The sequence below is a fragment of the Dromiciops gliroides genome, chromosome 6, assembly GCF_019393635.1.
Source record: "Dromiciops gliroides isolate mDroGli1 chromosome 6, mDroGli1.pri, whole genome shotgun sequence".
Taxonomy (NCBI): domain Eukaryota; kingdom Metazoa; phylum Chordata; class Mammalia; order Microbiotheria; family Microbiotheriidae; genus Dromiciops; species Dromiciops gliroides.
Genome location: NC_057866.1, coordinates 54,887,320 through 54,992,753, shown reverse-complemented (window position 1 = coordinate 54,992,753; position 105,434 = coordinate 54,887,320). Strand labels below are relative to the sequence as shown.

Here is a 105,434-nt window from a genome sequence, read left to right as displayed (position 1 = left end):
TACCTTAAATATTTGAAAATGTTGTACATCTATTATCTACATAGACCTTCCTTTGTAACAAAGAAGCACATCCGAAGAAAACCAACCTATAGCTTCACCAAGTCAAACCATGTATTTTTGTACCTAGAGTCTACCATCTCTACAATTAGAGGGTGGAGGTGTACTTTGCTAACATTTCAGTGTATTCAGAATTAGTCATCACATTGACCAGCATTTTTATGTTTTTCAGTGTTGTTTTCCTTTACATTACTGTGTTCCTTATATGCATTGCTTTTCTAAGACTGCTTACTTTGCTCTACATCAGTTCATACAAATTTCCTTGAGTTGTTTTTTTTTCTTTCATTAACATAGCATTTTATTCATCTGCACTGACTCAAGCTTGGCACTTTATGCAATTAAAATTGCTCCCAAATTAAATATTGGCAACAATTGGTGATTCAGGGATTTTCACTATAATTAAATAAGAACTTCAGTATGTCTGAGACTACCATAACTGAATGCTTTGAGCAGATACAATATTTATGCAAGTATATGGCATGTATCTTTCAATGAAACCTACCGAAAAACTTAGCAGAATTCTGTAATGTAAAAATATCAAGAGTAATATTTTCCAAAGGAAACAAGTATTGGCCATTCAATGCTATTCAAAATAGTATTATATTATTTGAATATACTATTCAAAATAGTATTAACTATTCAAATATGGATGCGATAAGCAAAGATATTGTATAAGGGAACATTGTATGTTTATTTGTAAATTCATTTGCCCTTTCTTACTGTGCAATAATGTTCCATTTTAATCATATATGGGGGCAGCTAGGTGGCACAGTGGATAAAGCACCGGCCCTGGATTCAGGAGTACCTGAGTTCAAATCTGGCCTCAGAAACTTGACAACTTACTAGCTGTGTGACCCTGGGCAAGTCACTTAACCCCAATTGCTTCACCCCCCTAATCCCCCCCCGCCCCGCCAAAAAAACCCCAAATTTAATCATATATGAAAATGAGTCTAGCTATTCCCCAACTGATGGGCAACCACCTATCAGTTTCATTTCTTTGCTCCTACAAGAAAAAATGCCTCTATAGATATGCAATAGGCATGGTAGCATGGTGGAATTTGCCCTAAAGAGCAGGTGAAACCCATCTGCTTTCAATCTACCATCAAGAATTTAGAGAGTCTACATATGTCCACACCTGACTCATGAGTCTTGTAATATATAATGATGAGAAGTCCTGTAATTGGGTGCTGAACCAGAAGAACTAATGAGTCAGACTGTTGAACTAGAACTTGGTAAATATATAAAAGGGGCCCAAATCTCCCTTTTCAGCTATGAGTGAATCAGGACTACTTTGAGCTGTCTATCTAGAGCACAATAGGGAAAATAGGAATGCCCCGTCTCCTACCTGGCCACAATAACTCTAAGCATGTGGTCACCTCCACCTTTTTGGGTTTGTTCTTTCCTGATCTTAGACAAAAAATATTCCAATATGAAAATGTTCAGATGTCAATCTTATGAGTTTTTTGGTTTTTTTGTTTTTGGTTTTTTTTGTGGGGCAATGAGGGTTAAGTGACTTGCCCAGGGTCACACAGCTAGTAAGTGTCAAGTGTCTGAGGCTAGATTTAAACTCAGGTCCTCCTGAATCCAGGGCCGGTACTTTATCCACTGAGCCACCTAGCAGCCCCAATCTTATGAGTTTTTAAAGGTCTAGAGGTCTACACCAACAGAGATGTTAACAGTATCTACTGACATTGCAGCAGCCAATGGCAGAGGAATCATCTACATTAGGAGCAAAGAAAACACCAAGGACAAATGGCTTCAGAGAGCACAATGCCTCCTGGTGGAGAAGTGTGCCACCAATAAACTCTATAAAGACACAGACCCTCAGAGACCAGCAGATAACTACACCTAAGGGGAGTTACTTAAGGACTCTAAAAAAGAATAAAGGGTTTTTAATTCCATGAATTGTGAGTTAATCCTTTGTCACATGTGCTCTAAGTTTGTGCCTACACAAAACTGCCCATGGATCCTTTGTATATTTGTGGGAGAGTGTACCCCAGCTTTGGGGGTGAAATGCTTTACATCCACTGTTCTTACTATCTAAATTAATGCTATTGCTTAACACTAATTGACACTACTGGCTGATTATTAATTATGAGCCTACCAGTGGGAGCTCAGGAGCTTCAGTATTAGAAACATAGCCTCTTTTTGTGTGTGTGTGTGAGGCAATTGGGGTTAAGTGACTTTCCAAGGGTCACACAGCTAGTAAGTGATAAGTGTCTGAGGCCGGATTTGAACTCAGGTCCTCCTGAATCCAGGGCTGGTGTTTTATCCACTGCGCCACCTAGCTGCCCCCAACATAGCCTCTTAATAGCTAGTATTTTATAAAGCAATTTAAAGTTGTAAAACACTTTACATGCATAATCTCATTTGATCCTCACAACAACCCTTTGAGGCAGGTGCTATTACTGACCTTTTGTTACTCCAGATGAATTTTGTCATGATTTTGTCTAGTCCTATGAAGTTAACACCTTGGTAATTTGACTGATATGGTACTAAACCTGTAAATTAATTTTGAAAGGAGTTTTTATTATATTGGATCTGCTCATCTAATTGTTCATATGGAAAAATTATTATGTCTTCATTTGTTTGTCTTCCTTTATTTCTGCATTGAATTTTAAAATTAAATTAACATTTTCAATGAATGAAAATCTTCCAAAAGAATCTGTGTCCACCCAAGATTCTTTGTGAACTTGAGTTGGGCCTGACCAATATGAAGAGATTTAATGGAATCTCTCAAGGAGAACTGGACTTTTTAAGGTGGTGGAGAGAAAGCGTCAAGAAAGAAGGGGAGATCAGGGGCAGCTAGGTGGCACAGTGGATAGAGCACCGGCCCTAGATGCAGGAGGACCTGAGTTCAAATCCAGCCTCAGACACTTGACACTTACTAGCTGTGTGACCCTAGGCAAGTCACTTAACCCCAATTGCCTCACCAAAAAAAAATTTAAAAAGAAAGAAGAGAGGGCAGCTAGGTGGCGCAGTGGATGGAGCACCGGCCCTGGAGTCAGGAGTACCTGAGTTCAAATCCGGCCTCGGACACTTACTAGCTGTGTGACCCTGGGCAAGTCACTTGACCCCAATTGCCTCACTAAAAAAAAAAAGAAAGAAAGAAGAGGAGATCTCTGGGTCCCTCAAGATATTATTAATAATTATTTCTCACAATTAATAGCAACAAGGACTGCCTTGCTTTACTCCTAATGTTATTGGGAAAACTACCCATGTTTCACCATCATAAAAAATGCTAGATTTTGGTTTTTATAGATAACTATTTACCACATTAAATACTCATTTATGCCTTACTTTCATGTGTGTGTGTGTGTATATGTGTGTGTGTTTTAACATAACTATATTTTGTCATAGGCTTCTTCATTTATTCTAGGACTTGGCATACCACGGCCAACAGGCCTGAAATTCAAAGCCTAATTTCTTATAAACGGTTTTCTTTGCAACAGTCCTATGATATAGGTAACATGAGGGACATTATCCCTATTTTATTTGTGTGGAACTAGAGGCTTAAAGAAATTCAGTGAGTTGCCCATGAACACATAACCAGCAAATGTCCGAACCAGATTCTGAACCTATGACTCCTGACTCTCATTCCAGTAGTCTTTCTATCACATATGACGCTGCTTCAATTTCATTCATATCAGTTCTATTCCTGTAAACTTGGATTGTTTTATAATAGGCAGAATGTCTGTTTCTGGGCAAGAGCAATCTTATGAATTTCATAGCCCTTCTGTTCTCAAGGAACAGATATACAATGTGTTTTGTGTACACACATAACCATCCATCCATCCATCCAACCACCCATCCATCCACCCATCCATCCATCCACCCATCCATCCACCCATCCATCCATCCATCCACCCATCCATCCATCCATCCATCCATCCATCCACCCACCCACCCATCCACCCATCCATCCATCCATCCATCCATCCATCCATCCATCCATCCACCCATCCATCCATCCATCCATCCATCCATCCATCCATCCATCCACCCATCCACCCATCCATCTATCCATCCACCCATCCATCCATCTATCCATCCACCCATCCACCCATCCATCCATCCATCCATCCACCCATCCATCCATCTATCCATCCACCCACCCATCCATCCACCCACCCATCCATCCATCCATCCATCCATCCATCCATCCATCCATCCACCCATCCATCCATCTATCCATCCATCCATCCATCCATCCATCCATCCATCCATCTATCCATCCATCTATCCACCCACCCATCCATCCATCCACCCATCCATCCATCCATCCACCCATCCACCCATCCACCCATCCACCCATCCATCCATCCATCCATCCACCCATCCATCCACCCATTCATCCACCCATCCATCCATCCACCCATCCATCCACCCATCCACCCATCCATCCATCCATCCACCCATCCACCCATCCATCCATCCATCCATCCATCCATCCATCTATCCATCCATCTATCCATCCACCCATCCATCCATCCACCCATCCATTCATCCATCCACCCATCCACCCATCCATCCATCCATCCATCCACCCACCCACCCATCCATCCACCTATCCACCCATCCATCCATCCATCCATCCATCCATCCATCCTGCTGAGACCCTCTGAAGTTGGTGATAAATCCACCTATTTTTGTCTCTGCTCCTGTTTATGCCCCGTAATGTGGATGAAGAATGTGATTCCTTGCTCCGGGAATGGAGCAGCAGATGCCAGCTCCTTTAAGAATGGCTATTTCCATGAAATTATCCACTTAGCACAATTCACCCATCTTTCTTTATGCTTGGATTCCAACTTCCCCCTCCACACTGCCACCTTCCCCAGGATAGTTTATCTTTGCTGGTACTGTAACTCTTTTCTCTATCCCTAACCAACAGACTTTTGTTTTTAGGTCTGGATATGCGGTCTAGTTTTAATGCCCCCATTTTTCTAGACACCCATATTACAGAAGGGGAAACTAAGGAGTATCCACCTATCCATTGTTCTGCCCCCCCCATGGGGGGAACAAAAAAGTGGGTGCAGATTTGGAGTCAGAGAATCTGGATTCTGAATCTAGTACCTGCTACATACTAGAGTATGACCTTAGGCAAGTCACTTCACTTCACTTTCCTCAACTGTTGAATTATTTAACCTCTAAGGTCCCATCCAGCTTTAAATCTGTGAGGAATATGGAGCTCCAGGGAAGTATATCTTGATGCATTATAAAGAGGCCTAACTAGAAGAAGAAAAAAATGACAACAACACTGGAGTAAGAGGTAGCTTGATTAGATGATTTCTAAAGTCCTTTCTACTATGTAATACAGACGGGAGCAGTTAGGTAGCAGAGTGGATAGAGCATTAGGCTGGAGTCAAGAAGACCAGAGTCAAATCCAGCCTCAGAAGCATAGTAGCTGTGTGACCTTGGACAAGTCACTAACCCCATTTGCCTCAGTTTCCTTATTTGTCAAATGAGCTGGAGAAGGAAATGGCAAACCACAAGTAAATGGTCCAGTATCTCTGCCAAGAAAACCCCAAGGAGGCAGCTAGGTGGCGTTGCAGTGGATAAAGCACTGGCCCTGGATTCAGGAGGACCTGAGTTCAAGGTCAGCCTCTGACACTTAACACTTACTAGCTGTGTGACCCTGGGCAAGTCACTTAACCCCCATTGCCCTGCAAAAAAAAACAACCCAAAACCCAAATGGGGTCACCAAGAATCAGACATGACTTAAAAAATAACAAAATGTAGGTTTGACTTCAGGTTCTGCCTCTTTCTCTTTGTGTGCTCTTGGACAAATCATTTTGCCACTCTAATTTTAGCTCCCAATTTCCCAACCTGTCAACGAGGGGGATTAGCTGTAGCCTCTTCCTCCCAAGGTCCTGCCAGACTTCAAGTCATAAAGGAAGTGAATTCAGCTGTAGGCTGGAGGAAGTGAGAGGCAGCTCCAGGATAATTCAGGGGTCAGCTCATTGCATGGGCTCCAGGCTCAGGGCTGGTGTTCAGTGATAAGTCAGGCCTCCTCCTCCTCCCCCCCAGAGCTGGGAACACTGCCAAATGGACCTTGCCCCACTCCGGTGTGTAACCTGCTCAGGGAATGTTTTATTGTTTTGTAAAACAGGTCTCTGCCTGGACAGGAGGACTCAGAATCACAGGCTCACCAGACGTCCGAACTTTCCAAAACCTGAGAGGTCAGCTGGTCCAACTCCTTCTTTCTACAAAGAAAGAAACTGAAACCCAGTGTCACATACGTAGTGAACTTCAGAGCCGGGTCTGATCGCTAGCCCAGGCCAAATGGGATGTCAGGTGCAATCTATTCCAATCTTCTTATTTTGCAGATGAGAAAACTGAGGTCCAGAGCAAGTAAATGGTAGTAGAGATAGTGAATGGTAGAGCTAGTATTCAAGCCTAAATGGCAGAAAGTTGAAGGGACCTTATAAACCTCATTGAGGAAACCGTTTTGACCAGGATCACACAGCTAGGTGGCGCCATGGTGCAAAGAGTGCCAGACCTAGAGTTAGGAAGACTCATCTTTGAGAGTTCAAATCTGGCCTTTGATACTTTATTAGCTGTATGACCTTGGGCAAGTCACTTAACCCTGTTTGCCTCAGTTTCTTCATTTGTAAAATGAGATGGAGAAGGAAATGGCAAACACTCCAGTATCTTTGCCAAGAAAACTCCAAATGGAGTGACAGAGACAACAATATAACAAATAAGCTCTTTTTTAATTTTGGGTGGAGCAATGAGGGTTAAGTGACTTGCCCAGGGTCACACAGCTAGTAACTGTCAAGTGTTTGAAGTCGGATTTGAACTCAGGTACTCCTGAATCCAGGGCCGGTGCTTTATCCACTGTGCCACCTAGCTGTCCCCCGCTAATAAACTCTTGAGGCTGTATATGAACCCATGTATTTCTAACTCCAAGTCCACTTTCCAGTGCCCTCTCTAGGCTCAACTCCAAATCTAATTTTTTCCCCACTGCTTCATATTGCCTCAAAACTTAAAAAAAAAAAAATCCCACTAAACGTTATTAACTTCTTTTGATTTGCATGATGTCATGGGAAATCACTTAGTCAGAAGACGTGGGTTGAGTCCGGGAAGCTCACTAGCTGGGCAAATTAGGGCAAGTTATTCTTTGCCTTAGTTTCCTTATCTATAAGACGGGGCTGCTAATATGCACTGCTCACCTCACAGGTAAACAGTTGAGGTTTTCTTGGCAAAGATACTAGAGTGGTTTGCCATTTCTTTGTAAAAGGGTTGTTGTGAGGAAAGTACATTGGAAATCTTTTTTTATGCTCTGGTAATTCACTTTCCAGATGGTCAAATATGAGGTGAAATATATCTACATAAGAATTTTACAGCAGGAACCCTTTCCATAGCAGGGGAATTGGGAACTTGCTCTCTATGGGGACATGGTCTCTGGCTCCTAGCTAAAGCATATTCATGAGCTGGCACCTTCTGATTGGGCCTCCTGATTGGGTTTCCCAGAAGCTGATTGGTCATAGAGTCAGGGGGTAAACTCCTAAGTAGGTTATAAGAAGAATTGTAGAGAGACTTAAAAAAAATTTTTTTTCATATTGATCTGGGATCCTGAATGTAGGACAGAAAGCTCTGTGGAAAAGGTGAATTGCTGGGTCACAGGTGACCCTATTAAGGGCCCTGAGAGGAAAAAATAAATCAAAGGTCACACCTAAGTAGAAATCAATTAACAACTAAATTCATGAATTGGATAGATGCACTAACCTAGTATGGAATATATTCAGAGCTCATCACATACACTCCACTGCTGTTGTGCTTGAAATATTCAAATATTCCAACTGGACCAATGCAATCCTCCATTCTAATCCCTATGCCTTTCAGACCTATTTGAACTCACATGGTAAAACAGCCCCAGAATGAAGATGAGAACCTAGAACTCACAGTCTTTCTACTCAGGAGCCTCAATAGGCCCCTGATCTCTGCTTCCTCCCAAATAGCCATGATGCCCCCCCCTTCTCAGTGCCAGCTCCTTCTCTGCAGACCCAACTCCCAGGGGTAGCCTGGCACCTAAGGTTTCCTTATCCTCAGAACCCGGGGTCAGCATTCAGTCTTCTCCCCCCTCCCTTCTCCTTACCCAGGGTGGCCCCTGCACTCCATCCTTGGTGCCACTGCTGCCAGCTTCCTTTCCCTTCACCGCACCCAACAAAACTGCTCCTCCCTTTCTCAGAAACCCATTTCTGATCGCTGGGCTAAGGACAGACACTCCTAAGATGAGGACAGACTCCCTCGTGTCCAATATGGAGATGGGAATCTGACCCAAGAGCTTTCCCTCAAAGGCCACACACACTCTGTGGATTTGTTGGTTTCAATGCCAGTGTGCAGGGAGCCTGTTTTACCTGGGTGTCTTGCTTCTCGAGCACAGACAGAGTTTAAAAATAGGATTGGTTTGCTGCCCAAAAGTGCATGAATGCCAATGGGGGTAGAAAAGGGGAAGCTAATTGTACCAGACTTGCACACACCCAAACAGACACATTTAGACACACTGAGCTGAACCCTTGGCTCAGGCTGTCCAAGTTGAGAAGGTCCCTAAACATTATTTAGCTCAGGGGTTCTTCACCTTTTTTTTTTATGTCTTGTTTCATGGACCCCGTTGGCAGAATGGGGAAGCCTATGGAACCCTTCCCAAAATAATGTTCTAAAATACTTGTAGGAAAAGTCAAATTTCAGAGGTTATTGAAAATAAAGAAGAAAATTTTCTCTCATCCAACTTCACAGACATCCTGAAATTTCTCCATGGAGGGTCTGTGAACCCCAGGTAAGGAATCCCTGATTTAATTCATCCCCCTTCATTTTAGGAAACTGAGTCCCAGATAGGGGAAGGGACCAGCCCATGGTAGCAGGAAATTAATGGCAAAGCAGGAGTCCAGGCCTCCTGATGCTCTGCTCCAGCAGGAATCCCCAAAGTCAGGTAAAGGAGCTGGTGATTAAATATTCAGAGGGATTGATTGGCTTGTGAGATCTTTTAGGTCTAAGTCTGGCCTCAGCTATGGGGCTGGGTAGGGTGGTACCTGGGGTGGTGGTGAGAGAGACTTAGAAGTCTTTTCAAGCCCTACTTGATTCCATAACCCAGGCTCCTTATTTGTATTTTTGGCTTCTGATCATTTCAATTCCAAACACTGATAATATCAAAAGATATTTACACACATTATCTCATAGGATCCCGGCACATAAAGTGGAGAGTACAAATGCTTTAGTCTTCATTTTATAGGTGAAGGAACTAAGGCATAGACAAGGGAAGTCACTTTCTCAAGGTCCCATATGTTGTCCCCTTAGCCTATACCTTGGAATATATTGTGAGTTTGTTGAGGGGAAGCATGAGGTACAAGTACCTTGTAACAAAACACGCCCTCTAATAGCAGGGGACCATAGGGCATTTGTTCAGGTACAACCTTGAAAGCATTGTTTGCCCTACATACAGATTCTGGAAACCTTCTGAATTTATGAGAATGATCCAAGCAATTTTGACCCACAGCCACCCATTATGGTGATGAGAGGCAACATCCCTGCAGACAAACACAAACATCTCTAGATGATGATAGCACAGGGAGTGGAGGAAAATAAGGAATAGGTTAAGTTCCATGAACAAAGGAATCATCAGTGTTGTTGATGGAGCAAAAGCTGGAGTAGGAGACTAAATAGGAGGCCTCAAGATTCCAGTCACTGCAGGCAAGTTCGGGTCACTTGAAGAGATCCCCTTCTCTGTTAAAAAGTTCTGACAAAATAGATCTTAATACAATTCTTGTTTGCTATTCCAATAACCTGTCAGGTAGAGAGAGCTAACTCAAATCTTTGGTTTTTTTCTTTCTTTTTTTTTTCTTTGTGTGTGAGGCAATTGGGGTTAAGTGACCTGCTCAAGGTCACAGAATTAATATCAAGTGTCTGTCACTGGATTTGAACTCAGATCCTCCTGACTTCAAAGCTGGTGCCCTATCCACTGCTCCATCTAGCTGCCTGTTGGCTGAAATATTTTTTTTTCTTTTTTCTTTTTTTTTTTTTTGTGGGGCACTGGGGGTTAAGTGACTTGCCCAGGGTCACACAGCTAGTAAGTGTCAAGTGTCTGAGGCCAGATTTAAACTCAGGTCCTCCTGAATCCAGGGCAGGTGCTTTATCCACTGTGCCACCTAGCTGCCTCCTAGCTCAAATCTTAATAGCACTAATATGAATATCACTAAACCAGAGAATTTCTATTTTTAGGTTGGCAAATTCAAATAATTGAAAATTAAAAAAAAAATTCTGAACACAAACTTTATATTTGACACATATAATTAATTACCTAATCTTGTTACAACTATTTATCAAAACCAACTGAAAATTTTTCATTCTAGTTATTTATTTTTAGCTGCTCATCCCTCCTCTAGGAGGATGAGATTTTGCTAGGGAACTGTTCCCAGAGCACTTTAAAAAATATATGATGATGGGGGCAGGTAGGTGGCACAGTGGATAGAGCACGGGCCCTGGAGTCAGGAGGACCTGAGTTCAAATCCAGCCTCAAACACTTAATAGTAGCTGTGTGACCCTGGGCAAGTCACTTAACCCCAATTACCTCACACACAAAAAACAAAAACAACAACAACAAAAATATATGATGATGACCCCTTATACACAACTGAATTCATTTAAAAGTTGCCAAAATAATGGCACTTGTCAGAAAACATTCTGGGATGGAATGTATCCATACACTGAATAGTTGGTTTTAAGACAGTGCAGATCAAATAAGTTATTTCTAATAAAACACAGTTGCCTTTCAAGACCTGCTCAATATTCAGGTTGTCATAATAAACCCAAATAAAATTGGCTTTTCCCATTTTGGTAACACTACCAAAATGTTTATACTTGCCCTTATCAATGGAATTTGCTATGTGAGGACAAAGGCAGGGACATAGCAGCAGTAGTTCTGTTTGATTTCTGCTATGAGACATAGGCAGCCAATTGTAAGAATGGATGTCACAGTCAGGCTCAGAATTAACCAGCTGGGAAAAGGTCTTATTTACCAAGATGGGGATAGGTCAAGAGAATCCTACCTTCATCTTTGCGAGGTCATTCCCTCAACTTTCCCAGGGACAGACAGCCACTTGTGACAGTCCCCAGGCTGCAGGGGCACATGACATTTCCCTTGAATGATGAACCAGCAGCCTTATTCAGGATCAGACACTTATACATAGATTTGCTGCTATTAGAATAGCAGCAAATTCCCAAGAGACTCTTCCTCAAACAGCAAACTTTCACTAATTACACCTTAGGGCTAGTTAATTGTTTCCCCTCCCCCCCCAATATATTAGCCTCAAAATTTCATCTCTTCATAAAATCCATCTATTTACAACTATCGGTCTGCAGATAAAGCCAAAGGGTGGAACAGGAGACCATTTCTGGAATACAACGAGACGACATGCCCATCAGAATCCATAGATATACCTGGGCACAATTTCCTTGGTGAAAACTATTGATATCAGAGGGAGCTGTGGCTTTAGAATGAGGGAACAGTTCAACCTTGTTCAAGGACTGACTTGGGCACCATAACAGTCTTCTTCTGTAAGTGCTCAAAGAGAGGTACAAGGTAGCAGAAGACCATCAGTGGATGTGATTTGAAATGCAAACTGATTAGAAGCTACACAAGTTGGATAAGTGGTTGTTATGCAAATTGCCACTGGGGAGGCAATTCACCCTTGCTTAATTGAATCTATTATCCCTTGTATGCCATAGTGACACCCCCCTGTATACCTGGTGATAGAAGTTCTGGGAAGGAGCTTCTTACCTTCCTCAGTCACCCAAACTCAGGAGACCTGTTTAGCACTGTACTGCAGTTTCTACTTCCTCAGCGCAAGTTCATACACAGTGAATAGCATTACATGAGATTTGTTAAGTCATAAAAGTATTTTATTATTTCCCAGTTACATGTAAAGATAGTTTTCAACATTTTTTTTTGTTTTTCTGGTGAGGCAATTGGGATTCAGTGACTTGCCCAGGGTCACACAGCTAGTATTAAGTGTCTGAGGGTGGACATTTGGGGTTTTTTTTTGGTTTTTTTTTTTTTTAGGCAATGGGGGTTAAGTGACTTGCCCATGGTCACACAGCTAGTAAGTGTCAAGTGTCTGAGGCCGGATTTGAACTCAGGTACTCCTGAATCCTGGGCCGGTGCCTTAACCACTGCGCCATCTAGCTGCCCCCTGGACATTTGTTTTTATAAGATTTTTAGTTCCAAATTTTTCTCCCTTCCTCCCTTCTCTCCCCCCTCCCCAAGACAGAAAGCAATCTGATATAGGATATATATGTACAATCACATTAAATATATTTTTGCATTAGTCGTGTTGTGAAAGAAGAATCAGAACAAAAGGGAAAACCTCAAAAAAGAAAAAACGAAAACAAAACAATCAACATTCAGATCCCACAGTTCTTTTTTCTGGATGTGGAGAGCCTTTTCCATCCTGATGAGTCTTTTGGAATTGTTTTGGAGCCAAGTCTATCACAGTCGATCATCACACAATGTTGCTGTTACTGTGTACAATGTTCTTCTGGTTCTGCTCCCTTCCCTCAGCATCGTTTATGAATCAAGGGAGGTAATCTTCTATCCCTCTTAGTTCTGCTTATATGGAAGTTCTCTTCCTACAGTGAACATTGTAATTAATGTTCAGGGATTTGTTTTGGCAAAGTCTCCAATACTTCCAATTCTTAATTTCTAGTTTAACCTCTATGGTTGTAAGACCAGTCAACTAGGGCCTAAAGGTCCTTTATAAGTGAATATTCAGCAAAATTTATGCCTGACTTGCTTTACAATTTCCAAAAAATCTAGCAAATATAAGTGAAAATAACATCTACTTTTCTCACCTCTGTAAATATAAAATGAAGATGAGCCCACTCAGATCAGAAGACGGTGGGATTGCTTCTAGGCTGGTCACATGCCTTGACAGCTTACTTTGAGGTGGGGAATCTCTCCCCTAAGGTTGTGCATCTAGCCCAGATTATGGCTCTCTCAAGGTGACGTCAGAGTACTCAGGTAGGGAATCATTTCCCCAAACCCTACCCATCCAGGGACTGGTCATGGGGTCCACTAGAGAGGTTCTTCACCCCACTGGGAACCACTTAAATGAGTGCCTCCTCAATTAGTTTGAGAGATTTTTCTTATGACAAAAATGATTGAATTACTCCTTGCTAAAAGAATTTAAAGGCAAAAAAATCTATTTGAACTCCGTCAACAGGAAATTCTAAAATGAACCAGGTGGCTAGCTGGCTGAAAATGAGGAACTAGCAATTCCATTGCTGAATCTCTAACAAAATCAAAAGTAAAGAAAATGGAGGGAAAAGGTAGGAAAAAACATTAGCCTATATATAAAAAGTTAAAATGATGGCCATATAATTTTTATAAAAATACACATTTAGGGGGCAGCTAGGTGGCACAGCAGATAGAGCACTGGCCCTGGAGTCAGAAGTACCTGAGTTCAAATCTGGCCTCAGACACTTAACACTTAACTAGCTGTGTGACCCTGGACAAGTCACTTAACCCCAATTGCCTCACTAAAAAAAAAAATACACATTTATTTAAGTGCTACAGAACTTATAAATTTAGACAGATTAGTCACAAATTTAAACAGTCCCTCTTAGCCCTTCTTCTTCTTTTTTTTTGGTGGGGCAATGAGGGTTAAGTGATTTGCCCAGGGTCACACAGCTAGTAAATGTCAGGTGTCTGAGGCTGGATTTGAACTCAGGTCCTCCTGAATCCAGAGCTGGTGCTTTATCCACTGTGCCACCTAGCTGCCCCCCCCCCTTAGCCCTTCTTAAAGAAAATTAATACTAGGGTAAATCAAGGCGGACTCACCAATCTTCAGCTTAGAGAGACAACTCAGGTTCAGAGAATTTGAGTACAGACATTGAGGGGAATCCAACCTTCCAGGACCAGTGTCCATGGGGAAGTCATCAGTGAAAATTCAACCTGGTGTGCTCTTTAATTTTTCAGTTGTTATTTGAATTTACCAATCTAAAAATGTAAATGCTTTAGTCCAGTGATACGAATATTAATGCTATTAAGATTTGAGCTAGTTCTCACTACCTGACCAGGTTATTGCAATAGCAAACTAGAACTGTATTAAGATCTATTTTGAAGGGAAAAGGACCCACATGCACAAAAATATTCATAGCTGCTCTTTTTGTGGTAGCAAAGAATTGGCAATTGAGGGTATGCCCATCAATTGGGAAATGGCTAAACAAGTTGTGATATGTGAATATAGTGGAATACTATTGTGCTGTAAGAAATGATAAGCAGATGGATTTCAGAAAAACCCGGAAAGACTTACATGAATTGATGATGAGTGAAATGAGCAGAACCAAGAGAAGACTGTACATAGTATCAACAACATTGTGTGATGATCAACTGTGATAACTCTTCTCAGCAATACAATGATCCAAGCCATTGCCAAAAGACTTAGGGTGGAAAATGCTCTCCACATTCAGAAAAAGAACTATGAGGGGGCAGCTAGGTGGCGCAGTGGATAGAGCACCGGCCCTGGAGTCAGGAGGACCTGAGTTCAAATCCAGCCTCAGACACTTAACACACTTACTAGCTGTGTGACCCTGGGCAAGTCACTTAACCCCAATTGCCTCACTAAAAAAAAAAAAAAAAAAGAACTATGGAGTCTAAAGGCAGACCAAAGCAGACTTTTCCCTTTTGTTGTTGCTTTTTTGTTATTGTTGTTGTTTATTTTTTCTTGCATTTTTTCCCTTTTGTTCTGACTAATGTGGAAATATGTTTAACATGATAGTAATGTATAACCTATATTAAATTGCTTTCTGGCCTTGGGAGGAAGGAGGGAAGGAAGGGTAGGAGAAAAACTTGGAACTCAAAAAATATCTTTACATGTAATTGAGAAAAATTAAAAATAAAAGTAAAAAAAAAAAGATCTATTTTGCAACTCTGGAAGAACTACCAAATTGAATTCTACACTGTAAAAACTGTGGATCCTTTAAGTTTTAAAGTAAAAGGAGAGGGGCAACTAGGTGGCACAGTGGATAGAGCACCAGCCCTGGATTCAGGAGCACCTGAGTTCAAATCCGATATCAGACACTTGACACTAGTTGTGTGACCCTAGGCAAGTCACTTAACCCCAGTGACCTCACCAAAAATTTTAAAAAATTGTAAAAAAATAAAGTAAAAGGAGAAAACCCAGAGCCAAATGAGGAAACAACCATTTACATACAGCTGAGTGGTGAGGGGAGATGGAAAAGGGTCTCAAGGAAGTGGGAATACAGTGAGACCCCAAGAAACTAAAAAGATCCCAACCCCCAAGGTCAAGAGACAAACAGCTCTCTCTCCACCTCAGGTATGAGATATGGCATGACAGGACCCCAGTATACTGATAAGCAATATCAAGGTCTGAAAAATGATATGCAGGATATGGATGAATGTTGAATATCCTACTGATCCCCTCACACTTATCTTGTCTTTCCCCTTTCTTTGTTTTGTAAAGATACAAAAGACCAGGTCTTCTCTTTACTCCTGGGGGACAGTCACCAGATGATCTGTTCCCCTGCCATATATTCCTCTCTCCTAATAAATCTTTCTATTTTACAAGATTTGCAGTGAGCCTCCAATTCTTTGGATGAGCTGCCCCCCCACTCCCACCAAACCAGGTTGCAAGTTCCCCCTAACAGAAGGATCATGTAATGGTAGGACTCAGATTTTGGAGATCATATAGCTTAGGATAAAATCAGAAGTTTCTCTTGTGAGAAGCAAAACCATAGATGACCAGATAATAGGACAGACATATCAAGGAATCAAGGGACTATTAAAGTTTAGATTGACCAACTAGATATCAGGACAGACATACCTAAGAAGTAAGGGGAAGGGGCAGCTAGGTGGCGCAGTGGATAGAGTACTAGCCCTGGATTCAGGAGTACCTGAGTTCAAATCCGGCCTCAGACACTTAACACTTACTAGCTGTGTGACCCTGGGCAAGTCACTTAACCCCAACCGCCTCACTTAAAAAAAAAAAGTAAGGGGAGAGGGGCAGCTAGGTGGTGCAGTGGATAGAACACCAGCCCTGGAGTCAGGAGGACTTGAGTTCAAATCTGGCCTCAGATACTTGACACTTACTAGCTGTGTGACCCAGGGCAAGTCACTTAACCCCAACTGCCTCACTTAAAAAAAAAAGAAGTAAGGGGAGATAAAATTCTATAGCAGCAAAATCAATTAGGCAGGGCAACTAGGAGACAGAGAAAACCCCAAAGGTCAGGACCATCATTTCAAAAAAATCCTCCTCAACTCTCAGGAATATGACAAACATCCAAGCTTTCTCCACCCCACCCCACCCCACCCCACCCCAAAAAGGAACTTTCCAGTTTCAAGTGGATATTCCATCTATCCTCTATAACAGCATTTGTCCTCCTGATGGAAGAGGCAAAAAGGGGTTAACAGATAAACTGAGGTTTGAGTCCTTATTCAGAAAAACCTGGAAAGACTTAGATGAATTGATGCTGAGTGAAATGAGCAGAACCAAGAGAACACTGTACACAGTATTACTTAAAAGGGTTAACAGAGAAACATAGGTTTATGCTCTTACAGTACTGTAACCAAGAAGGTTCAAGTCCCTATCAACCCTCACCATCAACAGAGACAGTAACTAGGGACCATTAACCATTAATAGTCATTAATATTCCTAGATAACAGGACACCTAGAAACCAGATCTTAAGTAAAGAGATACCAAAAACACAGAGCCCCCTCTGGCTTTGACAAGTTTAAGCATTTCTTTAGGAACATGCCCAGAAAAGGCCAAATTTGTCCTTAGGTTCACCTTATGACGTGTAAACCCCAAAAGCTCACCTCTAAGGAAAAAGGTATGCCTAGGAGGTTGTCTTAGGGTGCCAAGAAGTCCAAATTAGGATAAGACCTCCCATGAACCTCCCACAAGGAGGAGATTTAAATGCTCCCCCAAAGTTAATTGGTACCTGGTACCATGCCTGGAATTTTTTTTTTTTTCAGGGCAATGAGGGTTAAGAGACTTGCCCAGGGTCACACAGCTAGTAAGTATCAAGTGTCTGAGGCTGTATTTGAACTCAGGTCTTCCTGAATCTAGGGCTGGTGTTTCATCCACTGCCCCACATAGCTGGCATTTTGAGACACAAAGACCCTAGCAATAAGTGACTAAGCTAGAATTTGACCCAAAAGCTTCTTGGAGGGGGTAGCATTTGATTTAGACTTTGGAAGATGTGTAGGATGTCAAGAAACCTTAGTTATAACATAACTTAATGCTTCTTTGATGGATAAGGAACTTTAAGTGCCATTCTCTAATTGATAAATAGTGAAAGGGTATGAATTGGCAGTTTCCAGAGGAAGAAAGCCAAGCAATATGAAAAGTCCTTTTAAATCACTAATAATTACAAAAAATGCAAATTAAAATTACTCTGAGGTTCTACTTCATACCCATCAGATAGGCAAAGTTTTCAAAAAAGAAAAATGAGAAATGCTGGAGAGAGGCTGTGAGAAAACAGGTACATTAATGCGCTGTTGGTAAAGCTGTGAAATGGATGGCCAATTAACCTGTAAGCCACCTGATCGTCATTCTGAACATCAGTTTCCACTGTAAACTCCAAAAGGGCAAAGACTATGGCTTAGAACTGGGAGAGTTGGAATAAGGCCCCCTGCTGAGAGGAACACTGTGAGCTCTGGCCTGAGGACAAGCCATGTGGCTTTAGTGTCCAGGACGGCCCTGGGCCCTGTTTTCCGGTTTCAAAGGAGGTTTCTGGAAGAAGCCCCAGAGGAGAGCTCTCTTTCCTGCAGGAGCTCATTTGCAGTGGAGGAGAGATGCTGGCTCCCTTAGATAGATAGATGAAGGCATCTTGGCCTCTTTCTCTCTGATAACTAGATTCTAATGCACCTTAATAAAATGCTTAAAAGTCTACACTCTTGTTTTGCATCACTGCTCTGATTCTTTCTCTTGTAACAGGATTAATGCAGAAATAGGATTAATGTTATTATGTGTATATATATGTGTGTGTATATATATATCTATATGTATATGTATAGATATATATAGATATAACCTATATCAGATTACCTGCTGTCTAGGGGAGGGGGGAGGGAGGGGAGGGAGGGAGGGAGAAAAATTTGAAATTGTAAAGCATGTATAAACAAAAGTTGAGAACTATCTTTACATGTAACGGAAAAAATAAAATATCTCAAAAAAAAAAAAAAAGTCTACACTCTTGCTAAAGCTTCCAAATTATGGCGACCACTCATTAGATTTTTAGACAGTCTAGCTAGAATTTTAGCCCTTTACAGACAGCAACCTTACAGAATACAGTACCTAGTAGGTGCTGAATAAATATGCTTGAGAGACATACATCATATTCTTAGATGCTGAGAGAAATAATTATTAATAATGATAAAGGCAATTTACTGAGCACTGACTGATCCCCACCTACTCCCCATTCCCAGGCCAATGAATTGTCTGGGGCTAAGCAATCTTTGTCAATTCCAGACTCTTGATTGCTTATGGACCTTCCCCCAAACAAACATCCCCTCCCAAAGATTCCCAAGCTTACTTCCTGGACTTTAGGTTATTATGTTAAAAGGCTCATTTACATTAAGTTGTTTGTCTGTGAGAAATTTACTTTTCCCAAGGGCACTCTCATAGCTCCCTCTGTTCTGTTACCCCATATAAACCCTGTCCTCAGTCCCCATCTTTGGGTATTCCTAGCAATCTGCTTTGTGATACTCTGAGTTATAACTGCTCTGCCCCATGAAAGCCCTTATTTCTCCTTTATTGATTTTTGTTTCATTAATTTCCAAGTTGACAACAACCAATGATTTGGGGAGATTCCCCTTTTTCTATAGTCCTCATTTCAAAGTTTAGACTCTTGAAGGATATAACTGATAATGGGATTGAATTAACTCTCCTCAATCTTGGTCATGCCCCACCCAGCCTTATAAGGGATTTAATCTCATTGTATTCTACTCAGGTTTGGGTTGGGATAAATTCTTTGATTAGGTTGCCCAAGGCTGGGGATAATTTAGAAGTAAATGACATAATCAAAGTTCATGAGAATAGATCCAGTCCTTCATTATCTTTCCTTACTTGTTTTTTTGTTTGTTTGTTTTTTTGGTTGGGCAATGAGGGTTAAGTGACTTGCCCAAGGTCACACAGCTAGTAAGTGTCAAGTGTCTGAGGGGTTTAATCTCATTGTATTCTACTCAGGTTTGGGTTGGGATAAATTCTTTGATTAGGTTGTCCAAGGCTGGGTATAATTTAGAAGTAAATGACATAATCAAAGTTCATGAGAATAGATCCAGTCCTTTATTATCTTTCCTTACTTGTTTTTTTGTTTTTGTTTTTGATTTTTTTGGTGGGGCAATGAGGTTTAAGTGACTTGCCCAAGGTCACACAGCTAGTAAGTGTCAAGTGTCTGAGGCTGGATTTGAACTCAGGTCTTCCAGAATCCAGGGCTGGTGCTTTATCCACTGTGCCACCTAGCTGCCTCCCCCCCTTACTTGTTAACCAATCAGAGTTGATTGCCACCCTGGGCAATACCCATTTCCCAAGGCCATATAAACCTTGAGGCTACCACCCTGAGGGTCTTTATCATTTGGGAATGCCATTTACCTCTTTTATTAAAATGCTAGTATTACTTTGGGCAGCTAGCCCCTCTTCTCCCTTGCCCCTCCTTACACAGGTGAAGTAGTTTCACCCTTTCCCCCTCCTGTGGTTTCACCCTTTTCCCCTTCCCCTTCCCCCTTGCTCTTAGAACATGTACCCATACCATGATCATGTGCTGAACACACATCCTTGGTGAGACAGGATTGGATGTTAGATTGTGAGCTCACCCTGTGCACGAGGGGACCCCCCCCCCTCAAAACTTCCATAAAAACCCAACTCATGAGCTCATTAGTACACTCCTCATCCCTTGCATGGGGTTGCCCATTCTCATGAAAATGAAATAAATCTTCCTCTGCTTGACTTGGTGGTCTCCTCAAATTATTTGGGTAAAAAAAATATATTTGGGTAAACTGAGGCAATTTGTCCCAAAGAACAGATAAATACAAAATATACAGAATATCTCTTGACATAAATCCTTCCCATAATGCAGATCACAAACCATTTCTGCTTGCCCATTTTGTGGGCCTGTTCATATTCTCCCTCAATTTTGCCTCAGAGGGTCCACTCAATCTGCAGGAAAGTCTTCCTCATTTTCTCCTTGGAGTGGAGCAGAATATGTGTTCACTTGTCATTCTGGATCTTTGACACACAACCAGCCCATCTTTCTTCCTTATTATACAATTTCCTTGATGATAGCTTTTATTCCTCTTCTTTGAAGTACCCATGGGGTGTCCCAAATGTCTTAGGGCAGTTCTAAGCCTAACTAGCTCTAAGACTTTTGGAACACAAGGCATATTGAAACCTGTTCACATTGTGAGCCTTCTGTGTGACAGTCATTTTTAATTCTTCAAAGACTGTTGTATTCCAAAGCTTCACTGCCATACAGCAGTAGAATGCTGATATTTCAAAGATAGCTCTTCCATGGAAATGTTATGGGGTTGGGACATAAACTGCCCAGCTAAACTAAAGGACATGGGTCTGGGGTAACTCTCCTTGAGAAGCTAAACTCAAAGACAGACACACCTTGAGAAGTAAAGAAGATAAGCCCATTATGTATGGTTGCTACCTGGTTGGCACCAGGGGACAGATAACTCCAGAAATCGGAACAACCAACCCTCACCCAAATTCTCCCAACCCACCCCCAATAAGGGCTCATGTGATCTACCATCTATAAGAGCTTTTGCCTTTCTCCTGTCTGAGGAGACAGATATCCTTAGAGAATCAACTCCAAACCATCTCCCCTTGAGAGAAGTCCTTGGCTTTTCTCTTGGTCTCCTTTCTCTAGCACCTAAATAAAAGATTATTTTATTCTAATTGGATTGGTGTGCAAGAGGGTTTAATTCTTTAAAGAGGAATACCTAAGGACCTCCACACAACCAATTTCCCCCGTGACACTTGGGATCATTCAAAGAATTCTGCAGTTTCCAGAAGGCAATCTGACTTGCTCTCCTCCTTTAGTTTAATTCTGTTCCCAATTCATTGTCTATGTACTGTCTTTCTCTTGCTATACACACTTTTTGCTGAAGCATATCAATATGTGGGTTTGTTTGATTTTGTTGTTGGTTTTTTTGTGGAGCAATGAGGATTAAGTGACTTGTCCAGGGTCACACAGTTAGTAAGTGTCAAGTGTCTGAAGCCGGATTTGAACTCAGGTCCTCCCGAATCCAGGGCTGGTGCTTTATCCACTGCACCACCTAGCTGCCCCATAAGGGGAATGAAAGTTCTTTCTCTTTTTTGGGGGGTGGAGCAATGAGGGTAAAGTGACTTGCCCAGGGTCACACAGCTAGTAAGTGTTACATGTATGAGGCCGAATTTGAACTCAGGTTCTCTTGAATCCAGGGCTGATGCTTTATCCACTGCTCTACCTAGCTGCCCTTTGTGCGTTTTTAATCTGGACAACAGATATTTTTTTCTTACTCTTGGTTACTATATAAATGGTTAGGTTTGAATGATTCCAGATCTTCTCCAGAAGGTCCTGAAATGTCCCAGAACTCAACACGATCAGAACAATATCATTCACAAACAGGGGCACCTGGAGAATCTCACTGTGAGAGAAAAACAATCCTCTTCTCAATAATTATTGGAAACTCAGCAGAGATGAATTGACAAAGGCTCTTTTATTTCCTTCTCTGGAGGAGGCACCCTAGTGTGCAGCTAGTGGGTACAAAGAAAGGGGGCTCAAAGGCCCTGTTTTATACCCTAGTCCCTAACGTAAATGGACCCTCCCCTTTTTCATCATTGGTCCGTTTACTCAAGGGTTACAATCTACACGCAAAAACTAGCTAATCGGAAGGCAGTATTCCCACTCCTCTTCCTTATATGGGTATAACTCAGGAGTTGACCTTATTCTTCCTTATATGGACACAACTCCAGGACCTTATTGAGACCAGGGCTCCTTGAACCATGTGATTTTGTTAGCCAGAGAGGGAGGAGGGGATTTGAGACCTTTGTCCTACAAACAGGTCAGGAGGAGTATGATTGACTGTTATATCCTCATTGAGAGGAGACAACTACCCATTTTCTCACACTCACCATCCATGGGAAATTCCTACTCAACATGATTTCTGCTTTGGATCTCATCTCCATCCTAATGGCATCTCCCATTTGTTCTCTTTCATGCTATTTCTACTTCCTATGTGAGCACCTCAGTGACTGTGATATTAGATCCACGTGTGGTAATGGTTCCATTATCCTTGATGGAGACCCAGGTCCTTTTTTTTTTTTTTAATGTATGTAGCCTTTTCATCCATGAATATCCTTGAGATGGCTTTGCTTCATTGGATGTCTTGCCAAGGTTACTTTGGACTACTTTTCCCCTCCCCCACTTCTGTCTGCTTTCTGAGAGGTTACTGCTCATAATCATGCATCATTTGTCTTCATGAAATTTCATAAATGAGTCTGTACTTCACTCAGCGTTGCCTTTGGCAGTTATTTCTCTGCAGGAGATATACAAAAATGGACAGTGATTTCTGGAGGGATTATTAACAACTAAGGGGATCAGGCATCTCAATAGTGTAATTGATTGTCCTGGGCTCATGAGGAAACTTTGGAAGGTTGTGTTGATTTTTTTGTTTTTGTTTTTTTTGGCTGGGCAATGAGGGTTAAGTGACTTGCCCAGGGTCACACAGCTTGTAAGTGTCAAGGGTCTGAGGCTGGATTTGAACTCAGGTCCTCCTGAATCCAGGGCCGGTGCTTTATCCACTGTGCCACCTAGCTGCCCTGTGTTGATTTTTGATTTTTTTTTTTTTTTAGTGAGGCAATTGGAGTTAAGTGACTTGCCCAGGGTCACACAGCTAGTAAGTGTTAAGTGTCTGAGGCTGGATTTGAACTTAGGTCCTCCTGACTCCAGGGCCAGTGCTCTATCCACTGCGCCACCTAGCTGCCCCCCTGTGTTGATTTTTAAATAAATCCATGACATGAGTTTGCTTTGTTGTCATTTGCTTCTTTTTCCTCAAAGAGTGGTGGGTTTTTAAAAAAAAAACTTAAAATAACAGAAAATCCCTACTAATCAAAGTTTTTCTGGCTCCAACTTCACATTTCCTTTCCTTCAAACACTCTATGTTTCAGCCAAACTGGGCTACAATAACCTACTTCCAGCCTCTATAAGTTTGTACAAGCCATTCTCCACAAGTGAACCTACTCCCTCCTCATCTCTGCCTCTTAGAATCTTATCTCTCTCTTCAAGGCTCAGCTCAGGTGTCCCCCCCCTCTGTGAAGGCTTTTTCAGATCCCTCTTCTTCCGGCCCCAGTTGTGAGTGCTTTTTTTTTCAAATCACTTTTTATCTATTTATTTGTATATGGATTCTACCCCTGCTCTGAAGTATAAACTCCCCGAGGGCAGGCACTGTTTTTTTACTTTAGTGTCCCAAGTACCTAGTACCATGCCTTATACATGGCTGACACATAATAAACGTGTGTAAATTTTTTTTTGTTTCTTTCTTTGTTTTGTTTTTTTGTGGGGCAATGAGGGTTAAGTGACTTGCCCAAGGTCACACAGCCAGTAAGTGTCAAGTGTCTGAGGTCAAATTTGAACTCAGGTCCTCCTGAATCCAGGGCCAGTGCTTTATCCATTGCGCCACCTAGCTGCCCCTGTATGTGAATTTTATAGACCAGATCAAACATGTCTATATGTGGAGACACACAAGCACAAAGGAAGTGAAACAATGAAATATTTAAATAGTGGAAAAAGCCTTGGACTGAAAGACAGAAGACCTGGGTTCTAATCCCACTTCTGCCACTAAACAACAAATAATCACTGGAGTTCTCTAGGCCTCAGTTTCAACATCTGTAAACATGAAGAGTTTGGATTAGATTGTTTCTAAGTTCCCTTCAGGTTCTGTGATTTTACGGCAGGAACCATTTTACGGCTTGGATGGTAGTTGTCTGTGCTTCCTACTACACCCACTTCCTACTACCTATACTGTAAATTCCTTGAAGGCAGGAACTCCCAGTGGAAGCACAGGGCCTAGCATATAACATCAGGCAGTCAATAAATGCTTGTTGACTGAATGAGGGCAGTGTGACCTGTGGATAGGTAGTGGGACGGAGAGTCAGAAGAGCCAAGTTTGAATCTATTTCCTGACATGTACTGATTGTGTGACTGGGGACAAGTCATTTAGTGTCCCATGTACTCTCCAAGACTTTAAAGTGTCAATAGATTTATATTCAGCATCCAATCTCACATTTTACAAACTTTTAAAGTGCTATCTATAAGGGGCAGCTAGGTGGTGCAGTGCATAGAGCACCGGCCCTGGATTCAGGAGGACCTGAGTTCAAATCCAGCCTCAGACACTTAACACTTACTAGCTGTGTGACCCTGGGCAAGTCACTTAACCCCAATTGCCTCACCAAAAAAAAAAAAAAGAAAGAAAGAAAGAAAGAAAAAGTGCTACCTATAGAAATGTTAAATAATTGTATTATCCCCAAAGACAGTTTCCATTTCCCTGGAAATCAGGTTGGGGGAGGGAGCAGAGTATTGTTCATGAAGTGAATTGTAAACTTTATAAGGTCAAAGACAGTTTTCAGTAATCTGGAGCTGAAGTACCACATTAGCAGGACTCCCTTCACTGATGGAGGGAACCACCACTCTATGTTCTGTGCCTGGGGGAGAAGCAGAGTTGGAAAGGAAAGATCTTGGTTTTCTGGCTTTGAGAGAGGACATGCTAGCTTCCAGTTCTCTTCAGGAATAGGTCTCTGGAGGGAGAGAAGGAATCAAAGAAAAAGATGACATGTTAAAGAACCTTCACTTTGCACAAGTCTCTGGCAAAGACTACCAGTCTAGAGACTTTGGCGAATTTCCCCTAGTGTTAGTTGGAGGGACACTGTCTTATGGCTGAGCTGATGAGCTAATCCATCTTTGTCTTCTATTACTTCATCAAGTAACAGGCTTCTATTGTTTATAGTACATCTTTACTAACTGCCCATTGAATAAATGTGGCCCAAGATATTGTGGAAGGATTTTCAGCCCAAAAGGACTGAAACGAAATTCAGTTTTCTCATTAGCAAGATGATTCAGCTTTCTTTCTCTTCAGTTTTTATCCCCAGGAGAATTTATTTCCTCTTAGAGTGCAAGCCCTAGATTATAGGATAATGGATTTATAGTTGAAAGGGACCTTTTTACAGATCACTTCTCAACCCCTCTCATTTTATAGGTGAGGAAACTGATGTCCATAAAGATTAAATAATTTGTTTGAGGTCACACAGTGGAGGAATTTGGATTCAAATCCACACATCCCAATTCCAAATCCAGTTTTCTTTTCTATACACCATTCTATCATCAGAACCATGTTTATTGGTGAATCCCCAAAGTCAGAGTACTGTAGGTTGAAATGAATGGAAGAAAGTGAGGAGTGAATCAACAGGTTAGATTTGGCAAATGATTACAGGTGAGTGGGGACTAAGATGATGAATACTGGGGTTAAACTCTTGGAGATTTCAAACCTGGATGGTGATGCCACTATCAGTAATAGGGATCTTGGGAGGAAGGATAGGTTGGGGGGGTATAAAGGGGAGTTGTGAGGTAAGTTTGAAATGAGTTCAGGTGAAGGAGGGACAGATGGTGCATGTAGAATTTTTATGTTCAACAGGCAGTTGGACATGTGGGCCTGGAGATGGGGGATGGGATAGATGGAGTGGGTGGAGAGAGATTTGGGAGTGAAAAGATAGATGAAGCCATGGGGTGGATGAATTTTCTCGGGGAGAATGTAGAGGGATTAAAGAACAGAACCAAGAGCAGTTTTGTGGGAAGCCTGTTCTTAAGAATGTAAAGGGAAAATAAAACCGCTATGCTATCTACCTGAAGGCTCTTCCTTCCCAGAGTGGGTTTGGGGTCCCTGGGTCTGTAGAATCGATAACCTTTCTTTTGGGTTTCATGCCATCCAACTGTACCGAAGGCCCCTCTCCTCAAACAGGCTCATCTTGTTTTTATAAGATAATTGCAGGGGCAGCTAGGTGGCGCAGTGGATAGAGCACCGGCCCTGGAGTCAGGAGTACCTGAGTTCAAATCCAGCCTCAGACACTTAACACACTAGCTGTGTGACCCTGGGCAAGTCACTTAACCCCAATTGCTTCACTAAAAAAAAAAATAAGATAATTGCAGCTTTGTGGCACTGACCTAGATGACAGTAGCCCATGCTCTGCCCAGAGTGCGCTCAACATGCCCTGTGTGGGATCTTCCCAGGAGTGACCCCTTGGAAAAAAAATCTCCAGGGGAATGATCGAAGGGTGGGTGGAGGTGAAAAGTGGAACTTGACCTCACTTCTATAGCCCTGAGTTGTCCGGAGCGGTGGAGCTCTTTGGGGCTCAAAGTAGGAAGCCAGGGGCTCCGAGATTGAGGAGCCAGGGGGCCCGGGGCGGCCGATCGGGGACGCAGTGAGAGCTTCTTTCCAGCAGAGGGACAGGAGGAGCCCTGGGCACCCTCGGGCACACTCATATTTCCTGTTGGCAAGGCCCCGGTTCCCAGCCCAGGTAGCGGCTGCAGGGAAGGGAAGGGCCACGCAGCCAAGCCAGCCTTGCGCAGCGCGCAGAGTCCGCACCCTCCGAGCCGCAGGTAGGGTGGCTGGGCCTGCCGGGCCGCATAAGGGACGGAGGAGGAAGTGGGGGGAAGGCAGGGGTGCGCTTCTGCGGCCCAGGCTCTAGGCGAGGTTCGAGGGGTAGGTGCTGTGGGGAGGCGCGCTGATCCAGGGGGCAGAGGCACGCCAGGGCTCCCCAGACAGTGGCAGGGGCACTGCGCGGCGAGGCGCGGCGCGGCCGGCTCAGGCCCCCCTCCTCCTCCGCGTCCTCGTTGTTGAGCTGGCGCGCTGCCAGGCTGGGCGCCCCGGAGCCCGGCGAGGCTCTGCGGCCCCGGGGAGCGCCCCTCCTTGTTGCCCACTCTCGGCTATTTCATGGGGGGGGGTTCGTGGCGCGGGGTGGCCCGGGATCCGTGGGGCAAGGTGCGGCCCCGAGGCCAGGCGGGGGACAGCGGCACCCGCTGCTTGGGAGAGGGGGCTTCGGATGTAGCAGCCCCGGGCCGGGTGGGGGGCGCCGGACTGGGGCGGGGCGAGGCGGGGCGGGCTCCGGGGCTAGGGCCGCGGCTGGAGTCATCGCCGGGGCGGCTCCGCTCCGCTTCCCCTCCTCCTCCTCCTCCTTTTTCTTCTCCTCCTCCTTCCTCTCCTCCCCTTTCTGGTTTTCCTCCTCCTGCCTGCACTGCCTCCCGCCTTCCTCTGATCAGACGGCATGGCCCAGTCGCTGGAGCTGGGTAAGTGATGATGGCGGGGGCGGGAGCGGGGGCGGGGGTAGGAGTGAGCTAGGAAGGAGGCGCGGGATGCGGGGCAGGAGGAACGAGGAGGGGGCCGACTTCGGGGCGGGGCAGCCCTGCCCCATGGAGAGAGGGCTGAAGCACCCCCAGGTGTCGTAGCTCCCTGGCCTGGGAGTGAGTGGGGTGGCAGTAGGAATTCCCGAGTGGGAGTTGCCTGGGACCAGGGTTTGGGTGCGGGGGCGGCCCCGCAAAGTGGAGCTTTCTTCCCCTCCGGCTCCAGCTTCTCAGGCCCTCCCCGCAGCCTTGGCGGTTTTAGCGGGGATCCTGCGGCCAGACACGCCCCGCCCCTTTCCCTTCGCAGGTGAGGTGGCCTGCGGGGGGGGGGGGGGTGTCAGGGGCTAAGTAACATTTAGGCAGGGAGGTCTGCCAGGTTAGGGAAACTACGGTTGCCTGGCATTCATCCATACCATGTGTAAACCCTGCGAAATCTGGGACCCGGTTTGAGTAAGCTCAAGTTTGGAGTTGTTTCTGAAGAGGCCAGATTGAGATGGTGTAGATGTAGCTTTACTCAGAGGCCGGGGCATGGACCAAATGGCCACGTAGTTATGTGGGTGTGGGTCTGGAAGGGCCTTCACCTCCCTCTTAGACATCCTAGACGATCAGAGGTTCACAGGTTTGAATATTTCTTTGGCCTTTCTTGCCCACACCCCTCTCTAGCTCCTTGACTCGTGGTTGAGTTCAGTAGGAATTCTGAGAGCTGGAGGAAGGTGGGCCCAGAGTTGTTGCTGACTAAGTCTTGCTTTTTACAAGCTGCAGAACCCCTGGTGGGATTGGAAGCCTGGCCTCTGTTCACCATTAAGCAAGTTGGAAAATGAAGAAGAGAAATGGAGGCCTTGGGAGGGGTTTTCAGAACTGTGGAGAGTGTTTGTGAGTCCTGTCTCACACTGTATCCCTGAAGATGAGATGACTAGCTTTGGGTTACCTCCATGTGATGGATCCTAGATCTGTTAAGGGCCAGTTGGTCCAGCCCCAACCCCCTTGTTTGATAGAGACAGAGACCCAGAGAGAGGCTTAATGATTTGCCCAGGATTACTCAGGAAGTGAGTGACAAAAGTGGGATTTGAATCCAAGTCTTCAGTCTCCAAATGCAGTACTCTTTTCTCCTGTGAGCTTGCAGGCTGTCTGACACATAGTACACACTTAATAAATATGTGGCATTGAAATAGAGATGAGACAGTTTGAGTTCACTGGAGGATAAATTCCTCCCTTGCCCTTCAAGTGTTAATGCTGGGAGGTAATTAAGTTATTAAAATGTGCTTCTGAGTGCCTTTGTCTGGAGTCACCCTGTGGTGTGCATTGGGCTAAGCATAGCTGGCATACTTGGGCTAGAAAGGACAGTGAAGATGGGACTTGACCCTGGACCTGCATGGGGTTGGTGAGGCAGAGCAGAGGGCCAATCTAAAAATGGTGGGGTGTCTGGGTCACTCTGCCACTCCAATTTGTTGGATCCGCATGATGTTAGGCCTTTCTGCCTCATTCCCAAGCAGCAGTTTCCCCAGAGAAGGAAGGGGGACAGTAGTGCAGTCACTTCCTGTGACAAAACTAAGTTCTGTTTCCTCAACCTATCCAAGTTTGCTAGATCCCTGTTAAAGGTTATTCAATAGTTCTTTGTGATGGAAGGGAAAAATCTAACCTTTACAGCTCCAGTGCTTTGGAATTGGCTTCCCACCCTCCTCCTTCCCCTTTAGACTAATTTTTTTCTCTGTTACCTCTCTGGTCCCTGCCAGCTGTGCTTCTGCCAACATCTGTCTTCTCTGTCCCTCTTGGTCAAATCTCTTTCCCTCTGTCTCCTCTTCTGCAAAACGAATAGCTGCCTGCTCTACAAGAGCTCACTCTCTAGGTTCAAAACAAACTAGAGCTGTCCAACAGCAGGATGCACACTTTCTTCTCATATATTGAGTTCTCCATCCCTGGAGATGTTTGCTCATGTATTTCATCTAGTAGTTCATAAACTCCTTGACAGCAGGGGGGGATCCTCACTTTTCTCTTTGCATCTCCATTGCCTAATACATGGCAGATCCTTAAACATGCTTGTTGCTTTAGGTGAGATTATTCCCTTTGGTGCTATCAACAACTGACACTTTTATAACCCTACTGTCTGTAAAATTCTTTACATTCATCATCACTTTTGAGCCTTCCAACAGCAACAGGAGGAGGTAAGTAGGTACTATAATTATTATCATCCCCAATTTTTTGTTCAACTGTTTTTCAGTAGTTTCCAACTCATTGTGACCCCATTTGGGGTGTTCTTGGCAGAGATCCTGGAGTAGTTTACCATTTCCTTCTCCAGTTCATTTTATAGATGAAGAAACTGAGGCAAATAGGGTGAAGTGACTTGCCTGGGGTTACACAACTAGTAAGTGTCTGAGGCTAGATTTGAACCCAGGAAGATGAGTCTTGTTCACTTCAGGCCCAGCTTTCTATCCTTGTTACTACCTAGTTGCCCCCAGCATCCCCAAATTACAGATCAATAAATTGAGACTCAAATAAGTTAATGTGCTGTGCATAGCTAGAGATAAAGCTCAGCTAGTCCAGGCTCTATCATTGCCATTTAGCTAGGAAAGGTCAGATTTTGAAGCTCAGATTTCCTGATTCTAAGACCAGCACTCATTTCACTTTGCCTCAATGCCTACCTCCCCATGTGGTAAGCTCCCCACATCCTTTGGCCCCACTGTTCCTTCCTCCTTGAGGCAAGGAAAGTTAACTGTGTTGGCTAATATAGTTCAAGATTCTATTGAGCAAAAGTTAATGACTGAGACTCCATCATTTAGTCATTCAACAAACATTTCATTCAGCACTTCTGATACACTGGGCAAACAAACAAACAAAAAGACCCTCAAGGAGTTTTATTGTTCTACTGGGAGGGAAACACCTGTATACAGAAAAGAGGAGAGGGGAAAAACTAGGAGCAAGGGCATCAAGAAGAAGGGTATTTCAGTAGTCCTGTCAACAAATGTTGAGGGCCTGAGCTAGGATTTTGGCCCTGGGCATCGATATAGAATGGGATGGATTCAGGGGAACTTGTTGAGGGCCTGAGCTAGGATTTTGGCCCTGGGAGTGGCTATAGAAGGGGATGGATCCAGGAGAAGTTGTAGAGGATCCACAAGCCTTGTGGAGTGATTGGCTACTGGGGTGTGATATGGAGGAAAGAATAACTCCTGTGTTCCCCCACTCTTCCTCTTACCTGATGGGTGATAGAAATGTGGCTCTTTGCTTTGATCACTGAGTGAAATTCCTGGATCCAGAAGAGGCATTTTCAGGCGAGGAGCAGCTTCTTCTATTTATTTATTTATTTGCTTCATGCTTAAAAATTGTTCCCTTGTCCTCTAGCCTGGGCATTCTGGGACATCAGAGCCCAGGGTGACATCTGTGTACCTGAACCTGTGGTCCATATGATGTAGACATATAGGAAGGGTAAGGAGCTTCCCCCTCTTTTGTGGGAGAGGTTTTATATATATATAACTCTATCCACTCCTAGAGGGAGGGGACGTTATAGTACAAGGATGTCAATAGATCTCTAGCTACCTGACTGGGGAGGGTGCAATCGAGGTATCATTTGGCACATGGTCAGGCTATATTTCCCCCTTTAGCTGTGGCACAGTAGGTAGAGTGCCAGGCCTGGAGTCAGGAAGACCTGAGTTCAAATCCAGCCTTGGATACCTACTAGTTACGTGACCCAGGACAAGTCACTTCCCCCTGTTTGCTTCAGTTTTTTCACCTGTAAAATGATCTAGAGGAGGAAAATGGCAAACGACTCCAGTATCTCTGCCAAGAAAACCCCAAATGGGGTCATGAAGAGTTAGACACAACTGAAGCAACTGAACAACAAACATGGAAGCAGTAAGGTCACTATTGCTCACTGTAACTTCCTTTTCTATCCTCTTGTCCTTCACCCTATCAGAATGGCCTTGCTAGTGTGGCAAAGTGTGAGGTGCAGATTAACCCACATCTAAGGCCTGAAAGGTGGCACAGTGGAAAGGGGCATCCGGGGTCAGAAGCCCTGGGGCTTGAATTCCAACCTTGCCAATTATTTCCCATGAGATTGTTAAGGACCTACTATGTGCCAGGTGCTTCACAAATATTATCTCATAACAACAACCTCATAAGGTAGGTGCTATTATGATATCCATTTTACAATGGAAGAGGCAGACAGGTTAAGTGACTTGCCCAGGATCATGCAACTAGTGAGTATCTGAGGCTGGATTTGAACTCAGGTTTTTCTGACTGAAGGAAGGCTCCTTTACTCCATCCACTGCACCACCTAGCTCTCCTCTAAGGCATCTAACCTCTCTGGGCCTGTTTCTTCTTCTGTGAAATAAAGTGACCTCTGAGGTCTCTTTAAAACTTTAAATCTACGATCCTTTCATAGGTTAGGTAAATGATCAAAATGGGAAATCATGGACTCTGCTCAAGTGACACCTCCTATAGAAGATGGATCCTGATCCTCCCTGTTAGCAGTGCCCCTCTCCCCCAAATTGCTAGGTATTTACCTCATATGTATTTGTTTTTACTTCTCTGTCTACACAGAAGCTCCTTCTAGGCACAGTCTTTGTGTCCCCATCACCTGGCAAAGTAGTAGCAATTTAGTAAATCAGTGTTTAATGAATGAGCGAAGGAAGAATGAATGAATGAATGAAGAATGAAGAATGAATGAATGAACGAATGAATGAGTATAAATAACTTTGGTGCTATTCCTTAGTCAATCTGTCTGTCAGTCAATAAAGCACCTACTTTGTGACAGGTACTATGCTAACTACTGAGGATACAAAGAAAGGCAAAACCCAGTCTCTGTCCTTAAGGAACTTATAGTCTAACAGGGGACACAACATGAAGTAACTATGTTGCCAACAAGCTCTTTATGGAATAAACCAGAGGTAATCACCAGAGGAAAATCCCTCGAATTAAGGGGAAATGGGAAAAGCATTCCTGTAGACTCTACAGAGGTATCAAACTCAGGCAGCAAAACTCCCAAGTGTGGCAGAACCAAATTAAAATGTAATTGGGAAATGTTTAAGAAAATAAATAAAAATGCAGTACAATATAGATAATGTCCATTTGTGGTTTTCTAAGTCATTGTGTTACCTGCAGAGATCTGTTTCTCTTTGAGTTTGACACTACTGCTGTAGAAGATGGGATTTTAGTTGGTACTTGAAAGGAGCCAGGGGAGCCAAGAGGTGGTGATGAAGAAGGAGGGCATACTGGGTAGAGGGAAGAGCAAGACAGTTCTCAGGAATGGTGGATAGAGTATTGGACTTGGAATCAGAAAGATCTAAGTTCATATCCTTCCTCAGACACTTATTGGGCAAGATATTTATCTTCTCCTAGCCTCAATGTTCTTATCTATAAAGTGGGAATAATAGCAGTACCTGACTTATCCGGTTGTTGTGAGTGAGATAACAGATGGAAAGTGCTTGGCTAACCCTTAAGTGCTGTAATTCTTTTGGCAGCCCTGTCATAAATAACAGCTTCTGAAAATGAGGAGGGCTGGTGAGGACTTTAAAAAGGAGAGATGTGAAAAGCAGATCTCTGGGATAACTTTTGCAACATTTTGTAACTTCTGGCTTTCTGTGTTGTGTTTAGGAGCAGGAAAAGAATCGAGTCCTGGAGTTAAGGGGCATTTGCCTTTTAAGTTCAGATACATGGGCCTTGTTCTAATAGTGTATTTTTTTTTTCAATGGGGCTGCTGCCTCACAGCTGGGCTGGAAAGCTCTTCTTACCTTTCTGTGGGTGTCACCTTAACTGTGAATTGTTCCTGTTCTTCACAAACATGTTAATTTGAATGAAGGCTTATATGCTGATTGGTAACTCCATGGGCAGCGTTTTAGGAAAATCCTAGAAATGGAAACCCAGAAATGGGAAGGGTCTAGAGGCTAGACTAAGGCTATACAGTGTGTATTGAGGATAAGAGGATCAGTTTTATAGTTCATGTTATAGCAGAGGAAATTGAGGCCTGGAAATAGTCAAGTGAATTGACCAAGGTCACACAATAAGTTGTAGAGCCAGAATTTTACAAGCCATGTCTTCTGACTCCAAATCCAGGGCTTTTCCCCCCCTACAGTGATGACCTGAAAAGCTGACTAGATTTTTTAAGGTTTCTAGGTATCAGGAGGGGCTACTACTAGGTGGCTGAGTGGATAGAGTACCTAGCCTGGAGTCAGGAAGACCTGAGTTCAAATCTGACCTCAGATAGGTACTAGATATGTGACCCTGGGCAAGTCAAGGTAAATGATCAAAATGGGAAATCATGGATCCGCTCAAGTGACACTTCCTATAGAAGATGGATCCTGATCCTCCCTGTTGGCAGTGCCCCTCTCCCCCAAATTGCTTGGTATTTACCTCGTATGTATTTGTTTTTACTTCTCTGTCTACACAGAAGCTCCTTCTAGGCACAGTCTTTGTGTCCCCATCACCTGGCATAGTAGTAGGAATTTAGTAAATCAGTGCTTAATGAATGATCGAAGGAAGAATGAATGTTATCTATCCTGTTTTCCTCAGTTTCTTCCTCAGTAAAATGGGCTGGAGAAGGAAACGGCAAAACACTTCAGTATCTCTGCCAAGAAACTCTCAAATGAGGTCATAAAGAGTTGACCATGACTAAAACTTACTGAAGAACAAAAGGTATCAGGACTATTGTCTGATTCTGGGTTCTCTCCAGCAATCCTAACATCAGGAAAAGGGAGAATCAATTCATTCCTCTCTGGTACCTCCTCCTGTCCTTACCCAATGCTAACCTAGCCCCCTTCTACCTTTCTACTCTTCCGACACCTTACACATATTCTTTTTTGTTGGGGCAATGAGGGTTAAATGAGTTGCCCAGGGTCACACAGCTAGTAAGTAGCAAGTGTCTGAAGTGCCTGAATCCAGGGCCAGGGCTCTATCCACTGCACCATCTAGCTGCCCCTACCCAACACATATAGTTTAATCTAATGGTATGGGCCCCCTGGCAGTTCCACAAACAAGACTCTTCATCTCTTGGCTTAGGGCAATTTTCTCTGGCTGTCCCTCATGCCTTGCAATGTTCTCCCTCCTCCACTCTGACTACTGACCTTCCTCTAAGTCCCAACTATAATCTTACCTCCTACAGAGAGCCTTCCCCCCACTCCTCTTTTTTTTTTTTTTTTTTGGTGTGAGGCAATTGGAGGTCCTTCTGAATCCAGGGCCGGTGCTCTATCTGCTGTGCCACCTAGCTGCCCCCACCTAACTCCTCTTAATTCCAGTGCCTTACCTCTTAATTATTTCCTATTTATACTGTTTGGAGCTTGCTTTGTATAGATTTGTTTGCTTATTGTCTCTCTTGTTACATTGTAAAATCCTTGAGGGCAGGGACTGTCTCTTGCCTCTTTTTGTATCTCCAGTGTTTCCCACAGTGCCTGGCACATAATAGGCCCTTAATAAATAGTTACTGAATTAAATCTAGTTACCAAAAAGTACCTTTGTAGGGGAAGGCTTATCACAGTGCCTGACACATAGTAGGCACTTAATAAGTATTTATTGAGTTGAATTACTAAAAAGTACCTTTGTAAGGCAGTGCTTAGCACGGTGCCTGGCATATAGTAGGTACTTAATAAATGTTTACTGACAGTCAGTAGAAAGAGTTCTTGGAGCCACAGGCCCTAAATTCAAATCCTGACTCTGCCACTTACTCTGTGATCTTAGACAAGTCATTTAACTTTCCTGAGCCTCAGTTTCCTTATCTGTAAAATCAGGGGCTGGATGGCCTCTGAGGTCCCTTCAGCTTTAGATCTATGATCCTATGAGTTCAGTTTTCTTTCTGTGACCGTGCATCATTTAAATTATTGAGTGAATAAATAGAACACCTCCCCCTCCCCCACTTCCCAGTGGCTTGTGGTCCACAAATCAAACTGTTTCTGAAACAGCTGGGAGAGCTGGTGACAGTAATCTCTTCATGGATGAAGCAGGGCAGAGGCATGAGGATCACATATACGCCCTCTAATCCTGCTGCATGTTTTCAGAAATTATTATGTGAGCCCTGAAAAGAGGCCTCTTGATTGGACAGGAGGTGACTCAGGCTGCAGGCAGTGCTGAGGCTGGGGCTTCCTTGGTAAACACCTGACACCTCCCTTTCCTGCATTTCCTCCCCTTCCCCTATGGCTTCTCCCTTCAGAACAAAGACCCTGCAGCCATTTACACGGGCAGGGTTCTTTACAACACCTCCCCATTGTTCCTTCTTGTCCGTTCATTGTCCTCTTCAAGGGCAGGTGAATGAAGACTGGCGTTATAAGCACCAGGAGGGCTGTTTGAATCAGAGAGCTGAGTTCTATTAAGGCAACATGGGAGGGCAGCTAGGTGACACAGTAGATAAAGCACTGGCCTTGGATTCAGGAGGACCTGAGTTCAAATCCAGCCTCAGACACTTGACACTTACTAGCTGTGTGACCCTGGGCAAGTCACTTAACCCTCATTGCCCTACCCCCCCAAAAAAGGAAAAATGGGAGGCAATGTGGTGCAGTGGATAGAGAGCTTGCTACTAAGTCAGGAGGACCTTGAGTTTCACCTGTAACACATGCTGGCTGTTTGACCCTGAGCAAGTAATTTAACCAGTCAACAGGTGTTTATTACTATGTGCCAGGCACTGTGCTAAGTACTGGGGATGCAAATAAAGTCCCTTCCGTCAAAGAACTCACATTCTAAAGAGGGCACTTCATGCATATAACCACAGACATACAAGAACCTCAGAGGGAAGGTGTCAGCTGTGGGGAGGGATGGGAAAGCCTTTTGAACTGAGTCTTGAAGGAAGCCAGGGAGAAGTCAGGAGGGGAGACAGGGAGGGAAAGCATTCCAGGCATGGAGGGCACCACTGAACATGCCCAGAATTCAGAGATGGAATATCTTGTTTGAGGAACCTGAAGGGTATTTATTGCGTCCCTGGATCATAGACAATATAGAGGAGAGTAAAATACAAGGAAATTGGAGGGGGGGGCAAGTTATAAAGAGCCTTAAATGTCAAACAAAAGACTTGTATTTGAACCTGGAGATATTAGAGAACCACCAGAGTCTATTGAGGGGGCAGGGAGGTATGTTCAGACATGGTTTTGCTTTAGGAAAATCACCTGAGTGGAGGATAGATTGAAGCGGGGAGGGATCTGAAGCAGGGAGCCCAGCCAGCAAGTGATGAGGACCCATACTAAGATTGTATGGCTATTTGAGTGGAGAGAAGGCATGTATGAGAGCAATAGGAAGACAGAGGTAAAACTGGGCATTTGGAGTGAGCGTGAGTGAGAAGGTGGGGTTGACATCGAGGTTCTAAATCTGAGGACCTATAAGTATGGTGGTGTCCTCCACAATAAATGAGACATTCTGAAGGGGGAAGGTTTTTGGGGAAAGAATAAGGTGGGTTTTTTTCCACGTCTGAGTCTGAGATGCCTACAGGGTATTTGTTTTGAGATGACCAAAACAGTAGCTCAGGAGAGATAATTGACTTGGATGTATGGATTTGGAAATCATCCCCACAGAGATGATAATTGATGAGATATCATAAAGTACTTAATGTCTGGCACATAGTAGGTGCTATATAAATCTCTTTTTCAAAGGAAAGTGAACCCAGGACAGAACCTCTGGGTTAGTAGGGGCAAACATCTATGACTAAATTGGAGGGCAGTAGCTAATCTGCATTGGAAGAAGGAATTTCCTCACTGGGAATTCTTCCTACTAATAAAATCATGGCCCATGGGAGCATGGATTTAAGGCTGGAGGGCATCTTAGAGACTTTTGATTTCAATCCCCTCATTTTACAGATGAGGGAACTAGGCACAGAAGGGTTATATGACTTGTTTCAGGGCCATATAGCTAGGAAGTATCTGAGGTGTGATTTGAACCCAGGCCTTGCTGAGTCCAGGTCCAGTGCCCTATCTACTATACCATCCTGACTCTCCAGTCCAAGAAAATAAAGGTGGCTCGGCTGGATTTTGGTACTGACAGCCTGTGCCACTGCATAGACCAGAGGGAATAATGCAGCTTCTGCCCTGGGGAAGGCAATCGGTGCGTCTGCCTTGAACTGATCAAAGAGCAGAGTCCCAAGAGGTTTGGGAACATTGGCTCATTACTGTGTATAAGACAAGGGTTTAAAGAAGGGTTCAGGGAAAGACTCTCAGAGACCAGGGAGAGCTGACATGGGAACATCAGGGGTAGGGAGGGGGCTCACCGTGGAAGTCCTCAAACCGCTGACCTTCTCAGACCCCACTGGAGCAGAGAAGTTGGGGAAGACCTGAGCTGTACTGAAGTCAGGAATGGAGACAGACTGGTAGAGGGTGAGGGCAGTAGTAGCACCAGGGCTCACCGTGGCCCACTTTCTGCCTGGCTCTTTCTGGCTTTCTCCTGATTGGGCAATGAAGAGCCCACACCTCCCCTATAGTGTGGAGTAAGAGGAGAGATGGGTTCAGTGCCTCAGAGTTCTCCCTTTGAAAGGGAAGCCACATTACCCACAGTGCCTCTGAGGGAGGTCCCACAGTCATTAACTAACCATCGCTGGGGTCCAGGATTTACTGGAGTGGGGGGAAGCAGAAGAGTCAGTTTTATAAGGCTCAAACTCTTGACTGTGTTGGCCAAATTATTCCAGAGATCCTCCTCCCTCCACCATCTGTATTTAAGCCTGAAGTGTTAAATCAGCATAGAAAACTGAGCTGATGGTCTGTTCTGTGCTTTCATAAGCTTCCAGGAGGTGTTTAGGCCTTAGAGGCACTTGGGCACTTTTCTCCCTTAGGGCTTGGTAGGCACATTTTATTATAGGGTTGGCTGCCTGGGACATTACTAACATGCTTTGTTGGGAGGCCGGTGAGAGGGGGAGGCTGGGGTGGGGTGGGGTGGGGAAGGACTGAGAATAAAAAAAGAAGTCTGGAGAGTGAGTGGTTGGGGAAGTTTTCTTCCTGGTCACAGCCTCTGGCCACAGCACCCAGGGGAGCTCAGGAGCCCCGAAAATATTTCATTTGAATTTAACTGGAGAATTTCCAGGCTGGAGTCTTCCTGCTCTTGCTCATTCTTACACAAATATACAAAGCAGGGGCCTCCCACTGAACCAATAGGCTGCCTTTGCCTACCCACGGTGCTTTGTACTCTGGAGTCCTCTCCCCCTGGGTCTGCTCTGCTCCAGGCTTGTTCAGGCTCAGTTTGACTCTGATCTTCTGACCAGCAGCAGAGGGACACAGGAACGGGTCTCCCTGGGCTGCTTTGCTGTGATTGATTGGTCATGGATTCCTGGCCACCTGGCAGTGCTCACCCCTCAGGTTGGTTCGATTTAGTTATAATGTTGCATGGATAGGGAGGATTTAAAAAATAATATATTCAAGGAACAAGAGAGTGTATGGAGAATGCTGTGTAATTGTCTGCTTTTAGGGTCAGAGACTTACAGAGCTGCCTTTGGCATTGAAAGTTCACTCCTTTCTAGGATAGATTTGTGGCAGCTTGGCTAGGGACCCTTTATTCTAGCCCCCTCATCTTAGAAGGAAATGGACATACAGAGAAATAAAGTGATTTGCCTTAGATTCGAACCCAGATCCTTGACTCAAGCTCTAATTTTCTTCAATGAGGGTCATTCTAGGTATTTTCTTGGGGGCTTAGGTCCCCCCAAAATGGCCTGTGTCATATGTAAAGCTGAAATAAAGTTGTATCAACACTTGTATCAATGAAGGCAATTCATTAATCACTGGCCAAGGGAGAGGAGTGAGCAAAAAGGGAAGGACTTCACTTCTCTGGACTTTACAGTATCTATTTTGTTTTTGTTTTTTTTGTGAGGCAATTGGGGTTAAGTGACTTGCCCAGGGTCACACAGCTAGTAAGTGTTAAGTGCCTGAGGCTGGATTTGAACTCAGGTCCTCCTGAATCCAGGGCCTGTGCTCTATCCACTGTGCATCTAGCTGCCCCTCTCCGGACATTACAGAATGAGGTTTCCTTGTTAGAGCTCAAGTCTCTGAGGTCAGCACCTGGGGACAGACTCCTCAGGACTCTTCACTGGACGCTGGCTTTTTTTTTTGGGGGGGGGTGGTGGATCTCAGGCATGTTGGAAAGTGTTGCTGTGCTTAAGTTCTATTTCTAAAGCTGCTGCTATGGATGCTACAGATGCTGGTGCCTGAGGGGTACTAAACTGACCCCAAGAGCCACAAGGTTTGGGTTTGAATTCTAGTTCTGCCACTTACTATCCCTGTGACCATAGACTAGTCCTTCAACCTCTCTGAGCCTCAGTTTTCTCATCTGTAAAATGGTGACTGTGGGACTTGTCTTATCTTCTTCCTGATAAGAGATATCGTGTTTTTATTGAGGCATTGTGGTTTTATGGTAAGAGCACTTAGTCCTTGAATCAGGACCCATTTGGGGGCTGCTAGGTGTCAAAGTAAATAGAGCCCTGACTAGACCAGGGGTCAGGAAGACCCAAATTCGAATTCAGCCTCAGACATTGAGTAGCCAGGTGACCCTGAGCAAGTCGATTAACCTTTGTTTGCCTCAGTTTCTTTGTCTATAAAAAGGGACTCATGATAGCACCTACTACCCAGGGCTGTTGGAATGATCAGATGATATTTGTAAAGTGCCTAGCTAGTGCTTGGAACATAGTAGGCATTATATCAATAGTAGCTGCTATTATTATTATTAAATTCATTAATCTATGATGATGATGGTGGAGACTAAGACTCTTGTGGCTCTCACTCTTACTTTGGAAAAAACACTTCAAGTCTCTAGGTCTCAGTCTGAGAGGCAGCTAGATGTGGATTCAGGACAACCTCAGACATTTATTAGCTGTGTGAATAATAGAGCCTTTCTGTGCCTCAATTTCAGTTGCTTCATCTGTAAAATGGGAGGGTTGGACTGGACGGCTTCTAAAGTCCTTCCTAGGTCTCTCTGATCAAACGAGATACTGTACATAAGGTGTTATATAATTGCATAACACTTTTTTTTTTTTTTTGAGACTGGGTCTCTGTCTCACCCAGACTGGAAATGGAATCACTTGTTGGTCTGATCCCCAAACTGATAGGCAGGGAAGCTTGAACCCAATGTTTTTCTGATTTGGTCTGGTTCACCCTTTTTTACACAGCCTGGTTTGTGCCAGATTTAGCAGGGACCCCCAATCCCAAATTCAAGGGATCCATTAGCTTCAGCCTCTTCTAGTAGCAGGGATAACAGGTATGTACTACTATACCTGTCCACCATTCTTCTTAGGAGAGACCTACAGACAGAAGGTATGAACTAGACAGTACAGTTGGCTTTGTTTCATATCTCCATACTCGCCCAAGTTGTAGAATTAATTCTTCTTTGTTTATAATATAAACCTGGAAATTAAGGAAACAATCAAGATAGGAGAAATAAGGTCTTTAATCAGGGCAGAGGAACTATAGCTCATGATATTGCAAAGCTCAGAAACTAGGAATACGCAAAGATGGGAACCAAGGACAGGGTTTTTATGGGGTAACAACCGAAGGGAACCTACACTGCTCCAGAGTCACTACAACTACTTAATGTAAATGAACCTTTAACGAAAGAAACAGAACTGTTCCTGAGTTAAGTATAGACTCTACTAACTCTAAATAGAAACTACTTAATGTAGGTGGACCCTTTTACATAATAACAAAGTCCAGGGAGTAAGGGGGTGTGGGGTGGGATCATTTTGCTTGGGGGAAGGTCCATAAATCCATTTTGAGCCTGGAATTGGGGCAGCTAGATGGCTCAGTGGATAAAGCACTGGCCCTGGATTCAGGAGGACCTAAATTCAAATCCAGCCTCAGACACTTATCACTTACTAGCTGTGTGACCCTGGGCAAGTCACTTAACCCTCATTGCCCTGCCAAAAAATCCCCAAAAGCAAACAAACAAAAAGTCTGGAATTGACAAAGACTGGTCAGCCCCAGGCAATTCTCCTGCTTGGGTAGGGGGAACTGGGTGGGGAATCAGTTCTCAGTAAATTTGTAGTTCTCAATAATATTCATATGCTAGATATGGTTCATAAATCTAGAGCTGGAAGGGACTTCAGAGACTGTCCAGTCCAGCCTCCTCATTTTCAGATGAGGAAACTGAGGCCAAGAATGATTTGCCTAAACTCATCCACATAGTACAGACCAGAGACAAGGAGAAAAAAATGCTCTGAATTGTCTAGTTGATGTGAGGAAACTAAAACATAAGATCTTTTTTTAGCTGGATTTGGCACAGTACCCTCTCACCCATAATGTAGCTAAAAATGCCACACAGTGATGGGAAGAATGGGTTATTTATTCCTGGGATCTGTAGGATGGGCCTGGGGGGACAGGGTGAAGGGGGATGCGGGAGCAGTGCACCACATTAGCTCTAGCACCTGGTGATGGAAAGTAGTTTCCATGGTTGTGCCCAGGACAGGGTTCCATAAATCCCAGACACCAGAGGGATGGTCAGGGCACCTGACTCCTCTATTGTGATGCCTGGGATTTCTAGGGAACTGGACCAGAAACTACAAGAAGTGCCCTTAATTAATTCTTCCTGCTTCTGCTTGATGGTGGGAGAAGGGAATCGACCGAGACGGTGGAAAGAACGCTGGCACCGGATCCAGAGAATTTGGGTTTAAATCTTGTTTCTGTTACCTGCTACCTATGTGACTTGGGGTGAGTCACTTAACCCTTTCCTCCTCTGTAAAATAAGGGGATTGGACAAGAGGGCCTCTGGGGTTCCTTCTGCCTCTAAGCCTGTGATCCCATAATCCAGCACTTAGTACAGCACCCAAGGGCTTAATGAATGCTTGTTGATTGATTGAGCCCAGGATGAGAAGTTGAATAGAACATAGCTCTTTCACAGGCAGCACCAGTTGGAGTGGGGACTTCCCTCTTGCATCCATTGACATCTTGTCCCTTGATTTAGCCCAGGCCGAGCTTCTGTTCCAGGAGGGGAGGAGAAGAGGGGGGATGAGTACCAACAGGGAGGATTGGGGGAAGGTCAGCTGCTGACCCAAGGGGGTTTTGCCAGCCATCATTTGGTTCAGGAAATGTCTTAGGCAGATTTGCCCCCTTCCAGTGACCTGCATGGACTTGAAGTTGCTTCTCTGGTGAAGGGAGGAGAACAAGCATTTCTGTAATGCCTATTCTGTGCCAGGCACTGTGTGCTGCTAAGCCCTTTACCAGTATTATTTCACTTGATCTTCCTTACAATAACAACTCTGTGAGATGGGTGCTATTATTATCCCCATTTTTCTCAGTTGAGAAAACTGAGGCAGTCAGCAGTTAAGTGACTTGCCCTGGATCATACACCTAGTGTAGTAAGTATCTAAGGCTGGATTTGAACAAAGATCTTCCCAACTATAACCTGATTCTCTAACCACTGAGCCACCTGACTTTCTCAAGCTCTACCAGTACCACAGTGGTGATCTGCCTTTTGAGTTTCTTTTTGTTTGCTTTCTTTGAAAACTGAGAAAAATTTTCCTGGCATCTAAAATTTGGGGTTGGCTTCTGAGTGCTCAGCAAATGTGTCGAGACTGGCATAATATCAAAACTCAACAGAAGGACTGTCAGTGAATGAACAGGATAGAACAAGGGCCAGCTCTCCCTGAAGGTGGAGCTTTGAGGTGCTCTCCACTCCGCCCCCCCCTCCCGCCCTGCCGGGTCCCTGGGGATCCCTCTGAGTCACCTGCTTCTCTTACAAATATGGCAGCTCACCATCCCCTAACCCTCCTAGCTGTAGAGAGGTCAGGATCGTCACAGCTCTTCCATACCTTGTCTTCTCTTCTCAAGTTGCTCACATCAGTTCTCCCCTCACTCGTAGCTGAAGATGTTGCCTCATCCCTTATTGAGAAAATCGAAGCTATTCATTCAATATGAGCTCTCTCTCCTTGGTATGATCCCCCTTTCTCTTTCTTCACTCTAATCTCAAAGAGAGGGGGCCCTTCTCTTCGCCTAGACCATCTCCTCTACCTGTACCACTGAGCCCAGCCCCTCCCTTCTTCCCCAGTAGTTTTCTCCACAATTACTCCTCCTCTCTAATATTCAGTCTTTCTATTGGCACCTTCCCTGAAAGAATGAATGAAAAGGCATTAAGAAAGTATTTACTGGGGCGGCTAGGTGGCACAGTGGATAAAGCACCGGCCCTGGATTCAGAAGGACCTGAGTTCAAATCCAGCCTCAGACACTTAACACTTACTAGCTGTGTGACCCTGGGCAAGTCACTTAACCCCAATTGCCTCACCAAAAAAAAAAGAAAGAAAGAAAGAAAGAAAAATAAACAAAAAAATCAGGTGTCTTAATAAAAAGAAAGAAAGAAAGAAAGAAAAAAATAAATAAAAAATCAGGTGTCTTAATTAAAAAAAAAAAAGAAAGTATTTACTGGGTGCCCCTTCCCTACCATCAAAGGATATTTTGATTTGTAAAGTTACAAGGATGGTCCAACGGAGCCCTAGGAGTTTGGCATCAGCAATACTGATTTGTTCATGGCTCCAGAATTGTAACTGGTGGGGGTGGGGGGGCCAAACCCTCCTCTCCTGGGGGACTGACCCAGTGTCAGAGTTCAGTTAAATACTTTGGGGCTTACACACAAGCCCAATTCTCACCCATCCTTAAAAGCTGGTCCCACATCCTACCACCCCCTCAGCTATCTTTCTAGGTCTCTCTTTTTTCAGCCAAACTCCTTGGGGAAAACAAAACAAAACAAAACTATGGACATTCATTGCTAGCACTTCCTCTTCTCAGTCACTATTCAGCTCTTTGCAGATCTGGCTTCTGACCTATCACTTTGATGAAACTGCTCTCTCCAGAGTTGCCAAAGAGCTGTAATTGCCACATCTGGTGGCCCTTTCTCAATCCTCCTCCTCCTCCACCTCTCTGCGATACTTGACACTCTCCATCATGTCCTGAATGCCTTCTCTTCTCTGCCACTTGGTTTTGGGTTATTTGGCCAGAGCTCTCCCTTGGTTCTCCTCCTCCCTGTCTGACCATTTTTCAATCTCTTTTGCTGATCATCATCCATATGAAGCTTGCTAACCATGGCTACTGTGAGTAGATGTCAAGCCTAGCCTGGGCCCTTTTTTTCTCTCTACACTTTCTCTCTTCGGGAACTCATCAGATCACAAGGTTTTAATGAGCAACTCTGTGCTAATGACTCTATATTTCATGCCCTACTGTCTGTCCCCTGAGGTTCATTCTCCACCAACTGCCTACCAGCCATTTCAAACAGGATGTCCCCTACATATCTCAAACCCAACTTGTCAAAACTGAACTCATTATCTTTTCCCCCAAGCCATCTCTCTGGAGCTTCCCCATTTCTGTTGAGGGAACCGCCATCACTTTGGCGTTTATCCCCAACTCCCCATGGTCCTTCACACCATGTAATCACCCACTTGCCAAGTCTTGTTGTTTCTATGCCCATCTCTTGCATCTGTCTTCTTTTCTCTTCTCAAAATAGCTACCACCCTAATTCAGGCCTTCATCACCTCTTGTCTGGACTTTTGCAGAAGCCTCCTGATCAAGTGCTTTCCTTGTTTCGTGTCTCTCCCCTTTTCTATCTAAATATGTACATAGCTGTTGAAATGGGTTTCCTAAAGGGCAAATCTGACCATGTCCCTTCCTCCTCAGTAAATTCCAATAGCTCCCTATTTATTACCTCTAGAATCCCTACCACTTAAAATCTGTCCTTTGGGGCAGCTAGGTGGCACAGTGGATAAAGCACCGGCCCTGGATTTAGGAGTACCTGAGTTCAAATCCGGCCTCAGACACTTGACACTTACTAGCTGTGTGACCCTGGGCAAGTCACTTAACCCCCATTGTCCTGCAAAAAAAAAAAAATCTGTCCTTTCCTTTGAAGGTTCTAACTCAAGAATCATTTTCTCCATGAAGTCTTTCCTGATCCCTTCATAGGCCTTCCCTTAACTGGTAGCTGTGGCTACAGGTAGTCAGACCCCAGCAACATTGTAAACCCTAGTTTCATTTTGGTCTTTGTTTGCCTAGCACCTAGTATAGTGCCTCTTACTAAGAAGGTACTTAATAAATGCTTTTGATTGATTTTTTTTTTTTTTTTGCGGGGCAATGAGGGTTAAGTGACTTGCCCAGAGTCACACAGCTAGTAAGTGTTAAGTGTCTGAGGCTGGATTTGAACTCAGGTACTCCTGACTCCAGGGCCGGTGTTCTATCCACTGCGCCACCTAACTGCCCCTATATATATATTTTTTTAAACCAAAAACTCTCCTAAAACCTATTTGTTCTTTTTAAAATACTTTATTGAGTTTTATTATTAAGGATTGGAAATCGTCTGAGTAATATCCATTGAAGGATTTTGGAGATCATTCAGTCCATTTTCATTTTAAAGATGAGAAAACTAGGCCCAGAGAGAGACTTGTACAGAGTCACGTGATGAATTAGTAGCTGGGGCTAGAATTCAGACAGGATTGTGCTGGGAAATGTTTAACACTTAATGCACATAAGACACACTTTTTTTTTTTAAGTGAGGCAATTGGGGTTAAGTGACTCACCCAGGGTCACACAGCTAGTAAGTGTTAACAGTCTGAGGCCAGATTTGAACTCAGATACTCCTGAATCCAGGACTGGTGCTCTATCCACTGCGCCACCTAGCTCCCCAAGACACACTTTTAAACTTAAATCTGGATTATTAAAATCTCCACACTTTTCTTAATTGAAGACAACAAAACAAATCCAGCCCTGCTTTTAAGCCTTTGCTAATCTCAGCTATAAATAGGGTGTGTGTGTGTGTGTGTGTGTGTGTGTGTGTGTGTGTGTGTGTGTGTGTGTGTGTTTCAAGGTATGAATACCTTGGAATTTTAATAATCAGTGCTAGTTAGAATTGAACTGGGTTTGAGCTGGCTCCAACACTCCCCAGAATGATTCAGCTCAGAACTGGAAGAGTGGATCAAAAATCATCTGGACCTGAGCAAGGACCTCTCTGCAATGTCCCTGACAATTAGTCACCTAGTCTTCCCTAATATATTTTGTGATTGAGCAATTACTATCTTATGAAACACTGAATAAAGTCCAACCACTGACACATACTGGCTGTGTGACCCTGGACGAGTCACTTAACCACTCAGTGCTCTAGACAAGGGCTGCTTAAACTTTTTCCATGTGTGACCCCTTTTTGCCCAAGAAATTTTTATGCCATCCCAGGCATATAGGTATATAAAATAGGTATACATAACCTTTTATTGTTGTGATATTTTTTGCAACTCCCACATTCCGTTACCAGTTTTTTTGTTTGTTTTTGCAGGGCAATGAGGGTTAAATGACTTGCCCAGGGTCACACAGCTAGTAAGTGTCAAGTGTCTGAAGCCAGATTTGAACTCAGGTCCTCCTGAATCCAGCCACCTAGCTGCCCCCACCTAACCACGGTTTTAAGAAGCTTTGTTCTAGGGGCAGCTAGATGGCGCAGTGGATAGAGCACCGGCCCTGGAGTCAGGAGTACCTGAGTTCAAATCCGGCCTCAGACACTTAACACTTACTAGCTGTGTGACCCTGGGCAAGTCACTTAACCCCAATTGCCTCACTTAAAATAAAAAAAAAAAGAAGCTTTGTTCTAGACACCTGTAAGACTAGAAGTTGCAGTGGAGGTGCCTACTTGCATTGGTAGAGAGACTTTCCTCATCTGGGAGTTCCTTTTAGTCTATCCCAATCCCTATCTAATTGTTAAGTGTTTCCTTATATTGAGATGAAACATGCCTACTTGTAACTTTTGCCCATTGCTCCTAGTTTTAATCTCTTTTCCTTAGGGAGATAATAATAACAATTAATATTTATACAGTACCCACCATATATCAGGCAGTATGCTAAGTAGTTTACAAATATCTCATTTGATCCTCACCACAGTCCCAGGAAGCACATGCTATTATTATCCCCAATAGATAGATGAGGAAACTGAGGCAGACAGAGGTTAAGAGACTTGCCCAGGCTCACACTGCTAGAAAGTGTCTGGCATTAGATTTAAACTCATTGTTTCCAGCAGCTCTATTCTGCAGGCTAAAGCTCTCCCATTCCTTCATTTACTCCCTCTCATCCTCAAGAGTCCTGCTCTTTTTCTTCTGGACCATAGCCCATCTAGGGCCCTTTCTCCTATAGGGTACTATCATCTGGACTTGTCCTTTCTGCCTTTGTCTCTGCTTTTTGGATGTTATCTCCCTTTCTTAGATTCTCAGCTTCCTTGGCTTCTCTTCAGAACTAACCAACTTTGGGGCTTCCAGATGCCCCTTCCACATGCTAGGTGGTGCAGTGGATAGAGCATGGCCCTGGAGTCAGGAGGGTCTGAGTTCAAATCTGACCTCAAACACTTCACTCTTACTAGCTGTGTGACCCTGGGCAAGTCACTTAACCCCAGTTGCCTCACCAAAAAAGAAAGAAAGAAAGAAAGACATATGGCTAAGTCTTCCTTTTTCACTTCCCAGAGAATTTTCTCACTCCCCCTCCTCCCCCATCCCATTCTCACTCCTGTGGCTCACCTGGGGACAAGATTCCCTTTGCCCATCAGCTTCTTCCCCACTGGCCTTTGCTTAATCAGCCCCTGAGGTACCTGGGAAAGGAGGGGAAGGAGTTTCTCATTCCCCAAAATAGGTTTGTTTTGCAAATGAAGGAAAGGCCACAGGGTCTGGAACATAAATTTAGGCAATTTGTCCTTTTTTCTTTCTTATTTCTGTACTGATCACAAGAGCCTCATGACCTACTGGGCAGATAGCTCATTTTCCACTTAAGGTCCACTTTCCTCACTACCAGTGTGGTGCCCTTCCCCCTCCCCTATTTGACCCTCCCTTTTCTGTCTCTGTGCCTTTAATAGCTCTTTCCCCATCTCCTTTATAAATAGGTTAATCTGTAAACCCCAAATATTCTCCCTGGGCAGCATCTATGGGGCCTGCTTTGTTCATTCAGAAATAGAATTTGTTCAATTGACTATCATTTTTTGCTCACCTGATCTTTCTTTTTTTCCTTTGCCTCCCTCCCCTCCTCTAAATCTCTTGTTTCTGTCAGATTAGGAAAGGTACCTTTGAGATCTGGTCCAGAGACATCAAACTCAAACTCTGGAGTGCTGCCCAAAGGAGATTAAAATGTAATTGGGAAATGTTTAGCAAAATAAATAAAAATACAACACATCATAGATAATGTTCATTTGTGGTTTTTTAAGTCAATATGTGGCCAATCCACTTTTATTTGAAATTGACACCACTGAACCCTAGTCCAACCCTTGTCTATTTACATGAAAGGAAACAAGCCCACTACTGGCTTTCCCTGGAGGGGAAGTGACTTTTCCTAAGATCATACATTTAGTTCAAAGAAGAAGCCAGATTCCTTCCTCTATCCGAGGCTGCCGTTTGCTCCCTCCTTGGGGCTTGGTGGTCTTCCTCTGATCACACATCCTGTGTTTTCTGAGGACCATGCTTGTAATCACTATAGGTTTGGTTGTTCCTTAGAAGCAAATAACTTAAACTCTTTGGGCCACCTTGCTCCAAAGTTAAGGTGGAAAACACTGGCTCTCTGTAGGACCTAGTGGTTGTGGAAATCACAAGAGTCATTTTTTTAGAGTCTATATTTTGAGATATGACTGGTGCATCCTTCTCCTCCCCCCCCCCCCCACAATGAGGGTTAAGTGACTTGCCCAGGGTCACACAGCTAGTAAGTGACTGGTGCATCCTTAACGTACTTCTGATACTCCAGCTTTTAGTGCATCATGGGATGTCAGACCTAGGAGGGACCTTAGAGATCATCTCATTCAAATCCCTCATTTAACAGTGTGGGAAAATGAGGCACAGGAAAGCAGGGCCACTTGTCAAAGGTCACACAGCAAGTTAGTGATAGGGCAGAGACTAGAACTCAGGTTTCCTGGTGACTGGCCCCATGTTATAGCTCTTTCCTCTTCCTTCCCATTCTATTAATTTAATCCTGTCTCAGAAATAGTGCTATCATGACAGTGGAAAATTACTTGAGTTTGCAACAGGGGAATAGGAGTAATCAGGAAGGTTTTGCATCTGGCAAATATCACCGGATCTTCAAATCTTTGAGTCTGGAAAACCAAACTCCATTTAGCAGGATGGTTCCTCTCTGAGCCACCAAACACATTGATCAAAGCTAATTGGTTAGCATCATTCAACTCTGTTGGTTGATGTGACCTGAGGGTGGTCCATATTAAAATGAGCTGTACAGTGATGACATCAGGGTCTAATGGGAGGGACCCTCTGAGGGGCAAAGGCCATTCAAATACGTGTGATAGCATTTTAATGCTATCAGTTCACTGAACTAGACACAAAGAGTCTATTTCCATTCCTTGAATCCTCCCTGAACAGGATTAAGCCCTGAAAGAGAATAGAACTTTCTCAAGAAGTGGGCTTTCTGAAGGGGCAGAGAGAAAGAGCTCCCCCCCAAAAAAAATTATTAATAATTATTTTCTCACACAGGTCTTTCTGTCTCCAGGCCTGGTGTTCTATCCACTGCACCACCTGGCTTCCTAGTCCAGTACTTAGCCTAGCCTATATATACACATATAAACTTAATACATACACATACACATACACATATACAATTTGTGTTTCTGGGTAAAGGATCAGATAAAATGCAGGGGAATCTGGTCCAAATAGCTCCATGAGAGAAGTGTAAACAAGCCACATGCGCCATAGCAATCCATTCCCAGGGTTGGTATCTTGGCATCCTGCTGCAAGTTGTATTTGGGAGGGAAGCTTCCAGCCTGCGACCCTCCTGCTGGGCTTATGTGAGATCGGAGGGGGCCAAGACCTTGCCAGTAACCTGTGCTGCTCTCCACCTAATGAAGCTCAATTTCTTGTTCTTTTTGTTAGCTGAGATGCCTCGACAGTTTCCCAAGCTGAACATTTCGGAGGTGGATGAACAGGTCCGACTGCTGGCTGAGAAGGTGTTTGCCAAAGTGCTTCGAGAGGAAGACAGCAAAGATGCCTTGTCGCTCTTTACGGTACCAGAGGACTGCCCCATTGGGCAGAAGGAGGCCAAAGAGCGGGAGCTGGAGAAAGAGCTGGCTGAGCAGAAGTCGGTGGAGACGGCCAAAAGGTGGGTATCATGTCCTCTTCTCATTAGCAGAGAAATGTCTGCCAATCTGCTCAGTCCTGTTGTCTGTCTCCCTTGCTGTGCCCTTCAGGTATCAGAGCCTTTAAAAATAGACCGACCCGGGCAGCTAGGTGGCGCAGTGGATAGAGCACTGGCCCTGGAGTCAGGAGGACCTGAGTTCAAATCTGGCCTCAGACACTTAACACTTACTGACTGTGTGATCCTGGGCAAGTCACTTAACCCCAATTGCCTCACCAAAAAAGAAAAAAAAAGACTGACCTCATACTCGAGGCTTTGGACTTCTTTCTGAATGAGCAACACTAACCAATTTCAAATTTGTTTGAAAAGACCTAAAATTTTAATTCTCCCTGTTCCTTTAATAGCTGATTGGGAGGTAGTGGAGTGAAATGAGAAGGGTGTTGGTACTAGGAATTGGAGAAGTGAATTCTAGTCTTGGCTGTCCCCTAGCTATGTGACTGTGGACAGGTCACTTTCCCTCTGAATCTGTTTCCTCATCATGATTCACTGTGGATTTAAAGCCAGAGGATGATGTAGGGCTCATCTAGTCCAACCCTGGCATTCTATCCCTCAGTGAATCTTCCAGGAAGAAAGCATTTTAAAAGGGCTTACTATGGGGCAGTTAGGTGGTGCAGTGAATAAAGCACTGGCCCTGGATTCAGGAAGACCTGAGTTTAAATATGGCCTCAGACACTTGGCACACTTACTAGCTGTGTGACCCTGGGCAAGTCACTTAACCCTCATTGCCCTGAAAAAAAAAGTGCTTACTATGTATCAGGCACTGGGGCTTCAAAAATATAAAGAAAACAATCCCTGCCCTCCAGGAACTTACATTCATTGGAGAGAAACTATATGTAAACGTATAAGGCAGCTCCCTGTGGTGGAGAGGCACAAGAACTGGGTTTAAATCTTGACTCTTCCATTTACCACCCTTTGTCATCATGAATAAGTTGATTCATTTCTCTGGGCTTCAATTTCTTTCACTGTAAGTGAAGGGGTTGTATTACATATGTGTTATTATATATGCATATACAATATATGTATTATATATAATGTGATGATGTGATATATATATATATATATATATATGTGGCTCTAAATCTGTGATTCTATTTTCCTAAGTGAGAACAAGGTCATTTTACAAATAAGGAAACTGAGACCCAGAAAGGATTAAGTGACTAGTGCAGGGACACATTAAATAGTTGTGTCAGGTCCTCTCATTCCAGATGTGCTACATCATATTGCCTTCCTAACATCTTCCCAACCACCCCCAAAAGTAGTTCTCTCCCTTCTTTTCTTGATGTACTCAAGTAGCCTTTTCTTGTTGTTCTTGGCATTCCTCTGAACCATCACTCTACTCTTGTAGTCTCTCAGATTAGAGGGTTTCTCAAGGATAGTTGAAGCAGTCAACTGGTCATGAGCATTATGGGGCAGCTGGTTGACACAGGAGTTAGACTGCTAGGCCTAGAATCAGGAAGACCTGAGTTCAAATCCAGCCTCAGACACTTACTAGCCGTGTGACTTCAGGCAAGTCACTTAGCCCCAATCACCTTAAACATCTGGGGCTTGTCTCCAGTTCTCCAGTTGTCATGATATATATATCTTGCCACTGGACCCAGAAGGCTCTAAAGGAGGGAGTGAGGTCGGTGACCTTACATAGCCCTCCCTCATTTTGAATCCAATTTACTGTAAGTGATGACATTACTGCAAGTCATGACATGTTCTGGTCCCCTTTGAGAGCAAAGGACAAACAAGCCATGCTGCCTCTGAGGTTGCTCTAATGGTTTTTATTTTTATTTATTTTTAAATTATTGATCTTATTATTATTTTCATAAAGTTGTGACAATTTACTTTTTGTCCTGTGCATTTTTCACTTAAGCTTTCTTGAAAAATATGGAAAAGAGGCTTTTAAAAAGCTTACTGTGTTTCAAGTGCAGCTACTTGACCATGCTTTTAAACCCAAATCACTCCTGCTTTCTGTTGAGTGGCCAATCATAGACATCAGCTCAAGACTCTGAGCCTCATTGGTTAGGTTTGGATGGCTTTAGAAAGAATGTCAACAGCAATTGGTTTTTGTTCTGCTCTGAAAACTCAGGAGGGGTCTGCTCCACCCAGATTGATACTTTTATCATGGCAAACTAGGCTATGTTTTGTCTCAGTTCCTGCTTGGCCCTTAAGTCATTGAATGGTTGTTGCCTCAGACAAATTGAGGCCTGGGAAACACCTAAATTTAGGAAGGCCCAGCTATCTACTGCATCCTAGGCTATCAATTGATAGCCCCTTTACACAATGATCATCTTGACTTTCGTCAGTGCCCCTGGACTCAGATTACTCTGGAGGAGAGAAAGAGGCTGACAGATTTGCACAGCTTTGCCTCACTTGAATCCAAGTCACATGCAAGTCATCTCTCTTTCGATATCCTTGGACCTCTTCCTGAAGGAAGGTAGGAAAAACAACAACTATCATATAACATGATGTGTACAGATTCGTTTGTAAAGCTATGTTCTTGATCAGTCTTTTCAGACTCTTGATGATTCCATTTGGGGTTTTCTTGGCAGAGATACTGGAGTGGTTTGACATTTCCTTTTCCAGCTCATTTTACAGATGAGGAAATTGAGGCAAACAGGGTGAAATGACCTGCCCAGGGGTCACACAGCTAGTAAATGTTTGAGGCCACATATGAACTGGGGATTCTTATGTTGTGGGCCCAAGGGCACCCAAGAAGTTCTCTGGGGCACATCAAGGAATCTTCTCCTTGAGAAACTGAACCAGAGGATGCCTAGAGAGATAAGCAGAACCAGTTCAGACTGAGCTAGCTTCCGGACCTCCACCCTTCATTCTGGTCTCCCTTACCCCTGGGGAGATAAATTTGGGTGTGGCTGCTGCCTTTGTGTCCTGAAGAGAGATCCATAGCCACCCCTCCCCCAATTCCTCCAGTCACTACCAGTGGGGGATGGTCCTCCCTCACTAAAGGAACTTTCCACTGTCAGATGGTCACCCTCCCCCCATCAGTCCTCTATAAAAGTACCTGCCAGTCTCCTGCTTGAGGAGATTGGTATCTCAGAGCCATGCCCTATGCCTTTCTCCCCAGGAGAAGTCCAAGGATTTCTCTTGGTTTCCTTTCCCTTCCTTCCCTTCCCTCCCTTGCCCCTAAATAAATTACCATCTTATTCTAACTGCTTTTGTGTGCAAGAGGGTGTAATTCTTTAAAGAGGAATTCCTAAGAACCCCTACCCCTAACTCAAACCCCCTACCCCATTCTCCCCATGACACTTAGGCATTCCTCTTTAAAGAATTATACCTCTCAGGGCAGCTAGGTGGCACAGTGGATAGAGCACCGGCCCTGGAGTCAGGAGTACCTGAGTTCAAATCCGGCCTCAGACACTTAACACTTACTAGCTGTGTGACCCTAGGCAAGTCACTTAATCCCAATTGCCTCACTAAAAAAAAAAAAAAAGAATTATACCTCTCATACATAATCTAATTGGAATAAAATAGTCTTTTATTTGGGCTCTTAGAGAAAGTGGCCAAGAGGGAAGTCAGACTTTACCTCAAGGGGAGGAGGTGGCTTAGAGACATGTTTCTTTGAAACACCTTTCTCCTCTACTGGAAGTGATGTGGGATGGAATTAAGTCAAATTGATCATGAGTCATCCCAAAAGTATTATAAGACTCAGTGACTCAGTTTCCCAAATTTTATTACAATACCGTGAGTGACCACGGTGAGAGAACCAGAAAAGTGGAAAGGTAGAAAGTTATATTTATAGTATGGATAAATTGATTATCAGTCTCATTATAATAATCGCCGCCTTAGGGAGGTATAGGGGAGGGCCTGTCCTTCTCATTTTAATAATCTCCACCTTTGGGAGGTACGGGGGAGAGCCCATCCTAATTTGGAGTTCCTGGGGTCCTAAGCCAACCCCCAAGGTGGGTACCTTTTTCTATGGAGGTTTGTTTTGGGGGTTTACACCTCATAAGGTGAATCTGGGGACAAATTTGGACTTTTCTGTGCATGTCTCTGTTTCCTATGACTAGTTTCAAGATATCATCATTTTTCATTAGAATTTCTATACCCTGTCTTATGTCTCATTGTTATATGACCTGCCCCCCTTTATGTTCCTGTTATGGGTACTGATTACTGAGGGTAAAAGAACTTAGCATCCTGACTTGTAAGTTATCCATTAACTGGGATCTGAATCCCTATCAGAGCTCATATCTGAATTAGAGTTTGGGTCTTAGGTTTTTCTGTTAACCCCTTTTTCACCTCCTACATCAGAAGGGAGGCTAAAGCTTTTATAGAGAAAAATGGGAAGACCACCTGACAATGAAAAGTTCCTTTTGGAGGGGCAGCTAGGTGGTGCAGTGGATGAAGCACCCACCCTGGATTTATGAGGACCATCCAGCCTCAGATACTTGACACTTACTAGCTGTGTGACCTTGGGCAAGTCACTTAACCCTCATTGCCCTGCAAAAAAAAAAAAAAAGAGAAAAGAGAAAAAAAAGTTCCTTTTGTGGGTAGAGAAAGCTTCAATGAGGGGTGGGATGGAAAAGGCTTAAATCCGGGGTGGTGGTATAGCAGCTCAGGTAGCAGCCACACCCAATCCTCTTATCTCCAGGGTAGGGTGGGAGAAGCTTGAATGAGGGGTGGTAAGTCCTCACTTCTAGAGCTACTTCTAGAGCTATCTTTGTCTAGCTTATCTCCCCCTACTTCTTACATGTGTCTGTCCTTCAGTTTAGTTTCTCAAGGAGAAAACCTGAGTTAGGCCAGACTCATACCAGAACTCAGTAAGAGATGAGCCTTCTTGAGTCTAGGCCCAGCATTCTATCCATTGCACCACTTAGCTGCCCTTGTAATGCTATAGCTCTGGGTAAACATGAATGCCAGCCAGCCCCAAGGAGCAGCTGTAGTTTCCTTTCTTAAGGAATAAATGAAGCTTAAAATTAAGCAATGTTTCTGTTTTTCTTCCTTCTCTTCTCTGTTCTTATATTGCTGCTCAGGACCAAGCTTGTAGATTATATAGATAGAAAGCGCAAGGGCATAAGATCTTAGATTTAGAACCTTAAGAGACTCTAGAAGCCATTGAGTTCAACTTCTGCCTTTTACAGATAAGGAAACCGAGGCCCAGAGAGACTTGCTCAGTGTCACACAGACAGGATTTGAACCCTCAGCTCCACCGAGGTATAATAAAACTGACCAATGAGGCAATTGTGTCTCAGGGAGCATGAAGCGTTCTGTCTCCATGGCGCCCCCTCCCCAAAGTGGGAAATGTATAGTTGCTCTGTAGCACATGTTTTTATGAGTGGATACGCTTCCTGGATTACAGTTACTCCTAATAGTTACTCTTATTCTGCTCTCATCTTTGCTACAGACTGAGGCAAAGGGGAAGCTCCTCTGTCCAGATGTTTTAAAGGCAACATTTTACACGAGGACATTCTCTCCCTAGCTTCTCCTCTGTTCCTGGCATCATGCTCACATTCCAGATCAGAAATAATAAAACGTGGGCCTCCTAGTCTCCAAACATCCTGACTTTATAATATGCCTTTGTTATTCAAGCCCCACCAGGGGTATTTCATGTAGAGAAGTGAGAGGTGAGGGGGGAAATGTGTCTCAGTTAATTCTTAGAATCCTTAGTGTTTGGAATCAGAGGATGTTGGTGTTGGATGGAACTTCAGAGATTTTTTTTTTTAATTTTTTTTTTTTAGTGAGCCAATTGGGGTTAAGTGACTTGCCCAGGGTCATACAGCTAGTAAGTGTCAAGTGTATGAGGCCGGATTTGAACTCAGGTACTCCTGACTCCAGGGCTGGTGCTCTATCCACTGAGCCACCTAGCTGCCCCTCTTCAGAGATTATTTAGTCCAGTATTCTTATTTTGTAGAGGAGGAAACTGAGGCCCAATGAGAGAAATTCATCAGCTTGAAGGATTATAGATTTATAGCTTGAAGGGACCTCAGGGTTCTTCTAGTCCAACTCATTTTACAGATGAGGCAATTGAGGCTAGAGAGATTAAGAGACTTGCCTAGGGTGGCATAGGTGATTAGAACCAGACTCAGGATTTGAACCTAGGTCTTCTGACTCCAAATTTAACCTGAGATCACACAGCAGATTAGAGGTAGATTGGGACTAGAACCCAGACATTCTAGCTCTTAGTACTGGGCTCCTCCATTATGCCACACCTGCCTCTCCAACTATGATCTATTGTCATCCACCTTGATGGAGATACATTATATTATGGATTTACAGTTTGGAGGGAATGACCACATTGGAAAGGCTTGTCCATACCTAGTTATGGCTTGTTGTGTGTCTGTGTTCTGTGTATTATCAGATCAGAGGTTAGGAAACCTCTTAAAAGGTGTCTTCCAGTCCTCTATGCTGCTGTGGAGTCAATCATTAAGTGGACACTATGTGTCAGGTGTGAGGGAATAATGGGATTTGGCAGACATCCAGGGGCCCCACCTGAAGATGGATTTGGAATTGATTGAATTGGGTGAGACTGTTCTCTCTTGACTCTTTTTTTTTTTGGCCAGGCAATGAAGGTTAAGTGACTTGCCCAGTGTCACACAGCTAGTAAGTGGTGTCTGAGGCCAGATTTGAACTCAGGTCTTCCTGAATCCAGGGCCGGTGCTTTATCCACTGCACCATCTAGCTCCCCCCTTGACCTCTAATAAATGCTTAATGCCAAAAACTGCTGCTGATGTTTCTAGCTTCTAAGTAAACCATAGCTAGTTCTCCCCCATACTGGGGGTAGAAACAAGGCAGCCACACATTAGATTTTAAACGTCACACAGGCCTTGTGCTGGTGGAACAAGGGGAGAAACAGTCCCTGCTAACCAGGAAGTCACATTCAAATAGATAAGTCAACATGCAAAAAACTTTAATATTAAAGATATCTACTGAATAGATGGAAGGTATTCTCAGGGAAGGCACTGGCAGGGAGTCAGGTGGGGTCGTGTGTGTGTGTGTGTGTGTGTGTGTGTGTGTGTGTGTGCGCTTGCGCGCGCCTGTGTGCCTGTGTGCCTGTGACTGTGTCTGTGAGAGAGAGATCTGGGAAATGGATGTGTTCAATTTGGAATCAGAGCACCTGGGTTCAAATCACACCATTAATGCTTACTATGGGCAGCTAGGTGATTCAGTGCCAGGCCCAGAGAGTGAGGAAGACCTGAGTTCAAATGTGACCTCAGACTAGTAATTAGCTGTGTGACCCCGGCCAAATCACTTTACCCTGTTTGCCTCGATTTCCTCATCTGTAAAATGAGCCGGAGAAGGAAATGGCAAACCACTCCCATATCTCTGCCAAGAAAATCTCAAATGAGGTCATGCAAAGTTGGACATGACAGAAATGACTCAACAACAACAAAAATGCTTATAATCTCTGTGACCTGCAGCAAACTCTTTGCCCTTTCTGAGCCTGTTTCGTCATTTGTAAGCTAAGAGGGTTGGGCTAGATGACCCCTAAGGCTTCTCAGCTCTAAATCTAGTGTCCCATGACCATCCCCCTTCCCCACCGTGGACGTGGTTAGAAGAGAGAAACTCTTCCCCAGAGGGTTCGTCACGAGGGAATAATTATTTTTTCCCAGTCACAGCAAATTCATGAAACCCAACTACTAAGCTGCTTTTGGGAACCTAAACTAAGCACATTGAAGACCCCTGGAAAATAATCTTAGCCCCATCGATTCCTGTAGTCCTGCTCATTTCTCTCTTTCCCATTATGTAGCCTTATGTATGTCATGGCATTAGGCATGGTGTAAAGAGCTGGCCTGTGTTCAGATCCTACCCTAACATCTACAAGGCTCTTGACCTCTCAGTATCCCAAGCAGTTCTCTAAGATCATAAGATGAATGGAAGGGGCCCATCTGTATTTCCACTTTGTTAGGACTTTCCTCTGATACTCCAAGGTCCAATAGATACACATATCAGTCTTCACACATACACACACACACACACATGTATACAGTGGCTGCAAAGCTGTAAGATATTAAGGTTTTTTGTTTTTTTTAGTGAGGCAATTGGGGTTAAGTGACTTGCCCAGGGTCACACAGCTAGTGTTAAGTGTCTGAGGCCGGATTTGAACTCAGGTCCTCCTGAATCCAGGGCCAGTGCTCTATCCACTGCGCCACCTAGCTGCCCCAAGATATTAAGTTTTAAAGCTGCACTAAGATTTTGAGTATATGTGTGTGTATACTCACTGTCATATGTGTAATATTATACACATATGTACACACATATGCATGCATGTCATTTAAATAGGATTCCATTGGTCATAGGCTTTATTTTGCAAACTCAGAATATTATAGAAATTGCTCAAGACTACTGTGCTGAACCTAAAAAGTCAGTTTAGACATGGGTTCTAATTCTGCCTCTGATACTTATTAGCCATGTGACCCTGGGTGAGCCACTTACCCTCTGTCCTCCTCAGTTTCCTCATCTGGAAAAGGGGGCTAATAATATTACCTACCTCCCGAAGTTGTTGTTAGGATAAAATAAGATAATATTTGTAAGCTTCTTTGTAATCTCAAGGTGATTTATGTGGTTTTCAATCTAGTCTCTCATTTGGTGTCCATAATAATTCTGTGAAGTAGGCCACATGAGTTTCTTGCATTATATCATTTCCATTTTGCAGCCAGGGATACTGGGACTTAGAAGGGTTAAAGTGTTTAAGGTGCTTCAGAGATATGGATTGCATAAGATAGGATTGGCCCAGCTTTCCTGACTATTATGGAATGTTTAAAAAATCAAACTCTAATATTGTTTTTGAAAATTAAGAAACATTTATTTTCTCTTCCTTCCACATGCCCCCTTTCCAGATGAGAAAAAAATTTTTTGAGGGGCAATGAGGGTTAAGTGACTTGCCCAGGGTCACACAGCTAGTAAGTGTCAAGTGTCTGAAGTCAGATTTGAACTCAGGCCCTCCTGAATCCAAGGCCAGTGCTTTATTCACTGTGCCACCTAGCTGCCCCCTCCATGAGAAAATTAAAAAGGAAAATCCATATTGATGACAAATGTATTTAGTAAAGGCAAACACATTTCCAAATTGGCCATGTCCTGTAGTGAGGGTCTCATTCTGCATCTTGAGTCTATCATCCCTCAGGAATTGTGGTTGGCTGTTGTCTTCATCAGTTCTCTCAAGGTTGTTAGAAGTCTTTTTCTCCACCCATCTTCTTTCATAATTCCATGGAACCCAGGATTTGCAATAGGACTTTCTTTCTACATGCTCTGGACTAGGTGTCAAGAAAACCTGGGTTCAATTCCCCTCTCAGACACTTACCAGCTGTGTGGTCCTGGGCAAGTCCCTTTTTGCCTCAGTCTCTCATCTATAAAATGAGCTGGAGAAGTAAATAGCAAGCCACTCCCATAAATGACTAAACAAATACATTTTTTTTCCTAAGTCCAGTGGGAAGCCCCAAGTCATAAGTACTGTTGAGATATAACTGGTTCCTTAAATTCGAGCCAAAGAGGAGGTAGAAGAGCTAGGCTGTGAATGAGAGGACTGAGTACTCTCAACAGTGGTTTTTCTTGGGGGGGGGTGTTGGGGAGTGTGGTGAAAGGGTGTGACCTCGAATTTTCCTATTTCCTCCTGGGGTTATGGAGTGAGTCTTGGCCCCATGAGGGTGAGGTTCAGCATCATTGCCCCTGGATCATGCTTGAATCATCAGAGTAGGACTTAGACTGTGGCATTGGTGAAGTTTTTATCAGGAGCTTGAGACTCAGGATAGCAGATCTGGTGCAAACTTCATAGATCCTTAGGAGGAGAGTCCTGACCAGTGGGTGGGTCAGTCTCCAGGCTTGAGGGAGGGCCTGTCTAGGCATCCATATGTGGTTCAGAGATTAAGGGCAATGAGCCAGGACAAACCTGACAGTGACCCACTAAACTAACTCTTCAATGACTCAGATGCATAGTAAGACCTGTGTAGGCAAGGCGTTTCCACTTGGCAGTCTAACTGACCTGGGAAATAGCCAACAAAAGCAACAAAGCCAAAAAGTCTCTGACTAGGCTAAAATGGATGCCTCCAAGTGCAACATGAAAGCTCCTGTACTTATACGAATGACCCTCAGGCTTCCTTCAAGCCTTTTTACTCTTATTTTACACACAGTTCTAACTCGTTAGAACAGATCATCTGGCTTCCAAGTCTGCAATGGATTAGAAAGGGAAAAAAACAAAAAAACAAATTGAAAGGTATCAGAGAAGAGGAGCTGCTCTAAGCAGAAGCAGAGAGAAGTAACATCAGAGAAGATGTTACCTATGGAGGAAACTGACCATTGATCAAAAATGTGGAAAAGAACTCTCCAGGCTTGGGGTCATTTAGCTCCTGGGTAGATAAGCAGAGTCACCTGTGAAGGCTTCACTGTGATAAAGCCCAGTACAAAAATTAGGGCTCATAATGAAGGCCTTGGAATCATCAAGAAAGGGTTAAATGACATTCAATCTCCTCGTCGTGGAAGGCAGGATTTTAGAAATATTCCCATTCCAAATGCTTAAAGGAGAAAAAAAAAAAGATGTTTGTTCTATCATCAGGCATATGCTAATCACTTCTGATATGCAGGGGATGGGGATGCAAAAACCAAAGTGAAATTGCTCTCCGCCCTGTAGGAACTTACATTCTTTAAAAAATAATAATATAATTTAATTATATTTTTACAATTACATGTATTTGTTTGTTTGTTTGTTTTTTACAATTACATGTAAAGATTTTTTTTGAGTTCCAAATTTTTCTCCTTCCTCCCCAGGACCACAAGCAATCTGATATAGGTCATACAGTACAATCATGTTCAATGTATTTCCATGTTAGTCATGTTGTAAGAGAAGAATCAGTGAAAAAGGAAAAAAATGTAAGAAAAAATAAATTACAACAAGAAAAGTGAAAATAGCCTGCTTCAATCTGCATTCATAATCCGTGGTTCTTTTCTGAATGTGAAGAGAATTTTCCTCCATGAGCCTTTTGGCATTATCTTGGATCATTACGTTGCTGAGAAGAGCTAATTCTATCACAGCTGATCATCACACAATGTTATTGATACTGAGTACAATGTTCTCTTGGTTCACCTCCCTTCACTCAGCATCAGTTCATGTAAAGGAACTTACATTCTAATAGTAGAAAGCATTTTAAATACATACAGAATATTTTTTTAGATGAGTACAAGGTAGACTTGGGTGGAAGAACATTAGAAGCTGAGGGCCTGGAAGGTGGTGATTAAGCTGAGTCCCAAGTGAAGTCAGGGATTCCAAGGGATTGAGGGTTGGGTTTTTTTTTCCTTGGTGGGGAGGAGCAGGGTTGTTGCTTAAAGGACTAGACTCTCAGCTGTCTTCAGCATCAACCATGGTAAAGTTCCTGACATCTGAAGTCTTACTGTATCAAAAGATTGTTTTACAAAGTGAAGACACTTCTCAAATTTCTGGTGGCCAACTTTTTTCTCCTACTGAGCATTGATCAGCAAGGGTCATATGGGTGGTACTGTGGATAAAGTGCCAGGCCAGGAGGCAGGAAGACCTGAGTTCAAATCCAGCCTCAGACACTTATTAGCTGTGTGACCCTGGGCAAGTCACTTCATTCCACTTGCCTCAGTTTCCTCATCTGTAAAACGAGCTGGACAAGGAAATGGCAAAGCCCTCTGGTATCTTTGCCAAGAAAATGACCCCAAGAGGGGCCAGGAAGAGTCAGACATGACTGAACAAGAAAGAAGATATCATTTGAAGGTTTCATATAGCTTTATTTCATGTAGCTTTATTTTTTTCTGAACACTCAGCTCTCCTCTTTTCTGTTTTGTTTTGTTTTGTTTTGTTTTTGCAGGGCAATGAGGGTTAAGTGACTTGCCCAGGGTCACACAGCTAGTAAGTGTCAAGTGTCTGAGGTCAAATTTGAATTCAGGTCCTCCTGAATCCAGGGCCGGTGCTTTATCACTGCGCCATCTAGCGACCCTCTCTCCTCTTTTCTAAATTAAGACCAGGGAACATGTTACTTTGTGGACTATATGATCTATCACGTAATGATAGCTCACAGTTATAGCACTTTAAGGTTTTCCAAAGCCCTTGGCAGATAATTGTGTTTGATTTTCATTCTGACCTTGTGAAGTAGATACTGTTATTATCCCTATAATAAGGATGCTGAAGCTCATATAAGACAATAATAATAATAATAATAATAGCGTCTCTTTATCACTTTATGGTTTGCAAAGCACTGTAATAATAATGAACATTTATATAGTATTTATTATGTACTGAGCACTGGACTAAATGTTTTCTAATTAATATCTCATTTGAGCCTTTCAAAAACCCTAGGAGGTAGGTACTATTATTAATCTCTGTTTCAAAGATGAGGAAACTAAGGCAAACAGGTTAAAATGACTTGCCTAGGTTTACAAAGCTAGCATGTGTCAGAGGCAGGATTTTAACTCAGGTCTTCTGCACTGCATGTCCAGCACTGTGCAAAGTTGCCTTTCTTATTCTTTTTGTTTGTTTGTTTGTTTTGCAGGGCAATGAAGGTTAAGTGACTTGCCCAGGGTCACACAGCTAGTAAGTGTCAAGTGTCTGAGACAGGATTTGAACTCAGGTCCTCCTGAATCCAGGGCCGGTGCTTTATCCACTTTGCCACCTAGCTGTTGCCTTCTTACCCTTTTTAAATGCTATCTGAAATATGGGACTGCCAGCTTATGGCCAAAAAGACTTGAAAGGTCATATCATTCAACCCTCCCATTTAACAAATGAGTATATTTAAAGCCCAGGGAGGTAAATGACTTACCCAAGGTCATGTGGGTTATACTACTAGTGACAGAGCTGGGATTAAATCCCAAGTCCTTTGACTCTAAAACTTGTGATCCTTCCACAGTATCTAATCCGTAGGTGGTGACCAATTAAGAGATATGAGGAGGGGTAGGTGGGCAAGAGGAAGAAACAGGAGGAAAAAGGACAGTAGTAATAATAATTGTAATAATTAAAATCATCATAATTTATATAGGGTTTTTTTTTTGTGGGGCAATGAGGGACAATCATTTACATAGTATTGTAGGATTTCCAAGTGCATTATACTCACCTGTATCCTTAAGGAAGGAATGGGGATGAGCATGAAGGGAGGGCAGAGGGAGAGTCACACTAGAAGGGGAGTGGGGGCAGCTAGGTGGCACAGTGGATAAAGCACCAGCCCTGAATTCAGGAGGACCTGAGTTGAAATCTGGTCTCAGACACTTGCTGTATGACCCTGGGCAAGTCACGTAACCTTCATTGCCCCACAAAACAAACAAACAAAACACTATAAGGGGAATGAAGGAGATTAAAGAAGAGAGACAGGGAAGAGGGAGGAACACTAAGGGAGAGAAAGGCATAGAGAAAGGAGAGGGGGAAAGGAAGAAGCAGAAATCTGGTAGCTGGAGGAAGAACTGTGGTAGACTCGGGCATTGAATCTGAGGTATATTTTTTTAAAAATTCAGTTTATTGATATCTTCTCTGTATTTGAAGTTATTTCCTTTCCCCTTCCCAAAAACCTTGTCTGACAGTCTATACAATATTCTGCCCCAGTATCCCCCAACCTCTCAGCCCTTATGAAGACTACATGCTTTGTCATCTCTTCTCCAGGGCTTTCATTAGTATTTCCATTACTCTGAAGTCTATTGATGGTAACTAAGACTTTTCTGGGCCCCATACAGCTGTTTACTTGGACTGTGGAATGTAAACTCTGTGAGGGAAGGGACTATCAGATTTTTGCTTAGCACCTAATATGGTACTTGGCATACACATAGTAGGTGCTTAATAAATGCTTTTTAAAAAAATTGTAGAGGGGCAGCTAGGTGACACTTACTAGCTGTGTGACCCTGGGCAAGTCACTTAACCCTCATTGCCTTGTAAAAAAAAAATTGTAGATTCAGAGCAGATTATGACTATACATTATTGCCAGCTGAGATGATGAGTTAACTAACCTGTTGTTTGTAGCTCTCTCTTTAATTTTTTTTTTGGGTGGGGCACTGAGGGTTAAGTGACTTGCCTAGGGTCACACAGTTAGTAAGTGTCAAGTGTTTGAGGCTGGATTTGAACTCAGGTCCTCCTGAATCCAGGGCCAGTGCTTTATCCACTGCGCCACCTAGCTGCCCTCATAGCTCTTTCAACTCTTCTGAACTTTTATTCATCCCCTTGGTCAGAGGAAGCTACAGTGGCTCTGTGGGGCATATTAGTCTGTGGGCTGTAGCAGTAGTGACCTGAGCACAAACCAGGTGAAATCAGGCCCAGGGTTGGATCTGGCCCCAGCCGCAGATCCCTTACCTGGAAGAGGGGGAGGGCCCGGAGGAAGATTGTTAACTCTCCTGTCCATCAGTGCTCACAACTGGGATCTGAACACACTTAACACTTTTTTAAAAAAACATTAAATTTACCTTTTTCAATTAGTATTCATTTTCTCCCACTTCACCCTCTGGAGAAAACAAAAAGGAAAGGAAAAACAAGACTCTTGTTACAAATATGCATATTCAAGCAAAACATATTGGCCATGCCCCCCAAATGACACATTTTTGTTTTTATTTTGTTTTGTTGGGGCAATGAGGGTTAAGTGACTTGCCCAGGGTCACACAGCTAGTAAGTGTCAAGTGCCTGAGGCTGGATTTGAACTCAGGTCCTCTTGAATCCAGGGCCACTGCTGTATCCACTGCACTACCTAGCTGCCCCCAATGACACACTTTTTTTTTTTTTGGCAGGGCAATTGGGGTTAAGTGACTTGCCCAGGGTCACACAGCTAGTAAGTGTCAAGTGCCTGAGGCCGAATTTGAACTCAGGTCCTCCTGAATCCAGGGCCGGTGCTGTATCCACTGTGCCACCTAGCTGCCCCCAATGACACACTTTTAAGAAAATACATTTTTATTGAGATCTCTTGCTGTTACATCACCCACATTTCCCACTGCTTCTGTTCCACCAATTCACTCACTCAGTTATCAGTAAACATTTGTTAAGCACCTATCATATGCCAGGCACTGTGCCAAGTTGGGGAAACAAAATGAGGCAAAAGACAATCCCTGCCCGCAAGATGCTCCCAGACTAATCGCTCCTCCCAAAGAGCTGTCCCTTGTAATGAGGAAGAATGAAAGAGGAAGGAAAAAACACATCTGCTGTTAGGCAACCTGAACATACTGGGAACCCTAACATCTCAACACCCTCCATTTCCGGGCTTCTGAACCTTCCTTGTGACTCCTCTGGTCATCCGGGGAAGAGTTTTCCTCTGAACCCTGTTTTTAAATGCACAAAATCGAATTCATCGAATTCCAAAGAAAATCAGTTATACTGAAATATAATGATCATAACGTAACCAGAAGCAAGTTCGTGGGGCCCAGGTTGAGTCCAGGTCTGCTAAGGCTAACAGTCATGAATCACACATTTGCAAAGTGTTCTGTTGACATTATCTTGTTTGGTGCTTCCAACCACCCTTTGAGGTCAGTGCTGTTGTCCCCCCATTTTATGGATAGGGAAGCTGAGGTTAGTGAGTCAGTAGCAAGCCTAGCACCTGGGGCTCCTGACTTTGACCCTCATGTTTTGTTTTGGTTTTTTGGTGAGGCAGTTGGGGTTAAGTGAGTTGCCCATGGTCATACTGCTAGTAAGTGTCAAGTGTCTGAGGCTGGATTTGAACTCAGGTCCTCCTGAATCCAGGGCCGGTGCTTTATCCACTGCGCCACCTAGCTGCCCCGACCCTCATGTTTTACTTCTGCATGACCCTGGCTCCCATTTACTTTCTATTGGTAGAGAATCTCTAGGCTATCTGATCAGGAAAAAATCTTGACCTTGAGCATTGACAGTCTAGACCTTCAGTTGTTTCTGCACATACACATAGTGTGTATGTAGAGTCCAGGACCCTGGTGGCAGGGCCTAGTCTTTTTTCTAGCCACTTAGCACTGTTACCATTCATACTGATGGAGGCTAAAGCCATCTTGGGCCTCCCTTGGGGGAGGAGAAAACCATGCAGAGCCCTGCTGGGACAGACACTGCCTGTAAAGAGAATTGAACCACAGCCTGGCACCTGCATAACCGAGTGGCCAGAGCAGCCTCCCGTGGCTGGCACTTGGATGCCACCTCCCTTGGTGCCAGCAGTGTGCTCATGGGACCAAGGGACAGCTCTCCAGATAACTCTGCTCTGGCTCTGAATACCCAGCTGGTCTGGTCAGTGTCAGCAGAGATGTTCTCGGGTAATGAATGGATTTCTCCAGTTAGGGCAGTGGTGAAAAGGCGTTCTAAAAATAGAGGCCAGGCCCAGAGGTAGATGGCATAGATGACACAGCAGCAGTGAGCAGCTTTTCTCTCCCTTCCTAGCCTCAGGTCTAACTGGATGCTTCAGGCTGAACATCGCTATAGTTTGAAATGTGGGGGAAATGGTCTCTCAAGGAGACAGTTTTCCTCTAGGTAAGAATGTCCTAGAACCCAGATCACTCTGAAGGAGATACCACAACCCCGTTGTGCCCTCAGTGGAGTTTTAAGACTGTATGATTTGATTCTTCATTGTATTAAGAATGATTTGCATTTATATCATTCTTTAAGGTTTGCGAATAGCTTTCCCTGCTTTTTTCTTATTTGAGCCTCACAATGACCCCATAACATAAGCACTATTAGCATCTCAGTTTTACAGAAGAGGGAACTAAGGCTAAGTGACTTGTCCAGTGTCACAAAGCTGGTCAGTGTCCGACTACAGGTCTATCTGCTATGCAGCTTGAAGCAGCTAGGTAGTACAATACATGGAGGACTGGATTGGAAGTCAGGAAGACCTGAGATCAAATCCTGCCTTGTTTACTATGTGACCATGGGCAAATCACTTCACCTCTTTCAGTTTCCTTATCTGTAAAATGGGGATTGCCTTCCTGGGTTGGTATGAGGATCAAATGAGATGAAAATGCAGGTAAAGCACTGTATGAATGCTAGCTCTTCTTATTACTAGGCTGCCTTTTTTTTTTCTTTTTTTCAGGGTAATGAGGGTTAAGTGACTTGCCCAGGGTCACACAGCTAGTAAGTGTCAAGTGTCTGAGGCTGGATTTGAAGTTAGGTCCTCCTGAATCCAAGATCAGTGCTTTATCCACTGTGCCACCTAGCTGCCTCCCAAGTCAGAACTTGAATCCCCAAGCTCTTGATTCTTGGTGCCAGTGTTCCTATATTCCTATGGGTCAAGGGAGATAGAGACGAGCCTGCCTCAGTGACTGGGCTGGCAGCAGTTATTCCCCAGGATGCTCAAGTGGAAAGCCAATTGCCTCCAGGTTTGAGCTTTTCTTGAATGCAGAGTCCTTCATACATAGGGAAAAGGATGCGTGGAAAAGAATGACTAAACCCCCTCTCTCCATTGGAGGCTGAATTCTAGAGGAGGCTGTCAGTCTTCAGAGAGGGAAATGGGAACTGTCAGACCTGGCCAGACCCCAAGGAGGGCAGAGGGCCCTTTATTACTGGATGTGACCATGACTTCAGAAGCTAGGGATTAAGAACTTGGGCCAACTGGTGCAGCCCTCTCCCCAAAAGAACCCTATAGCTCGTGGGCATGGTTTGTTGAGTCACACAGAGAGACAGAGAAACAAAAGGAGTCACAGAGAGAGAGCGCGAGCGAGCGAGCGAGCTTTAGCCAGACTCCCCGGAGCACAGGTCCCCTTTAGGGGACAGCCTAAGTGGTTGCTTATTGTGGGAAATCTTGAATGCCAAGTCAAGGATTTTAATATTTGATCTTAGATGCAATATGGAACCATTGAAGATATTGAGTAATAATAATAATAATAATAGCATTTATATAACTTTTAAAGTTTTGTAAAACACTTTATATGTGTTTGATCATTTGATCCCTAAAACAACTATGATGGGTAAGTGGTGTTATTATCCCCATTTTACAGATGAGAAAACTGAGGCTGAAAGAGGTTAAGTGACTTATCCAGAGTCACAATGATAGTAAGTATCCAAGGCACAATTTGAACTCCAGTCTTCCTGACTCCAAGTCCAGCACTGTGTCATGATGATATTTTGGGGGAATTATTTTGGTTGCTGGGTGAAGGTAGGATTAGAGCAAGGAGAGATTTGAGGTGGGAAGACCAGTTAGGAAGCTATTACAATAGTCTAGGTGAGGAATGATAAGGGCCTCACCTGGGTAGAGGTTGGTACCCATTACTGAACCAGGTTCCATTGAGTACCTGGAATAGAAGAGGGCATGGAGCCAGGAAGGCACCAACAGGATGGAAAATGCTAGCCTAGGTACCATAATTCTCAGCTTGTTAATGGTCTGGTCAGTGCCAGTGATTAATCTGTTCAAAATGACCCAGTCTTCAGCATTAATGAAGACTCTATGTCCCTGCAGAGAAAACCTGCCCCTCTGGCCAGCTTTTCCCTGGACTTAATTAACTGCTTTCTCTTATCATTGGCTCCTAGAAAGAAGAGTTTCAAGATGATTCGATCCCAGTCTCTGTCCCTGCAAATGCCATCCCAGCAAGATTGGAAAGGCCCCCCATCGTCCAGCCCCGCCATGTCACCTCCGACGCCTGTCCCCGCAGGAGCAACTTGCCAGGCAGCTCCCGTGTCATTTGTTATGCCCGAGTTTCAGCGCGTCACCATCAGTGGGGATTACTGTGCTGGGGTAAGAGCTCTCCCTTCTCTCTTTCTCTTCCTCCCTCTGGGATCATACACAGCGGCGCAGAACACTGTGCTCTGCTGCAGCCCCAGCCCCGCTAGGTGTGTATGTGGGGGAGACTCTTACACCCAGGAAGAGGCAGACAGGGTACTACAATGGAGAGATGGCTGGCTTTAGGGTCAGACAAGCTGGGTCCAAATCTGGCTCTGACATTTACTACCTGAGTGCCCTTGGGTAAAAGAAATCACTTAATTTCCCTAGGTTATACAATGAGGAGGGTGAACTAGGTAGGCAGCCTTGAGGTTTCTTCTAACCCTAGATATAGTCAGTCACTCAATACACATTCACTGGGGCAGCTAGGTGGCACAGTGGATAGAACACTGGTACTGAAGTTGGGAAGACCTGTGTTCAAATCTCACCTCAGACACTTACTAGCTCTGTGACCTGGCCATGTCACTTAGTCCCAATTGCCTTAAACATCCAGGGCCATCTCCAGTGGTTCTGATAGTTTCTGGGACCATCACCAGCCATCCTGATGTACATCTTGCCACTGGACCCAGATGGCTCTGGAGGAGAGAGTGAGGCTGGTGACCTTGCACAAACCTGCCTCACGTATATCCAATTCACTGCAAGTCATGACATCACCCTGATGTCATGGTCCTCTTTGAGAATGAAGGACAAACAACAACACAGTTACTACTTTATAGAATCTAATCCCAGCTTTACCACTTCCTACCTGTGTGACCGTGGGAGGTTCAGGTATCCTCTCTGAGCCTTAATTTGCTAATTTACAAAATGATGGACTTGGGCTAGGTAACCTCTGAGGTCCCTTCTGTATCTAATGAGATAATATAGTGCTTTGCAAACCTTAAAGTGTTCATCTATAAATGTTAGGTCTTTTTTTTTTTTTTTTTTGCGGGGCAATGGGGGTTAAGTGACTTGCCTAGGGTCACACAGCTAGTGTTAAGTGTCTGAGACTAGATTTGAACTCAGGTCCTCCTGAATCCAAGGCTGGTGCTCCATCTACTGCACCACCTAGCTGCCCCAAATGTTAGTTCTTACTATGATTATTTACATGGGTCTGGAGATGACTCAGTTCTGGGACCGTGTCCTACTGAGGCGGTTTGATTCTGGCCACACAGACCCAGTAGCTTCCCAGAGGACAGGGAGACGAGTCTTAGATTGCTCCTTCTCTCCCTCTGGATTAGAGGAGGGGATAAGGAAGGGAGAGACCTGGATCAGAAGGCCTAGTCTAATGCTTTCCTTGAGGCACCAAAACTAGACCAGAGGCTGGAGGGAGGGAAAGAATAAGCCAACAGGATGTTAGAGCAACATGGCGCCTGCAGAAAGGATGATGGAGCGGCTTCACCAGGAAGCCTCGATCCCTCCCTGAGGGGGATGGGCTAGTTTGGACCCCCGGCCGAACAATGCTTGGTTATGGTATCTGGGACAAGAGATGGTGGCTTTGTTCTTTCAAACACTTGCACTGCTGGGAACAGGTTTACATCTGAAAATGCTACTGTATCTCAGACCAAGACATGACATGTATCCTCCTAACAATCGTGGGTGTAGGGAGTGGCCCTATTTTACAGATGTGAAAACTGACACACACAGAAACCATGTCACATGGTTAGTGACAGTCATCACGCGAAGTCCGGCCAAGCAAACAAGCATTTATGAAGAGATTGCTGCTCTTGACACCATCGTCTTCTCTGAGAATAGGGAAGTTAGGAAGAGGGGAGGGTTTGGGAGGGAGAGATGATGAGTTCAGTTTTGTACATGTTGGGTTGGAGGTATCTATAGGCTATCTAGTTTGTGATGAGTAACAGGCAGTTGGAAATGGAAGAGGTTTTCTACTTCAATGCTGTTGTCTCTATGTTGCTCCAAGATTCATTAGCATCAGATGGGGAAAGAGGTCCAGACTAGGAGTCAGAAGACTGGTATTCCAATTCCAGCTCTGCTACTTGCTAGCTTTGTAACCTTGAAAAAATAAGATTCCCCACTTTTGGCCTCAGTTTACACATTTGTAAAATGAAGGGGTTGGACTAGATCTTAACTATTTTCCCCTGGTAGCCTGATAAAGCCTTCAGACCCTTTCTTAGGATAATGTTTTTCAATAAAATATGTAGGATCATAAAGGAAACAAGTGATATTAAATATTATTATCAAAATCTTTTTAAAAAACAAGTCCCTGGATCCTAGGTTAAGAACCCCTTGACCAGATGACCTCCAAGGTTCTTCTCTGCTGGTCTGTGATTTTGTGATAGAACAGTATAGTCAGATAAAATAGAAGAGATGAAGTTAGGGATTATAAGTTCTGTCTCTAGGTTGATATCACTCTGTGGGGGTGAATTTGGAGGACTCTGCCGGCTTTTGGAGTGCCCTCCTTTTCTTCACCAGTAGAAGACAGTGCTTTCTGCCTTTCTCCACAAAAGGCTTTCCAGATTTGACACCACCTTTGACCTTGGGTGGCGGTGGAGCTGTATATACACAAAGAAGATGGTACTTGGGCATTCTCCATCTTTTAGGGATGTAGTCCCAACTTTACACTTGAATATAAAAATTCCTGTCCCAAGATGAAATCAGCTCCTCTTTTGTAGACAGCTCAATCATCACGACCATCTCTGAGGTACACTGTGGTGTCATAGATAGAGAGGTGACCATAGAGCTAGAAGTCTTGCCTCTGATGTACTGGCTATATGACCCTGGGCAAGTCACTTAACCTCTCAGTTCTCTAGGTGACTCTCTGAAGTGTTGACCTGTATTGGTAAAGAGACTTTCCTCATATAAGAAGAGTTCCCTATCCCAGGAAAACCACAGGTCCATGCCCTATCCCTTAGTTGCAGGTATAATTTTTTTTTCTTTTTTTGAGAGGGAAATATCTAAGAGATATATTTGGGACCCCCCTTTTTAATTTTTAAAATTTATTATTATTATTATTATTTGCCAGGCAATGAGTGTTAAGTGACTTGCCCAGGTTCACACAGCTAGTAAATGTCAAGTGGCTGAGGCCGGATTTGAACTCAGGTCCTCTTGAATCCAGGGCTGGTGCTTTATCGACTGAACCACTTAGCTGCCCCCCTCCCCTTTTTTCTTTTCTTTATTATTCTAGACTTTCCAGACCACTCAGTCCTTGCTCTTTAAGGCCATCTGTTCTTTGCAAGAAGGGTAGCTTTCAAAAATTTTATTAACATTAACTTTAAATATATTTTTGTTTAAAAAACAAGCTCATTCTCAAATATAGCTATGCCTTCTCCCCTTTCCAGAGAACCATCCTGAGTAACAAAAAGAGGAAAAAAGTAGCTCAGCAATAATAATAATAATAATAACAACAACAACAATATCAACTGAACCTGATAGTAAATGTCATACTACACACCCATAGTTCAACAACAACAACAACAACAATAATATATCAACTGAACCTGATGGTAAATGTCATACTACACACCCATAGTTCTCCACCTCCGCACCAAAGGGAAGGAAGTTCATTTTCTTCTTTGGGGACAAGCTTGGTTACAGCAATTATAGTGTTGAGTTTTTGTTTTCAGGGGGTTTTGTTGTTGTTGTTTCTGTTTACATTGTTGCAGTATATTGCTTTCCTGGTTCTGCTTAACTAGACCATGCATCCTTTCATATATCTTCCTATGCTTCTCTAAATTCAGGAAGGGAAACTTTTAAGGCTTCTTTTTTCCTGACCTTTGAAGGACAATGTGATCCAGGGGAAAATGTGCTGGTTTTGGAATCAGAAGATCTGGGTTCAAATCCTGACTGTTGTTTGTTGCCTGTTTGACCTTGGGCAAGTCACTTCACGTCACTGAGCATCGGTTTCCTCACCTGTAAAAGGAGGGGATTTGACCTCTTTGAGATATAAACCTTTTCATTTACAAGGTTTATTCCTGAACGAGAAATACAGGAATGGTAGCCCTGGGGAATAGACTCGGGTGCATTTTGGTATTCATGTCAGACTCAGTAGATACAACCCTGGGCACTGAAGCTAGGAAGAAAGCTGCAGGTTGGAAGTCTTCCACTCTTGCTAAGGTCTAGTGGAATCCTTAAGCATTGATTTTTAGGAGATCAGAGCTGTCACCGAGGCACACTCTCTACTTTCTTTGCAGTTGCTTCCTTTAAACAATATTAACAGCTCATGTAGTTTTACCCTTTAAGTGCTTTTCTCACAGCATCTCTCTGAATGAGCATATAGAAGTACTATTATTTCCATTTTATGGATAGAGAAACTGAGGCTTGGAGAGGTAAACTCATTTCCTCAGTCACATGGCTAGAGACTTGAGCTCCTGTCTTCTGACTCCAAGTCTACTGCTCTTACCATTACACCACACTGCCCCTCTTATGTAGGAGCTGGATTGAACTATATAGGAAAATCCAACAAGCCTTGATGAATCAACTAGTATGTATTGGGCAATGTCCTGGTGAGACTAAGGCACAAGTCAAACAATCCCTGCCCTCAGGTAGCTTACACTCTATTGGGGGAGAAACAACGTGTACAAATGAGCCAGTACAAAATATGAAAAAAGAGTTTAGCAAAGTAGGTGCCTAAGAACTTGGGAGATGAGGAAAGGCTGTTGAATGCCAGGATGGTGGAGCTTGAGCTGAGTCTTGAAGGATGGAAGGTGAGGCACAGAGGAATGGAGGACAGACAGGCTTTGCAAAGTTGTGGGGATCATCTTGTCTGAGCAGCACCGCATGGGCTAGAACATAGAGTCCATGAAGACAAGACATGAACAATAAGCCCAGAATGACAGCCTTGGAAGTAATCAGGGTTGGGAGAGCAACACAAGCAATGTCCACATGACAGTGTAAAATAAAACCTCACTGATGGCCTTCAGATCTGGGATGGCCTCCTGCTTCTCAGCAGAGAGGTGGTGCACTCTGGGTGCAGAATGAGCCATACCTTTCCCAACGTGGCTTATGTGCTTATTTCTTTTCCTCACCTGTGCTTGTTTTTGATATAAGAGAGGAATGTCTTAGAGGGGATGGGGTGTGAAAGCCATTAGGAAGTTCAGTGATGTAAAAAAAAAAAATTCCCCTCATTCCCAGGGGTCCACCCCGAGGATACTGGGTTCACGTGGACTGGGCATAATCCGGACTCCAGAGAGATCATTATCTCTTCTTTTCTCACATTCCCCTTTCTGAGTTTTTCTCTGGGAAATAATTGCCCGAATCCTAGGTTTACCTGATATGTGCATAATGGGTCTCTGACTTCTCACATAGTACTTAGTATATAATATGAGTATTGAGCCTTTCTTTCACCTACCACCAATAATGCATAAGACACAAAAGGGAAAGGAGTAAGCATTATGTAGTGCCAAGCACTATGTCAAGCAAATATTATCTCATTTGATGCTCCCAATTCTGAGAGGTAGGTGCTGTTATTATCCCCCATTTTATAGTTGAGAAATTGAGGCAAACAGAGGTTGATTGATTTGCCCAGGGTCACACATTTAATAAATATCTGAGGCTGAATTTGAACTTATGTCTTCCTGACTCCAAGTGCAGCACTCTACCCACTGTGCTACCAAGCTGCCCCCCAAAAAAGATTCACAGGAATCTGTGAACTAAATAAATTGTTAGTCTTATCTGGAAGGGGGGGCATTTTGGGGGCTCCTCAACAAATACTCCTTATTCATCTCAGATGAGCAGCTCACGTCAGTAGCGGGGTGGTGAGCTCCATATCTCTTGCCTATCTTCCCCCCATTCACTCCCTTCATGATGTCAGTCTTCCAGCTATTAGACTCTCCTTTACTGTTAGTTCTTTTCCTTCTCCATGAAACATGCTGATGGGGCAAACTTCTCCCTCCAGCTAGCTAGGCTCCTGGATGCTTGAATCGGGAACTCTTGATCTTTTGGGAACTCTTGATCTCTTGGGAACTCTAGATATTGGCCATCAAGAGTTCAGGATTGGCAGCCTCTCCAAGCTCCAAGTGATCCTCTGTTGATAATCTTCTTTTGACTCAAAGGAGCAAAATGCTGAGGACAGCTTCTCCCTCTTTGAAGTCCAGTGCCTGGATACTTACCCTTAGGAAGTTTGGAGTGCTAGGTGAATGAGAGATGGTATCTTGGGGGAGAGTTAATGGGCTGACAGACCCATGTCCTGCCACTTTAGTTTAGTCATCCTCAATGTGCTCGTTTCATCTGATTGGGCAATGCCTTAATTGTGTTAAGACCTGTCTCTTAAAAAGACACATCATCAGGTCAGTCATATCTTGTTGCTCCAGACTTACTATGTGGCCTCTTAGTGCCACAGGTCACTACACGAGGCTTCCTCCCGAGGTCCTGATTGCTTCCTAGACTTAGTTCCCTTCTCCATTCTGCCCCAGCATGGATAGCAGGGAAAGGAGAGCGTAGATCGGTAGGTAGCCAGGCAGGTCTTGAAGGACAGTGGCATGACAGAGAACCTGTTGACCTTTTCCCACCAGAATCGAGATGTCCCAGAGGCAATGTGGGAACGTCTGAGCCAGAATGCAGTAGAGTACAGGAACCCAAGCTTGGCCTGGACCCTGGTGGCTTTCTCTCCAGAGAACATAATGTTTCCTCTAGCTCAGCTGTGCTTGGGACTCTGAGAGCTCAGACTATTATCTGGGATGCTGAGTGTGGTGGGCTCACTTGGCACCCTCCAGAACTATTTGTTGTTCCTGGCACTGCTGAGCAGCTTGGAGACAACACTGTTCATTAAGGCTGTTAATGGCTGCTGGCTCTGGCTCCAAACTCCAGCCTTCATTCCAGTCAGCGATGCATTTTTGTCTCATTTGACCCTACAAAGAGCAGGCCTGAGCCTAGGGCTGCTCACTGGTGCCAGGGGAGGGCCTTCTTCCCTTTGGAGTTTTTGTCCTCCTTTTATCCTGTTGGTTCAAATGGAGCTTGTAGCCCACTCATACCACCAGGTCCTTTTCATGTAACCCACTGGCTGGCCTGCCCATGCTTTGTACGGTGGATTAGGGGATCCAAATGTAGGACTTCATGTTTTAGTCACTGCCCCCTTGATGGATATGTGATTTCATCAATGTGTACAAACTGCAACTACATTCTTGTCCTGAGGAGCTGTTGTCTGGAGTCATTTACATATCCTCTAGAGCAAGTCCACCCATGGTGCTGAGCCCTTCCCTCTTTGTGTGGAAAACTAGTGAGAGCCCAGGGGCCAGCTGCTAATTATCTCTCCTCCATAACAAGCCCACTCCCATTTCCACTTATTGGCTCTTCTGGGGATATCTTCTAGGCCACTTTTGCACAATTCTTTAGCGCTTAAATCATCCCCACCGTGCATCTCTCCATTGCCTCTTGGGCAACCCACAATTTGAATTCCTCAGAGACTGCGGTATTCTGTGATTTGCAGGCAGGAAGCATCCTCAGAAGAATACTGGTGGGTTTTTTGTTGTTTTCGTTAATGGGTCTTCATTTCAGGGAAAAGCTGGGGATCATTGAAAACACTATCCAATTTCCCAAATGCCATCTAACTTGCTATGTTGCTCCCCGTTATTTGCCTAACTAATATGTCTATATGTTGGGCATATTTTATATGCCCAAATAATTAGCCATCAGAAGGGATGTGTTCAAGATATAAATATATAATATACACATATGCATGCATACACACATACGTATGCATATATGTATGTACACATGTGTGTTTATATACACTATTCCCCATGCTTAGAATGCTCTCCTCATCTCCACTTCCTGGCTACTTTCTTTTTTTTTTCTTTTTTTTTTTTTTTAGTGAGGCAATTGGGGTTAAGTGACTTGCCCAGGGTCACACAGCTAGTGAGTGTTAAGTGTCTAAGGCCGGATTTGAACTCAGATCCTCCTGACTGACTCCAGGGCCCGTGCTCTATCCACTGTGCCACCTAGCTGCCCCGTCCTGGCTACTCTCAAGCCCCAACTAAAAATCCCATCTTCTATTGGAAGCCTTTCCCAACCTATTTTTTAATTCTAATGCTTTCCCTCTTTTAATTATCTCCTATTTATTTTGTATAAAGCTTATTTGTACATATTTGTTTTCTTGTTGTCTTCCCCGTTAGACAAGCTTCTTAAGGACAGGGATTAAGGACCAGTGTTTAGTACAATTCCTGGTATATAGTGGGTATTTAATAAATGCTCCTTGACTGACATATTAATATAAATATATACAAAAACATATGTACATATTGATACATAGCTTTATAGCTTGTTATGTATACATATATAACACACACGTGCATACATGCATGCAATCGTGAATAACAGCTCTACTGTTCTGTCCATCTAGCTGCGTATTGCAGGCTGGATAATAAGCATTCTTCATCCACTTGGTTTTTTATATGTGAATACTTAGCTCAAATTCTTAGTGATTATGGATTTGAGGAGGCTACACAGTATTCTGGAGCTTGATGCATTCAGACCAATGTCACCCACAAACAGGAGCACTTAGAGGATTTCACCATCTGTAGGGAATCTCTTGTCCATTTGGACTCTCCATTGGATAGTCTTTTTTTTTTTTTTTTTGTGGGGCAATTGGGGTTAAGTGACTTGCCCAGGGTCACACAGCTAGTAAGTATTAAGTGTCTGAGGCTGTATTTGAACTCAGGTACTCCTGAATCCAGGGCCGGTGCTCTATCCGCTGCGCCATCTAGCTGCCCCCATTGGATAGTCTTTATAGATGTGACAATAACCTTTGGGTAAGGGGTTGTGTCAATATCTGTTCTTTTAGCCTTTTCTTATTATTTATTTGTACCAACAGTCCACTTAGAAGGACAGGTTAGAATGTCCTTAATTGTATCATTTTTTGTGGTTCCTTTTTTTGTTTCATGAAGTTTTGATTCTGACCTTTATTCTAAATAAGTGCATGGTCTAACAATTACCAAACTATTGATCCATTAATGATTTTCTAGGCATTTTATTCATGTTAGATTATAAGCAATTGTGTATATATTTTAAATGTTATCTGGTGCTTGGGTATCTAGTACTTCCTGGTTCTCTTCCTGAAGAAAGAATACATGCTTTAGAGGCCTGAGACCTCTCTGTTGTCAACTGATTTGAGAAGTCACCCAGAGGCCCCCTGGGAATTTGGTCCTGTGCTCCTTAGTACAGAGGTAGCATCCTGCAGGAAGACGATAAAGGCAACATGGGCTAGAGGAAAAAAAAAAAATTGTTTCAAGGTTCATAAAAAGTATGTCCGGTGGAGGACAGATGGAGAGTGTTGTCTTGCTGAATGTCTTGTCAGTCATTTGCAAAACAGCAAGGTGGTACTTTCATGCCTAAGAAGGGAATCTCTATTGCTTCCTCTTACTCTCTGGTGCCACCTGGCCAGTAGGAAAAAAGCAGAAATTATAATAGCTCAGATTTGTTTTACAACATCATCGCAAGGTTTTTAGTGTATTTATTATGAGCCTCATCCTACAGTTGAGGAAATGGGATCTCAGAGAAGTTGAGTGACTTGTCCAAGGTCACACAGTTAGTCAGGGTCTGAGGCAGCAATTCCAGCCCAGGTCTCCAGGTACTAAATTCTGGACTGTAACCATTACACTGTTATCACTTCTCACCTTGGTAAAAGTCACCCAAGTGGCTGAAATCCAGAAGCTCACTCCCTCCCTCAGCCCACAAACCACAAGAAAACGGTCTTTCTGATTGAAGTGGGATTATGGGTAGGGGAAAATGATAGGGATCCCTCTGGGGCTGATGTACTTCTTCTGTGTTTTATGAAACATTGTGTCTATGTCTGCATGTGTGCCCTGTCTCTTTGCCACAGTTTCCCTTAGCACACCCCCCCACCCCCTACCCACCCCGGGTTGCTGGTCTTTACTCAGGTGCTAGGATGACCATTTTCCAATTTGATTCCCAGTCCTATCCTAAAAGCATCTCTCCAGCTCCTACCCCCGAGGTGCCATCTCTCTTCCCGAGGGGCCTCCCTGAAAGGTCCTGCCCTTCCTTTTCCCATTATGCCTTCGCTCTCTGCTCCCTCCCTGTAGATCACTGTCGAGGATTACGAGCAGGCTGCCAAGAGTCTGGCCAAGGCCTTGATGATTCGGGAGAAGTATTCGAGGCTTGCCTACCACCGCTTCCCAAGGACCACTGCCCAGTACCTGTGCCCTCAGAGGGCCGAGAAGTGGGGCCCCGGGGAAGAGGTATATCCAGGTATGACTGGCGGTGTTGGGGGAAGGGGGGGCGGGGTGCGGATCCTGCTACTCCCAGGGCTGCTTTCAGAAGATCAAGTCAGCATTTATTCAACACTTTTTCTGCATGCTGGAGATTGCAGGAGATACAGAGGAATAAGACATGGTATCTGCCCCTACATAGTTAGGGGGTGCAGTGATCAACTAACATCCAATCAATCAATTAATTGATAGAGCTGGTCCTGGAGTGAGGAGGACCTGAGTTCAAATTTGGCCTCAGACACTAGCTGTGTGACCCTGGGCAAGCCACTTAACCCTGTTTGCCTCAGTTTCCTCATCTGTAAAATGGCAGGAAGTGGCAGAAAGAAATGGTAGCAGGAAATGGCAAAACCACTCCAGCCCCAAATGGGGTTATGAGGAGTTGGACATGACTAAAAAGGCCTGAATAACAACATCTGCCCTCAGGGAGCTTTGGATCTGGTAGGGAATATGACATGACAATATATACAGATAGTTATAACACATACCAGTAAATAGCAAGGTGCTATAGTCAGTAGAGTCCTGGAATTAGAGTCAGGCTGGAGTTCAAATCCTGCCTCAGAAACTTACTAGCTATGTGACCCTGAACAAGTTAACTTAAACGCTGACTGCCTCAGTTTCCTTATTTGTAAAATGAGACTAATAATAACGCTTGCCTCAGGATTGTCGTCAGGATCAAATGAGATAACATAGAAAGGGCTACATAAATCTAGCTATGATCATAATGATATAGTAATAATACCATGTGATATTTTTTACCATACCAGAATACAAGTGCAGAGTAGAAATACAGACCAGATGCTGGAGAGTTCAGAGGAAGCAGAGACCTTTTCAGTTGAAGGGAACAGGGCAGGCTTTGTGGAAAAGATGACATTTGAGCCTGAGCCTTGAAAGATGGGTGAGGTTTCAATGGGAAACTTCTGAAGGGAAGGGGAAAGGAAGAAGCATTTACAAGTGCTTTACAAATAGTATCTTATTTTGTCTTCACAATATCTATGGAAGATCGGTGCTGTTATCCCCATTTCACAGCTGAGGAGACAGGCAAACAGAGGTTATGTCACACAGTGTCTGAGGTCAGATTTGAACTCAGGTCTTCCTGATTTCAGGCCCATCACTCTCATATGCTGTGCCACCCTGCCAAAGGGAGAGGGAAGGCATTCCAGGCATTCAGGCAGCTTTGGGAAATGAACAGGGGCAGGACAAGTAAGAGGAATGATGGGTAGTCCAGCTAGGTCAGACCATAGGCTATTTGAAGAGAAGCTGGAAGGTCTTATCACTCATCAGCTGACATTGTGAGGTCCTTTCATTAACTAGAGCTGATTTTCTCCAATAATATTTCCCTATGGGACTCCTAGATCTGGAATGGACCTTGGGGGCGTCGGGGTGGGGGTGCATCAATTCCAACCTTTTTCATTTTATTGATGCAGAAACTGAGAGCACAAGAAGTTAAGAGATTTGCATGGGAGGAGCAGCTAGGTGGCCCAGTGGGCAAAGCACCAGCCCTGGATTCAGGAGTACCTGAGTTCAGATCCAGCCTCAGACACTTGACACTTACTGGCTGTGTGATCCTGGGCAAGTCACTTGACCCCCATTGCCCCACAAAAAAAAAAAAAAGAGAGAGATTTGCACGGAACAGAGTTGGTTAGAAAGTAGGTCCTGTGGTTTCAGAGATAGTTCTCTTTCCACCATACCAAGTTACCTGTTATAGCTTCTGAATGTCTATTTACTCAACAAGTATTTATTGAGTGCCCGGGATGTGTCTAGCCCTGTTCTGGGTTCAGTGTTGGGACAGAGAATCTTATAAAAACTAGTCCCTGCCCTTGGGGAATTCACTGCCTGGGAACCACAATTTCCACTTAGGAAGCATTTAAATACAAATAAAAGATAGTAGATGATTAAGCGTCCAGATGATCCCATCAGTGCCTCTCTTTGGCTCTCAGGGGTTAGAAAAGACAGATGGGTGTGAGTGGGGCTCTCTGGGGGAGGTATCGAGTTAACTCATTGATGAGTTAAATCTCTAAATGCCAATTAGAGACTTGAGACTAAATAACTTCAATGGAAAAATCAGGGGCAGGGGCAAGCCTTTCCTAAAACATCTCTAAAAGATCTTTTATGGGCTGGTTGAACTCATGCCCAGTGGAGTGGTGTAGTGCCCCGGTGGCAGGCAGCTCTGTGCCAGCTTTCCCACGGGAGCATTGCAGGAAGCAGTTTGGTTCTGTCCAGCTGCCTGCGGTTGGCATGGGCCTGCGCAGGACAGCATGACGTCTTGGGGCTCAGGCTCCTTACCTTCCACAGACCATTTGTCTCCTGCTGTAGCTCGGGAGAAGTAGTCAATGGAGGAGTGGGAGCCCTGAAGGCCAGTGACTGCCTGAGGCTCATAGAGTTAGAGCTTGAAGGGACCGTCTTGTTCAACCTCCTCATTTGACAGATGAGGAAACTGAGTCCCAGAGAGGCTTGGGGGGACAGGCCATGATCAGCTTAGGGATCATAGGTCCAGCTTGTTATTCTAGGTAGGGAGTAAGAGGGTAGTGTTTGAATATAAGTCTTCAGACTTCAGGCTCCGAGTTCAAGCCTGCTCAGGCTTTTGTTTCCCTGTAAGGAATGACCTGCTTGGTTCTGCTCGGGAATGTTCAGTAATACCCAGGTGTGCTTACAGAACGTGCACCCAACTACCCAGGAAATGCCGCAATGTGCTGAGAAGAGATGGTGGCGATGGGGAGCTCACCCTTGGTCAGGGCAGCCTGTTCCATTCCTGGAGCAGCATTTCCACAGACCAGTGGAAAGAATTCTGGACTCCACCTTTAGATCTTCACTCCTCCACAGTCACCTATGTGACTGTGTTAAAGTCACCTCATCGGATCTTAGTCTCCTTATCTGTAAAAAGAGGGGGCTGGAGGCAGCTGGGTGGCTCAGTGGATAAAGCACTGGCCCTGGATTCAGGAGGACCTGAGTTCAAATCCGACCTCAGATACTTGACATTTACTAGCTGTGTGACCCTGGGCAAGTCACTTAACCCCCATTGCCCCACAAAAAAACAAAGAAAGAAAGAAAGAAAAGAAGGAGGGGGCTTGGCTAGGTGACCCCAGGACTTCTCAACTCCAGATTTATAATCCTATGATCTAATTTGGGGGGAATTTCTTTATATGGAGGTGAGATTTACTGTCCAGTAATTCTTCCCCCCTCCCTCCATTTGTCTTGGTTCTTTTCTTTGGGAAAAACAATTCTGGGATAGTCAGCACTACTTTAGGTCTGTTTTCTGATGTCATTTGGTCAGTGACAGTGCATAACAGGCCAGCAGTGATGTGGCCCCTACCCTCCCATTTGAAGGGGACATTACTGACCCAAAGCCAGCAGGAATCAGCTCTTTTTTTTTTTTTTTTTTGTTGAGGCAATGGGGGTTAAGTGACTTGCCTAGGGTCACACAGCTAGTAAGTGTCAAGTGTCTGAGGCTGGATTTGAACTCAGGTCCTCTTGCCTCCAGGGCCAGTGCTCTATCCACTGTGCCACCTAGCTGCCCCAGGAATCAGTTCTAAGTTTCTTTCCTAATCTAAAGTTATAGGATCTCTTATACACCATTTGTGCTTAATAAGTGTATGTTTAAATACATAAAATTGGGAAAGGTAGGACAATTGTTTACTTACAAATAAGGAAACTAAGGCTGTGAGAAGTGCAGGAATTTACCCAAAAGCACTATTTTTGTGCCCATGCTTGGAAAGTCCTCCTTTCCTCCTTCCCTTGACCTCAGAGAATTCTTCTTTTTCTTTTCTTTTTTTTCTTTTGGTGAGGCAATTGGGGTTAAGTAACTTGCCCAGGGTCACACAGCTAGTAAGTGTTAAGTGTCTGAGGCTGGATTCGAACTCAGGTCCTCCTGAATCCAGGGCTGGTGCTCTATCCACTGTGCTACCTAGCTGCCCCTACCTCAGGGAATTCTGTCTAACCTCAGCTAAAGTGCCATTACACAAGCCCTCTCCTGGTGACTCCAGCTGCTGGTCTCTCTCCATTCTCACCCAGTTCCTTTCTATTTGTTTTGCACTTATCTTATATTTAATTATCTGTGTTCCATATTCTTTCCTCAATGGAATATAAAACCCTTGAGAACAAAGCATATTATATTTTTGAGGGCAAGGACTATTATATTCTTGGTTTTATATCTCTAGCACTAGCTTGAAATATAGTAGATATTTAATAAATGCTTGTTGAATGAGTAAATGAATGGATAAAATCAGTAAGTGAGAGGGGTAAGACTCAAACCCATGTCTAGAGTTCTTTTCAATATGCTTTCCTGCCCTGTCCATGGACACTTCAAATGAGACTTTTACATCCTTGGTTCTCAGTATGGTAGCCTGAGAGGACACTCAGCTGGCCTCTAGGCTTGGAAGATCAAATCTAGAGGGTCATAGGACAGAGAGGAATCTAATACCTAATCCTGGGGAGCATTGTGCCTGTGGCTCAATACCTATGTACTTTTGGGGGTGGGGTGGGGCAATGGGGGTTAAGTGACTTGCCCAGGGTCACACAGCTAGTAAGTGTCAAGTGTCTGAGGCTGCATTTGAACTCAGGTCCCCCTGAATACAGGGCTAGTGCCTTATCCACTGTGCCACCTAGCTACCTCCCTACCTATTTTTTTTATGCCTTTCTGTGACCTTAGTTATGTTTTACAGATTTCCACCCACCTCCAGAGCCACATGAAAATCCCTATTGTCTGGACAACACGCCCCCAAACCTGGGCTATGTGCTCAAGATGCAGGGTGGTATCCTCTTTGTGTACGACAACGAAGAGATGCTGAAACGCAAGGAGCCCAGAAGCTTGCCATACCCTGACCTGGAGACCTACACAGTGGACCTCAGTCACATCCTGGCCCTCATCACAGATGGTCCAACGTATGTTAGCTGTTGGGTTTTTTCTTATTCTTGTGAGGCAGCCTAGCATAGTGGGTAGAGAGCCAGCCTGGTAAGCCAGGAGGACCTGGGTTTAAGCCTTGCCTCTGATAAGTATTGGCTGTGGGACCCTGAGCAAGTCATTTAACTTCTAGTTAATTTAGTGCTTTAGACCTTAGCTTCTCAAACTGTGGGTCTGAATGTGGGGTTCGTCAAAAATTTGGCAATACTAAAAGGTTATGTATATCTATTTTATATACCTATATACCCAGGGTTGTGTAAAGATTTCTTGGGTGAAAAGGAGTTCATCCAACATTATAAATTACTATCCATGTTGTTGGGAGATTATGATTATTCAGTATGGTGATCTCCATTAAAAAAGCTGTTCTTGAATTCATATGAATGATTATTACATCCAGACAACCCTGGGCAATTGTTGTGGCTTATGATGATTCTCAGATTCCAGCAGTGCTTATATATTATATTGTGTTCTCAGGGATATTTCAGAGATTACATCCTTTTTTTTTTTTTTTTTTTGGTGGGGCAATGAGGTTTAAGTGACTTGCCCAAGGTCACACAGCTAGTAAGTGTCAAGTGTCTGAGGCCGGGTTTGAACTCGGGTCCTTCTGAATCCAGGGCAGGTGCTTTATCCACTATGCCACCCAGCTGCCCCCTCTGCTAAACATTTAACAGATATCTCTGATCCTCAAAATAACCCTGTTAGGTAGGCACTATTATTTTCCTCATTTTAAGGAGGTTTTTTTCTTTTTTCCAAACTATTGACTCTCTCTTGCATAACTCTCTTTTTCCCAATTTTTCTTCTACCTCTCTTATTTGATTTATACAGTCCATTTTGAGCTCTTCCAAGAGGACTTTTTGGTTTTGAGACCAATTCCTCTTCCCCTTTGAGGCTTCACATGTAGGCGTTTTTACATTGTACTCTTTTGAGTTTATATTTTGGTTTTCCCTATTGCCAAAGTAGTTTTCTATGGTGAGGTTTCTTTTCTGTTTCTCATTCCTATTTTAGCCTATTTCATGCCTTTTAAAGTTGAGCTCTACTGCTGGGGTACAGGATACACTGTCCTAAGCTTCTTTTGTTGGGGGCCAGGGCCTGATCATTGGCTTTCTGCTCTGAGGACTCACCATCTTGCAGCCTTGCTCACCACACTGGGGTGGTCCAGCCTAGTTGCATTTGTTGTGTAGTGGTTACCCCAGCTGGTAGATTGCATTCTGCATTGAAGTTGGGGGCCTCACAATTATCCTGGTGTGCCACTAGCTTACTGAGCTAGGACTGAGGGTCCTCAGCTGTTGATCTGTGCTGTGGCTAACAGCTTTACACTGGCTTGCCCAGACACCCTGTGCATTGGGCTGCGCTCCCCTTTATCCAGATGAGACAGACCTTTGCTGAAGCTCTTCTAACTTATCTTAAGCTGGAAGATTGTTTCACTCTATCTTTTTGTAGGTTCTGTAGCTCCAGAATCCATTTAGAGGCTTAATTTAACATTGTTCCTGAGAGAAATTTGGGAAAGCTCAGTCAACTTCCTGGTTTCTCTCCTCTATCTTGGTTCCCAGTACTTTCCAATTCTGAATCCGTGATCCTAGCACCACCACCACCATCATCATCTTATTGTTTTTGTTGCTGTTATTATTACTAACTAATTTATTGTTATTATTGTTATCATCACCATCATTATTATCGCTGTTTGTTTGTTTATTATTATGCAGGAAAACGTATTGTCACCGGCGACTAAACTTTTTGGAATCTAAATTCAGCCTACATGAGATGTTGAATGAAATGTCCGAGTTCAAAGAACTAAAGAGTAACCCTCACCGAGACTTCTATAATGTGAGAAAGGTGAGTCCTGGGTTGAGGGTTGGTGGAGGGGTGATAGGTGATGGAGTCACTCCTGGTTTTCCCAAGGTTTGCATTTTATTGGGGCTTGTAATCCACAGCTTGCCTCATCCTTCCTCATTGGCAGCATCAGGTCTATAATGAGTCTTTGACTCTCAGATGATGTTGGGTAGAGGAAACTCTTGTATCAGAAGGGAAAAGAGGAGGAAATCAAGTACCCACTAATTGGTATGATACTCTGAGCCTATTCATGATATGACATGTCTTTGCTACTTGTCTTCCTCATGTTCTCCTCAGTGACTTATTAATTGCTCATCAGAAATGAGGTCAGACTATTTTAAAGGTAAGGGTGGTATTTTTTAATTTTAACCCCTCCTCCCAAAACCTCATCGAAGTTTGCAATATTTATTCATGCTTAGCATCATTGGATTTGGGCATCATCCAGCTCAATGCCCTCTTTTCAGGATCATCCATCTGAGACTAGAGAGGTTGAGTCACTTGCCCAAAGTCACCTAGGCAGTAGGTACTCAATCTGATATTTAGATCTGATCAGTACACATCCAGTGCCCTTTCCCCTATCGCGCTGTTATGGAAACATCAGACTTACCATACTTCCAGGTAGAGCTGTCCAAAGGATAGCTGAAGATGTAAGTCTGAAACTGGGGAGAGAGCAGGCAGGACAGAGGATTTCTTTTTTTTTTTTTTTGGTTATTTTTAGTGAGGCAGTGGGGGTTAAGTGACTTGCCCAAGGTCACACAGCTAGTAAGTGTCAAGTGTCTGAGGCTGGATTTGAACTCGGGTCCTCCTGACTCCAGGGCCGGTGCTCTATCCACTGGGCCGGTGCTCTATCCACTGCGCTACCCAGCTGCCCCAGGACAGAGGATTTCAATTTAGATGTCAGCAGCATGGAGGTGGTAGCTGAAGACAGGGGAGGGTTGAAGGAGTACCAAATAAGAGGAAGGAAGCACATGGTGTAATGAAGAGGATGCTCTCCCTGGAATTAGGAAGACCTGAATCCAAGTCACTGCCATTGCATGACCTTGGGAAAGTTACTCCTTAGTGCACCAGGCTGGACATTAACGGATGGCGATCTCTCAGACTACAAGTTACAGATAAATTGCCAATCTGCACCAGTGGAGGGAATTTCCATACTTGGAATTCCCTACACTGATGAAATCATAGATCTGGACCAAGGTGGGGAAAAGACTACAACTAATCTGGCAGAATTATATAGGATGAATTTTGAAAGGAAAGACTGGAGGCAGGGCGACCATCTGGGAGATATCATACTAGGTCTGGCAAGAAATCATGAGTGTCTAAAACTGTGGTGGGAGAGGAAATAGCTAAGAGGGGATGGGTGAAATAGAAGTTTTGGAGTTAGACTTGTCAAGACTTAAGAGAAGTCTCAGGGGAACATGGAGGCTATCTCCAGTTACTTGAAGGACTGCCTTGTGGAGGAGGGATTGTTCTCCTTGGCTGCAGAGGACAGGATCGGGAATGGAGGGAGATGTTGCAAAGAGGCATAGGGGATCAAGAAAAACATCCTAACAATTGGAGCTCCCCGCAAGTATAATGGGCTGCCTGGAGGGGTGTGGAGTCTGGACTTGGTGGTTATGTTTCCTGTGGACATCTCTTTCATAAACGGTGACCCATGGTCATAGAAGCATTGCTTAAGAGCCAGGAAGGGACCTTGTACTGAGTTTAGAGTCAAAGGGTAAGCCCTGGGGCAGCTAGGTGGCGCAGTGGATAAAGCACTGGTCCTGGATTCAGGAGGACCTGAATTCAAATCCGGCCTCAGACACTTGACACTTACTAGCTTTGTGACCCTGGGCAAGTCACTTAACCCCCATTGCCCCACACACACACAAAAAAAAAGGTAAGCCCTTTTCAAATCCAGGGATTCCCACTATCTCTGTGACCTTGGGCAAGTCACTTAACTCTTTGGGACTTAGCTTCTTCATTTGTAAAATGCAGAAATTGGACTCATGGCCTCTAAGGGCCCTTTCAGGGGTTCATATCTATGATCCCATGGGCCATGTTTCTCACCTAACATGGCCCTCCCTATAGACCCATGCTGACTGATAGCTAAACAACGAAATGTTGATAAAGTCCACCGCAGGGAACAAAATCCAGCCAATTCATAAACGGTCTTGCAATTTAATTGCTATTTTTTGAGAAGGTTTGTGATTTCACATATGGAGGGAAGCTCTCAGTGAGGGCAATGAGAGTGCCTGGAGGCACTAAAAGGTCAGGTGTTTTGCTCTAGACCACGCAGTCAGAGGTGGGATTTGAACACAGATCTTCCTGGCTCCGAGGCCACCTCGTTCTCTGCTGTTTCTCTCACAGTCGACCTCTTTGCTAAAAGCCAAAAAATCTATTTAGGGCAAAGCTTTATGCCCCCATCATAAAGGAGTGAAAACCGTGGCCCCTGGGATGGGAGATGAAAACTGCGAAATCCAAACATCCAAAGGCAGGTCTGTTTATCAATGGCCCTTAATAGCCTGGCCAATTTATTCAGCAAAGGCTTTAGTGCTTCTAATGCACATTAGCTAATATGGGAATTTACTCACTGGGTTTTACCTTGTTCAACCTTTTCCTTGTGTTCTCCTGTAAAGATTGTGAAAACCTCGTGTGGGAAATAGGACTCACGGCCAAGCTCTTGGCAGCTTTTCATGTTTGTGCTCAAGGTGATTTAGGGGGGAATTGATTTAAGGGATTCGTTTTCTGTTATAAAGGCATTTGGCTGCTTTTATTACACTCACTAAGAGACACACAAGCTAACCCTTTGGAAAAACTTGATGGGTCTCTTTTCCAGATATGATATTTAAAAGTTATTTTTGGGGGGCAACTAGGTGCCGAAGTAGTGCCACACTGGATTCAGGAGGACCTTGAGTTCAAATCTGGCCTTGACACTTACTAACTGTGTGACCCTGGGCAAGTCATTTAACCCTCACTGCCTTGAGAGAGAGAGAGAAAAGAAATCCTATCAATGGAAAGGCAATTTTTTAAAAGTGACTTTCGGGCAGCTAGGTGGCGCAGTGGATAAAGCACTGGCCCTGGATTCAGGAGTACCTGAGTTCAAATCTGGTCTCAGACACTTACTAGCTATGTGACCCTGGGCAAGTCACTTAACCCCCATTGCCCTGCTAAAATTAAAAAAAAAAGTGACTTTCATTTGGATGGTGGTTGCTGAAGAACTAGGTGATGGGGCAAGTGAAAACAAATAAAATCATGTACCAAACTACGCAGTAATTTCTCAACAGGAACATTTTAATAGCATGAAGTGATTTTCTCCTCCAGAGACAGAAACTGAATATAATAAGGCTTACAGTGACCTAACTTAGAGCCACACAGGGTTAACTTTTCACTTCATGGGCTGGCAGAAGCTGGGCTTAGGCTGACTGTAGTCATTGCCTTTTTTTTTTTTTTTTTTTAGTGAGGCAATGGGGGTTAAGTGACTTGCCCAGGGTCACACAGCTAGTAAGTGTTAAGTGTCTGAGGCCGGATTTGAACTCAGGTCCTCCTGAATCCAGGGCTGGTGCTCTATCCACTGCGCCACCTAGCTGCCCCTAGCCATTGCCTTTTAAGAGAGGAATTCCACTGGAGTAGTTCAATTTATGTACAAGATATGGACAAATTAACCTAACTAGATGAGAAAGTTCAGTGGAAAGTACACTGACTCTAGATTCAGGGGAACTTGGTTGAAATCCTGCCTCTCACACTTACTATCTGTGCGACCTTGGGCAAGTCACTCAACCTTTAGTTTCCTTATTTGTTAAAAAACAACAAAAAACCCCCAAAAGTGAGGGGGTTGAACCAGATGGCCTTGAAGATCATTTCTAGCTCTATGGTCTAATGATTCATCAAAATCCTAAGGACTTCTAGTCTAAAAGAGGCAGGGTGTGTGTGTGTGTGTGTGTGCGCGTGTGCCTGTTTGTCTGTCTGTCTGTCTGTGAGTGTTTTACATATATAGGCTGACCACACAAGTACTACAAGCCCAGGGACTGGAATAGATTCTGGGGATTGTGGAGGGCTCCCTCCCTATAGAGAAAGGGGTCTTGTAGCACTCAGCTTAGAGATCCCAGGGGGCTGGGCCGGCATGACCTCCCCTAGTTCTAGAGTTAGAGGAACTGGGTTCAAATCCCAGCTCTGATGGTCACTACCTACGTAGGCTAGATCCCGAGTAGAGCCTATTAATGTCCTTGAGCCTCAGTTTTTTCATCTGTAAAATGGGAGGATTGGATTATGACCAGAGAATCCTAGGTCTAGAGCTGGAAAGGCCTTCAAAGGCCATTGAGTCTCACTCCCTCCTTTTATTTTTTATTTATTTATTTATTTTTAGTGAGGCAGTTGGGGTCAAGTGACTTGCCCAGGGTCACACAGCTAGTGTTAAGTGTCTGAGGCCGGATTTGAACCCAGGTCTTCCTGAATAGAGCACCCAGGGCCGGTGCTCTGTCCACTGCGCCACTGAGCTGCCCCTTGCTCCCTCCTTTTACAGATAATGAAACTGAGGTTCAGGAGATGAAGCTATCTGCTCAAGATCACACAGGTAGCAAGGGTCAGAACTGGGATTTGAACCCAGGTCCTCTGATCTCAGAGTCAGTGTTCTCTGAGATTCCTTCCGCCTCTGGATGGATCTATGATCCTCTACATATCACTAAGTGAATTGGTCTTCAGCTCACCTCTGGTTACTAGAGGTTTCCTGGGAGTTGGTGCCAGGCAGAGGCTTTACATTTGCGTCCTGCATTCTCCACTGTTTGTCGTTCCTGGGAAAATGATCCTGTGGGCTGACAATTCTACCTGTGTAGAATCCTACCTGAGGGATGGCGCTTTATCGGAGAGGCAAACAGGCTCATCATGAATTAATAATAAGTCATTTGTTCATTTGAGAAGAGGTATTGTGGTATATTGGAATGAGCCCTGACCATGGATGCTTTACCTCTTAGCCTCAGTTTCCTTCTCTGGAAAATAAGGACCAAAGGCTAAATGATGTGTAAATCTTCAATCCTGAATTAATGCTTTGTATCAGTGAATAACTGGCAAAAGCCTGTGCTTAAAAGTCAGAAGCTATATTTATTCTCATGTGTCGTGTGAAGAAAGAGGATGGGCTAGAATGGGAAAGGGAAAGGAAGAGAAGGGGAGAAAACAGAAAGGGGTTAGGGAAAATGACATGCACACAAATAATTATAATACAAGGGAAACAGGATAATAAACATGCACGGGGTATGCACAGAGTGCTCTGGGAGTTGGTCCAAAGGAATGGGAGAGCCCCTTTGGTCTGGAGAATTCCTTGCAGCTCAGAGATCCCGCGCAGTCGGTGTTCAAGGCGCTGGGGTGAGTTAGCGCTTCTCTGCCTCCTGCTAACCTGATGGGAGGGGGGTTCGCTGTGCCTTCAGGTGGACACTCACATCCATGCTGCAGCCTGCATGAACCAGAAGCACCTGCTACGCTTCATCAAGCACACATACCAGACGGAGCCTGACAGGATTGTCGCGGAGAAAAGGGGCAGGAAAGTCACACTCAGGCAGGTGTTTGATGGTCTTCACATGGATCCTTATGACCTCACCGTGGACTCCCTGGACGTCCATGCGGTAAGCTGATTCACCTGGGTACTGTTGGCCCGAGGGGTGGGAATTACAGAGAGGCAGGATTGGCTCAGTACGATTATCATTCATTATCTGTGAAACCAGTGGAGTGGTAGGGAGGGAATAAACCTTAGCCTCTCTGAGCTTGATTTTATTTTTAAAGGGCATCTCCCCTCCTTCTCCCCACCTCCGATCTGAGGCTCCTTGGGCATCCAGAGTGGGCACTCACTAGGGCTCTTCTTTCCAGGGCCGGCAGACCTTCCATCGGTTTGATAAATTCAACTCCAAATACAACCCAGTGGGAGCCAGCGAGCTTCGGGACCTATACTTGAAAACTGAGAACTACTTAGGTGGAGAATACTTTGCCCGGATGGTCAAGGTCAGGAACCTCCCTGTTCTGTTGCTACCTGCCCTTCCCCCTCACCATGATTGCAGACTAGAGTAGGAGAGCATTGGGACCTGGAAGATGGGCAGCTACCCTTGGCATGGACAGACCCCTTTTCTCCATTTCCCCTCTCCCCAGCCTAGCATGAGAGGATGGGCTAATTCCAGCTGCCAAATCCCCTACACACCAATCAGGGCTCCATTGGTGATCTCTCTTCTGTTTACCAGTCCGTCTAACTCATGCACCTGTCAGGACATCACCCTGGTAATGCTGATGCCTTTGGTCCTCTTGGAAAACAAAGGACGAAGAACATTCTGTTTACCAGCTAGATGAAGAAGGAAAGAGGGGGGCCAGGTTATGTATGGCCAGTCAGAGATCATGGAAACCCAGAGGAGTGCTTGGGCCCATCAGAGAAAGGAGAGACCTTCAGAGTCATCTGGGCCAACCTCCTCATGGGAACATAGGATTCAGAGCTGGAAGCAGCCCTAGAGGATGCCAAGGTCAGACCCCTCATTTTACAGTTGAGGAAACTGAGGCTTAGAGAGATTGCCCAATGTCACATAAGGGGTATGGTACAGGCGTCTTACTTGGTGGCAGATACAGAACTAGACCACAGACTTGGTGACTCCCAGTCTGGGTCTCTTTCCCCTTCAGAACCATTCTGGTTGGTAGTTGGGCCTGAGACTCTTCTGATGCCTGTGTACCCAGCCCGAGGTTCCCAGGGATGCCTTGGTTGGAGCTTTAGGCCAAGGGCAGAATCAGTGAGAAGAGAGCAAATGAGCTAAGCTACAGCATGAGGTACTTGGGTCTACTCTAACAAAGAACTTTCCAGTATTGGAGTACATGGCTAAGGGAGCCTTGGAATCTCCATATTTGGTAGTTTTTCAACATGGGAAAGGTGTCTAACCTAATCTAAACCTAAGATGGGCAGCCTACATAGATGGCTTATTTTGGGTAGATTAGATAGATGGAGAGGATGGAGTGCCAGGCTCATCTTCATGAGTTCAAATCCGGTCTCAGACACTTATAGCTGTGTGAACCTGGGCAAGTCACTTAACCCTGTTTGCCTCAGTTTCCTCATCTGTGAAATGAGCTGGAGAAGGAAATAGCAAAGCATTCCAAGAAAATCCCAAATGGGGTCACAAAAGGCATACATGACTGGAACAACCAAACAGCAACAACCCAGCTCCTGAGATCATTGGGTGGCAGGGGGTTGGATGAAGTGACCTCTTCAGGTTCCTCTTAGGTCAGGGATCCCATGCCATGGATACTATAGTCCATCCACCTAGCCCCATCTACATACTGCTTGAAGCTAAGAATGCTCTCGAATTGACAGGAAGTGGCTCGGGAACTGGAAGAGAGCAAATACCAGTATACGGAACCCCGCCTCTCCATCTATGGACGCTCCCCGCTGGAATGGCTCAACCTGGCCAGGTGGTTCATGAATCACAAGGTCTACTCCCCAAATATGCGCTGGATCATCCAGGTCCCCAGAATCTAGTAAGTGAGGGCCCTGCCCACTGGGCTTCCCCATCTCTCACCCCAACATATCACCCTTCCTGGTGATGGCTCCTCTCTTCCTTCGACACTATACTCTTACTGCCACCAGAGGGTTCCAGTCCTCCAGGTGTCACCATATTCTCCCCTTTCATTTTCCCCTTCCTCTGCATGCCCAAGCTTTGGATGTGTGCTCCATTCTTCTAGCTCTGGCCTTTAAGGCTCCTTCCTGAGGCTGGGGTGAGGATGATCCCTAGTGTGGAAAGAGTATTGGTTCTGGTTCCCTTATCTGTAAAATCAGTGAGTTTGATTAGATGACCTCAAACATCTCTTTCAACTCTGGCTCTGTGATCATTTTGTTTACCGTGCTATCGACCTTTATTTTTGGATTTTTTTGTTCACTTACATGATGGGTCCCAGGCCAATCTGTCTCCTCCACACCAGTGATTTTCCTTGGAGAAAGCAGGTGCCTTTTGGGTGGGGACACTTTGAATTTTTCTTTAGGGATGTTTCCCTCCAAGATCCTGTGGGAAGTTTGCAATTGCTAAATGTCAAAGACTGGATAGAGATTCCTAGGATAAATCAGTGATTTGAAGGCAGAGGAAAGTTCTGTGACCCGAGGCCACCCACCAGGGTTCTCTTTGTACTCCCAGGGATGGAGGCCTATTGGCCTGGGGGGAGTCAAGCTGCTCGATAGGAGGATGACTGCAAAGTTGAAGACCCCTAGGGATGGGGGGAGAGGGGGAAGAAGTGAGATCAGAAGAGCTGGGAGGGGACCAGAAGAGAGCAGGTAGAGGTCACATGAAGGTGAGTAGACAATGAATGGCCGGGAGAGGCCAAAAGAGCTCCCCAGGGCAGGAAGAGTCCTCATTTTGATTCCTGGGGAGGTCACCACACCCAGGGAGGAATTTTTCTCTGATAGACTTCAATCAATCAGCCGATCAACAAGCAACTGGTGCTGGAGATACAGATACATAAGCGGAAAGTTGTAGAAAGTTGTAGAAAGTAAGATTTAGGGTTGATGGAGAGAAAACCTTCCTACCAATCACAGATGGTTGGTCAGAAACGAGATGGACTGCATCGGGAAGGAGTGAGCTTCCCCTCACTGGAGGTCTTCATGCAAAGGCTGGGGGAGAACCACTTGTCAGGGAATGTTCTAGAGCTGATTCTCTTGCGGTCACTCCCACCCTGCATGCAGACAGTGTCTCTGCTGCTGGGCAGGTGGCTGGTTGGTTATTCAGACATTTGCTTCTGCCCTGGACAAAGGGAAGTGGGTAGTGGAATACAGAACCGTGTCTTTTCCTGTCACCCAGTGACATATTTAGGTCCAAAAAGCTGCTTCCAAACTTCGGGAAGATGCTGGAGAACATCTTCTTGCCTCTTTTCGAAGCCACGATCAACCCGAGGGATCACAAGGAACTCCATCTCTTCCTCAAATATGTAAGTCAGGGCATTCTGCTGTGGGGCTCCTTCTCTAGAAGAGTTAGGGACCATGGGGTCCTTGGGAGGCACTCCTCTTCTTGCCTGGACTTGTTTTCTAGACTAAGCAATAAAGCTAGTGCCTGTCATACACCCTAGTGTCCTCTCTCCCACTCTGACTGGCTGCCATCTCTCCCAGCCTTCTGGGAGGTGACCCTGAAGGACCCAAATTCTTCTTTAAAAAAAAAAAAGCTCCACTCTGCACCCTTAGTTGGCTAGAAGAGAAATTGGCTCATGCTATGGTCGCCCCCTAGTGGTCATGTGAGAGAAATAAGCGTGTTTCCTGGGCTTTGTGTTGTAGACCCTCCTTTGTGGCTGCTGCCTTAAGGAGGCGGGGCTGGGATAGAAGTGGTCTAGAGAGCCCCCAGAGATCACAGGAAAATGTCTGTACAGAGTCCTTCCTGAAAAAAGCTCGGGCTTCCTTTGCTTCCTTAGAGAGATAGGAAATGCTAACTCAATGACTTAAAATGAAGTGCCGGCAACAAAGGCATCATTCAGTAAATGCGGTTGCTACAGATTGTTTCAGCCAGATCATGTTTGGCGTCATGGGTCTGGGAGCAGGACACAAAGAAAGAGAAATGAAGATAGGAAGGGGTGTGTGTGTTTGTGTGTGTATATGTGTGTGTGTGTTTGTGTATGTGTGTGTGTGTTTGTGTGTGTGTGTGTGTGTGTGTGTGTTTGTGTGTGTGTGTATAGGGAGAGAAAAAGAAAGATGGAGGGGTTTGTCTTCAATGTCACCCCCAACAATGGCTTCCAGCCCCGTTTCTTTGGTGGCTCCTTTGGGCTTCTCCTAGGGTTTGGGGGTAATCCCTTAGCAGAAGAAACCACTGGTTGGAAGGCTGGTCTTTGAGGGATTCCAGACTCTGTGACACGTCCTGGCTTTTCTTCTTCCCTTAGTCTCTGGTGTTCAGGATTTATTCCTTTCCCCCACTAGGTGACAGGCTTTGACAGCGTGGATGACGAGTCCAAACATAGTGACCACATGTTCTCTGACAAGAGCCCAAACCCGGACATCTGGACCAGTGAGCAGAACCCCCCCTACAGCTACTATCTGTACTACATGTATGCCAATATCATGGTGCTCAACAACCTCCGCAAGTAGGTGCCTGGGCATTGCCCTTTGACCTAACCCCAGCCCTCTGCCTGCCTCTCCCCAGGGTCTTGTCAAAGATCATCCTCAGTTATCGAGCTGGAATTGCAAGTGACCTTAGAGGTCATCTACTCCAACTCCCTCATTTTACAGATGAGGGAACTGAGGCTTAGGGAGTGGAATGACTTACCCAAAGTGACATAGCCAGAGAGGTGGGACTTTGACCCAAGTCTTCTGGCGCCAAATTCATCATTCTTTCCACTTTTCTACCCTGATCTCTGGTCTTTCTTCTTCCCTTCCTAAGCCATAACCTTGTCCTCCAACTGTGCCCTCTTGGGCCTAACCCCTAGCTTTGTCCTCCATCCACCCTTCCCCATAACCCTGTCCCTTCTCTGGGCTTAACTAACCCTGCTCTCCTTCCCAACCTCTACTTTCCTTCTCCAAATCAGCAAGCACTTATTAAAGTGCCTACTGTGTGCTAGCCCTATGCTAAGTTCTGGGGATACAAGGACAAGAATGATTCATGTTATTTGTGTACAGTCCCTGCCCATAAGGAGTTTCCATTCCATCCTCCCTTACTCACAGATAAGAGTGAAACCCTGCTAACCCCAACCCTTCCCTCTCAGGTCTAAACCTTAATGCAGGTCTCTCCCCATAACTACCCATGACCCACACCTGCTCCTTGCTCACCTTTGTCAGCTGTTAAGCAGTTAAATATTTAGAACTCTGCCTTCTGTTATCTCCTCATGCCTAACCCTGCCCTTGCCTCGCTCCTGGGTTGAACCTCTAACCATAGGCAATTAAGAAATCCTTAGCATTTTCAGCTGAATGATGAGGTCGGAAGCCAGACTGCAGGGGGTTTAGAAGAGGGGGAGAGGACGGGAAGTGGAGGCTGCAGTTAGAGACAGCTTTCTTTCTTCTCTTTCTTTTTTCTTTCTTCCTTTCTTTCTTTCGAGGCAATTGGGGTTAAGTGACTTGCCCAAGGTCACACAGCTAGTTAAGTGTCAAGTGTCTGAGGCCGGATTTGAACTCAGGTCCTGACTTCAGAGCCGGTGCTCTATCCACTGTGCCACCTAGCTGCCCCCATAGACAGCTTTCTTTTTTTTTTTTTCATATATTTTTTATTTTTTTAATGTTGAGGTATTTTATTTTTTCTGTTACATGTAAAGATAGTTCTCAACTTTTGTTTATACATGCTTTACAATTTCAGATTTTTCTCCCTCCCTCCCCTCCCTCCCCCCCTCCCCTAGACAGCAGGTAATCTGATATAGGATATATCTATATATCTCTATACAGATACATATAGATATATATATACACACACACATATATATATATATACACATAATAACATTAATCCTATTTCTGCATTAATCCTGTTACAAGAGAAAGAATCAGCAGTGATGCAAAACCTCAAAATAGAAAAAAAAAAACAACAGCACCCAAAACAAAAGAAATAATATGGTTCAATCAGCATCTATACTCCACAGTTCTTTCTTTCTTTTTTTTTCTTGGATTTGGAGATCCTCTTCTATCATGAGTTCCCTGGAACTCTTCTGTACCATTGCATTGGTGAGAAGAATATAGTCCATCACAGTAGGTCAACACTCAATGTTGATGATACTGTGTACAATGTTCTTCTGGTTCTGCTCATCTCACTCATCATCAGCTCACGTAAGACCCTCCAGGTTTCTCTGAACTCTTCCTGCTCATCATTTCTTACAGCACAATAGTATTCCATTGTATTCATATACCACAACTTGTCCAGCCATTCCCCAATTGATGGGCACCCCCTCAACTTCCAATTCCTTGCTACCACGTAAAGAGCAGCTATAAATATTTTTGTACATGTGGGTCCCTTTCCCCCTTCCATGATTTCTTTGGGCAAAAGACCTAAAAGTGGTATTTCTGGGTCAAAGGGTATGCACAGCTTTATCGCCCTTTGGGCATAATTCCAAATTGCTCTCCAGAATGGTTGGATCAGCTCACAGCTCCACCAACAATGCATTAGTGTTCCAATTTTCCCACAGCCTCTCCAACATTTATTATCTTCCTTTTTTGTCATTTTAGCCAATCTGATAGGTGTCAGGTGGTACCTCAGTGTTGTTTTAATTTGCATCTCTCTAATCATTAGAGATTTAGAGCATTTTTTCATATGGGAATAGATAGCTTTGGTTTCTTCATCATAGACAGCTTTCTTAAGGAGTTAGCCCAAGATCGAGGATACCAGCTAGCAGCAGGGATGCACAGCTCAAAGGAGGGGGAAGCCACGGGCATGCATTCTGTCCATGCTTTCCTGTCTCCACCATACTTGGGCCTCATGAAAACAGCTGTTGGCCCCCCTCTCTGTTTGTTCCCTTCCTCCTTTGCTTCTCTGTAGCCAGCTCCCTGGAGTCAGTGGTTGGTCCCCTGAAAAGGTCAGGCCTCTTCCTTCAGGAGCTCTGTGAGTTAATGACTGTACATACTTGATGAACAAAGCGGCCCAAGCACAGACCTTTGAGGCCTGTTTTCTATCTTTGTGGGAAATCTGCAGACGAGTAGACCAAGAGAAGCACCCTGACCTACTTGGGTGGAGGATGTCTGAGCTAAGTCTGTCCCTCAGCACTTCCTCCTCCTGGACCAGCGGGGAAAGATGAGGCCCCCTGAGAGCAAGGGAGTGTGATAGAGCTGAGTCCCTGGGGCACGGCCAGGCAACTTCTCTCTCTCTCTTTCTCTCTCTCTCTTTGGTGAGGCAATTGGGGTTAAGTGACTTGCCCAGGGTCACACAGCTAGTGTCAAGTGTCTGAGGCCGGATTTGAACTCAGGTACTCCTGACTCTGGGGCCCGTGCTCTATCTACTGTGCCACCTAGCTGCCCCTGGCAACTTCTCTTGATACCCTGATCCAGGCTCCTGCAGGGTGCAGGACCTTGCTTTCCACCCCATTGTTGCTGTCTGGGAGGCACAAAAGGATCAAAGGTTGGGGGACAGGGAGAAAGGGAGAAGAGCTGATATGAGCTGGAGCTGATGACAGAGGGGATGGTGTGGTGATCGACTTCAGAGACATCAGTGCTAGTCTGCAGGGTTCTGGACAGAAGGCAGGCAGGCTGGGCACCAAGAATTTGAGGCCTTGATATGTGCCAAGCACTGGGCAGACACAATCTAGGCAAAAATAAGGACAGTCCCTTCCCTCAAGGAGCACATATTCTAGACCACTTGTCAAGAACACTGTCTCAGGGGGCTTTGTGTCCAGATATGGGGTGGACTAGATGCCCTCTGAGGTCCCTCCCAACCCTTAGATTTAGTGACTGGCCCCTGCTTTCCCCCCTCTCCCACAAAGGGAGCTGAAGGGCCGGCCCCAGGGCCCATCTGGTCCTAGGTGAACTAGCTGATCCAGCTCCATCTCCTGGTCCACAGGGAGCGAGGAATGAGCACCTTCTTGTTCCGGCCTCACTGTGGGGAGGCCGGTTCCATCACACATCTGGTCTCTGCCTTCCTGACTGCTGACAACATCTCCCACGGACTTCTGCTCAAGAAGGTAAGGTACCTGTGTGCTTGGCCGATTCTGAGCGGGCTGGCAGCTTTGCCTTTTCCATGATAGAGCTTCTTGGCTCTGTCGCTCGGGAAGCTCCTGGCTATGATCTTCTTGGGGGTGCACACCCTGAGGTCCTCACCAACTTTGGAAAGTTTGAATTGAAATGGGGAAGGTCTAGGGGACCCTGACAGCCCACCTGTGCCTGGGTGAGAAAGGGGGCTAGTCTTGTGGACTCTGGGGGCATAGTCAATGCCAGTAACCTGGGGGTGGTCTTCAGTTGGGACCCTAAGACAGAACTGGTCCATGTTGAGCAGTTGTAGGTCTCCTTGGAAGGGGCTTTTGTCTGTAGTTCCATCTAGATGATATACTAGCTAAAATTGCTGGACTTGGAATCTGGAAAACCTGAGTTTGATTGATGCCTCAGATAACTACTAAACATGATCCCTAGGCAAGTCCTTTAACTTCTAGGCCTCAGTTTCTTCATTTGTAAAATGAAGGAGGAGGATTCAGTGACCTCTAATGTCCCTTTCAGCTCTAAATCTAAGATCCTGTGATCCCATGGGCTGTTTACATGTTGCTCAATTTCTCACCCCTCTCCCAACCCTTGCCTACCAATGGGTCTGGCCCCACGTGAACTCAGCCTCAACAAGGTCCATTCTTTCTTTATGGACAATAAAAAATGTTATTGATGCTTTAAAAAAATTGTTGTCATGGCTACCCTTCTCATCCCCCAATCAAACCCCTCTGTAATCGAGAAATACAGCTAAGTAAAACTCAGAAGTATAGAGGTGGCACTTGGCAATGTATGCCTCATTCCTCCCCCATGGATCCCCACCTCTCTTCTGAGAGGAGGGAGCCTTGCTTCATGGCCAGGCCTCTGAAGTCAGGCATGGTCTCTGTGCTGACCACAGAGTTTTCATGCCTTATGGTCACTAGGGACAGTGTTCTGGATCTCCTAACTCTGCATCAGTTCATACAAATCTTCACAAGTTTCTCTGAATTCATGTCTGTTTACTTTCCTTGGAGGCTCAGCAGAGAACCTGGGCTTTTGGGAACAATGGTCAGCGGTATTCTAGGACCTTATAGGGCTTAAATGGGATGATGTCTATAGGGAGATCCTTCACCTTCATGACTGAGCCTAAATCCCTGGGACTTCCAATCTGTCTAAAATGGTCTGTGCAAGGCTGCCAATCCTGCCACAGAGAATAAAAGCCACAGGAGCTGAACTGTGTTCCTGGGGTATATTTCAGAGACCTTTAACCAAACCCTTCCTTCCCCAGAGCTGGGACTGGGAAAACTGAGCAGCCAATGAAGGCCCCTATTGGGGGTGGAGCCTGGTATTGGAGAGGGCTTCCTTTTATTACGTATGGCCTTCGGACAGAGGTTAAAGGGCTGCATCCAGAACTAGAGCCGGGAAATCCCCAGGAACCAAGGGAGAACGCTTTCATGTCGGTTCAAGCAGCAGGTGCTGTGGTTTGCAGGGAGGCTGACCCAGACATTGAGGCACGTGGATGGTGGGGGCTGAGGGGACCCCCCCATTCCCCCCAGCAGTGAGGGCTCCAGCCTGGAAGTTCCCGTGGAGTCACATACCTGAAGCTTGGCAGGGATCTTGCACATCCTTTGGAAACAAACACTGCCCAGACACAGTGATCCGAGGCTCTGTTTCCACTGATGCAGACCTTTTTTTCCTGTTATCCTGGAGTTGCCTTGATTGATGATGACAGGTGCCTCCTCTCTTTTTCCCCAGAGTCCGGTCCTGCAGTACCTCTATTACCTCGCCCAGATCCCCATTGCCATGTCTCCCCTGAGCAACAACAGCTTGTTCTTAGAATATTCCAAAAACCCTCTACGCGAGTTTCTGCACAAGGGACTCCATGTCTCCCTCTCCACTGATGACCCCATGCAGTTCCACTACACCAAGGTGAGCACTGGGGAGGGGCTTTATGCCACTGGTCAGAGTCCCCAGACCCGGGCAATGACAACCCTCACTTCTCCTCATGAGTTGTGATACTCCCTGAGGCAGCTGACACAGCGGATAGAGAGCACTGGGCCTGGAGTCAGGAAGACCCAAGTTCAAATATAACTTCAGATGCTTTCCAGCTGGGTGACCCTGGGCAGATCACCTAACCTCTCTCAGCCTGTTTCTTCAACTGTGAAATGGGGATAATGATGGCACTTACCTCCCAGCGTTGTGTAAGGATCAAAAGAGATGATATTTGTAAAGGGCTTACTTAGCACCGTGCCTGGCACACGTGCTTGTATGTGTCCTCCCTCCCCCCACATCCCAGCTCCTTCCCGTAATAGTACAGTAAGGCCTAGACTACTGAGGATGTGCCAGGACTTGGGGGACACCCATGGTAAGGCAAGATAGTAGGACTAGAACAAAGGGATTAGTGGGATGAGGACCTAAGGAAGAGAGTATTCAGGAGAGAGGGTGGTGGGCAGTGTTAAGTGCTTCAGAGAGGTCAAGGAAGATTGCGATTGAGAAAAGGCCATTGGCTTTAGTCCGTGGTATAGGTGGAGAGGCCAGTTATTGTCCTGGTGGTGACAGCAGGGAGTAGATTCCAAGGCCATCACAGGGAGCCAAATTGCTGGTGGTTCCTGAACCTAAGGCCTCTCCCTCCCACAACCCCCATAGAAAAGTGTCTTTGTACACTCAGCAGTGTTTGACTGCCAAGAGAACTCCCTCTCTCCGTGCTGATCCTCAACTACTCTGAAGCTTAATTAAAGCTTCAGAAAGCCGCCTCAGGCCCAGGGTCCCACAGCCAGGAAGTCTCTGAAATGAGACTTGAACACAAGTCTTTCTTCCTACCTCCCAGTCCAACTTTGTATTCACTATACCATGATGCTTCTCACCCGACATACTGCAGGAGCCTAATACATGTTTGATGATTTCATTGAGTTTCAGGAAGCCACAGAATGAAGGCCTTTGTGAGTCAGTGAGCCAGAGGGCTTTCTTCCCCACTGTTTCTCTTTAGGAACCTGAATGGTCCCCGCAAAGTCTCCTTGCTGGATAAAAAACCAGTGTTGGAGGTTGTTTCTAACTTGAGTGCTGGCTCCAGGCTTTCCCCCAGACCCCCCGGCCTAATGAATGTGATTCTTTTGGGGGCATTGATCCCATAGGAAGCCCTCATGGAAGAATATGCGATCGCAGCCCAAGTATGGAAGCTCAGCACGTGCGACCTGTGCGAGATCGCTCGAAACAGTGTGCTCCAGAGTGGGCTGTCCCACAAGGTGAGTAGGCTCTGCCCGCTGGGAGAGGGGGCAAGGGAGGAAAAACCACGGCCAAGCTTCAAGCCCTTTGGAATGCTCGGTGTGGCTCCAGGCAGTGCAGGGGAGCGAGGGCCTGTGCTCCCAGTGCCTGGAGATAATAACTGTCCTGTAGATGGCACTTTCAGGCTGGCAAAGTGGTTTTATGCTCATGAGCCTCACGAAAGATGCTGGGATAGATAGCCAATGCACTTTACCCATGGAACTGGGGCTCAAAGAGATGAAGGAACTGGTAGAGGGTCACCGTGCTCGATTACTCTGGCAGGATACTCGGGTATTCCTGATGACCTAGGCGGCCCTCTCCCCACAATATCATGGGGATGGTCAGCTGCCCAGGCTCCCCCAGGCCTTTTTTGTGGGGGATAGAGCCTGCTGATCTCTGGGACTGACTGGTCTGATGTATTTCTCAGGAGGGAGTAGAGGCTCCAATCCATCCTCAGCAGCATCCCCTGGCCTGTTTCCTTAGCTCCTAAGTATCCAGATTAAGATGTTTCCTTCAATTGAGGCCTCTACCACCATGGCCTCCTCAGGTTTACCTTCAACAATAATCTATTCAGTGCCTCCTGTGTAGAAGGCACTGGATGGATGGATGATAGGACAGTTTTTTTTTTCTTTTTTTGGGGGAAATAAGGGTTAAGTGACTTGCCCAGGGTCACACAGCTAGTAAGTGTCAAGTGTCTGAGGCCGGATTTGAACTCAGGTCCTCCTGAATCCAGAGCTGGTGCTTCATCCACTGCACCACCTAGCTGCCCCCTTCCATTGAGTTTTTTTTTTTTTATTTTGTGGGGCAATGGGGGTTAAGTGACTTGCCCAAGGTCACACAGCTAGTAAGTATCAAGTGTCTGAGGCCGGATTTGAACTCAGGTACTCCTGAATCCAGGGCCCGTGCTTTATCCACTGCGCCATCTAGCTGCCCCTGCTTCCATTGAGTTTTGATGCCAGGATGGATATGCTGACATCTGAGTCACTGGGATGCAGAAGAAAGGGGACTCTAAGCTGCTTACAGGCAGGGTTTTTGGGTCTTGGTCTCTGTATTCCCAGCATAGTGCCTTACATGGTAGCAGAGACTTGACATTCATGGAATTGGCTTTGGAAATGGTTTCGGCTTCATCTCTGTGCCTGTTTTTCCCTTTGTCCACAGGAGAAGCAGAAATTTCTGGGGCCAAATTATTATAAAGAAGGACCTGAAGGAAATGAAATTCGAAAGACCAATGTTGCCCAGATCCGGATGGCTTTTAGATATGAGACCTTATGCAATGAGCTGAGCTTTCTGTCAGACGCCATGAAGTCAGAAGAGATCACGGCTTTGATTAAGTAGGTTTGGTGTTGGGACACGGCCCTGGCAACTGATGTGGGGGATGCTGGTCAAGGGGAGCCTGCTCAGGACCAAGTACGGCCTCCCTGCGAGTAGAGGCTTGGGATGCCGCTCAGGAGCCTCTCCCTCTGACCTCGAGTCTCCCCATTCTATCATACCCAGCACCGAGGCCGCACTGAGGCAAGGCACCATCTGCGTGCCGTGGGGCCTGGGGGCTGCCTCGGGGAGCTGGGCTTCTGTTTGTACTTTTTTCTTTGTTTTCCACTTCTCAGCAGACGGCCAGTCCTTGCATGAAGGGGGTCGTATTTTCTACTGTCAGAGGCCAACTGACTCTGGTCCTAAATGACAGGTGGAGTAAGATGTACCCACTCAGTTTCAACACTAGGAGGCCTGGGTTTGCTTTGTTTTTTAAAAGCTTTTTTTTACTAAATGTTTTTGTTCAGGTTTACATGCACCATTCTAAGCATCCACGTATGGGATCCCAGAATAGAACAGCAATGTGCTATAGGGATAATCTAGTCCGACTCTCTGATCTTACAGATGAGGGGGCTGCGGACTAAAAGAGGTGAGGATTTGCTGAAGGTCACAGGGAACCTGGGAGGTCAGCTAGTCCAAAACCACCCCTGGACAGATGAGGACACTGAGGCTGGGGAGAGAGGGGCAGCCTGCCCAAGGTCACACAGTGAGTTCTTAGACTCTACAACATACCTCCCTCTCCAGTACTACTTTTGTATTCTGTAATTTGTATCTGAGAAATACCCAGGCCCTCCCCGATGCACCCCCCTCCCAGATTCCTTTTTAAAGAATGAAGACGGGGGCAGCTAGGGGGTGCAGTGGATACAGCACTGGGCCTGGATTCAGGAGGACCCGAGTTCAAATCCGGCCTCAGACACTTGACACCAGCTGTGTGAGCCTGGGCAAGTCACTTTTGTGACTTGGGTTTATCCTCATCACCACCATCTTCCTAAACAACAAAGGATCATTTCCCTACCCCATGTAAACCACAGAGACTTTAGCTGGTGACCTCAGCCATTAGATGAGGAGGGACGATTAACTGGCCTAGTAAAGGCTTGTGAAGTGATTCTTAGAATAGAGATCTGAATTTAGACTCTCCCAATTTACCCCCTGCCAGTAGTTTAGTGTCCCATGCGTAGGGTGACTAGAAAGCTGCTTGAGCTTGCTAGCAAGCTCCTGTGTTAGTTCTGTAGGAACACATAGGCCTGGAGAAACTGTTACAAACCTAGCAGAGCCCGTGTTTGTACACAGAAATGGTTACTAGGCTTCAGACCCCTCTTGTTCCTTTCTCTGGCTGTGGAAATAAGGGGGCTGCTGGCTTTTGCAGCAAAACAATTTCCTGAGTCAAAACTCCTTTGCCCACTTGGACATGTGACTTTCTTAGAAAAGCCCCAATTGCATTCATTTGCACTAATGTATATAACGACTGTACAGTG

General features: G+C 44.7%; 1 protein-coding gene across 4 annotated transcripts; it reads left to right on the top strand.

Moving 5' to 3' along the window:
- Nucleotides 1-26,505: 26,505 nt before the first annotated feature.
- Nucleotides 26,506-104,566, top strand: AMPD3 (adenosine monophosphate deaminase 3). Of its 4 annotated transcripts, none has more exons than XM_043973009.1 (15): nt 26,506-26,710; nt 50,187-50,412; nt 68,777-68,981; nt 78,938-79,103; nt 83,782-84,001; nt 85,724-85,853; nt 91,247-91,441; nt 91,683-91,814; nt 93,157-93,320; nt 94,631-94,757; nt 95,731-95,894; nt 99,281-99,401; nt 101,146-101,319; nt 102,522-102,632; nt 103,810-104,566. In XM_043973009.1, the coding sequence occupies exons 2-15, from the start codon at nt 50,192-50,194 to the stop codon at nt 103,984-103,986; spliced, it is 2,307 nt and encodes a 768-aa protein (XP_043828944.1). In that variant the 5' UTR covers nt 26,506-26,710; nt 50,187-50,191; the 3' UTR covers nt 103,987-104,566. The 4 variants fall into 4 exon arrangements, with proteins under 4 accessions (XP_043828944.1, XP_043828941.1, XP_043828940.1 ...); XM_043973006.1 differs by lacking the exon at nt 26,506-26,710 and adding an exon at nt 26,731-26,813; XM_043973005.1 differs by lacking the exon at nt 26,506-26,710 and adding an exon at nt 27,233-27,397.
- The last annotated feature ends 868 nt before the right edge of the window (nt 104,567-105,434 follow it).

Bases quoted from the DNA above. Each gene is read 5' to 3' on its own strand.
- AMPD3 (XM_043973005.1), top strand. From the start codon at position 27,376: ATGGCCCAGTCGCTGGAGCTGG. The intron at 27,398-50,186 runs GTAAGTGATGAT...TCTTTTTGTTAG, and splicing joins GGCCCAGTCGCTGGAGCTGG to CTGAGATGCCTCGACAGTTT. The intron at 95,895-99,280 runs GTAGGTGCCTGG...CCTGGTCCACAG, and splicing joins GTGCTCAACAACCTCCGCAA to GGAGCGAGGAATGAGCACCT.